General features: G+C 39.2%; 3 protein-coding genes, 1 long non-coding RNA gene and 3 pseudogenes across 7 annotated transcripts; 3 read left to right on the top strand and 4 right to left on the bottom strand.

The window, feature by feature from the left end:
* Positions 1-42,996: 42,996 nt before the first annotated feature.
* On the bottom strand, positions 42,997-45,228 carry LOC145501107 (uncharacterized). Of its 2 annotated transcripts, XM_081480660.1 has the most exons (5): positions 44,761-45,228; positions 44,185-44,631; positions 43,857-44,028; positions 43,561-43,709; positions 42,997-43,448 (listed from the first exon to the last, which is right to left on the bottom strand). In XM_081480660.1, the coding sequence occupies exons 2-5, from the start codon at positions 44,357-44,359 to the stop codon at positions 43,288-43,290; spliced, it is 657 nt and encodes a 218-aa protein (XP_081336786.1). In that variant the 5' UTR covers positions 44,360-44,631; positions 44,761-45,228; the 3' UTR covers positions 42,997-43,287. The 2 variants fall into 2 exon arrangements, with proteins under 2 accessions (XP_081336786.1, XP_081336785.1); XM_081480659.1 differs by having other exon boundaries at positions 44,185-45,228.
* LOC145501154 (uncharacterized) lies at positions 45,229-91,524 on the bottom strand. 2 transcript variants are annotated; one of them, XR_014051196.1, is made up of 4 exons: positions 90,934-91,524; positions 47,227-47,368; positions 46,991-47,151; positions 45,229-46,589 (listed from the first exon to the last, which is right to left on the bottom strand). It is a non-coding gene; the product is annotated as an uncharacterized LOC145501154 (long non-coding RNA). The 2 variants fall into 2 exon arrangements; XR_014051197.1 differs by lacking the exons at positions 47,227-47,368; positions 90,934-91,524 and adding an exon at positions 60,098-60,162.
* On the top strand, positions 64,109-67,180 carry LOC145501169 (uncharacterized; annotated as a pseudogene).
* On the top strand, positions 67,942-75,971 carry LOC145501004 (uncharacterized; annotated as a pseudogene). Its single transcript, XR_014051173.1, has 2 exons — positions 67,942-70,865; positions 75,923-75,971. The product of XR_014051173.1 is annotated as an uncharacterized LOC145501004 (transcript).
* LOC145501035 (uncharacterized) lies at positions 80,122-81,244 on the top strand (annotated as a pseudogene).
* Positions 91,525-94,713: 3,189 nt separating the features above from the next.
* Positions 94,714-105,630, bottom strand: LOC145501397 (arylsulfatase B-like). The gene is made up of 9 exons (XM_081480882.1): positions 105,598-105,630; positions 104,856-105,015; positions 102,254-102,366; positions 101,789-101,935; positions 100,636-100,806; positions 100,168-100,337; positions 99,234-99,510; positions 96,557-96,833; positions 94,714-96,096 (listed from the first exon to the last, which is right to left on the bottom strand). Exons 1-9 carry the CDS (start codon positions 105,628-105,630, stop codon positions 95,711-95,713), a joined length of 1,734 nt encoding a protein of 577 aa, XP_081337008.1. The 3' UTR covers positions 94,714-95,710.
* Positions 105,631-108,960: 3,330 nt separating this feature from the next.
* LOC145501174 (nose resistant to fluoxetine protein 6-like) lies at positions 108,961-133,188 on the bottom strand. The gene is made up of 12 exons (XM_081480710.1): positions 130,663-133,188; positions 128,557-128,798; positions 128,300-128,470; positions 127,165-127,258; positions 126,063-126,155; positions 124,953-125,118; positions 123,330-123,409; positions 122,235-122,351; positions 116,630-116,756; positions 112,215-112,422; positions 111,445-111,587; positions 108,961-110,696 (listed from the first exon to the last, which is right to left on the bottom strand). Exons 1-12 carry the CDS (start codon positions 130,815-130,817, stop codon positions 110,580-110,582), a joined length of 1,713 nt encoding a protein of 570 aa, XP_081336836.1. The 5' UTR covers positions 130,818-133,188; the 3' UTR covers positions 108,961-110,579.
* Between the last annotated feature and the right edge of the window lie 2,683 nt (positions 133,189-135,871).

Raw genomic sequence — 135,871 nt, 5'->3', positions numbered from 1 at the left:
TCGTACAGCCTTTTCTACTGGCTTACAAGCAGACGATCGTCTCCATATAAAACTCGGACAACTGTTTAGAGGCCACTTTGAGTTCATCTAAGCAACATGGCTATTACTTATTGTAAATCTATTGTTTAATTTTCGTAAACCTTCCATGGCTCGCCCTCGCTGCTTGTCAAACACTGCCTGGGTTTCTACCAGAAGTGACGACCTATCAAAGCTATCCAGCAAAGTCCTAAAACTCCATCTTCAATCGCTGAATGGGCTCCAAAGTGCAACTCCTCTCCCAGCTCAAGCAAGCATCGAAAGGACAGGCCAGTTGATCCAAACGAAGACCTGTTCGGCCTCAAAGCACTTGTCCTGCAGCGAACAAAACATCTACGTAACAGCTGTCCACTGCAGCTAGTGGACTCGACGCCACACAAGGCCGGAATCTCCAGAGGACAGCACCCCCTCCAGCCGTGCCTCACTGTCTTCTATTGAGGACATGCTGCAGTCAGATGCAGAGGAAGATCTCTTCCATACCAATCAGTCTACTGATCAAAGAGACGCCCTCATTCCAGCACAGCAGTCTGCCATCGAGGACAGTGTATCTCAGTCTGTGGACAGTGCTCTGCACACCGTTTGTGCAAACAGCGCCTTCAGCCCAACACCCTCCAGCCAAACTCTCGCAGCTTTGGGTATGGCATCTCCTTTAGGTCTTTCGAGGCCAGTGGACAAAATATGGAGGACAAAATAATCCAGGGTGAGTACATTGATCTTGCCTTACTCTTAACCGCCAACTTGCATCAGTCCCAGGCCCCTGAAATTAAGCTCTGCGTAGACGACTTGTCCTCAGGTCCCCTGGGTTCCCTGGTCACCATGGTTAGGAAAAGAAAACACATTATAGTCTCATTTCAGAAGTGGCTGGAGGCCTAAATGGTGTACACGTTGGTCATTGTAACTGCCTATCCAAGACGGGCCCTTGAGCTTATTAAGTACCAGCAGATAATTAGTCGCGCGGTAACCAAATTCAAAGGTCTTGCTTGGCTTTCATACAACCAGTAATTTCGTCGCTGTGCCTCTTCCAATTTGTCCCTTCAGTGGGACAAAGTAGACCTGGAGTTAAAGACGGTGACCTTCTCAGGCCTAGCTAAGCCCCATTATGGTATCTCCTCGAGTCCCTATCACTGTGAAGATGTCTGTCCTTCTGCTGACCCCTACAGAAAACAGCATCATTCTCAGACAGTGTGCTTCCAGGACTTATGACTTGCTGACATCCTTGAAGAAATGCCACTCCGTGCACCTGGTTGAGTTACAATCACTCATTGGTACTCTCCAGTTTGCATGTAAAGTGGTAGTCCCCGGCAGGACCTTCCATCAACGTGCGATTAATTTGACCGAGGGTGTCCCTAGTCGTTTTCATCACAGCAGGCTCAAAAAGGAGTTCCATAGGGACCTCGATATGTGGAAAGTTTTCCTCTCCAAATGGAAGGGGTGCTCCCTTATTCTTGAGTCCACCACTACCTCTACTCCAGACCTAGAGCTCCACACTGATGCAGCGGGCTCCGTGGGGTTCGGTGGTTATTTTCAGGAAAACTGGTTTCAAGGGCATTTGCCTCCCCATATGCTTTGAACTGAGAGCACGGTGTAAACATTGAGTGGCAAGAACTCTTCTTCATTGTTGTTCCCTGCTCTAATGGCACCCACTTTTCAAGGGAAAATGTTTGCAGTTTTGGTGTGATGAGTCAGTGGTATCTATCATAAGTTTGGGAATACACACTCTCGAAGATGCATATGCTACCACCAAGCGCGATGTTGAAGAAGGAGTGAAACATTAAGTTTGAAAACATTCCAGAACAAGAAACGAACAAAGAGGACACAGAGATGGTGCTGCGCTCCTTCCTGGAAATGAAATTGGGTTTTGGTGATGCCGCCAATGTCGAAGTTCAGCGAGTCCATTGTTTAGGAAAAAAGGAAGGAGAAAGCCCCAGACCCATACTTGCTACAACCATGGACAAATTGTGTTGGAAAATGCCAAAAACAAACTCATAACTGCAATAGCTGCAGAATTAGTGCCAGCACTCCCATTCCCCCTGTTAATGTTGGAAAATAGTAAAATGAAAACTTGTGTTAAATGGAAGTGTTTTGTCAACATTGCACAGGGGAGGGGAGGGGCAAAATGCATATAAAATGAATTTTTCCAACCCTTGCGACCAAGGTTGTCTGAGAGCGCATAACTCTGTCAATGCCTTTTCACTTGACCAATCACGGAGATATTTGGCTTCTGTAACAGCCTGAAGCTAAATATGAATTAGGAGTTAAATGGAGATCATGTGATCAACGGGTGACATCACAATGACGTCAGTCAATTTCATGGAGAAGCATTGGTGTGACATATAAGATATGCTGGCTTTTTGAAATTAATTGCCATCTTTTTTAACACAATTCTCACCAGAACACAACAAGTACATGTTGATCCTTGTTTTCTTCTCAACATCCGATGAGCGGCACAAATTTGCACTCTTCTACCGATGCGTTACAATATTACGTGACAGTTTTTAAAGGGATTACCATTTAAAACGACGTCATAATGACGCCACAGCCCAGTTTGTGAATCATTTTGATGGCAGCATTCAACTAAGCACACAAAATAACATACAATTACACAGATTCTTGCTGATTGTAACATAAATTGAACAGGTTACAACGGTTTACGCCTGCTTTATAAAGAAAAGGTAAGAGAACATTTTTTTCATATTCAAGGGTTTAGCATTTGTAAACCGTCCGAAATTCGTGACGGACAAGTTATAGTTACAGCAAAAGATGTATTCTTACACAGTTTGGTATCCTGATTCCAATTCCTTCGACGATTTTTTCTAACCATATCTATGACGTCACAACTGCATCATAACCACTTGTAACTCATTGGTAAACTGTTGGAAAACCAATGTAAACCGTGCCTTCTGACCCTAAAAGGAGTGTCTGGAATGACAATAGCCTATAGGAACACCCTTTCAAAGATATTAAAGTACTTTTCACCTACGTACAACATTTTGGAGAAAAAATGGGCCTTTCTTGAGATATTTTTAGCTGAGATATATTTTATTGCTTGTTACATGAGGTAGAAACGCTAAAAACCTCAATTTTGAAGGAATACGAAAGCAGCAAATCAAGTTAGGGAATTAGGCCATAACCAGATATTAGCAGTCATTTTATTGAGCAAGTGATAGATAGTGCATGTGCCAGTTTGGTTCGAATTTGTAAATTTCAGTGTAAGTTATAGGCATTTACAATATATGAAAATTCACACAACCATGGACAAATTGTGTTGGAAAATGCCAAAAACATAAACTCATAACCGCAATAGCTGCAATAAGTGCCAGCACCCCCATTCTCTCTTTCAATGTTGGAAAATAGTAAAATGAAAACTTGTGTTAAATGGTAGTGTTTTGTCAACATTGCACAGGGGAGGGAGGGCCAAATACGTATAAAATGAATTTTTCCAATCCTTGTGACCAAGGTTGTAGATTCCTAGGATATAAGGACTGTGGAAAGCTTTTTTCACTGGGACATCGTCTATGGGGAACAAACTACAAAATGTACCATGATCTTCCATTTGAGATCGTTGAACGTAGGAGAGCACAGTTGGCCTTCAGCAAAGCCCAGCCTGACAAACTGTACAAAGGGGAAAATTATGGCCTTTTGGAATGCCATTAGAACTGTGAGTTTAATAACACAAGTCTTAAATATTTAAGTTTTAGCTTTTCAGTAGTATTTTCTGGTCAACAACTGATGTCCGTTATTTCACCTGAAGTACTTTTTTGTGTGTGCTCCAAATTATGGTAGGTGGACAGGAAGGAAAACACGCTTCTGTCGGAATACATCTCTTCTCTTAAACCTTGCTTGCTTTTTCTACTCTCGAAACTAAGCAAGCTAGATTTCCACACAAATGCCACGCTCAGTCAGTGATCTTTTCTATTTCTTTTAGTGTGTTCATTTACATGTATGTTTTCTTACTTTTTTGTCAGGGAAAAGTGTCCTACAGCTATGTAATTAGTTCCCTTGAAAAATCTTCTAATCTTGATTCTATGAAACTTCGTCCAAAAATGTTTGTTTATGGAAATCAACCCAAACAGTTTCGCATTCGAAATACCACTTCTGTCCAAAAGATGCAAATCAAACAAGTAACACTTCATCTCTGCTGGTTCACTGTTTAAAACAATACCCTGCAATTAACTGTAGTAATGGCTGAACTAAAAATTGCATCTCTGAATGTCAGGGGAATAGGAACCAACAACAACAGAAGAGAGACATTTAACTGGCTCAGAAACAAACAACAATCAATTATCTTTTTGCAAGTACACTGTACGGAAGCAACTATTGACATGTAGAGATCTGAATGGCGCTACAAAGCTCTCTTTAGTTGCTTTTCAGGCAATTCAGCAGGTGTTTGCATTCTCTTTAACAATTTTAAATTTGATATTTTGAAAACCTTTTCGGACCCCTCTGCACGTCATATTGTATGGGATACGAAAAACTGTTCACCCTTGCAAACATTTACGCTACTAATGAAGATGACCCAACCTTTTTTAAGCAAGTTTTTGATCACTTACATGACTTTGCGTGTGAAGAAATAATCTTGGGAGGTGATTTCAATCTTGTTTTGGATGTTAAGGAGGATAAGAAGGGCGGCCTTCCCAGAACCTACCAAAATGCTTTGATAATAATCAATCAAAATTGCAAAGAGCTTAACTGAAATGATATATGGAGAATGCTGAACGCTGATAAAGACAGATACACATGGTGCCGAAAGAAGCCAGAAACTCAATGCAGACTTGATTTAATCTGCAATATCAAGCTCACAGACATTTTTCCCAGGTACAAAACCGATCATTCAATGATATTGTTTAAAATAGCCCTACACTAAAACCCAAGAGGAAGAGGCTTTTGGAAGCTAAACACCTCGCTCTTGAAAGAGGAGGAATATTTGAACTTAATCAAAACAACTATTTACCAAACAAAAAGCGAACACCAATCTGACAACTCGGTTAATCCGGGCCTGCTCTGGGATATGATCAAAATGAAAGAGAAAAATCGATTGTATATGCAGCAGCTGAAAACTACAAAACTAAGTCCTGTGAGGATATCCTTTACAAAGAATTATCAGGTTTGGAAAGAGAATTGGAGAACACTGCCCTCAGAGACACACAAAAATCACTGCTACAGTCAAAACTTGATAATCTTAGAAGTGAGATGGAAGAAATTATTGAGTATCGTACAAAGGGTGCCATGTTACGGCCAAGAAGCCAATGGCATAATGAAGGAGAAAAAAACACAAAATACTTTCTAAATCTAGAAAAACGAAATTACAGACAGGGAACAATTAGTTGCTTAAAGAAAAGTGAAAACGACTTTGCAACCACAGACAAGGAAATCCTTTATGAATGCAAGTCTTTCTTCAAGGATCTTTATTCTTCTAAGATGAAAACTGACTCGATCCTTCCAGAAACTGACTTTTTTTCTCAGAGAACGACACCGTTTTAAGCAATGAGGAATGCGATTCCATTGAAGGTTTGTTAACTGAATTGGGATGTCTCAATGCTTTGAAAGATATGGAACCAGACAAAAGCCCCGGAACAGATGGCTTGCCCTCTGAATTTTACCAGATATTTTGGAGTGAAGTTTCCAAACCTCTGCTAGAAGCTTTAAATTGTGGTTTTGAGATCAGCCAGCTGTCTATATCTCAAAAACGGGTATGATAAAACTTAGTCCTGAGAAGAGTGAAGAACTTTACTACATCAAAAACTGGAGGCCACTTACACTCTTAAACTATGATTACAAGATAGCTACAAAAGCGATTGCAAACCACCTGAAGACCCATCTCCACAAACTGATAAACAATGACCAGACTGGTTTTTTGAAAGGACGGTTTATAGGAGAGAACATTCACCTAGTTGACCGCGTTATTAATTACACCGCTGCAAAAAAATTCCTGGACTTCTACTTTTCCTTGACTTTGAGAACGCGTTTGACACATTGGAATGGTCTTTCATACAAGAAACACTTATTTGTTTCGGATTTGGCCCCTCCATTGTCCAATGGTTTAAATCCTTTTATAACAACACTGAAAGCTGTATTATGAACGGCTGGGCAAGCAACTTCTTTTCAGTCCACAGGGGTGTCCGCCAAGGCTGTCCTCTCTCCCCTTACCTTTTTATTCTTTCAGCCAAAATTCTGGCCAAAGCAATCTGGAAAAATGCAGACATAAAAGGTTTATTAGTTAGGAACACCGCGATTAAATTAAGCCAATATGCTAACAATGCAACTGTAATTCTTGACGGTTCAGACAAGTCACTCTCTGAAGCCCTGAGGATCTTAGAAAGCTTTGAGAAAGTTTCAGGTCTCAGACTAAACAGTAAAAAGACTGAGGCTCTTTGAATATGCTCTTGTACTGGCAAAAGTGAAAAACTGCACCCAGAAAAAGACTTCAACTGGCAAAACACAAAGGTTAAAGGAGTTCTGCTTTTTCACGCCTTCCAATCACACGTTCTAAATAAAAACTCTTTTGTCCTCGTGTCAGTGAAACGAATAGAGAAGGCACGTTGTAACAGACTCTCAAGTCATTCCACGAGTTGAGATATCAGAAGCTATCAGAACTGACTGGAGTACGTTTATGAAGATGTTTCTTGCTTTAAAGGTGGTGTGTTGCTTATCGTGGAGTCACTTTGTCAGTATTACTACGGCAAATGCCGCAAATAAGCGAAATCGCCAGATGTCAGCTGTGGATGATGCCATTTACGACATGCTCGTCCAACTTATTTCAAAACGTTTAACAGTTAAAAATTGACAAAGACATTCAAACATCACATCCTCATCTTTTGCGTCAAGGCAAAATAGCTCCTGACACCACTTTTTATTTTCCTTTTAGGTACGCCATCAAATTGACCTTGTAGACATGCAGCGTACGGCAGCAAAATTGCACCGAAAAACATTTTGGTACATCTTGCAGTACAGGACATTTTTAGTCAGCACATATGGCTACGCCTGCTTACTGGAAAGGGGAGCAAGCAGGTGGCAAAAGAGCTTCAAGAACTTTACTTTGAGGTTGGCCCACCAAAGGTTTTGCAATGTGACAATGGAGGAGAGTTCAAGAAGGCAGTTGAACAGTTGTGTCGGAAGCTGGAATTGAAGATTATAAGAAGCTCACCGTACCATCCCCAATCACAGGGCAAAGTAGAAAGATCACACCGCACATTGCGCAAGAAAATTATGTATGACCTTGGACATATGTCAAAAGTTCGAGTGAACTGGGTTTCTCAGCTAAGAGAGTACCAGAAAATCCTCAATGAAGAGCCAGTGGATGTCCTCGGTAGTCAGTCTCCATTCAAAGTTTTTTACGGAAGAGAGACAAATGCAGTAACACAGAGATTCCCTTGGGGTTTTTGTGGCACAGAGAGCAGCTCATCCAAAAGTGCAAATGTTTTACCAAAGGACAATGATTTTACAAAACAAAGTGATCAAACTACAAACATAAGAGCCAAAGCGAAGGTAGCAGACAAGGTTTGGGATGAACGATACATCCAACGAAGAATGAAAAACAATCCTCCCTCAAAATACTCTGTTGGAGAAACTGTTTATCCGTTTTCCGTTTTCCAAAAAAAGTCGGACTGCGCCAAAACGTCGTTTTGTAGTAGAAGGAAAAATCATTAAAAGAAATTTACGAATTGCAAAATACAAAATATGGTTTGAGAATCCAACGACGAAAAGCCATCAGTGTACTTGAATATCAGTGGAAGATATTACAAGTTTAACAGCCGAAAAAGAAAAACGCAAAAAAGATCTTGCTAAGGAAAGGCTAAAGAACAAGGGAAAGACTCTAAATAGAAAGGAGCACCTATCAAGTCATTGCAAAAAATTTTATATTCCTCTTGAACGCAAGGACAACAATGAAGCATTTTGGGATCAGGGCTTTGATATTTCGTTTAATCCTGCTGGAGATGGTAACTGCCAGTTTGCAGCCGTAGCTCATGCTTTGCAAGATGTCGGCATCTACAGGTCAAATGAAACACTTCGGCGTGAGGTTGTTCAATATTTATCAGACAATCCCAATGCCGTGGATGGAAGTCCTCTAGAGCTATTCGCCGCAATGCCATGGTCTGAATATCTCAATACAATGGCACAAAATTCGACATACGGCAATCAGTTAACTCTTAAAGCCATGGCTAACCTTTACCTTGTAGAGATAATTGTAATTTCTAGTTTTGGTCCTGAGGGAAGAACTGTCATTAGTCCTCAGAACTGTGAACCTGTGGCTTGGATTTTCCTGGGCCATTTTTCTGAGGATGAAGGTATCCACTATGTCTGCTTGGTCGCTAATAATGGAGTTAATCAAGGAAGCGACAAAAAAACAGAACCACAAGAAGAATCACTTAAACAACAATGAGAAAAACAAGTACAACAGCAAGAAGAATAACATGAAGAAGAACAACAAGAAAAAGAAAAACAAGGCGAAGAAGTTGCAGAAGTTAAACTGGAATCGCTGCCAGAGGAGATCCTTGATATGATAGTAAACCTATCCTTGACAGGACGTAATTGAACAATTGTTAATACATATGATGCCCTAAGCCACACATCAACCAAATTCAAAAGATTAGTTTCTCGATACATTAGAAGACTACCGAAAATAAGCACTAACAGAGACATGTACCCTGGTCTCCACAGCATGAGACAGATTCTTAAGCAGTATGGAAGAGGTAGCAGACTTGTGTTGGCGTTAAAAGAAATCATAAACAGTCCTCAGTGGATAAATGCTTGGATAAATGTTCTTTTCACTGGCGTTGCAACATGGATGTAGGTAACAGCCATCTTTTGGAATAAAGGAAAGAAGTAGGAAAAAAGGAAAGAAGTAGCTATTGAAAGCTACTTGCCTTGTACTTTCCAGGACATTGAACGGAAGCACTAGGTTTTTTAGGAAATGTAAGACTGTTTTCCACATATGTTAAGGTTATTTTATATATTCACTATCAACAATAACAGGTATAACAACAATGCAAACCTGACTCTTTACACAATATCTTTAATAATTAGTTACCGCTATTGTGTTGACGTTGTAATAAACCGAGTTTTGTTCTATAGAATGTTGTTTAGTATTTTACCCTTGTGTTTCCCATGTGCCTCAAGGGATGTCTAGCATATTTTCTCTGTTCAAAAAACATTTCAGTAATACAAAAGTATAGAACTTGGATCACCTGCTCCACCCAACCAACCTGCAAGTCAGCAGTTCTAGTCCGAGAGTCCTATCTCTGTCGATTGTTCTGGCTCCAATAAGGAACATCCAACCCACTTCCCCTCCCCCTTCCCCACCCTACCACCTTGCTTGACACTGAAAAACGTCGGCAGGAAAGCATGGGCACGCGGAAACAGAGAACACAAGTTTGCAAATCCGGGTGGATATATGTGAAAGTTTGAAAAATTAAAACAGGCATATTCCTTATAAAGTGATGTTTGACTGAATTCGTCTTGACTTAAAGAGAACCTCAATCTCTTTCAAATGGATGGAATATCATCAACCACCAGCACTTCAAACGCTCTGGTATATAAACTTTCTAATCATACTTGGGTACTTCCTTAATGTTCGCAGACCATAATTATAACTTCTTTGGTTTTGTTCTCTGGGTTAATTAAAATACTAACTTGATGCAAGAGGCCCATGTCCTGAAGTAAGAAGTGCACAAAGAGAATAACAAGTTTGTAGCCCCTTGATTTGGAAGTCATAGCCAGTTTATTACATTTATGGTTAAGCCATATTACATTTATGGTTGTTCAGTTTGTTACATTTATGGCCAAATTTTATTACATTTATGGTTAGTGGTTTTATTACATTTATGGTTAAAAGTTATTACATTTATGGTTAATTTTTATCACGTTTATGGTTGGTATTACATTTATGGTTCTTATTACATTTATGGGTGATACAAACCTAATGTTTTAACTGCAAAAATCGGTGCCAGCCAAACATTGAAAATCAAGGGCAGATAATTTCGATGGAAGTTTATGTTGCACTTCAAGGACAAAATCTGGTGTCTCATGATGTGTTCCTTTAGCGCTGTTGGTCGTTTCTAACGTTATCCACTAACGAGGAAACCATTATCCTGTTATCAACTAAGAAGTCTCTAATTGGTCTCCAATGGCTGGCTCGATGATCTCGAGCTTGTTCAATGATCTGTTGTTCCAAACATGTGTACATGTAACATGATATGCTTATATATTAACGTTGTGGGTAGCGAAACAAACACAGCTTTCGACAGATTTTTTTCAGACTCATCATTACCGTATCCAACATAATTCCAGTTGCTCATCGCAAATATAAAAAGTTGCATAGTTTTAATGCACAGCAAGTAGATTGATTAGAAGAAAGACAACCGAAGACAAGTCAAGTTTATGTAATAGCACTGCATGCAGGAATGTTTGAAATGCGTCATCTGATAAGATCTTGCCTTTCCGGCTGCGCTTGACAGCCAGAGCACGATAATTCTTTTCTCTTAGCTACGGACTTTATTTTCCCAGCGATATTTTCGCTAATTGAAAAAGCTTTCTTTTCAACAGAACAGGTTTATTAAAAATCGAAAAAAAAACATTGAATGAACAGGATGATATTTATGATTCAAAATAATGTTACCAAAGCATCATGTCATAAACTTCTGAATGGTTACATCTAAAGCTTATCACCCTTTTGCTTTCCCTCTAAATTCGAAGTTTTCAGCATCTTCTAAGGTTGTGCAGGTGTTTGCATGCTGTGAGTGTGTTATTGGTGGAATTGACTAATATTATCCACTAACACAAAGTTGTTATTCTCTTTTATCGTTATTGAATGACAAACCACTCATTGGTTATAATTGCCCTGTTAGCAGATAACATTATTGACTCTGTGGGCCATAAAAATGCATGATCCCGATTGGCCCTAATATGTGATAACAAGCAATAACCACCAACACCAATTAGTCCCAACTATTTTTAACAAGTACCAATTATAGTGAACATGTGTCAGAAATGAATAAATAAATAGATAAATAAAAAATAAATAAATAAAATAAATAAACAAATACCAGTTAAAAACTTATGAACAGAAGACTGTAAGATGTTTAGCTTGACTTTGTTTTTAAATGTTTTAAGGGGGAGGTGTTTAATGCTTTTGTCAAGGTGATTCCAAACTTTTACAGCTGCAAAGTGAATGTTGAATTTACCATAGTTTGTTTTGATGGTATTTTGATGAAACAAAACGTTCATTGCATTGCACTGCACATGCGTTTTCAGCAATTTTAGTACATTTGCCATTTTCCCCACCCTCTGTAAGTTAATTCTAAAGCTCAAGTTTCTAGGTAAATGTGAGCATGTATGAACAAATTAATAATCTCCTTTCTTGTACGAGAAATACTGACCGCCCCTTCTAACTGTAATAGGGTTTAGTTACTACGCTCAAATCAAGCCGACTGAGAAAATCAAGAAAAAAGAAGTGGTTTGGTTGGAAACTTACCAGCTACTGACGCAGAATCTGTAGAATCATAATGGCCAGGACCACAACTTGTGAAAGCAACATACAATGGCTCTTTCAGAACAGGATCAGGTGGCACAAATGGAATGCAATAAGCCGACTCACTGGAAGAAACAACTACTGTTGGGTTTCGCAGAATGGAGGAAACGGTGTTCATTACGACGTCTCCCAGTTTATTGTTGAAAAATCCCAGACATCTAAATTCCTCAATATTCCTTATAAAAATTTCAGGATTGCTCTTTCTGATAAATTCACGCAGTTCTCCATCAGGTTCAAGCATTTGGTCAACAAACATTTGACGCAGAGCGAAGATGTCCTCTGTTTCAGATTGTAACAAACCAAGAGAGCGTACATGAGCCTGAGCATCTTCAGTCATGGTTGGAACCACCTTGTGGAGTTGCTTTATGATGCTTGTGAAAGCACAGTCTCCATCACCAACAACCTCATCTATTTCCAGATCAAATGCTGCTAGATTTCTTTTTAATTGCCTTTGGTGAGCTCCTGCTACATCTGAGGTGGGTGACAAATCCAAGCACACTGAACCTAACACTTTCACGAACTTAGGATCGACAGCATAGGGTAAATCAAAAGCATCAAATGATCTCAACAAAGACTTCACATTTATGTTTTGCAAGACCTCAAATGTGCCGAGACATTGTGTGATTAAAACGTTAGCTACCTCTACTTGCAACATTTCTTCAACGTTGTCACAAACTAGGACCAGCCCGCCTGTGCTTTGGGATGCAACTTCATTTCCTTTATTTTCCAGAATAGTGCTATTACATTAGCTTGCTTTTTTGATGGGCTCTGTACTTTCTTCACCGTTGTTACCCTGTTTTTCACTTCCATTTATCCATTCTAAAGGAACTCCTAGTTGAAGATGAGCATCTCCAAAAACATCTTTGTTTTTTTCTTGGTATTCATGGGAAAAAATAAAATTGTCAGAATTGCGGTCGCCAGCTCAATTGAAATGCTGGTTGAGCCTACTAGAAGGGAATGGTTCAGAATCTGATGGACGTATTCGTTTCGTTCCACCACCAGGCGTAATATTTGATGACCCCTTTCTAATGTCAATTCTCAAGTTTGCTTTAGCACACAATGTCACCTGTGTCACTGGTCCTTCTTTAACGTAGGCCCATCGATTGATACATACATCCAAGTTTTCTTTGATTTTGATTCTGTCAGGGGTGTTTTTCAATCTGGTATTTCCTTGGTCGTCTCTTGCCTAAAAATCAATCCAAACTCTTTGCAAAATTGTGCATAAAGTGCGGAACGTTTATTTGCTGCACTTGTAATCCTACGACATGCATGAAACAGATTGAGGAGGACTTTGACAGACCCAAAAACAGACATATTTCTCACAAACACAACAACAGTCATCAACGTATACGTGCGCCAATTGCACATTATCCCTGTCCAGCCTTTGTTTTAGCCCAGACAAAAAATCTTTGATTTCTGCTAATGCTGTCAATCGTGTGAGACAGCAAGTCATTACCTCCCCTGAATCACTAAGTGCAATAGAACAGTTCTCAAACTGTTTTACAAACTTCCCCTCCACTTTCCTCGCAAAGCCAATGTTTTTGCTTACTTTGAATGTGTGATCTGTTGATATAGGCGTCGACATAATTTTATTGAAAGAGTTACTGTATAATTCCTTCTTTAGGTCGAAATCCCTGAGAAAGAGATGCATTATGTTGTCATTGCTTGGCCAGTTGAAGAGAACATTATCTCTATTAAAGGGAGGATGGTCATCATTACTTCCATTTCTGCATGGTCCATCTTCTTCGGCTGACTTTAAATTGTGGCGACAATACTCTTTGAAGTTTAGAAACACTATCCCTTTGGCCGTTTGTAGAAAATTTAATCCCTGTAGTACCTGGCTATTCACATAGTCCATAAACCTAATGGTACAGGCACTTCTGTGTGATAGAATTACTGGCAATGCTTTTTTCCTTCTGTGGAAGGCTTTTTAAAATTTTGACTGACAATGCACGTTCTTCATGTGTGGAACAACCATGTCTGCACAAGTATATACGTTGTATGATGAGCACATTACCAAAAAGACCATAGGCCACTCTTGGGTGGTACCCACTGATTGGATTAACAAGGTCGTCTGTCCACTTCCAACATGAAAGTTGTTTATTGTGACAGGGACAAGTGATCATAACATTGTACTGGCTGACGGGACACCAGATAAAAACCCTCAGCATATTACTCATGGCGGAAGGCGGATGAATAATTCCGTCAAACTTTGTGTCCTGAGGCTGTTTAGCATACTCTTTCATCAGTGCCTCGATGTATTCTATAACATCTTGCCTATCCTTCAGCATAACACCATCAGTTTTCTCGGGTACAGTGCAACAGGTCCAAACAAGAAGCAAATAAACTGCAAATGCAATAAAATTTCATTTCGTGAATGAGTCTTTTACTCCATACACTCAAATTCATGGACGACCTTCATATCGGTGGAGGTTTCTTTTTATTTTTTAATCAGGTTTTCCCTTTCTACTGTCTCTATAACGCTGATCAAACTACCTAGGCACCTTAAAACATGGTTTTCATATCGTTTTGGTTGACTTAGGTTGCATTGACACAACGCACAATAGTACAACGGTACTAAGCTGATTTCAATTTCTAGCAAAGTACTACTTTGGCAACTTCAACGTAACTGAGACAAGACCTCGACCTTAACTGGAAACAGCGCAAAAAAAAACAGCTGTAGCTGCAGCATAATTGAAATGATTAATAACCTGTGGAAGATCTCAGAGATGTCCAACATGAGAATATTTCCTAGTTCAGTATTTTGTTTGCCTTAATTAGTGGACTTGCCAGAGAAATCAGCCGTCCGACCATTTTCATGAAGACAAAATTGTTAGTTTTGGAGGCAAAATTTTATGAAAACACCAATCGCACTGCACTGTAAAACTAAACAGACAGGCAGGTACAAAAGTCGAACCGGATCAAGTCCGGGTCTGATCAACTTGGATCGATCTTTGAATAACCAAAGTTCCTATTGTTATTTTTGTCATTGTATTAACAATGCGAATTACCCCACTGTCTCCACCCACAAAAATAAAGCAACACTTACCAATAATCATCAGACCTTTAACAGTGCTGTCAGAAACCGTGAAAAGGTCTATTGTTTTAGAATTGAACAAACTAAAATTATTAAAGAATTACACTAAATACTTAAACTAAACTGAAAAACTTCACACTTTTGTCAATCTAACATGATCGTGCAGTAGAGGCTCTTCCTCACAATAGGTGATTCACTTGACCAGGTTTGTAATGCAGTTTACGTGACAGAGTAGAGTTCTGATGTGCTTTATCAGGGTTCGTACCCTTTTTCAGAAACAAATTTCCAGGACTTTCCAGGACTCTAAAATTCACATTAACCCTTTCATTCCCAAGATCTTCATGTTAATTCTCCTTACTGTCTGCCATACATTTCATACTTTTTTTACTTGAGTTTAACAGATTTCCAGAACTTTCCAAGACCAGTACCCCTTTTCCAGGACTTTCCAGTCCTGGAAAATGCCACAATAAAATTCCAGGACTTTCCAGGTTTTCCAGGATCCGTACAAACCCTGCTTTATGCAGGCGGTCTACTCAATACTATCTGTTTGCAGAACAAAAGATCCTATTGTCGTTTTCTTCATTCTAACAATGCGACTTTATCCACGGTCTCTACCCACAATAATGAAGCGACACTTACCAGTAATCATCATATCTTTGAGTTGAAAAAACAAACGAAATGTGTTCATGGAATTCTTGAAGAAATATTCAATCTTCAACGTAACAATAGGACAAATGTACTACTGGATTGCCCTGGCATTGTCAGTTTCCGCTAAACAAGAGTGATTACTGCTGTGAAATTCTCCACTTACGTTGTCCGTATGTTCATGTGATCATCAATGAAAGAGGTGGGATTGGATAAATTTTTTTCAGTGCTTCTGAGCTCAGACTGTGCATTTGTCCACATGGCTACCTTTGACAGAGACCTCAACAATTCCTTAACTCAATGCGAGCCCCAAAGTTGCAGCTCTGGAGAATCATCAACGACAATGTCCAACAAAGAAGACTCAAAACTTCTTCTAGAGAGAGAAATTGGTTACCTGAAGAACAATGTTTTTCGGTCCATGACAAACTTTTCCATGAGGTGCATGGGTTACGTCGTGGACAATGTGGTCAGGTTTGTTGCCAAAGGTTTCTTGTTCAGTGTAATACCAAAGGACCATATCCAAACAGAGGTAGAAGGCGACGAAAGTGATTCAAGGGGAGTTTCATATCTCGGATGATTAAATAATTAAGGTTACTTCCCACCTTTGCGGGTGCCCTTCAGGAAAAAATTCGTACGTGCGCCAATTTCAATAAAACCTAAACAAACTATATATCGGTAGAAAGCTTAATAAATGTAGTTTTTGAGAAAAATATAATTTAAGTGACTTTTTCCTTTGGGAAGTGTCAGCAGCCGGTAAACTGTGAAACAACAGAGAGTTGTTCTCGTGAATTAATTGGGTATCGAATGCCACGGCACGAGCAAAATAGCTGCACAGTCTTATTCAACAGGTATCAATCAACAAAACGGTGTCAGGCTTTTTCGATATTCTGATTGGTTGCCAAGATATCCTACTCCAAAGTTGAAGAAGCTAAAAATATACAAGATGCGTTGCATAAATGGTCACCATGGGAAAAAATATTTCTAATATGGTAATTTCCTGACACCGTTTTGTTTGTTATTATCCAAGGAATGCTTTGGCCAAATTTTGTGAAAATCTGTGAAATCTACATACCCTATTAATTCGCTCAAAGTCAACACATTCTACGAGAAATCAAACGCAAGATTTTCGCTCAAAAAGGTTTGTAAACAACTTGCGCCGCCCCAGGAGATTATGTCGCCTCTTGAAACCGCAAGCCAATGGCATAACAGGACCTCCTGGCGTCAACTACAATGGGTTAGAATGTCCCGAGAAAAATGTTGCATTACAGTCACGTTTTCGATCTTTTGACCGGCAAGACGAAAGAAAAGCAATCCTGGCAATGGGTAAAGTTGCCAAAGGCAAGGGGAAATCCTGCGTCAAGAAACGAAACATGTCAACCAAAGGAGAATCAATCAAAGCAAGTGAGAACATTTGGGCTGCTCTCATATCCGAAATGAGGTCTTTGGGGTAGGTTGTGTTTTGTTGATTTACAAATTATTTTAAGTCAAAGGAAAGCACATTTCCAAATCTATGTCTGACAAAATTTAGGTATAATGGTGACTTCTTTGTAAGAAACCTGGACGCGAGCATGGAGCGGAGTACAAAGAGAGGAAAGGGACCCCGCAGAACACGCTACATACAATATTGCACGTGGGCACATGCACTTTTGGTGAGAACTGAGAACTTATTCTTGTTTAGCTTTAGGTTACCAATGTTTGCCTTGCAAGAGCATGTGCCATATTTTAAGCTATTGCTTCGTTAATTTTCCTTCAGAGAAAAGAAGTTGGCCCTGAAGATGCCGAATATGTGTTCCCAGAGGTCATTTTACCATACATAAGAAAAATTGTTCCAGGGGATGTGACAAAGGCGCTTGGCTGAACCAAGAGCCTTTGTCGCTTTCTGCGAGGCTTTTTTTCCTTTCTTCCCCAAAACCTTTCCTTTTTCTCTTCTTTGGCCCTGGTTTTTTCATTGATTTTACCCAAGGACTTCTTTCTGTTTTAGATTTCTCCATGAAACTCAAACGTGCAATGCACAAAGAAAATATGTAAATCACATGAAACAAGAACCCGCTTCCTGCAAAATTTCCTCTGAGATGTCACCTACTTATGAGATTATGACACCTTCATTGTTTATTAACTTTTATTGGAAACAAATTTTGTTAAATGTCGGCGATTTTTGACATTTTTAAGTTTTTTTCTGTAAATGTTAGATAAAACGATAAACTTCAATTTAGGCAAATAAAAGAAAAAATGATTTTTTTTCGCTCTTGACAGTGGGAAGTAACCTTAATTTCGCTGACCACCGCTAATTAGCTAAGGAGCTGTCACGAGCTAGTCAATAAATAATTTGGCCTTCTATAGAAGAGTTTTATATAGAGCAGGGTCGTTTGACTGGGGTGTAGCAAATGTCATGTCAAAGGTCACACACATGTTGGTCTGCATGGTATTGACATCATGTTTATGTTTTGCTAGTTCGGTTTGCTTTGGCTCATTTCAAAATATAATTTTGTCTGGTATCGCCAGAGACTGGTGTCGCTCTCCTTCAAGAAGACTACCGTATACATCAATATTTAACTGAGTGTTTTGCTTCTTGAGCTCGATGTTTATCCCTCTCTTTGTTGACTTTGGTCGTTATCTGAAATTTCTTGATCCACATGATTCAAATGTAGATTCTCAGTCAAATTTCCATCTACTGATTGCATAGTTGAGGCCGTACAAATTTGTCTTAAGCCCAGTAATTCATTTTTTGCAAATGACAACTTTCTTCAGATTCATGGTACGGCTATGGGTCCCAAAAATGCATGCAGTTACACTGATCTAGCCATGGGAATTATTGATAAGAAAGCCAAATCATGGGAAATTAAACCCAACCTGTGGTGGAGGTACAGGGATGACATTTTTGATCTTTGGACCCAAGGGCCTGCTAAACTCGATGAGTTTACGCATTATATTAATTCTTTGTACCCACCATTAAATTTACTCTAGTTTCATCTCCCAATTCACTTAACGTACTAGATCTTACTCTCAATCTGGTGGACGGTTTCATCCAGACTGATATCTACTCCAAACCTACGGATAACCATATTTACTTGCTACAGAATAGCGCACGCCCTGCCCATGTTACCAGGGGTCATTCCCTATGGAGTAGCTACCAGGATCCAAAGGAATTGTTCTACTGATGAGGCATTTAGTGAATGCTCTTCTGAGTATAAGGGTTATCTATATAACCGGGGTTATAACCTGAATTTGGTTTCACAACAGTTTGAGAAAGCCCAGTCTATTCCTAGACAAACATTGCTTCAACTTCAAATTTTTCCACTTGTGCTTGATTTCAACCCTCGCTTACCCAGCATTGGTAAAATTATTAGGAAATACAAACACCTTATTTATGATTCACCATCTCTTGGAAAAATTTTTCTGGTAGGGTCCATCATTCCTGCTTTTCGTAGAACTAAAAACATCAAAGAAATCTTGAGCAGTTAGCCTCGTGAGCAACATCACACGCCTGATAATCAGTGGGGTTGCTTAAATGCACAGCCAAATGTGATCTATGTCGCAATTATTTAAAGGAATCCAATTGCTTTACTAGCACTAGTACTAGCAGGATGTATCCTATTACACAGATTCTTAATTGTAAATCTAAAAATGTCATCTACTTGGTTACGTGCAAGAAATGCAATGTGCAATATGTTGGTTCCACAAGAAATGAATTTAAAATTTGTTTCCGCAACCACAAGTCTTCTATGATCACCAAAAAACATACTTGCGAAGTTGCTATTCATTTTAACAAAGAGCCTCATGCTCTGGCAGATTTAGAATTTTTAATTGAACAGTTGTGTAATCTTAGTGTCAATAGTAATAGTCTTGATGACCGTTTGCTCACAAGTGAGGCCTTTTGGTGTGCTCAATTATGCACCCTCACACCTCATGGACTCAACAAAAGGTGCGAGTTTAATACCAGGAATAGGATTCGCTACAATTAATACCATCTTGCTGCTGTATTTTATTTGGTTTTATTTGCTTTTTAGCGGACGTTTTGCTATTTTTATTATAACGTAATTCTTATGTAATCTTAGGTAAAAATTTTTTTATTTCTTTGTTCTCTTTGTAAGTTATTGTTTCGTAACTTATCTAAGGCTTTTTCATTTTTGTAAATTTTATTCCGAGTATTGATATTCTTAGTGTTGAAGAAGCCCGAATGGGCGAAACGTCCACTGAATTAAAGACCTTCTACGAGAAAAGTTTCCACCTTCTTCTGTTTATTCAACCTAAAATAATTGTTTTATATATATTTTAAATCAAGAGGTAGCTGTCCAAGCCGCCACCAACCCAGATAAGGTAGTGTGATCAAATACATGCGTTGTCTAGATCGATTACCTCAATATACCATGTTGAAGTGGAAATACGGAGATGATCACAATTTTTGTTTGCAAGCTTAAGCAGCTGCAAAAGAACAATTAATGCAAAAAAACCTGTCTTCTCTTTTTTTTGTACAAGTGCTCTTGTGGTGAAGCATTTGCTCTCAAAGTTGGAGAGATGCTTCAGTTTATAAACCGAGGTGGACAAGAGGATGCCCTTCGGGCTTTCATAAGGAGCCAGGGCATTGGATGCAATGGCATCAAGTTGGTATTCAATGGCACTCAGTGCCATGGCAGTCATGTAAGACGGCGTGCTGCCCCCGAAGACTGCCTAAAACAACTTGATAAAGGTATTTCGGATGTATTTTATTATTAATTTAAGAATTTGAATTGACTGTTTTTAGCTGGAACCACCTTTTTTAAAATGCTAACAATGGCAGGCCAGCCGGGCAGTTTTCAAGCAATTTTCTTACCTAGCTTGGTAAAAGATGAAAATGGAAATGATAGAGACTGTAGGGCTGCAAACATTAAATATGAACCTCGACACCTAAATTATCTTCACATGCAGTCCTCTGAAAATGATCTAAACATTGAGCAAAACACAAAAAAATACAACCCACTTTAGAAGATGTAAGTGTCAAAAAATAGTTCTGTAGAGAATGGCTCCCATGACGAAATGTATTTGAAGTACAGATCTGCAAAGTCCTAAAGACAGAACATCAAGGCGAGAAAATATTCAGATAAGTAAAAACAGCTAATTGCCCAACTTGTCATTAAATTGGGATGTAATAATTGATAGGGATGAATTGATTACTTGGACTGTGATGTTATCTCAATTGATTACTTTATGAACAGATAAATTGTGTAGAATTTAAACTGTACCTACCTTCCATAATTGAATGACCATGTGGCATGTGTTCTTCTGTAAACAGTTGTAACTGGCTAGCCTCTTGGGAAGCTGTCTTAAGAGCTTTTTCCTATCATCCCCATGAGGCTAGTCCAGTCCCAGGTCCCACTACCCTTCTCATCTGCATTTCTCTTCTCCCATATTGAGGAAGTAACACCTCAGTTGTTGATTGCCTCCATAAGTTTTTTTGAGACGTTCTGACTTTTCAACTGATCTTTTTGTGGTAGAGGAAGAGCTCTCCTTGTCATCCCACTACATTGCATCTTCAATTAAGTTTTCTAGCAGAATATCTGTGATTCTTAAAGAGATACTCTACACCATATTTCGACTTTTGCTCAAAATGTAGCATATGCACTATAAAAACTATGAGAGACAGAAAGAGCGGGAGAAATAAATTCTAACGGCTGAAAACTGCACTACAAAAGCGAAATTTCGCTCAATTCGAGGACCAGAAGTGAAACGGACGACTTTTTAGGCACATGATCAATGACGTAGAAAGGAGAACTCTATTAGCACCATTGCTTGTTTCACAAAGTTTATAGTTTGCATGGAATCGGGGGATTTGTGTAGTTCTTCTTCTGTTTCTTCTCAAGAACATTCTACAGAAGACACAACCTGGGAAGACTGTCAAGGAACGCAGCCGTATCTCTTTGAGCCTTACGACAGTGAGGCTAGCTCAGACACGGACTCCCCAAATGAGTCCGATGAAGAAGAATTCGCACAACTGCAAAACACAGACCGGTAAGAGATCAATCTACTTCTTGTGGCGAGTTCTCTTTACAACCCATCATTTTGTAGCTTGATTTTTTAAGTGAATAAATGAGTTCAAGATGACAACAAAGCTATCTTGTCATGGTCTTTGTGATGGAATTGTTTTGTGTATTTTCATGCGCAGATATCCACAATATTGACGTGTGAAATAATTCTCAGCTCGAATGTGTTTGTGCGTTCATATGCATAGGTCATAAGCTCTGGGTCATAAGCTAAAATCTCGATTGGAAATTGTAGGTGTAAGTGTGGAAGTTGCCAGAGACTAAATAGAGTTGTAGAGTGCATTTGTTGTGCTGAAATTGACTGCGTCGTAGCCAAAAACAATGAAGCTGTTGAGGCAGAAGGACTGGCTGAACCTCCCATTTGCATCACACAGCATCCAGGGTTCCACGCCGTTTGTTTGAATCACTGGGTTCTACAGACGGCATGGTACCAGTACAAGCAACAATACCAAGATTCTTACGAAGGGCCATCTCAAAAAAAATAGACACATAGCCTACAGGCAGTTGGCGAGGTGGTGCTGGGGTCTTTTGGGAAAGGAAGTGCGAGTGGTTCTGCCATCATGTGCTGTGTGTTGCACACGAGCACACTTCCCGCCTCCAGGGCTCAAAGAAGACTTCGTATTTGAAGGATTTCACTTTCCAGACAAGTAATTGTTTTAATACTGTGTAGTATTTCAATTGAGCTTCTAGTTGACCCTACTAGTCTGTTGGGGTTTTCCTTGAGATTATAACTGACAAAATAATTAAATCTAGGGTGATTGGGTAAGATACTTTGAAGAACATATTTATATTGTGAAGATGGTAAACATTCTAAGATCCTCATTTAATGTTTTATTTTCCATTTCACTTTGTGTCACTGAGTCAGTCTTCTAAGACTGATCGAAGATCCTTGCATTTATGAGATCAGTGGAGTATTACTAACAACAACAGGGACTGCGAAGGGGGAGGGGCTGGCAGGGCTATAGCCCTACCACTTTTATTGCTGGGATTTATTTTCTAGGACTTCAGATGATGTTGATAAAATTTGGATTTCACCACTTGAAAGTAATATTGGCCAGTAGCATTGGCCAGATTTTTTAGCCTTACCACTTAAAAATGGTCTCTCCTGTTCCTGAACAACAACAGCAATACTCTTTATTTTCTTTCATTTTAGCGGAGCCTCAGTGCGCAAAGCGTGCCAGCGAAGCACCATGGGTAAATAAAATTGGTAACCCATCAAGAGAAAATTTGGTTGACGTCAGCGTATGAGCGAGCAAGCGAGCGAACGCTGTCCATACAGACTCTGGGGGAGGGGGAGGGGCGTCTCAAGGTATCCCTCACAGGAAAGCTAAGGAATGCCATCTGTTCTGGCCGGGAGTTTCCAGAAAAGTCAGCGAAAAAAAAAAGAAACTTAGTTCTATTTGTTATGTTAACAAACGATCGGAGGGATTGATCTAACGTTTTCAAGACAGGGTTTAGTTGAAGCAGAACGTGAAAGAGAACGGCAGAGAGCAAGGATTAACAGCCAAAGAAGTGGCGAAGAAGATCGCGAAAGAGCGGGCCAGGGCTAGAAAGGAGGCGAGATAGTACTGAACAATGCTGTGAATTAGATCGAGTGAGGGCTAGAGAAAGGAGATGAAATAATACCGAACAATGCCGTGAGGCAAAGTGAACGACAGCTATAGAAAAGAGCTGGAATACCTGAAAAATTTACTCAGAAGACTACAGAACTTCGCGCGTCGAGATGTGCAGCCGTCTAAGAAGTACTAATCACGTGATTTCATCAGGTGATCAACAAGAGAAATCAAACATGTTTCTTGTGTTTAGAGGAAAAAACACAGCGGGAAGTGGTTGATGCATTGATCTATTGAAAAGATTAGATCAATTCAGTCTTCGCAACTTTTGCTGGAAAGTTTTTGCCTATAGGATTCAAACTGAAGTGAACTGCCAAATTGTGGTAAGCGACTTTGTTACACAGAAACTTTCACGTTTTCCATAAAAATTATGTAGTTGCTTCGGCGAGATAAGCTTAGAAGTTAAGTTTATATCTTCAATAGGAGTTTTAAAGTCTCCCTGATTATCTGATTTGGAACCATACTGGGAGAAATTAGATAAAATTCAAACAATAAGACTAGGGTCATTGTTGAATATAAAGTTGCATAAATTATTGTAAACAAACAAGCTTAGTTTTCTGTCGTTTTTCGCCGTATACCGATAACCTCACATCTAAAAGTAATAAAACTGTATTTGTAAATACTGCCAGGCGAGTTTTGAACTTTTCTTTGTGTTAGTAAGGACAGCCGCTTTGTAGACTGCTATAATTTCTTCTTCTGTTTACCTTTGGAAGAAGGAAAACCATCGATTTGCTATCCTTGACAGCTTTTGACACTCGTAATTGTTGTCATGCATACTGCGTTTACAAATTATGGAGACTTCCTCGTTTTGTTTGTCTAATTTATTGGGTTTAGTGAAATGTGTGGCTGAATTTCTTTTAAGGTTATTGTTAAAAGACTGGTAAAGCTACAGCCGAAAAAAGGACTACAAAGCCGTCGGCAAAAATAATATTCAAATTACGCTTTGGCGCGAATAATTATTAAACTTGAACACCGCAAGTCTTTGAGATTTTGGACGTTTTGTGCCTTCTAAATGCATTTGTTGGCTTTAACTGGAATGATAATCAATCTTAAACGAATTTTCTGTAACATTTCTGGTGTCCTTCGTTTGATTCAGGTGTAGTGATATGCATATTGTGTTTAAGTAGTTTTACTCGGTTTTGTTGTTGTTGTGGTTAAAATGTCGAGTGGATGATTAGTATTACACTAGGCTTGCTGAAGCAGCAAGTATGGAACATAATTTTCCAAAATACTAAATCCATACACTCTTTTGAAACGTGGTAAATTGTTTATAGCACCTCCATATTCCCCTTTTGCACATGAACATGAACTATTTTTTCTACATCAATCAATGACCCTGCATGCAGAGAAAGCTCTACACGGAGATGATTCCATTGGTGCCACTGCATTTGGGGATACACGGTTCCTATTTTTCAATTTTTTTAAGGGGGTACGTGTTCAACTTTGGTGCATGTAGGATATATTTTTTATCCATTTAGCTGTAATTTTACTGATGTCTTAATTAAACATATCTTGGATTTGGCTGACCAAATGCACATATGCATAAAAACCTCCGAGTGTGTTCAATTGTCTACATGTAGTGAAGGCAAAATATGTGTAGATGGTATACCTTACTTATAGCTTACTGATTAATTTTTGACATAATTTAATTACAAAATTATATATTTGATGGGGCCACCCAGTAGTTAACAGTCCCCGTAGTCCACAATCTTTGTGGAGAAAAAAAAAACACATCAATTATTGAAGTATAATTATATAATTATAATGGTAGCCTACATGCTGTAAGTGTTCATCCACAAAGTGTTATTTTTACCATTAATGCCAGGGGGATTTTTTCATTGTGAATGTTGCAATGTCGTAATTTTGCAGTAGGGAATGGATCTCATTATATTCCTGTGTGCTGTTCTTAATACTGCACAGCTGTCATACCTTTAACTGTATCTCTTACAGTCACTTTTGGGAAGTGTCTTAAGGCTTATATGTAGAATTCCAGTATTTTTTAAAAGGTACACAGTATTAATAGCATATTTTATGGAAAAAAACTGAACTATTGATGGACGTATAGCATGAAGGCAAATAGCAATGCACAATTATGTTACAAAATACATGTACAAATTCAAACCACCACTGAGTCAATTGGAAACATTGTAATATTTAGATTTAGCCAAACCTAAAAGTGAGCTCCTGGGCGGGGTTGCTCAAAGCCCAAGTAAGCTAACCCAGGATTTTGATGTGAGTTTTGTAACTTTGCATTGAGGTTTTTTGTTTATGTCTGGCCTTCTGTTTTGAGTTTCAATAATCTCAAAGTACATAAAACATAAGCAGTGAAAAACATTAGTATACCTTCTGAACAACCCAGTCTTGATCAACAAGTTAACCTAGCTTGAGCCCACAATCCAATGGAAAACCAGTACTTTGTCAGCGGTCAACTTTTTGAAAAACGTGACCTTGATGAGCTCTTAACCTGAGCCCATGATATGGTCATATAATACTGGTCAGCAGATACCTTGTTTTGACAGCTGTCAATTGACCATGACATGGATATCCAGTATCATACATGTACGATTAAATCATGGCCACCATGTTCTGCAGCATTGGCTTCATTGGGCACAGCCGCCATGATCCACACTGCTAGCCATGTTGACCACGAAAAAATAGTTCTATGGTTTACTATTTGTACGCGTGCATGTGGTTCTGTTTCTATAGTTATGGGGCTCCGCTTGGCAGCAGCCGCTGGGAGCTCTGCCATAAAGGTGGCTGTCATAAATTTTTTCACAAAAAATGGAAGGAAGCAATAAGTTCATGGTTTAAGGTTACTGTATATCTCGAGAGGTGTTTCGCATCCAAGAGAAGTAATGCTCCCCTTTTACACTGTAATGTAGATACCTAATGATCAAACGAGACCAAGAATTTTGAAATAAAATGAATCATCTGATAATCCAGGCCCCCTAACGGGAGTGTCCAAATAACCTTTAGAAAGCTGCAGGTCAATGCAATTTTTTTGCTAATTTAATATGTTAGTCAGGTTTTAGACCCAAAGTGCTTAAACAACATGTCTGCATTTTGCCATATTCAATTTCAGTGAAAATAAAAGTTACTGAACAATTATGAAAAAGGATTTTAAAAAAATATATGAAGTGATTGTACAAGAATCACTCTTGGGAAAAAAAATATTTCAAAATAAAATATCCCCTGACATGTTTTTGTTGTTTACATGTCAAATTAGCTACATCGCTTAGATGCATGACACTTCAAAAGGCATATGGTAACCCTAAAGACACAGCATTTACGACAGAGTAATTCTAAACTATATCCTTATTCTAGATCTAGACTACACAATTGTATCACTGTTACTGCATAACCTTCATGATCTAAAGGCAAGGACAAGATCAGATCTACTGACTTTTTCAAAAAGAGGAAGCTTGGGATTGGATAACCCCAGATATGCATGTTTGCCAAGATGACTTGACATCCCAATTTGTTTACATTTTTTTTTTAACCAGCACATTCAATACAGACTAAGGACAACAAAAGAAAAGCCACTAACTGGAATGCAAATGGTTTTAAGACCTAAATGGAAGATCAAGATGTCTATAATTATTTGGACCAGGACAATAAACATAGACTCAGAAGAAAGTTGAAGCCACTAGATGGAATGCAAACAATTTATAGACACTGCAAATGTGTTACTCTCTTCTTTTCAGTCCAGACTGAAGTGTTATCATGTTCAAGATCATATATTTCATGAAAAGGTTACAAGGATCATATTTGAAATAATTTTCCTAATAGGCCTATTGCCATAGTGGATGACATCACCCCAGCAAAGACAGGAAGATCTTCCAGTGTCATTTGTTGATTGCAATTATACAAAGTAAGAAAGATACCAAATTTACATTCTCTAGACCTGCTAATTAAACTTTGACAATCCTACCTGCAAGACAACTCAGAAGATTTGCATGAACTCTTCAGATCACATGAAATACATCAAATGAATGATTCTTGATCCTTCTCAAACAGTACTCAACAATAATATTAATGACACAAGATGCAACTATGGTCCTGACAAACATGATGCCTGTGCTGACCTTTCAAGAAAGCATATACATTGCTGATGAAAACTTTAAATAAGCATAAAAGCAAATGCTTTCAATTAATTACATTAAGAAAAAAGTAAACATAGAGTTCTAGAGCTGGTATTCTTGGGTTGCACTGTCACACAAAAATTAATTCGAATTGACCATTCAGTGGATAAATTCAAGACATTGTGATGTTATAGGAGATAAATAAAGAAGACACTTTTCCAAGTTTTTAGCTCTACAGGCTGTGCATCTTCCCAAGCTTCAGATATTTGTTAAAATATTTTGGGCAAATTTACAGAGCCCAGTATGAAACTGCCATGTTGGTGTACCTCCATTGTACACCAACATTGCAGCAGGCAAATATTGTAAACATCTGGAGGTTACTTTGGATATCTAGCTGGCTGATTATCTGAACTGAACAAGCAAACATCTAAATATTAAGCACTTTTCCTAATACTTTAACTTCTAAAAAGGCTAAAAGTCACGAGATAAGTAAGTATTTTTTGACAAATGCTTTCGTAGCTTTATGTTACGCACCAACACAACTCTGAAATTCAAAATGTGCTTGTTTCCAAACAAAGCAAGCTATTAAGGTGAAAAGTTGTTAAAAGATATAAATTTATACCCCTCTTATGCCTGATGAGGATAAAAACTTTATCTGGTGGCTCTTTAGTTTTGGATTTTAGAAAATGATCATGTCACATGCAAATGAAGATTATCCTTGAGGTCAGATTGGGTAAGATTTGAGTCCTAGATTGAATGGTTTTTTTAGCATGAACATCTCAATATTAATTTTATTTCAAACAAATTAGAACCTAGAAGTTCACTAAATAGCTTAATTATTTAAGTGCGTGTAAGGCTTATCAGCCGAGGGAAAACAGCAAGTTCAACTCCTCCTACATGTACATGAAGGAGTTGTTTGACTCAAGAAAATAGCTTATAGCTTCTGAACTTATTAGCTTGCAAAGAAAGTCATGTCTGATAGCACAACGCCTAGCAGTTCCTTGGGAAATTCTTTGAGGAATTCAAACTACAGAAGTACTGTGAGAGATTAAATTTTGGGGGGCTAGTGAGAATGACTTTTAGACAAGTACATCATAGTGACAGCTTACTGAGAGGATAGCCCAAAAAATTGGTTTTCATTTCTCCACACCCTGCTTATACTTAGTAATACTTTGGGAGATGGTGCAAACCATTCCAGCAGAAGTGAAGAGCACTAATTGTATCTATTGACTGGGTCTAGCTTTCAGCGAGGTCGGACATCTTCTGAAGCGCTCCGCCTTCAAAGCAAATGTAATCCTCCTAGGGAGCCCGAGAGCTGAGAAAATGGCAGATGAACAACAAGCAACCAAGGAAAGCTCCACTCGCAAAAGAAGAAAACGAAGTAAAGGTTCGCAAACTGATAATGAGGACAGCGAGATAGAATATTGCCACGGCTGTACAAACATGGCGGAATCACTCGCCGAGATTAACAGCAAACTTGACAAGGCCTTAACCTGCATGGGAGAAATGGAAGTACTCAAACAAAAACAAGAAAACCTGGAGAAAAAGAACAAGGAGCTAGAAGATAGCCTGAGTTTTGCCCATACTTCAATTGAAGGGCTACAAAAGAAGCTGGCTACTCAAGAACTTGCCATCAACGAGCTAAACAAAAGTGTCATCTCATTAACAAAACAAGCTAACGAAGAAAAGCAACGAGCCATCAAGCTTGAAAGTCACAGTCGGCGAAATAATCTCAATTTCTTCAGTCTACCTGAGCAAAAGAATGAATCAGCAGAAAAATCTGAAAAAATCTTGAGAAAGTTCATGGAGGAAAACCTCAAAATAAGCAAAGATGCAAGCGAGATCTATTTGGAGCGCGTTCACCACGTCGGAAAACCAGCTAATTCCTCAGATGAAAAACCTAGACCACTTATTGCAAAATTTTCCTTTTACAAAGACAAGGAGTTTGTCTTATCTTGGGCAAAATATCTTAAAGGAACTTATTTCGCTGTGGCATGCGATTTCCCGAAAGAAATCGTCGACAAGAGAAAAGCACTTGTCCCGATTCTTAAAGACGCAAAGAAGAGAGGTCAAGACGCAAAACTCATCTTCGACAAACTGTACATCAATGGACAAGTATACACTCCAACCAAATCGCTATAGTCCTTCCAAGGGAGCTAACGTAAGATATATTTTTTTTCTCTTCTCTTGTTTCTCTGGGTTCCTTGCTCAGCTAAGCCCAGTTTAAAGGTTAGTTTGTAGATCTCACTAATGTTTGCCTACACAGGTCTAGTTAAATACCGAGCAGCATGTGCTCTCTTCATGTTATGTTTAGTCCCCACGTTCGAGTCACCCCGTTTATATAGTTTAACTTTAATTTCGCATTATATTTCATTGTTTATAGTGTTTGCCGTGTTTGTTGACAGTTCAAAATCGTTATTTAGCATCTTTCTCAATGAATCACAGAATCTGTGCTGCAAAAAACCTATGACTGTTCCTTTTAGACTCTCCTTTTGTTCTTTGAATGTAAGAGGTTTAAACCAAGCTAGAAAGAGGCGGCGGGTGTTCAGATGGCTTCATAACCAAAAATTCGACGTCGCTTTTTTACAAGAAACCTATTCATCCAAAAGTGTCGAAGAAATGTGGAAAGCTGAATGGGGACGGAAAATTTATTATAGCCACGGTACCACGCATTCAAAAGGTGTGATGGTATTGTTCAAGCCAAATTTAGATTTTGAAATCGAAAGCGCCATCGCTGACAAGAAAGGTCGGTATCTGTTGCTAAAAACCAACATGTTTGAATCGTCCTTCTTGCTAAGCAATATTTACGCGCCAAATGACATTACCGCTTATGGTGGTTCGGGCGCAAGTAGACCAAAAGAGCTTATACAATAACAACAACAAGATTTATTTCTGCTCCCATTTCTCCGACCACATGCTTCGGTTAACCGCATCCCATAATAGACCAGTGATCATGTGACTGACACGTCACAACAGAAACACTACATCTCCCCCTAAGTTATTACAAATGTCAGCACTAGAGAAAAACTAAATGAACAGTATCACAAATCTAATTAATAGTCCTTAAAACAAACAGTCTCTCTCTTTATGTCTCTTGCACATTCTAAAACTAAGTGCATATGTAGTCTTTTAAATAGGCGGGTGGTTGTCTAGAGCGCGCAGGTCGCAAAACAACTGAATCGCCCGGCAAAGGGTTGGGTGGAGTCTCTTGCACCTCTGCTGGCTGGCTTGCAATTGTCATTGGATGCATTTGTTCCACCTGGTCTGGCTCTTGGGGTAGTTGTGCTGGCTGTACCTGGTCTTCCTTTTCAGTGGTTTCAGGTGCAACAAATTTCATGTGGGCTATGTTTCGCATTTTATTGTTCCCATTGGTATCTTCCAGTATGACGGCATTTCCATCTTTGTGAACGACCTTGTATGGCTCAGGTTCATAATTGGGTGAGAGTTTGTTCTCTCGAACCTGTTTCAGTAGGACTTGATCACCCTCTTCAATGTCGCTGAATTTGGCAGCGCGTGTTCTGTCTGCATACTCCTTCTGTCTAAGTTTAACATGAGCATCCCTCTCTTTTAAGAGCAGCTGCCACTGTGCTTCAGTGGCTCGATCCTTGGGGATTTGGACTTTTGGAAGTTTGTCACGTAGCTTCCTCCCCATCAGTAGTTCTGCTGGTGATGTCCCAGTAACAGTATGAGGGGTAACTCTGTACTGGAATAGAAAGTCTGCGAGTGCTTTTCGCCAATCTTTACCCTCTAGGCGCGCGATTCTCACGATTTTCAGTAAGGTCTCATTGCAACGCTCCACCTCTCCATTGCTTTGGGGCCAATAGGGCACGCCCTTTTTGTGTTCAATTGCTAGATACTCTAGGAATCCCTCGAATTCCTTGGATGCAAATGGAGGTCCGTTATCACTACGGACAGTCTCTGGTAGACCATGTGTTCTAAAAATAGCCTCCATGGACTTGATTACATTTTGTGCATCTGTTTTCTTGAGAAGGACAGCTTCGATCCAGCGAGAATAGTAGTCTACAACTACCAGGAGGTGATCTCCACTTGTAATCTCGAGAAGGTCAACTGAGATTTCTTGCCACAGGGAGTCTGGTAGTCTGGTTGATCTCACCGGCTCTGGTTTGGATCGGGGTCCGACAAGCTGGCAGGGGTGACATGTTTGTATTGCTTGCTCTACTTGCTTGTCCATTCGTGGCCACCATACTTTCTCTCGCAACCTGGCTTTAGTTCGGACCATACCTTGGTGTCCTTCGTGAGCCAACATTATGGTGCGCTTTTGAAGGCTCTGTGGAATGAGGATGCGGCTTCCTCTCATCACCACCTGTCCTATCACCCACAGTTCATCTTTAACTGCTTTGTAAATTGTGCCTTGTAACTGGCTTCAATCATCTGTCATTACAGCCTGCCGTAACATCTTTAGCGTTGGGTCTTTTTCAGAAGCGATTTCAACTTCCTTTGGCACCAACGCAGCTGGTACAGCCTCACTTACTACGCTGTACGCAAACTCTTCTGCAGCTTGAGTTTCGTGATCATGGGTAGTACCCACCGGTAGGCGGCTCAGGACGTCTGCAGCATTGTCCTTGCCCCGTATATGTGTCAACTTGTATTGGAACTGCTGTAAGTAGAGAAGCCATCTTTCTATTCGTGCTGATGGGGGCTTTGACTTTGCTCCGAGTACGATGAGAAGAGGCTTGTGATCAGTGCAGATTTCAAAGCTAATGCCATAGAGGTACAAGTGGAACTTTTCACAAGCCCACCTTACAGCCAGAGCTTCTCTTTCAAATTGGGAGTACCTCATTTCAATCTTACTCAGCTTTCTGCTGGCATAATATATTGGCCTGTAGCTTCCATCTTTTTGCTTCTGTTCCAGAATCGCCCCAACTCCCACTGGTGATGCACCGGTTGTCAGACGAGTTTCTGCGCCCTGTCTGAAATATGCCATCACTGGTGCACGAGTCAGCCGGTCTTTTATCTCTTGGAATGACTTTGCTTCCTTTACTCCCCACTTCCACTTGATGTCTTTTGCGGTGAGGTCCCACAATGGACTTGATATTGATGCAAAGTTGGGGATGAACTTTGAACAGAACTGCACGGAGCCAAGAAAACTTCTTACTTCTGATGGGTTTTGGGGTGCTGGTGCCTCAACAATAGCTTTCACACATTGACTAGACACTTTCAGCCCTTCCCCAGAGAGTACATCACCCATGTAGATCATGCTGCCAACACCAATTTCACATTTATCATAGTTAAGCGTAAGCCCACTTTCTTCAAGCTTGCGCATGACCCTCTCTAAGTTTTCGTCATGCTCTTCATCATTTGTGCCAACAACTCGTAGGTCATCATGCAGGTTGTATGCCCCTGGGCAGTCTTGGATGATCTGCCAAACAATTTGCTGGAATTTTTCCGTGGCCATGTTTACACCAAAAAGCAGGCGCTTGTATTTGTAAAGGCCATTAGGCGCAGCAAAGGTTGTAATGTCCCTTGAGTCTGGGTGTAACTCAATTTGGTGAAAAGCCATATTTAAATCTAATTTAGAGAAAACTTTGGCATTCGAGACTTCTTGGAGTGTTTCCTCTACCGTGGGGACTGGGTGTTTCTCCCGCACAATGGCTTGGTTCGCTTGTCTCATGTCTAGACAGATTCTAATGTCACCGTTAGGCTTCTCGACCACTACTAAGGGGTTGACCCAGCTGGTAGGTCCCTCCTACTTTTTCGATAACATCAAGTTTCAGTAACTCTTCCAATTTCTCCGTGACTTTTTCTCGTCTACTAAAAGGAATTCTGCGTGGGGGTTGAGCAACTGGTTGTACTTTTTCATCAATGTGTAACTTGAGCTGGTACCATTTGAGCTTCCCCAAGCCCTGGAAAACTTTGGGAAACTTTGCCCTTAGGGAGGCCTTTCTATCTGCTTGTTTTGGATTGTTACTAGCACCATCAGATTCAACATCACAGCTGTTAACAGGGATACCAACCCTTAAAACACCAAGCAACTCAGATGCATCGCGGCCTAATAGCGTCGCAGCTTTGCCAAGCATAACATAAAACTCAACATTCAGGGACTTTTGGGTTTGTGGCACACGTACATCAAGATTACATTTTCCTTTGATTTGGAGTGGCTCTTCAGATGCATAAGCAAAAACTCTTTTGTTGCACTCCAACAATTTAACATTACCCCCCGTTACAAGGTTAAATACTTCTTCGGACATTAAATTACAACTAGCATCAGAGTCTATAATAACGTTGATAGTCTTATCTGCAATCTCCAGCTTCAGAGTGTTCCCGTCATCTGTCTCCCCAGTGTAGAACACGTAGAAATCATCCTTCCTTGCGGAGTTTCCAGTAGTCACGTCTTTGGTTACTTGGCGTACATCACGTTGGCCCTGTGAACTTCCTCCTCTTCGTCCACGACTTTGCTTTCTTCCAGAGTTTCCACGGTATTCGTTTCCACGACCACGACTCAAACTGCGACTAGAATCTCGCCCTTTACTCTGTTTGGAGTGACAGCACACTTCGAAATGACCCACGTTGCCACATTTCCCGCATTTGTGGTCACGCGAACAAAGACATTCCTTCGCGAAGTGTCCCGCTTTATCGCACCGCCAACATTTTCCCCCTTGTTTGGCGTCTGGAGATATGTTATTCACTCGGCCATCACGGATAAGAACAAGGGCTTCTTTGTCATGGTATTGACTAACGATTTCCAATAGTTTGCTCAATGTTAATGTTTCTTCGCAATACAACTTGGCCTTGAGGTTTTTGTCTTGAATGAAAGAAATCGCACGATCTCTCACCTGGTTGTCCCTTTCACCTTCGTATTCACAATGTTCGGCTAATTTCTGCAGGCGTGTGATGAAATTGTTAATGGTTTCTCCAGCGGTTGGTTGAGCTGCGAGAAACACCTGTCTTGCCATCGGCGCGTTTTTTCTCGGTTTGAAATGTTCGGATAGGCTGTCCATAGCTTTCTTGTAATCCTTCGCTTCGCCTCGTTTGTCGGCAGGAATTGGGTTATTAAAAACGTCTCTGACTTGGGGCACGGCGAGGTGAAGTAGAAGCGCCTTCTTCTGTGTTGGGTCGCTGATTCCCGAGGCAGTCACGTACAATTCGAATTCGTCTTTCCAAGTTAGCCATCGTTGTGCGAGTGTAGCTGGCTCGCCCACAGTGTTGAATGTTTGTAAACCTGGCAGTCCGCTCGAGGATACGGCCATCTGTGCGAGTTTTCCACTGTTTAAACTCGTTATCCACTTTTTATCCGGTTTTCCTTGTTGCCAAATGTGGTGGTTCGGGCGCAAGTAGACCAAAAGAGCTTATACAATAACAAGATTTATTTCTGCTCCCATTTCTCTGACCACATGCTTTGGTTAACTGCATCCCATAATAGACCAGTGATCATGTGACTGACACGTCACAACAGAAACACTACACCGCTCAGACAGTGTTTTTTCGTAACCTTGACAACATTCTTTTACCGTATGCAGATTCACAAATCATCTTGGGAGGCGACTTGAATTGCTCATTAGCACCTATAGATAAAACAGGCGGAGCTCCGGTTCAAAAGAAACAAAAAGTCATTGATGAGATTGAAGGCTTAGTCGGACGATTCAAACTTCAAGACATTTGGAGAGATCAACATCCCAACAAAAAACAATACACATGGCGCGATAATTCCTTGAAAGTGCAATGTCGTTTGGATTACTGGCTTGTTTCGAAAGAATTGCCGTCTGCCATTGATATAAACATCATCAACCCCACAATATCCGATCACAGCGCTATCGCTTTTACTTTACAATCCAAAGAATATGCTTAACGTGGACCCGGGTTTTGGAAAATTAACAACTCGTTGTTAAAAGACGCAAACTTCATTAATGAGCTCAAAAGCAAAATACCCGAATACAAAAATAAACACAGCTATCTCGCTGACAAAGGCCTGTACTGGGACATGCTCAAAATGGAGATAAGAGGATTTTGCGTCCAATATTCAAAAAGGAAAAATAGAATAAAAAGAAATAAGGAACGCGACCTTCAAAAAGAAATTGACGACATGATGACCTTACTGCAATCAAATAGATCAAAAGAAAACACTGCGAAGCTTTACCAATTAAGAGCCCAACTCAACCAGATTGCTGAATATAAAACTGAAGGAGCAATGATTAGAAGTAGAATACGTTGGCATGAACAAGGGGAGAAAAACACCAAATACTTTTTAAATCTCGAAAAAAGGAGGTTCACAAAAACACATATAACTAGACTTAAAACGGACGAAGAAAGGGAAACTACCTGTGAAAATGAGATTTTAGAAATGCAAAGAGCATTTTATGAAAATTTGTATGCAAAGGCCCCCTGCAATAGTGACACACATAATGCCTTCCTACAAGACCCTAACCTGGTTAAGTTAGAAGAGCACGACCTGCATGAGCTTGAGCAGCTTTTATCTAAAAGCGAGTGTTTCAATGTCCTCAAACAGTGTGTCAAAAACAAATGCCCAGGCAGTGATGGCCTCTCGGTTGAGTTTTATTTGCACTTCTGGCATCTACTCGGCGAAGAAATGGTAGAAAGTTTTAATTACGCCCATAAATTAGGAAAACTAAATATCACTCAAAGACAAGGTATAATAAAGGTCATACCAAAAAAACGAAAGAACCGGCTGTATTTAGAAAATTGGAGACCATTAACGTTACTTAATGTTGATTATAAAATAGCAACAAAATCAATAGCTCACAGAATCGCTAAAGTCCTTCCCAAATTAATAAATGAAGACCAAACTGGCTATGTCAAGGGCCACTACATAGGACAGAATATTAGACTCATCAATGACATCATGAAGATAACTGAGCTGGAAAACATTCCCGGCATGGCGATTTTTATTGACTTTAAAAAAGCCTTCGACACCGTTGACTGGAACTTCCTTTTTAAGACCTTGGAGGCTTTAAATTTCGGCCCTCAGTTACAACAGTGGATTCGAACCTTTTACGCTGACTGTTCAAGCTGTGTAACAAATAATGGTTATGCCTCCGCTTTCTTTAATCTACAAAGACGTGTTCGCCAAGGGTGCCCACTTTCTGGCTCCCTGTTTGTGCTCTGCGCCGAAATTCTTGCTAACGCAATAAGGTCTAATGCAGGTATCCAAGGAATCAATATTTACGGAAAAGAATTCAAAATTTCACAATACGCAGACGATACCACTGTTTTTGTTTCCGATAGTATATCTGCCCAAAATTTATTCCAACTGCTCAATGCCTTTCAAAACTGCTCAGGTCTCGAAGTAAACAAAAGTAAAACAGAGGGCATGTGGCTGGGCGCAAACAAAAACAACTTGGAGGAACCTCTAGACATAACATGGCCAAAAGATCCCATACTTGCGCTCGGTATACACTTCTCCTATGATGAAGAGGCTGCCTTTCAAAAGAACTTTGAACAGAAATTGTCTTCAATGACTTCCCTACTTAACCTGTGGTACCCTAGGAACTTAACTCTACATGGCTGTATTGTCATCCTAAAAGCACTAGCCCTTTCCAAACTTATTTATAACACCGCTGTCCTCCCTGTTACATCTAATTTCATTCAAAATGTTAATAAAGTTATATCCCAATTCGTATGGCGCAAGAAAACCCCAAAGATAAAGCAAACCACAATGATTGGACCGAGAGCAAAAGGAGGTCTTGGAATGCCTGATTTTGATGCAATAAACAGCGCTCTCAAAGCGACCTGGATCCGAAGACTTGATAACGGTTACCCTTCCGCGAGCTGGACGCATATCCCTGTTACCATGTTAGAAAAATGTGGTGGCAAATTTCTCCTTAAGTGCAATTTTGATCTCAAAAATCTCAATGTAAGAATTCCTCTCAAATTTTACGAGAAAGCCTTGTTGGCTTGGCAGTCAATCAATTTGTTTACTCCGTCCTCAGAAGTGGAAATACTTGATGAAATTCTTTGGAACAATAGATTCATCAGGATTGGTAACTACTCAGTGTACTACAAAGAATGGCGTGAAGCGGGTGTAGAAAAAATTAGAGATATCTTCAACGGTGACACATTTACATCTTACTGAGATTTCTGCTCTCACTTTGCCTTCAAAACTAACTTTCTAACCTATTACGGTTTATGCCAAGCAATTCCATCTAACTGGATTAAAACTTTGAAAGGCAAATTACAGCCGCATTCGAAGGAACCTACAAACATGGATAGAATTCCCCTTGAGAAGCTCTCTTGCAAACTTGCTACTAACTACCTTGTTGAAAAGAAGTTCGTTTCTGCCACCGCCGAAAAGACTGAAAAGAGCTAATTTGAACGACCAGCAAATTTATCAAACGTACATGATGCCTTTCAAGGCCACTAAAGATATTCAACTCTCGATGTTTTAGTTCAAGATTGTACACCATATCTTACCCACCAGTGCTGCATTACATAAATTCGGTATTAAAGAGCACGACCGCTGTCATTTATGTGCTGAAAAGCAAACAATTACACATCTCTTCGTAACTTGCCCCAACGTCCAGCTGTTTTGGACAGAGTTTAATGATTGGTGGTACAGAAAAAACAATACTGTAATCACGCTCTCTGAAGCACAAATACTTTACGGCATCACAGACACCGTGCCTCTGTGTCTCGGTTTAAACCTCTGTACAATAATTGCAAAATATTATATTTACACCGCTTCAAAAAATGAGGAAGATTATTTCTTAGACGCTTTCTTGGCTATCCTTAAAAACAAAATAGAAATAGAAACTAGCAGAGCAAAGGTGCAAGTTAAACTGTAAATATAGCTAAATATACTGTAAATTGTCGCTTTTTTGTCATTTTTTTTTTGCAGTTTTCACTAGTTCTAGTAACCGTAGTAAAAGTTTGTAGTAATTGTCCGCGATTAAAAAGTAGTGTAACGTAAGCGGTTTAAATAATACTGTTGTTCCGTCAAGCATTGTAATTAGAGCAAGTTGTAATTAGCGTAAGTAGCTGTATTGTTGTAGTTTTATACGTAGTTTTTTTGTAATTAATAATGTAAGTATGCGTGCTGTAAAAAATAGAAAAAAAAATCTTCAAGGTACAATAGATACAAAAATCTCCGACTTTACACAGGGTTATACTATTAACTTTTGATATTTTGGGGGGAGATATGGTAGAGATTTAGAAACTGAGTAAACAAAGGATATACTAGTAATGATTAATTAAAATGCTGTCTTTCTGCTTAAGGAGGTAATAATGTCTCCAAGCACAGGAGACAGTTTTGTTACACGATCGAAATTTCCATTACATTGAAAATGCATGCTCTTTTGTCAATGATCAAATCTACAGGTGGATATATACGACTTCTCCCACTTCATATGAATGTCCTAAATATAATGGGTGACACCTTAGAATGTCTGAAAAATTAACTACCCTGAAAATTGATGCTTGAAGTACAAACAGCCCTATGCATTTTAAGCTTCCTTACCAAGAGGAGAGGAGTGATGTGAGTAAACAATTGATAATCTTTTATGTTGTACTATCTTGTTGTGACTCCTGTAAGTCAAAACTTCATAAGACAGAAATACCACTAACAGCTTACTTGTTAGGGGTTCAAGCAAAGTTTCCCAATAATGTATCCTTAAACCACAGGAAACATTATTTTTCAAAGAAATACTTATTACAGTCAAACTCACAAAACCGTGAACACCTAAAATATGCCTGGAATGTTTATTGTGTAATAACCAATCACAAGTGAGATCTCAAACCATACAAACCACAGAACAAGGATGTATTGCATAGGTCATGGAACTATAAATACATGTATAGTTTTGGTTTTAGCTTTGTCCCAAGATACACCCTCTGTCTTTATATATTACTGAAAGTCTAAATAATTGCTATCCTTTTGTATCAAGAACCACATCCAGTATTTAGTTTGTGTACAGTTACTCAAGTGAAGCGATGGTTAATTTGCCACAGCTATAAATAGGGATGAATAAAAATTTAAAATTTTGGTTGTTTTGCTAACCTTGGTATCATCTTTGGTTAAACTAGCAACTCAGTTTATTTTAGCAAACAATTACAATCCCTTGGGCCCAGTGGTTCGGTGATCTAAACACCCTGGAAAGATTGACCATGATAAATGCACAGGTTTGCTAATTTTGCAATTAGTTGTGGCAAACAGTAAACACCTCACATTTTCTGCTGTTCCTTCACAAATAAATTTGCACTTGATTCACATATTACAAAATATAATGGAAGACTTCTATTTTCATCAATATCACTCATCGTTTTTCGTTGTTGTCAAAATTATTATAATGAAACGAAATAATGAAAGTACTGATTTGGATCGTTTGCGCTTGAATGATTCAACGGCCACTAGTTGTGTTGGCCCAGAACATTGGTTTGTGAAAACAGTTTTCTCACATTAAAAATATCCCAAACCCTCTTCACTAGTGTTTAAATAGCCTGTAACAGCAATTATCTAATTTCTTGTGTAACAGAAATAGAGGATTGATTTTGAGACTGGTCACAAAACAAATTTGTTCCATAACCAATAGAAATTCATCCGTTTCTGTGGTTTCTATGGTTGTAGATCTCGCTCATGATTGGTTATAACACAAGAAACATTCCAGACATATTTTAGGTGTTCACGGTTTTGTGACTTTGAGTGTAAGGCGCTCCAATAACTGTATAGGTACCATGCACTTCAATTGTACAATCTTATAACAGTGGTCGGCCTTTTTAGGGACTATACATTATAGTACATTGGCCAAAATACAAATAGTCCAAAAATGAAGAACAGTCTAGAAAGTAAATTTAACAAAGCCTGCAATGATTACAGAATGATTAAGCCTTGTTATTGTTTTATTCAAGCAACACATACTTAGTATAAGCTTTTGCTGACAAGGATAGTACAAATCTGGAACGATATTCCCACAACTCTGGTTACTGTTGTACTCTCTAGTGAAACCACAACCTGCATGCCTCTTGTAAAATGTTTGTCAAATAGAACCAATAAAAGGAATCCATTTTAGCATTCTGCAAACAGAATATAAGTGGACATAAATAAATAAACAAATTAACTATTCAAAATTATTCCATTAAATTACTGCAACTAACATAATAGCCACCTAATTTGTTATAAACTAAGACTAGATTCTAACATGGGACCTACAGAAATTTGATTACCTATGGTATTTTGAACTTTAACATCCAACATTTAAGTACATTGTATATGGGAGTAGACTCTTTTTCCTTTATGTTCTAAAGATACTAATTTATGCACTGCATCATTTACTCTGTACTGATGATACTGCTTACAAAATTCCAACAGTTAAGCTGTTCTATATATTTAAATGATTCTGTGGCTATTTTATGAAAGAGCCTGTACGGTCAAATATTCTTTGATGGCCTATGTAATTTAGTAATGTACAAAGATGTTCTGATTTCACTTCCACTTTGCTGGCAATCAAATTGAAAATCGTCAGTGTAAAACGCAGACTGCGGACTGCAGACCGGGGTAAAATGCAGACTGAGAGCAAAACGCATACTGCAGACTACAGACTTCATAAGTACATATCATTTTATAATAATAGTATCAGGCGCTGATCTTAAACATGATTATTCAGGCTAATTGCAGTGAAAGACTGCACTCCGGTCAGCTGAGTCGCGCTCCGGTTAGCCTGGATATCACTTAGGTTACCCTAAAAAAATGCTCCAGTTAGCCTGTTTTCAGTTAGGACTCAATGGTCAGTCTGCATTTTAGTCTGTAGTTTGCGGTCCGCAGTCTGCGTTTTACACTGACCGAATCAAAAATCTAGTGTAAAATAAGCTTACTTACACTGTAACACTGTAATCAACCCTAAAGCCTACCACTATCAACAATGAAAAATATCAGATGGCTCACCTCTTAATCTTTTCAAGAAGGCACCTATTCTTGTGTCAACATTTCATGGCGTTCAACTTCAAATTTTTCTCTTCCGGATCTTGTTAGACCTTTCGTAAACACGTTGCTTATGATCTGACATGTTTCTAACTGAGCATTAATTTTTCCGGTACCTAATAATGAGGAAAAATCACTTGAAACCTAAAAACTTGGATCAAAATAGTTAAATCCGACGTGTTTTGCAGGGTTATATACTTGCCACAAGCGGCAATGCCCTTCTCGAGAGGGGAAAATCCGCTGAGTGCAGGCGCAGGGCTACGTGAAGGGCGACCCAACATGGGACAATTTGTGTAACGAACGTTCGAAGAGATCTAGATAGAAAAAAGTCGTTGGGGAGGGGGAAGGGGTGGCCTCCTAAGTTTCCCTGAAATCTGCCCATGCATTAAGGCTCAATTTTTGTTTTCATTATCACATCACCTAGACTGCGAGCAGTCTCTCTCGTCCTCGAAAATCCATGGGGAAGAACGCAAAACAAGTAAGCGCGCAAGTGTGACTCATGACTGTGAGCGTGATGTGCGAGCAACGATGCCACGAGCCGCTAGTAGCGCAAGTTGGATTATAAACAATTATTGGCCGAGGTTTTAGTGATATCCGGAATAATCAAGGTCAAGGTAAGTGAAGCTGATAACACTAACCGAGACCTTGATTATTTCGGATATCACAAAAACCGAATCTAATAATTGTTTTATTATACATTGTTTTAAAGAAAATAACGACAAACAGATTATCGCACCGAACACAGTTTATTTTCGACAAGCCATGTTCTTACTTCGCTGTCCGTGAACTTGACATTACTCTTGAAAATAATGCATGGCATGCGCAACCTACAGATTATTCACTAATCTGCTAGCAAATTAGTGAATAATCTGTAGATTGTGCTGTTTCCCAGAATTAACTGTAGTTTTTTCTTACTTTGTTTTTTTAGCCAATGAGAAGACAGATGGTGACTACAATGTATAGATTGTTTTCACATGACGTCATCACTTTCTAAAATCCAAAACTAAAGAGCCACCAAAGTTTTTACCCTCATCAGGCATGAGAGGCGGTATATTTATATCTGTTTGCAATTTTACAGCTCAATAGCGTGCTTCATTTGGAATCCAGAGCATTCTGAATTTCAGGGTTATGGAGGTGCATGACACAAGGCTACGATCGAGTTCGTCGAAAAATATATACTTATCCCATGATTTTGAGCCTTTTTAGAAGTTAGAGCATTAGGAAAAGTGCTTATGTAAACGCTTGTTTGATCAGTACTAATAATCAGTCGCCTAGATAGCCAAAGTAAGTTCCAGATGTTTACACTATTTTCCGGCCACCATATAGTCCTAAAGTGATGACGTCACAAAAATAAAATTTTTGAAATTATGGGATATGATGTCATATTTTTTATAGAGGAACCTAATAGAGGCCCTCATCCCAAAATTAGCTCTAAATTGCAATTCCCGATAGAGATATAAGGGATCAAAGTTTGATAGCATGCCATACAAGCCCTTCAAAATTTGTTTCAGTTCCTTTAGTTTAGAACTGACTCAAAATTAGAGAGATTTATATGGGGCAATACCAAATTTTCATCCTTCATATTTCGGCTGGGAATTACAATTAAGAGGTAATTTTTGGCAAGAACCCTTTTTTAAAGGACGCTCAATTCGAAAATGGCGCCAAATCCCATAATTTCTCAAATTTGTTTTTTTGTGACGTCACACTTTAGGACTCTATTTGTGTTCCACGGAGGTACACCAACATGGCGTTTTCATACTGGGCTCTGTAAACATCTGCGAAACATTTCGACGAATATCTGAAGTTTGGGGAAACGCACAGGCCTAAAACTTGGAGAAGTGTCTTATTCAGTTATCTTCTATAACATCATAATTTCATAGCTTTTTCCAAAGAATGATTTTCGATTTATTTTTTTATTGTGTGACAGTGAAAACGATCTATAGTGATTTTAATTATTGACAACATCCAATTAAATAACTGAGGAGCTCCGCTTTTAGGCTTGGCTAAATCTATATATTAGTATATAATTCTAATGAAATTAATTTTGACTTCAGTCTGACTATGGCTAGATTTCACTAATTGTATGGCTGTTTGTTTAAAAATATATTGCAATGTGAACAGTGAATTGATCAAAGTCATCAGCATTCACCATCTTTATTCACTTATCACTATTCATGATACCTGTCACATATGAACTCACTTAAATGACCTTTCTGTCCATGAGTTCTCATAGCTCAGCGGATAGAGCATCCACACAGTCTTCAGGAGGTCATGGCTTTGATTCCTGGTGGGGACTCAGAATTTTTCTTTGTCCCATGCTCGTATGTTGTTGATCAATACACCTTTCACACTTCAAAACCTGAACTTAAAATTCACCATCTTTATTCATTTATCAATATATTGCAATATAGCTTTTAAGGATGAGGACGATCCTGGTGAGGAAAGTCACTTCCTAAATCTTGATTTTAATGCATTGACTGCAGCCTGTTTGTCAGGGCGGCCATAATCTGATGATAGTAATCGGGGAGCATCAGCTCTCTCTAAAACAGAACTTTCAGTGCCTTGGAGAATTTGTATAACACTCTCTTTCAGGTTGGCAACATACCCTACATGAAAAATGAAAGTGTAAGTGGGGTCTAACCATGCACATGTAATGTTAATATGTAGATGAAAAAATTGTAAATTTCAGTTTGCTAAATTCTTTCATTCTTCACTCACCATATGTACATTTCACTAAAATCTTCTTTACTGTATGCTCTCCTTTCTTGTACTTTGGGAAAGCAATGTTGAATTGTTCTCTGCCATCTTGCAGTGTTGCCTGCTCCCTGTCACCGTTTTTGTTGAAATGCAGGATTGCAATCTGCAACCTAAAAAGATAGATATTTTTGCTTTTGTTTTACCTTCCATTCAATATGACATAAATTCAGAGTGGTTTTTTGGCAACCTGAAAATGTCACATTTGTAACCAAGATTAGTATGCATTATGATGTTATGATATGTTCAAGTCTTCATACCTGCTTGTCATTCCATGGTACGAAAAGGCCACCATTTTTGTAGCAAAGTGGTTGTGGACAGAATGGAAGGCCTCCAGAGAAGATGTAGCATGTTGTCCTGAAATTTGCATTAAATCTTTCAAGAGTGACCCCTTTGTCAGCAGCTCTGTGAGATTTTCATAGGGTGGTGTACCTACAAAAAATAAATGATTTCACCTATAGTGATAAGCATCTAATCCCTCCTTACAACTATCAAATATGAATATGCATGTATATATGGGGGCTATTAATGAGACAGGCTTGTTGATATTGAGACTTGAAGAATTTGGAGGTTTTTTTAACTATGTACCTGGCTTGAGCCATTTTTTCTTTCTTTGTCTCCCATGTAACCTTCCATGAGCACACTTAGGAAACAATGGATTTTCATGTCCAGAATGCTTGTTCATGAGGTGATTTGTTATGGACAGCCATTTTACCTCCTTGAGGTCAGGGTCATCATCTGTTGACGAGGCACACCAGAACATGTGGTTGACAATGCTCTTCTTCCATTTTTGAACCACAGCACAATCCTTTTTTTTAGCAAGGGCATCAATCTTCTTTCCAGTGAATCCCAGCTTGTAGTGAAGGTGCAGGAATTACATTTCTGCGACACTGTTATTTTCGTACCAATTCTTGATTCAACCATCTGTTCACATTCCGACCGGCAAACTGGCCAGAACCAAAAGAGGTTAAGAAATGAAGACTCTGCCTCTAGGAACAGGTCTGTTGGTGGGGAGGTGCATTTTGGGGAGACTCCCTGTGAATTAATAGAGTGAATTATTAGTGGGCTTGTTCTCTTGAAATATTCATAGTTTGTTGCTACAGTAGATCACAGTACAATGACTGCATAATGTTGTATAGGGGTTGTGATAGATGGTTCGCTTACTTGTATAAACAATCATCAAAATCGTCAGAACAAGTATCATCATCATCATCATCTCCATCAATGTCTTTGGGGTCAGGGACGTATGAAGGGTCATCATTTTGCTCCATTTCTTCTTCATTGTCTGACAACTCCTCGTCACTCTGGACTGGGGTCGAAGTCGTGAAAAATTCTTTGAGAAGGGTGCACTGAGTTTCTTGACTTTTTTGGGCGATGGACGTTTGACAACCTGCAAAGATATTTCAGCACAGAGTTGTTTTTCATCTGACTGGACGACCCGTGTTTATGATATACAAGGAAAATTATCATGGTAGTTTTGTATTTCTATCACGCATTAGTAGAGAAACCAAACTTGCCTGTAGCAGTGGGGCTGCTTCGAAATTGTAGAGAAACGTTTTTCCCTGTATTCCGGGTTTGGGTAGCAACCTCTACAACTGCAGGCAATGTTTCCTCTTCATTTATTTTTAACTCCTCATTATTTTCACCAGAAGTTGACTGCAATTCCTCCCTCTCATGTTCCGCGAGGATCTTAAAATAGCAGAACACAACTGAACGAGTTTCCCTCGCTTTCAATTTAAGCTTATCTATTAAGGCAAGTTTTAATTTCGTCCTAAACATACCCTAGCAGCTTCTTGTTTCCTATAAGGTCCTCCTGGCAGCTTCTGTGCATGTTTTGATGGTCTGGTGAGAGCGTCTTGAGACATGTTGTCATGTCGTTTTAGCTTCTTCATCTGTGGAGGACCATTTTTAAAAATTGTAGGAACAGCATTGGGTTTCAAAATATTTTTCATCTTTAAGCCCAGAGATTTCGCTATCACTGTCTGTTCTTCAAAGGAATCCTCAGTGAAGTAAGCGCTACAAAGTCGGCTAGTCGTCGGGTTGAAAACATCAGAACAGGTGTTCTTCACGGCATTCGTCCATAGCTTAGTAGTGGGCATCTTCAGGCCATTTGTGAAGGCTTAATCCATCTTTGCGAAAGTTAGAACATCCACCAGCTATACAGCGATGTGGCATTGTAATATGTTCCACTTAAGCCGAAGGAGTGTTACGCACAGGGCCGTGGTCACGTCGCACTGTTCGGGCTGGTATTAAATTCACACAGAATGGGTGCACAACTCAACTGCGGTATAATAAACTCTATTACACTTTATTGCTTGAATTGACTTCTTGATATACGAAAGCAAACTTATACACATGATTATTGGTAGAAAGAATCTTTGAAGTGTCCTCAGTCGATAACATAGCTGCAATTTTAGAGATAGTCGTGCCTACTTACAAATGGCTGTAATGATGTTGAACTAGTCATTTACAAGAAGAATCTAACGCTAAAATTATTCAGAGAGAAACAAGGTTCTCTACGGTATTTTAAGCGTAAGGCCTGGACTATGTTTTTGCACAACACGCAACACGACGAGCTTTTTCGTAGCACAGCTGATCTTCCCCAGTGTAAATATTATCGAGGAGGTTTTGCAAGTTCTCCTTTCTACATCACTTCCGGTTTTTGACCTGTGATCCAAAGCTCGAACCGCAAGTCAAGAACATTCCCCATTTACACAAAAAATACGATGATTGACCACTTATAGCTGTTCAATACTTCTTATTTGGGTTATAAGCTATCTTTCTTTAGAATGTTGTTCTGAGGTGTAGAGTATCCCTTTAACATCAAATGCAATTCATCCAGAATGATGTGATCCAGTGGGATGACAAGGAGTGGCTTATGGCAACAACAGTAATTTTCACCACTCTTCTTTGTTGACAACTCAAACATTTCCTGGATTGTGCACTTAAGTGGTATGGTATCATAGTATCCAAAATCCTTAGACATGTTTCCTCTAGTTGGAAATGAAAATAAAAGTAGTAATCCAAATTAATTTAATAAAAATTATGACTGAGATTCTCAAGGTATTTCAATTTTTTTGGAAATCAAATTTTTAATAGTTATTACTTAATTACCTAACCTTCTTGTGTATCTTACACCATAACTATGCCTAAGTTGAGTTGGCTGCACTTAGCCCCATAACAAGCAGCACAAACTGTAAAGGGAAAACATCTAACATTACTGTTTGAGGTAATTTTAAATTCTGAATTTTTTATCATGTAGTCTTAATTTTAGCAGGGTCCCTTTTGATACCAGCCTATAGCTGATGGGGCTACCCTGCCAAAATAAAGATGACTGGACTGGACTTGACTTGACTATCAAATGATAGCGAATATTGCAATTATATTAGCTCACCTTGTAATCACCTCCCAGGTAAATATCCACTCCAACTTTCTTATCAATTTCAATGAAGCCATCATTAGTGATCTTATTTGCTTCTAAAAATACACCTTTAAATGACTCCTCCAAAGTCTGGCAGCTCTCGCTGCCATTTACAACAGCAACAGTGTGATTTCCTGAAAAAGAAGGTTACAAATTAAAGATATATTTATTAAATTGACACCTATTCGAAACAATAATACTTAACTAACCTTTTGATGACAAAATATCATCCACCTTCTGAAGGATGGTGAAACTCAGAAGTATGAAATTAGTCATCCTGCTCATACGTGCTCCATCACCACTTAATTTAACTTTTACTGTTTCTCCATCCTTTAATGTTCCTTTGCTTATCTGTAATTAAATTGAACATCTTTCAATTCCAAGAACTATTTCTATTTGCCTGTCTCATTGCAGTTTTTATGCTAATACATATTTCACATTGCATGAAATTATTAGAACTTACAGGTGCATCAACAAGAATGACATGATACACAACTTACATTTCAAAAAAAAAAACTCATATATATATTTTAATTTATTTTGCACACTATAGCTACTGAATGAATAGTATAAGTCCAGCCATTAAGTACTTTATTTTTGTGACCAGTCTTGTTGTTACACTTTAATTTTGTTTTTCTGTTATTTACAAATAAATGTTGGGTCCCTTACTAGACTCTCACTCAATTCCACAGGGAACCAATGTTTTTTGTTACCGATTAAGGCAGGAAATGAGCACGAGTTTTCTCATCCTCTTCTTGGATTATTGCTCTAGGGTAAAGTAAATGTTTCAACCATATGATTTTCCATTAATAGGTTTATTTATGTGTGTCAATAGCTGGATGGCATCAACATTTGATGAAGCCAGTCCAGTAATGAGTACTTACCATGTCTCTCACTTTGTTAGTGATATATATTTTTTCTATTTGGGGACTGGACTTTGCCCACCATATACGAAGTAACGTGCTCAGAATCTTGCCCAAGTTAAAAGATTAGTGAGGTAAGATATCAGCCAGTGGCCTTACTCGGAGAATTACTCATGTCATACTATCGTGAAGTCAAGGAACACGTCACAATCTGTCGCAAGCCTGTAACAAAAAGGTTGCCCTTTCGCTTCAGTCAGTCAAAAAAAAGACCGCTCATGTCAGGGAATCATTGTAGCCAATGCGAGAAGCCACGATCTACAGAGCCAGTTTACCGTAGAGCTTGCTGCAAAGGGCGTTTTCACTAATGCTATATGCAAAGTCATATACATAAAAAACAATCTGATATCACTTTGAATAGAACAGTTGACTATACATACAGCTATGTATTCTATTTAGGGACTGGACTTTGCCCAGCATAGACAAAGTAACATGCTCATAATCTTGACCATCTGACGTTACTGTGGACTTTTGCCCAAGTTAGAAGTGTATTCAAAGTCATATACATAAAAAAAAAACAACCTGATATCACTTTGAATACGGCAGTTGACTATACATACAGCTATGTATTCTATTCAGGGACTGGACATTGCCCAGCATAGACGAAGTAATGTCCTCAGAATCTTGACCATCTGACGTTACTGTGGACTTTTGCCCAAGTTAGAAGATTAGTGAGATAAGATATCACCTAGTGGCCTTACTCTGAGAATTACCCTTGTCATACTATTGTGACTCAAGGAACACACCCTTTTACTTTGGTGAGTCAAGGAAAAAACCACTCATGACAGGGAATCGTAGCCAATGTGAGAAGCCACTATCTTCAGAGCCAGTTTACCATAGAGCTTGCTGTAAGGGGTGTTTTTACCAATGTTGTATTAAAGATCGACACCTCAAACGCTGTCCATGTTGTAGACTGGATTCTCTACGGAATGCCTTGAGAATGCTCCTTTGGATTCCAGTGGTGTCGTTAATTGTGGACGACGAAACAGACCAGTGCCCAGCCAAAAGATGGAGGGTGAGGGATGATGATGACGACGAAAAAACATGTGTCATTTGCCTGGAGGAATACACAAAAATGGCCAAGGTCACGTTGCTTGTTTACAACGGTATTATGACTCACCTACCACCTGCCAGGATGCGAGAGAGCACCGAGAGATTAGCGCACGGGTCAGTATTCCAAATTGTTTTGTTTCCCGCAGGACGTCAGCGAGCATTGTTCCCTTCGACACTGATGTACTGCAAGCAATATTACCAGAAGTGGAAACAAGCGTGCAGCAGTGGACCAGAGAAGAGACAAACAAGGCCCTGGACTGCTGGCTGGAGATGTGCCATTTATTGGTCAAGACACTATGGTGTGACTCAGAGACTAACTTTGCGATGATACAGCTGTTTGCAGCTGTCGGATTCAAAAATGGCAGAAAGAAAAGGAGAAAGTTTTTGTGCTGGGGTGAGCCCACTATTGGAACCGAATGTTGATTGTGTCTCACTACCATCCTGCAAAAGTTGGTGGCTGGCTGGGGTTCGCTGCCTGTAAATCACGAATGCTATGACGAGTTCACGTGTCAAATGTTTAGTCTCCATGAAATTGTAGAGATTCTAGTACAAGTAAAGGTATCGCAATATTTGTTTGACTATGTGACCCAAGTACCCGTTTACCATGTTGATGTGGGAATACATGGGCTGATTTTTTGACTTTGACTCTGACATAGAGGGGTCCACAACTTCCCAGAGAGCTTAGATGGGAGCAACAACGCCTCAATTGACCCTATACTATTTGGTTTAAAACACTCTTTGCATTATCTATCCCTGTACTCATGTCTAACCGTGTTTAGTTGTAGTGTTTATTATATTCATGGTTTTGTCTTTGCTCGCAAACAAAGAAACGTTAAAAGAGATTCATTTTGAGTGTGTCATGCTTGTATATATTACTGATAGTTGTATGAACAGCAAGAGCAAAACACAAATGTCAGCTGAGACAAGCATCTATGGTGTAACATTATAGACAACAATATGAAAATGTATAAAAAGTACATAAAGGCAACCGTACGTTTAGACAAACAAATGAAATGTGTATTTTAATGTTATGTCAAGACTCCTTAAATTTATCTTTGTTGACACTATGCCGAACCTTCATGGGAAATGGAAGGATGGAAGGGGAGAGGAGACGAGATGGCAAAACGCATACACAAAACATTCTTGAGTCTCTTGTTAGTTTTTATTGCGTTTGTTGCTTTTTATAGCTTATGAGTTTACAACACTTTTCATAAGCAACATGATTCAAAAGCACCCCTGCCATAATACAGGTACCTACTCGGCATGGATAGAGTGCCATGTCGTAGTTTCTTCAAGTGGGGTTCTTTTTGAGTTGCCTCCTCTCCTTTGGCCCTCTTTGGCTTGCGGGATGCTCTGGTTTGAAGGTACCCATCCTCTTTCTCTTCTCTCTTATCCTCTTCTTGATAGCCTGCCAGTCGGCAAAAAACTCGGCCTTCACAAAGCGTTCCAGTGGGCTGTCACGAGTACCAGACTCCTTAAATACAGGTGTTGATTTCGGGAGGCGGGCCGCCACGTGGCTCTAAGTGTGAAAGTCATACATACAGATGATTCCATCTTCAGCATCTGTGCACTCGAACGACTTAGCGGAGAGACTGTACAATGTGATCAAATGCACTCTTAGGCACTCAAGACTCCATGAACGGGTAGTCGCACCAGAATTGTCGCCTGTTGGGTCTGTCGCAAGTCATCATCAGCACCAGGACATCCATTTTGAATTCGTCTTTGATCCTACCCAACTCGCCATGTGCTACTGCCGCTCACCCTTCTGTTTTTAGGTCCAGACAACTTGGCAACAAACCGAGGGCATTCTCATCTATGGTCTCTGTCACGTGCCACAGATATATCACCACATCATTCAGTATCAGGGTCAGATATATCGCCACATCGTTCAGTACCAGGTACCGGGGTAGCCACAATATCCAAGCTCTTTCTCCGTGGTATGCAATACAACGCCTTCTCGAATCAAAATATAGTCCAGCCCGTCGATGGTCATGTGCTGCAAACCCTCAGCTGGTTCCACTAAACAACTCAGGTCCCACAGCACCCTTTGGCTTGTCCTCGGATCACTCGCCAACACTTTGTTATTGTCCTCCTCTTTCTCCTCCTCCTCCTCCTTGTCGGGGTCCTTCTCTTCCTCCACCTTCCTGTCCTTCTTTTCTTCCTGAGACATTTGGTTCTTTGAGAAGATCTTGAGTGTTCACTTGAATTTCAACAGGTCTTACTTCGGTGCCTCCTTTTATATAGACTACGAGTAGTCCCTCTTTCGCTTAGTCTGTTGTGCGTGACGCGAAAGAAAACTGCGAGCAAAAAATGACTGCGTGAAATCCTGGGAGTGAGGAGCACACAAAAGGAGGGACTACCACCTAAGCCCAAGAGTTTGAATTATGCTCTGTTCTCACAATGCAAAAATATAATTGGCTTATGTTAGGAGCGTTGACAACATCTTGTCAACATTCAAGATGCGTGTGACGTCTTGCAGGAATGTTTTGCAACCGGAGCAAATTGAAGCGGTACCAGAGCAAATCAAAGCGTTGGAATCACGCTTCCCAAGCTGTAGTGTTCTTGCAAATCTGCCAACAGTCTTTGGAAAGATTTAAATTTATCCAGTGTTTTGTGTGGCAAAGCTTTCTGCCTCCAACCCGACTGTGAGCGTGTTAGTGATTTCACCGCTCAACAGCATCATCAAAGTCAGCGAATGTAAATTCACTGAGCTTGGCCTTTCTGCTGTCCATGTGAAAGACTGGACTGGACTTTCGCTTGAAACTGGACATTCACCTAAAACTTTCTGCTGCTATCGGTAAACATTTCACTGCAGTTGGTTGGTCTCCTATGTCAACTACATAATGTAAATTCTCAGTTTAAACTCTGCATTTGAAATTTTCGCAATAACTTTTAGATTTACACCTACAGACAGCAAAATCCTTAAAAGATGCCTCATTTGACGTCTTCTTTTTAAAACTTCTTTGGTAGTTTTACTGAACGAACACTGAACGAAGATATACTTCTCACAGCATATGTCTTTGCCTGGCTACTTGAAGAGTAGAGTAGAGCAATTTTAATCAGGATATCTCCCAGGGTTACTGACAACAGGCGATAATAAGAGGACGTCAAGATGAGAAATTCTACACCGAAAAATCACTCAGCTGTGTAAGTGCAAACTCTTGGGCTTAGGTGGTAGTCCCTCCTTTCACGCGCTCCTCGCCCCCAGGATTTCACACGGCCATTTCTTCTCGTGGTGTTCTTTCGCGTCACACACGACAGACTAAGCAAAAGAGGAACTACTCATAGTCTACCTTTAATACAAACCCACCCCGTTCTTTTTTCCACCACCCCTGAATGAGTGGGGACTCAAAGATATGATGATGTAATGGGGGTGGGGTCATTAATGTCACAGTTATGACGCTGACGATTATGTCGTCATGGCTGTGAAGTCAAAGTGACGTTGCATTATGAAGCGAATTTCATCACGAGTGGTGACATATCCACGATGTCAAAGTGGCCCATTGCTGCCCTTCACAGCCAAGTATATATAAAAATGGGTCATTCTGATTGTCGCCGCCATCATTTGGAAGACATCTTGGACAAGTGAGTGAGCAAGCAACACAAAGCAGGTACATCGACCAATTGACCACCTCGCGAACATAATGGACATTTTTCATATTTTGTTTTCACTTACCCACTCTAGGTCTAGAATCACCATGAGTAATTGTTACTGTTGCAAGCAGGAAAGACCCTGTTGAGGGGGACCAGTCCACCTGATGGAAATTGAGGTACACGAGGGAGACACCATAGAGATTGAGGATCTGAAAAAGAGATGTGGGGCCTGGGGCGAGTGGTACACAATTGCCGGGCATTCAGGGCAAGTACACGGACCTAGAGACTGGACGTCATTTGTTTCTTAGATATTCCAGAGACGAGGCAATTGAGCGGATGAACCACATGAAATCATTTTTGTGATGCCATTTGACTTTGACTATTTGTAATATTCTATAAAATATTTTTAGGTTACATGCAGTCAAGATAAATGGATGTAAACTTAGGGTCGCTGATGGTGTAAAAATAAAGGTTTTGTGTCATGGAACATTTGGACTTTGTGCTCTCTTTGTTGTCTGTTCTCTGTTAAACTGTCGGTCTGCAGACAGTGCGGTGCCAAAAAGTCTGGGATGGAAATAAAGCCACGTGTGCTGGTATGCAGTGACTCATCCCTAGAGAGGGAGGGAGGGTTCAATTTGAACATGAAAGCAGAGCCTCGTATGCCAAACAACAACAGAACTACATATAGCACCATTTTGCCTTCTGGGCCTCATTAGTGCAGCACTGAAGGTTTAGGATGGATGTGTATGTATATAAATATTATATATATCACCAGCACTTTTTTAAGTTGAATCCACTCCATGAAATCTTTAATTGAAACACTCTAAAAACTGAGCTATAGCTGTATGAGCAATGTCAAGACCATAATATCCAACCACAACAAGGCTGAACTTAACAATGAATTAAAATCCTCCAATGAAACGAAACAGGTCTGCAATTGCCATAACAAGAATTCTTGCCCCCTGGACAGAAATTGCAATGTGAGGAACATCATTTATCAAGCAGAGGTCACTAACCCGGAATCAAAAGAAACATACATCAGCCTTTGCGACACAACTTTTAAAGAACGGTAGAGAAACCACACATGCTCTTTCAGAAACAAACGGTACAGAAATGTAACTGAACTAAGTAACCACGTATGGAATCTGAAGGACCATAAAATAAATTACAAAATCAAATGGAGGAAAGTAAAACAAGCGAAATCGTATTCAAACATCAACAAAAAATGTAATCTCTGTTTATGGGAAAAGTTTTCATCATTTGTAAACCAGAAATGGCAACACTAAATCAAAGAAACGAACTGACATCGACCTGCAGACACTAAGAAATTTCTGTTAAGTAACGTGATCGCTTAATTGTATCGTGTATACAAGACAGTTACACTTCCATCACCCAATAACATCTCGACATGTCAGGCTGTAAGGCATTGTTCCCTATTTTAAATGTGTATATCTAAGATTGTAACCGTTTTTTCTGGCAGTTGCCTGATGAATGCTTCGCAAGAAGTATGAAGTTCAGAGTAGCGAATAAACGTGTTTGAATTAGTCCAACTCCGTAAATCTATCTAAATATTAAATCTAAATATCTAAATATTTAGCTGGCAATTGTCTCAAGCAATCAGTGGTGCACCAAGCAACTGTGGCGACGGAGGACAACAGGCCTGATCAGACCTACATGGGACTTACTGAAAACTCCTTCAAGACTAGATTCACCAACCACAAAGCTTCTTTTAATCACCCGAGTAAGAAACTCAATACTGAACTCAGCAAACATATTTGGCAGTTAAAGGACGCCAAAATAAATTTTCAAATCACTTGGAAGATCCTGAAGCAAGCTGCCTCATACAATCCAGCTTTGAATCGCTGCAACTTGTTCCTGTATGAGAAGTATTTCATAATCTGCAGACCCGACCTCACTTCTCTGAATAAACGAAATGAACTAATAACCTCTTGTCGACACGCACACAAATTCCTACTTAAAAATTTGAAAGCTGTCACGTAATAGCAACTGTTTATTTTAGATTTGAAAACTCCTGTTGTCAGGCATATTCTAAGTATTTATTGTTCACAGAAATCGTTGTTATTTTAAACTTTTTTAGTATTCTTGCATTGTTCCAGTTATAACCGTTGTAATTTTATACTTTTCTATTCCTTCAATGTCCCTATATACCAGTGTAACGTTGTAATCTTTACTTTTGGCAATTTTATCTGATGAGTGCCGCACAGGTTGTGTGGTACGAAACTAGTTAGTAATAAAATGCCAAGTCGTATCTTCAGTTGATTGGACTGTCTTCTAATAAATATCATATATATGTATTCAATATATTATTTATATATTTATATTATGTTATTATTTGAGTTATATATATATTATATATTATTATATCTTTGGCAGCAAGGCCTTCCTGCCCTACATCAATTTACAGATTACATTAATTCCCTGTATCCTACTATTAAATTTGAGCTAGGTTTTTCTGAGCATGCACTTCATGTACTGGGTCTTACTTTATATCTTATTGACGGGTTTATTAAGACAGACATCTATTCCAAACCTACAGACAGTCATTTATATCTTCCACCTTCTAGCTCCCATCCTAAGCATGTTTTCCAGGCTATTCCTTTTGGAGTAGCCACAAGATTAAAAAGAAATTGCTCTGAAGAAATTTTTCTTGCCGAGAGAACAGCTGAGTACAGAGGGTACCTTGTTAACCGGGCTATCCCTGTAAATTACTTTTTGATCAATTCTCCAAAGCCTCTGCCATTCCTAGAAATGATTTACTTAGGACTAGTGGAAAGGAAACAAAGAAATTATTTCCATTTGTGATTACATTTAATCCATACTTACCTGACATGGGCAACATAATCAGAAAGCATTTGTTCATTCTACAATCCAACCCCAAATTAAAAGAACTTTTCCCAAAGAATTATTAGCACCATCTCGTTTTAAAACCGTCGAAGAGGGACAACAATGGTTGCTTCAAATGTGATAGGAATAGATGCGACCTTTGTTACAATTTCTTTGTTGAATCAAATTAATTCTTAGTCTTCAGAAGGGCAAAAAATACACCATTCATTCCAGACTTTCTTGTGACTCAAAAACTGTAATTAATTTGGCTTCTTGCAAGAAATGTCACTTGCAATACGTGGGATCTACTAAAACCGATTTTAGAATTAGGTTAAGCAATCACAAGTCTGCTATGCTCACAAACAAAACAACTTGTGAAGTAGCAATACACTTTAACAAAACCCCACACACTCTAGGTGAATTTTCATTCCAATGTATTGATCAGGTACAGACCCCAAACAACTCTGAGGAGATTGATAGGCTTTTCATTACAAAAGAGGCTTACTGGTATGCTCAGCTGTTCTCTTTGGCACCCCATGGTTTAAATAAAAGGGATTTCATGCGAAAAACAGAATTTGTTATAATTAATTTCCTCTCCTATATTGTACATTACTGATTAATTGTTCAAAGGCCCTTTTCTTGGACTTTGTCAGCCTTTTAGGTGTTGATTAGACTCAAAGGCCCTGCCAAGGGATCTTATTATGATTAATATTATTTAAGGGCCCCTCCAGAGATTTTGTTGCTAATTTGCCCTTTCAGGCTGCAAAGGCCTCGTTTTGGGATTTTGGTATGGTTGATGTTTACAGTTATAGGTAAGGGTGGGTTTAACTTTTTCTAATGCTTGCCGCATTGACTCTTCAGTTATTCTATTCATTTTAGCCAGTTTGGATTTCTAGTTTTTAGTTTTTATCTCTCATATTCTGCAAATTGTTTTCATAGTAGCTTGTTTTCGATTCATTCAATATTCTTGGCTTTGTTGATTTTGTTTTTTGTCCTTTGTTAATTAGCACCACTTCTTGCTCATTCATTGGACTTTGTACCTTATTCATTAGTTGTCACTTGTAATTACATAATCACTAGCACCTTAATCTTATTTAAAGCTTGTTTTCATTCAAAAGTTGTAATAACTGAAGGTCTCTGACCTAAACGTTTTTATTAAAATTTTGTAATCATCTTTACATCAGAAGTTGTCCGTCCTCACAATTTTTTAACTCTCTATATTGTATATAAATATATACATAAATTCAATGGATAAACAATGAGTGAATTCTTGCTCTGTACAAAGTACGCTCTGTTCAAAATATGCGGGGCAAAAGACTGATAAAACACACCAGTTTCAAACACTGACATGGCTCGGACGTGGCCACAAGAGTGCACTGACCGCCGATTGTCACGAATCACTTAGTGATATAGCCACCACTCATGTCCAGGATTGAAAGCAGTTACAAATTTTACAAATTTTATGATTTTCGTTTGAGTTTCAAATTTAACAAAATTTGCAATTTTTCATTAAAATCTATAAGATTTACAAAAATTCGCTGCCTCAACAATTTTTCCACACATTGTTGCAAAATTTACAACTTTATGCTAATCCATCAGCAAGCAACAGCTTGCAGATTTTACAAAATTTGCGTCTTTTTCCTAACTTCACGATTTTTTGTCAACTCATTGTAAAATTTTGTAATCGTAAGTATCCAAGGATACCTTGCACAAGTAACCTTCTTATTACTATCCAAGCGACTTTCGGGAAAGGTCACAAAAGCAAAATGTATGCACTTAACTCAACACCACAAGGGATAACAAACTGCAATGTTTCGTTCTCAAAGCGCTTGTACATGGATTAACAAGACTATCACGGCACTTGTTCTACAAATAGGCTTCTTATTCTAAAATGCTCTCAGCTATGTTATAGCCTAGTGGCCTCTCTTTAGGAAAATAAGTCATGAGTATCAAGGGATATGTTGCACAAGTAACCTTATTACTATCCAAGGGAGTCTCGAAAAAATCACCAATATTTTGTTCTGAAAGCACTTGTTCTACGCAGATTAACATGACTATCAAACACGAATTCTACAAGTTGCCTTGTTATTATGAAACACTCACAGCTCGTAACACCACAAGAGATAACAAACTAGTGTTTAGGGGGCACTCGTGAAATAATAAATGAAAAGCCCCCATTTAATTTGTTTTTAGACGTGATTTCCACTGATCTCTCGACTTTGAGAGTGGGGGCTACAAGTGCACGCGGCATTCTTTTGTCAACAGTGGCTATAATCGAACCTTTCCAAGTTAACATCAACAAGGATGGCGGGTCTGATTGGGACATTCAACTGAGGATCGGGAAGCACATTTAATTTCTGTTTTTAGACTTGATTTCCACTGATCTCTCGACTGCGAGAGTGGGCGCTATTTACAGGAAATCAATCCAAGCATACTCAACAAAACAGCAATAAATAACAAAAAACTAAATCAGGAATCTTATTCTGCAGCGATTCTGTACATGCAAAGTATGCTCTGCGGATTCAAAAATATCTGGATCCGTGTTGACGGTGCCTAAAATCGGTATCGAGTCGCTGTCAGGTATGCCTTCGTTAAACTTTACACCATCACGTTGAAGTGGTTCGTATCCCTTTTGCCACGATCCGTAACAGCAATGATTGTTTTTTGGAGCATCAGTAAAAAGATCCAAATTGTACAAAAGAAGTTTGGTGGTAAACAGGGTTTTGCCACATCCAGAAGGTCCTGCTACAATCAGACTGGAGGGAGTGTGAAATTGAAATGCCTTGCATCGTTCCCTGAGCTCAAATGACAAAATACCTGGAACTGTGTTGCTTTTGTGGAAAGATGGACCAAACAAGGACTCAAACCTTGGACCTTTAAGATCTGGTACTAAATTTTCGCATTTTATAATTTCTGCTTGTCCCTAAAATTCAATTCTTGGGAAAATTTAGAGCCATGGTACAAGAAGAAAACTGTATGTGCACCCTTGACTGTCCCAATCCTACTGGACATCCAGAATTATAAAATATAGCAGCAGAAATTCTGCTATATATTACAAACCAAATTTACCTTTTTTTACTCATGGTAATCTGTTTTATTTTTTTCAGGTAATTTCATTGTCAAATATGTACTCAGAGTGTCATGAAAATGTATGCATTGGGCTCGATCTAGTTATGGAGCGATTTCTTTGTGAACAGAGAATGAGAACCGACAAGACTGTTCCAAGGGGATGTTCTCATGCTGTGTGGACAATGGAGGAATATGATGAATTCAACTGCTGGCAGAAGGTGAGAAAGGGAAAGACCAGCAGATCCAGATATTACAAGTGCGACAAAGCCCTTAAAGTATCGACCAAAGAGACAACAGCAACTGAAATAGATGCAGTGGGTCTGTTACACCAAGTTCAAAGTGATGGGTGGGTATTGCTGAGCCCTAAAGAACAACATGAATATGAAATGTGGAGGGACTGGATATGGAGACAACTGGAACAGGATGAATGATAGTGAGAGACAGAAGAGCAGAAAAACAAGAAAGATGTCAGCAAGAACAGAGGCAGAGACAGGAAGACAAGCGTAGAGCAGAGGAGAGGCAGAGACAGTAGGAGAGGCGGAGAATGGAGTGCAGATATAGACAGGTGGAGCGGCGGAGAGAGGGGAGAGGTGCAGGCGGAAAGAAATGAGAAGAAATGGAAGACATGCAGAGAGAGAAAGAGGGAGAGCTAACAATAGGGTAGATGACCTTCGTCAACGGCTACCACCAAAAAAATGTAAGTAGTCATGTCTGGTTAATCACTTCAGCCTGTGTTGTGCTTTGTTAAAATTGTATTCACCATGCATGTGTAGATGTCAATTCCTACTGTTGTCTCTTTCAGTTCCTTGCCACTTATGTAGAGGAGTTGGCCACTATCGGGCTCAGTGCCCCGAAAGAAGACATCAGACACAAATGCAACATCCCAAGTGAATAGAATCAACAATTATTTTGATGCACTACTGGAACAAATCAAATTTTATTAATTTGTATTTCATTTTTGAAGCCATTTTTTTGAGTGAGCCCAGCCACAGAATTCTGCTATACATGTGGAAACTACATTGTATGGGTGACAACACATAAGAATCTCACTTATGACTTGAGAATCCCCTTGAAAGCAGTATATACTTGATTCTCCTTCCCAAGTATAGTGTGGGTGATTTTAAGTGTATTACAAGTAAACTTAGGGAACATTTCTTGCTTAGCAAAACAAAAATAAGAGCCACTTGTGCTATTAATTTTGTTTCCCAAAAATCTAAAATGGAGACTTATTTCACACCACACAGATGACGTCCAAGCAGATGAAGTCATGAAGTCAGCAAAATGCTTTGCTGACAACTTCTACTTCAAGTGTGCCATGACACAAACCTCAAAACGGGTATCAGAGAAAATTTAGAAAGCCACCAAAGATGCGAAACGAACTGAGAAAATGGAAATGGAATTTAAGCCAGATGAGCAGTCAATTTGTGATATGGTTTATCATGCAGTGCATAAAGCAGTTTCCAAACTCAGCTCAGTTTCTTTGACAGACAAAACAAAGCAGCCTCCGCAAAAAAATCCAAAGGTTGTGATAAAGATCAGGCCAAATGTAAAAATTGGAACCAACGCTGACGGGAGGCAAGCCAGGATGCCCATACCTCACCTGTGGCAGTGGCCAAACAAGAGAGACAAAGTCGATGGAGACAGCCAAGACATTCCATGTAACTTTCTCAGATAGTCTATCACCTTCTGTTTCTTGTCCCCACCATCCCCAGCAGTCAAAAAACAGGAAAGGCTGTGGCAACGGCCTGGAAAAGATGCAAGAGACAGTTACTGCAAATGGCTTGACAAAATGGCAAGGAAACATTTTTGATCTGCTACCACAGAACTTGGAATTTCACAATCTTTCACATATCATTCTTCCTCCAGCACAGTCACGAACTCTTGGCTTAGGTCTCAAATTTAGACCTTCGCTGAGACCACCTACTGCTCATGTTTTTGACAGTCAAGTACAGGATTTCTGTCACAGCGTCCATCTACATCACATATGCAGATCAGCCTGATGACCCGACTTTCAACCCCAAGCTGTACGTTAAATCAGGTTGGAATCCACCTTGGGAGGATTATGACCTCAATGAAAACCTGTACAAAATCTGTCAAGAGCTACTGGAAAACTTTAATCAGAATTCACCTCAGTGGAAAAGCAATTTTACTTCTGAGGAACGGAGAGGATTGTGTGACCTTAAGGTAAACCCCACGGTTTGTGTCTTGGCTACAGACAAAAACCTTGCATCTGCACTTGTTTCTACAGAATGGGTAGAAAATGAAACACTTAAACACCTTAATGACACTAAATCTTATCCCAAAGTCACAACTGATGACTGAGCACTTGGCACTCACAGATTAATGAGACAACATGGCAGGCTGAGCAATTCCAAAATCAAAGCCTTCTTTACCTTTAGTTTGTTGATTTAGTTATGCTTTTGAATTCACAACTCCCAGTCTGCCTTTCTTAAAATTGAATTGTGTGTTTGCACATGTTAGTTTCCCTTCTCTCTCCAAGAGATGAGTGGTAGTTTGACCTCAAAGTCAGAAACAGTTCAGCAAGCTTAAAGAAATCAATTCACCATGTATTTTTGAGAAAATTTCAAGCTTGGATTTCAAGGTAATTTATCCATTCTTTCTTTACTTGATTGATCAATATTTCTGTCACATCTTCTCGATCTCTTGTGGGACTGGAGATTCTAAGTATGCCAAACAAAATTTATTTGATGCCTCTGTTAGACTTGACACTAATGGATTGCAACTGTAGCAATTTTCTCTGGCAAGGAAATGTCCTTTTAGAAAATGTAGCACAGAGTGCCACAAGAGGGATTCAGAACATCAATTTCTGAAAACGATCATTCACAAGACGATGAAGTGATTCTAGGAGAAAACCCAAGTGAAAAGGGAGAGGAGGAGGAGTTCAGTTTTGACTCCAATGTCCTAGACACTAACGACGGAGCAGGGTTTTCTTCCTGATGTGTGTGGACATTTGGGTAGGGCTGCTAAAGACACTTTGTTCATGGAAACTTTTACTTTGAAAGGCAGCAGCTTTCACAAGTAATTCCAGCACGCCCTTGAGCTCTGTAAGGAGGCCTTAATTAAAAAGGACACTGTGCCAGTAAAGCTCATTTACAAGCCCATTAACAGAAGAGATAAGAACATAATACTAGTTTATACTGAATGTTTGATATCCTGTGCACAATTTACAATTGCTCAATGACAGCAGTTTGAATACGGGATGGTAGACTACCAAGTTCCTCTTGTTGTGACAATGAAAGGTTTATTGGAACATAAACAGTGCTTAAAATAATAAAGGTCAAGATTTGCCTTGAGGCACACAAAAAAGAAAAACACAAAAGAAGAAAGAAAAGTAACCCTTGATTTTTATGTCACAAAGGCCAAAGAAGAAGCAAAACAACTTCAGAGACTTCTGTGGAGTGGCAAGCTGTGCTGCTGTTTGGAAGAATGCAGCTGCAATCCATATTTTAAGGGTTTCAGTGCATTTTAACATCTTGCAGAAAGAATGCTGATTTCTGCAAGATTAACCTAAATCTCCATCGTTGGCAATGGAGAGGACCAGGTGGGCTGTGATGGTTATGCCCACTACTTCCATGCAAACTGCCCTGGTGTCAATTACTCTGAAGTTCTCTCCCAGCCATTCATTATCTCTCCTTGTTGATGGCCAACATCATAGTTTAAGTTGAAACTACATGATGGGATGGTCACAGATTGTTTGTATCTGACAAACCACATACAATAATTCAAGAATGGATATTGTTTTGAAACGAGTCTTTATTCCATTCAAATTTTTGAAAAAGCACTGAAAGAATTCCAATCCTATCAGTTGTTTTGCAAATAGCAAAACAACAACAGATTTCACCTCAGTCAAGCTAAGACAAACTAGAAAGACTACTCTACCTTCTTGCTTCAATGTTCAGTGAATTGTAAGTCACCTCCCCAATAGAACAACTGTTAAAGTCCATGTTTGTCTGTTTTATGCAGAAGTAAGAAAGTTACAATTTGATTTTGGTTACATTTTACCTGGCAATCTGCCTGCAATGATGTAATTGAAGTGTCTCCTTCTACTGAGAAAATAATAGGCAATGAGTATGCAAAAATTATGGTACAAAAAAACGCGTTCCAGTTGTCCAGTCCTGCCTCTAGCTTCACAGTCTCTTACACCACTTCATTAAGCATGTACACCTCTCAATAAGGGAAATATGTTCTGGGAAAAAGTGCATTTTTAGGACTGTATCTGCCATGAAAATCATGTGTATTTGAACTGATATGCTCTGGAGTTTTTGCAGACAGTGTCAATGTTTTTAATAAAACTAAATACTTTAATAAGGACAGGCTCCCATCTCTGATTCACAAATATTTTAGAGAGAAAACGAAATGTGGAATGCTCCTACAGTGTATCATCATGGTCAATGGTACAATTCTCCGTTTGGTAACTTTCTAATATTTGGTTAAGTAAAAACCAAATTTCTGGGAGACGACAGTAAGTGCCACTCTCCTACCACAGCAGGCTTAAGAGAAACCACAAGTACAATATCCAAGTACAAGGCCTGATGGGAGTTTCAGGTTACCCCAATACTTTCTTTTCTGTTTGGACCCTTAAAGACCAAGCTTTCACAAAGTTTTACTTGACCCTGCACTGCAGAATCATATTCTTTCACAGCTGTTTGTTTTTTTCAAGAGCTTTGTTAAAATAGCTTTGCCACATCTTAGGCCCAGAACATACTGCTTTCCACACTGACAGTGGCCTCTTATCTGTTCAAAGTGATATCTTGTTCTTGGTCAGGTAAATTGTGAAGAGAAAGTGGCTGTATTATTCTAATTACACACAATTCATTCCATAATTACATAATATACCATATACATGTAAATACCCTGGAAAGAACCCAATTTTCAATTTTATAAATTGTTTAAATTTCTACATAATCCAGTGTGTTTTCAATAAAATCAATGCATTTTCCTGCTGAATGTGCCCAAAAATTCCCTCACGTTTCTTTTTTCACGTCCTATCAGATGGCCTGATTATAAACATAAACAGGTAAATGCTTGTGATCAGCAAGGTGGAAGTGAAGAGAGAGTGGGTGTAGAAATCGTTCACCCTGCATAATAACAAAGTTAATCAGTGACATTGGACACTGCATTTTGTTTGTACATATTCTTGCTTAAACCAGTTTGATCATGTGCATTTTGTAATATCCCGTTTTCAGTACTTTTTTTGCTTCGATGTTTTTCGATCGAGCGAGATCCTTTAAACGTTCCTGTCATGCTCTATAAATTTCAATGCTTCAGGATTGATGACTTAAACAATTCTAAAAAATCGGATTATTTTTCTTTCCCTTGAAATTTGGGTACATAAAACTAGAGATAATTACCTAAGCACATGGCTAGTTTCATGTGGGACGCTTCAATATGGCGTACATGACGACATTGCGTAATCACACAATTTCAAGTCAAAATCGCCACCTTTTGTTGAGCGAGTGATGTCCATGATTTCAATGTCCTGAAGGTATTTTTGGAAGTGGACAATATTCCTTAAGGTATTTGAAGTAAATATGAATGTAATTTTACAGTTAACAAGAAATTAGCAGTGAAAATTCTAGGTAAGTGAGCTTGCATGACCTACGCCATGTGCTACGCAAATCCACGCATGTTGTTCAAATGCAACTAAATTGCCTTCGGACTGCCATTTTCCATTTGCAATCTCGAATAATTCTTGAATTATGTGTCTTGAATCGTTTTTGGGATTGTAAAGCTCAGGAACTTTGGAAAAAAGCTTGTTTCATTGAGTAAACACACTTTTCAAAAGGATGCATAACTTGATCTGAGTTAATATTCCACTGGCTGTCGCCATGGCAACGGAAATGTGAGATTTTTAATTACCTAAAAAAACATCCTAATAAATTTTGGTTTCAATGGTTTTTGGCTCTGCTTTCAAGATGTGTTTGCTGATAAATTAAGGTGGCTTGATAGGCCAAAAATCGAAAAAAATTTTGTATTCTTGGAAACATACATCTTTGGCATCTAAGGTGGGACTTAACCTAAAATTTGACCAAAATGTCTATGTTTTTGTTTTTCCAAAATCTTACACTTCTGGCATAGAAGAATGCTATGCTGAGTGTTTTAGAGTTAATATTGTGCTGTTTCATTGCTAGCGAAGCGTTTTATTTAGTACAGTGAAAAAACAGTTTCGGTTACCATGGCAACGCAAAGTAGCATTTTTTGGTTTTACATTGATTTCTTTCCCTGCAGTCCATCCAATTCCCATAAATCCTCCTCCACTGTTGTGAGGAAACTATATGACCTATTACATGACGTTTAAGACTTTCGAAGACCTCATGGGATCGAAATTCGTCGAACCGAACGTGTTATCACAACAGTGGAGATTGAGAGAACAAGAGGTAGCTTTCTTATAGCGAGTTTTGGGTCCAAAATGCCCGGAAGAAAGAAGAAAAATGTTTACAGAAAGAAATGGAAAGGAAACCCTCTCACTGGCGTCCAGAGGCACACGAAAAAAGCGAGGAAAACGCCACCAGATGATAGTGGAGTTCCCGAACTAGTGGCTGGTGTATCATGTCAACAACCTTCATCGGATTCTGAAAATGATCAATCGCTGAGTGCTTCCCGACTGAAAATGACGCCAGAAGATTATTCTGATAGTTTTCCAGAATGTTTTGACAATGAAACGGCTTGCCTGGGAGAGGGATATAGGCTCATAGACTTGATGAAGTTGTCTTCGACACTGTCAGAAGCTCATGTTTGCAAGGAAGGTGAGAAATTATAACATACATGTAAAGAGTACTACCTCTGGCAAGTGATTCCGTGCTTATTACTGTTAAAAAGACGTAGAATATATTGCAGTCAAAACTGTTTTCAGTTATTTTAGCTAGATTGGGTTGATCTTCTTGAACAGATTTGTCACTGATAATTATATATTTCAGTACTAACTAAGATCACTTTAAAAAGGTCAATCATCTTTTTGCATTATGTGCTTAGTAAACAAATTCAAATGTTCATGAACAAGTGATTTTGTTTTAACTGTAGTCAATGCCCATGTCATCTTGTAGGCTCTTTAACTGTAACAGAAAACCCATCTGGGAGAAATGGATTAATGGCTGATCTCTTGGTGGAGTGCAGCGTATGCCTTGATGCTCCACCACTTAAAACGTCGTCCACTATAACCAAGAGAGGGCAGTCCTTCGATGTAAATCGGCGTGCCGTTTATCATTCCCTCGAAATAGGAGGTAGCTACGAAGGACTTGTGTCCTTTTGCAGTATTATGAACATGCCATGTTTATCTGAGCCTGCCTACTACAAACAAGTCGACACCATTCTGGAAGCTTTGGAGGCTGAAGCTGATGATGAAATGAGGTCCGTGGGGCAAAGGGTGCGTGCCCACATTTTAAAAGAAAATGGAGAGTTGGAACAGTGATGATGTTTTGGATGCAGTAGCGTCCTTTGATGGCACATGGGCCAAAAGAGGATTTACATCCTTAACCGGTGTAGTCTTTGCTATAGCAGTGGACACTGGAGAGGTACTTGACTACCATGTCCCTTCCAAGGAATGCCGAAAATGTTCCCTGAAGAAGAGTCAGTGTCAGAGTGATGAGGAATTTGAGGAATGGCAAACTGAGCACCTCGCTTTAAATCAATGTGATGTTAATTTTAATGGTAGCTCACCTGCAATGGAAGCCGAAGGTGCGACAGTTTTGTGGAGCAGATCCATACAGCAACACAACCTAAGGTACAGGTGGATGGTTTCTGATGGCGACAGTAAGGCCTTCAATGCTGTTGAAAACATGTATGATGGATGCAAAGTTGAAAAACTTGACTGTGTTGGACCTGTACAAAAGCGTATGGGGAAGCATCTGATGAACTTAAAAGCTACCACCAAAGGTAAACTGGCTGATGGAAAACCTGTTGGTGGGAAGGGCTGCCTAACAGAAGGTCGTATTAAACGCCTTCAAAAGTATTATGGACTGGCCATCAGGCAAAATACTTTGTCAAAGGCAAACCCAACTGAGAGAGAGGTTAATGTTGCTGTTTACACCATGAAGAAAAACATCATTGCTATCCTTCACCACAGTGTTCATTCTCCAGACCCTGCCAAACAACACCGCTTCTGTCCTGTTGGTGAGTCTTCATGGTGTAGATGGCCACAAGACTCTGCAACAGGAACCTCAACCTATGACGCAGAGGACTGTTTGCCAGAGGTATTCTTTGATTTGTTGCGCCCTACCTTCATGACATTGAGCGAAACAAAGCTCCTTGAAAGATGTGTGCGTGGTGCTACACAAAACCGCAATGAGTGTATCAACTCAATGGTTTGGGTTCGTTGCCCAAAACATAAAAACCCAGGGTGTTAAGGTGATCCGTTGCGCAGTAGCTTCTGCTGTTTGCCACTTTCACAGTGGAGCTGCAAGCAGAGTGAGTGTAATGAACAGACTCTCCATTCCAGCTGGAACATTTACAAAAAAGGCATCAGAGAAAAAGGACAAGAGGCGGCTCAAAAAATCAGACCTGCAGGCTTCTGCAAAAGAGAAGAAACGCCGCCAAGGGATGCAGCTACTGCGTACACGCAGAGAAGAGGCCCTCAGGGAGGCTGAGGGCATCACATATGAAGCAGGCAGCTTCTAATTGATTGAAATGGACAATTTCATTCAAATTCATGACTGAAATGCATCATGAGTGCTATGAACAACCTTAAATTGAGTGTTCCAACTTTCTATCAGTTTTTCTCAGAATATGCTTTTTCCCACTTTGAGAAAAAAATATTTCATGAAGGATTTGACCAATAAACTTGAAATTTTCAGTGTTTATTGCTTTCAAAGTCTTTTCTTGGATGAGCATAGAACTTTTCTGTATGTTTGATTTGGAAAAAGTTACAAGGAAAAATGGCTCCAAAATTGACCCCAAAAAATTGGGTCCACTTTAAGTTGGCACTGTAGCCAAAGTATTTATTTGATAACAAAGTTCTATGCTCATCCCACAAAATAGCTTCTAAACTGTCTATTAAGTTAAAAAACTCAAAATTTTAGATAATCTGTGGCAAGATATCTTTTCTCAAGTACACTCAGGTCATACACAGTATGGGGTCACAATATTTGACCCATATCAGGTTACACATAACCGCAATGCAAAAATGTTGCTTATTTCTAAAATCTGTGGTTCATAAGCTTTCCATTGATATATGGTTTTGTATGGTTTGAGTGAAACCCTTAGAAGTTACAAATCATTGCAAAAAGGTGCAAATTTTAGGTTAAGTCCCCACTATATACTTTAAGGGAAAGAATGTTTTTTACATTGATTACTTCCCTTTTTGCCTGTTTTTGAGTATTTTCTAAGGCCATCTCACTCGTTTCCATGGAAACGAGATTGTTTACACGTCTTTCTTCGAAGGAAAAGTGTAGAAAAAACCACTATAACCAGTCAAATGTCGCATATGAGCAGCCAGAGTGCATCCTGGGGCCTGGGAAGCAGTCTAGCCTATCATTGAGGACATTTCATGTGACTACACGAAGTAGCAAACAGAGAAAAACGTGCTTGCATTGTTTACGATTCATTTGCAAAGTTATCGAAAAGAAATGCCCCCGAAAAAGAAATTTAGGAGTGGTAGACCTAAAAAAAGAAAGTTTACTGGAAAAAAGTACACAAGGCAAAAGAATTTGGAGTTAAAGGAAGCTTTGGTAGAGCAGGAAACAATCGAGAAGAGTGACAAATCTGACTCGGACAAAACAGACTCCTCGCACTCATTGGAAAACAAATCCTTGCATGCTTCGTCAGGAAAACTGCACGAACATTCTAGCAAGAAAACTGAAACCATTGAAAATTCTTCAAGCGATGATGATTTGGCTGCAGTACAAGGTTTTCGCTTCGTGGACATGTCAGTTCTTGGCCCAATCTTTTGATTACTGCTTTGCCCATTGTGCAAGAAGAACCAAGTGGAGTTTGAGGAAGATGGTGATGGAAAGATGGGATTTGAAACCCTGATGATTCTCAATTGCACAGGAAAAAAATGTAAATTCTTGGAGAAGTTTTATTCTTCTTTGAGAGTTGGAACCTCTCAGGCATTTGAAGTCAACCGCAGAATAGTTCTTGCATCCAGAAGCATTGGTGTTGCGCACCAAGGACTTGTCAAAATTCGCTGGAACTATGAACATGAATCCCCCTATGAATGAAAATTCCTACAGGGATAATGTTGATGCTGTGAGGAAAGCCGCTCAGACCGTTTGCCAGCAAAGTATGAGGGCTGCTGCTGAAGATGTCAAGAAATTTTATGAGCCAGAGGAAGAGGGAGTTTTTGACATAGGCATTTCAGAAGATGAAACTTGGAGTCGTAGGGGGTACTCATCCATGTATGGAATAGTAACAGCCATGTCCACAGTGTCTGGTAAGGCAATTGACATTGAAGTTATGTCTAAAGAGTGCAAAGAGTGCACAGTGTGGAGAAACAAAGAAGGAACACCGCAATTTGAAGATTGGTGGGAAGGCCACCAACATCTTTGCCAGGCTAACCACCTTGGATCGTCTGGCTCAATGTATGCCTCTGGGTTGCTAGCCATATTTCAGCACTCAGTTGAACAGTACACAATGCGTTACGCTGAATTCCTAGGAGACGGTGACAGCAAGGCCCATAAGCTCATTGTCGAGGAAGCTGTCTATGGTGAAAAACAGATCTCGAAGCTGGAATGTGTTGGGCATGTCCAGAAATGTCTGGTTCACGCCTTCGCTCATTGAAAAAATGAATGGGTCAAACACGACTCAAAGATGGTAAACCAATTGGTGGCACAGGAAGGCTTACAAAAAGCAAAATAGATCAACTCCAGGTCTATCATGGGAGGGCCATACGTAACAACACACATGATATCCAGTCAATGCAGGATGCTGTCATGGCCATATGGTGCCACACACAATCAACAGATGACAACCTGGACCATGACTTGTGCCCCCCTAGAGAAAATTCATGGCGTGGGTTTCAGAGGGACTTGGCAACGGGAACATCTGATTATGAGCATGCACATCCCTTGCCTAGTGCTATTGCTAATGCAATCCATCCAGTATTTGAAGTCCTCGGTGATGAAGATCTGTTGTGACGTTGTCTCCATGTTGGCACTCAGAACAGAAATGAGGCCATAAATGCACTTATCTGGCAACATGCAACAAAAGAGACTCATTCTGGCCTACCAACAGTTGAGCTTGCTGCTTATCTTGCGGTGTCTTACTAAAATGATGGTGCCATTTCAATCATGCATGTCCTCAAAGAGCTTGGCATTACTCCAGGGTTCCACTGAAAACAAGCTTGCGAAAAGCTGGACTACAATAGGCAATGCCATGCTCGCAGAAAGAGCTCAGATAAGTCAAGAGAGCGAAGAAAGAAACTTAGAAACTATAAGAAAGGTTACAGTGACCATTTGGAAGCACTTGAAGGACCACAGCAGGAAGCTGGAGCCTTCTAGGACTGAACTTGCTTACATTAAATTTTAATTGTCATTTCCCACATTCCGATTTTTAGGTGTGTCCAGTCTCAGTAAACACAATAACCCAAAAACTATTTAAGATATCTGAATGAAATTTTCACAGTTTGGTTATTGTGAATAGATCTATCCAATGACCTACTTTCAGAGGGTTTTAAACAACCTACCATGACTTATTGAGTTTAAATCTACCATGATGTTGCATTATTTTTTCCACGTACAAAGTGAAGGTCCAACTCAAAATCAAAACACAGTTTCACTTTAATAGTAGGTCATTGCATAGCTCTGACAACAAGTAACTAGTATAGCAAATTTCAAGTCTCTAGCCCAAAGTAAAGCAGAGATATTGTGTTTAAGCACACACCTAATTCTAAACCTTCGGAAAAGGGTGTGGTCAGTGAAATAGGTGTGGCTGCTTTGGAATTTGAAGAATGCTCACCAAATGTATTGTAAATAACTCACCAAGGGCTAGTAAATACTATGGTATACATCAATCGACCTGATTTTTTGAGAGAATGTGAACAAAAATGTTGTAAAAATTACCGTTTTTAGACTATTATTTATTTCTACGTCAAATTTGACCAGCAGAGTGGAAATACATTTTTTTAAATATTATTTTACATTTTTTTTCCTTTTTTTGCTAAGTTTAATTTATTTAAATTGTTTAAAAATTACTACTAGCTGCATGAAGGAAAGCTTTTTTTTCTAGAGAGTAGTTTTTATGCTCTTTTAAATGAGATATGGTAGATTATTCTCCTGTAAATATTTGCAGAGATATCAATGATTAACCTTATGACCTTTTGCCACACCCATTTTTGATGTGACGGAAATGAGTTAATGTGATGTACAAGTGATTCTTACGAATAAACAAGTGTAACGGCACAAGTTTTGAATAATGTAATTTGTGATGATCTTAAATTAGCATAAATTACTATTTTGCTGGCACGGACCAGAGGGCTGGGTACGGGTTTGAGGTGCACAGTGTATAGTGGGATTTGAGTTTGTAATCGGTGACAGTTGGCGAGGTGAGACATTCTATGGCCAGCCTTTGCCGTGTTTAGGTTAAGTTTGGTTTTTACAGTGGATGAAGCTAAAGTTAAAGAGATCATTGCCCAGAACAATCGTGATCTGCTTGGCCAGATTAAGGATTTAGTTTCCACTTTAATTTCTGATCTAAAGAGATCTAATGATTCGAATGCCGCGGAGCAGATGTCTGAGATCAAGAGGCTAAAGCGGGATGCTCCACCTTCGTTCAAGAAGAAGAGTAATGAGGAGCAATTTAAAGCCAACAAATCAGTCATGGAAGCTGTCGAAGGCGCTGCCGTCGCTCTTGAGCGTAAGGACCTTCTGAGGACCAAGGAAGCGTTGGATCGGGGTATGTCTTTGCTTAAAGATCGGCAAAAATTAATTTTGTTGGCTGATAAGTCGCCGTACGGTTGGAAAACCGTTTTGGAATAGAAACATCACGACTTGGCGGATGACGAAGAAGACGAGAAGAAAATCTATAGAGCTGAGGCAAGAGCGGCTAGAGCCTCGAAACGCTTCGCTCCACGTGGTCTGGGATTACAGCGCCGATCTGGAATACTTGTCTCAAGAAATTCGCAGCTCACTGTCGGCCAAATTCCTAATTCCTTTACTCGCGTCAATCAGCAGCTTTCTGTTGGCAGATCTGCCGGACTTTGCTTTTCCTGTGGAAAACCTGGACATTGGCGAGCTTCCTACCCAAATGTTCTTTCCTCTTCCAATTCTGCCAACCAACAGGCAAAGTGACTAGACAGCAATACCCAGGATCAAGGTGTAGTTGGTTCTAGTTTTCTTTTGTGTTGTTTTCCGTTTGTCTTATTTTTCGCTGGATCTTTCATACGAGTCGTGCTTAGTGCTTTCAGAGTTAATTTACATTTATTAAACTATGTTTTTTCCCGTCGTGTATTATTTATTTTCTAGACCATGAGTCTGAGGCTTTGCCATTGCCATATTGTGAGCTATCCCTTCTAGAGGATCCATCGCTGAACTGTGAAATTGCATGTGATGATGCACCTGTTTCGGTTAAAGGAAGATTGCGTAAATCGCTTCAGTTTTGGAAAGATATTGACGCACCTCGTTTCATAATTGACACTATTGAGTTTGGATACAAGTTGCCACTTCTTCAAATACCACCACCTTTTGTTGCCCCGAACAATAATTCAGCGATTCAGGAATCTGATTTTGTTGAGAATGCTATTAACGAGCTTATTAGTTTGGATTGTATCACCAAAGTTTTTACACCTCCTACTATAATTAATCCATTATCTGTGTCTATTCAGAAGTCAGGGAAAAAGCGCTTGATCTTGGATCCTCGTCATGTCAATCTATATCTTTTCAAGTTTAAGTTTCGATGCGAGGACCTGTCCGTTGCCAGAGAAGTTTTAAATCCCGGAAATTTCATGTTCTCCTTTGACTTAAAATCAGGTTACCATCACATGGATATCTTTCCAGATCATAGGCAATATCTGTCGTTTTCTTGGACCTTTTCGTCCGGTCATACTAGATATTTTCAGTTTTCAGTTTTGCCATTTGGCCTCAGTTCTGCTCCTTATTTATTTACAAAGCTTCTCAAGCTGTTAGTCAAGAAATGAAGATCCGAAGGAAAGTCTATAGTTGTCTTCCTAGACGATGGTTTAGGGGCGGCCGCTGACTCTATCAAAGCGAAGATCTCTAGCTTGGCTGTTCATTCCGACCTATTACAGTCTGGTTTCCTACCTAACGAAGAGAAATCCATTTGGGATCCTACTCAAGTGATTACCTGGCTTGGGACTGTTATTAACACTTCCCAGTGCGTTATCAAAGCCACGGACAAGAGAATTGATTCTCTTATTAACGATTCATCATCTCTCTTATGTTTGGAGCGCTCCTTGCACCAGGTTCGCAAGCTTGTAAGCATGTGTGGAAAAATCATCTCGCTTGGGAACTGCGTCAGGAATGTCACTAGGCTTATGACCAGGAACACCTTTCTGGTTATTAACTCCACTGCTGATTGGAATTCACTTGTTTCTTTGACACCTGAATGTTTACACGAATTGAATTTTTGGAAAAACAATCTCGCTGATATCAACGGCCTTCCTTTGTGGCCTATTAAGCACAAGCCTTCCAAAATCGTTTACTCTGATGTGTCCAATTCAGCCTACGGGAGTTACATACAATTCGAGGACAAAATTTTTCACCAAAATTGGTCCGATTACGAGAATGCACAAAGTTCGACTTTTCGCGAACTTCTTGCTGTTTCATTGTCCTTGAAGGCGTTCAAGGATTCTCTTGGTGTGCAGACTGTTGTCTGGTATACAGACAACCACAATGTTGTTCGCATCGTTAACATCGGATCCAAAGTTCCAGCTTTGCAACAGTTGGCTCTTGATGTTCACCGACAATGTCTTATCGGCAGTATTAGCATTGACATGCAATGGATTCCCAGGGACCTCAACACTTGTGCCGACGATATTAGCAAGTTAGTTGATTACGATGATTATGCAATCAACGATTCTGTTTTTTATGCTCTTGACGAGCTCTGGGGTCCGCACACTTGTGATAGATTCGCCTGCCATTACAATGCAAAGCTTCAGGTTTTCAATTCTAGGTATTATCAGCCCAGCTCGTCTGGCGTCAACGCTTTCGTCCAAGATTGGTCCAACGACAACAACTGGCTTTGTCCTCCTGTCTGTTTGACATGCAAAGTCGTCAGTCATTTGAAGCTCTGCAATGCGTCTGGCACTCTCATCGTTCCCCTTTGGAGATCAGCGCATTTTTGGCCCATCCTTTGTTTCAACGGTGTGCACTGGAGCAGTTTCGTTCATGATTGGGTGGTCCTCCCTGATCTTCCCCATCTGTTCATCAGAGGCAAAGCCAAGAATTCCATTTTTGGATCCGGTCCACTAAATTTCTCAATGGTAGCTTTGCGCATTAATTTTAGTATTGTACCCAGGCAAGGTCCTGCGCTAGTTTGCAATGCATTTCGCGTTCCACAGTGTTAGCGCATTGTTTTCTGGCTTTGAGGCGCCTTGCTTGAAGCAGGCGGCCCTTTGAGACGTACCCTTGAGGGGTCTGAGATATTTGTATACAGTGCCCTTGAGGGGCCTTTGATTTGAGACTGTTAACGTTGAAGATTTCTATACAGTGCCCTTGAGGGGTGAATAGATTGTGCTTATTACAGTTTTGTTTCTGCATTGTATAAGCGTACTTAAATATAACATTGTTTTTTCTCTGAGGCTCCTTGTCTGTATTTATTTGTTGTTTATTCTCTCATTGTGTTGTTTAGGCCCCATTTGTCTTTATCCCTGGGGAGCTTCCCCTTGTCCTTTGTATTCCTTTATTATCACTTGGTTTTTGTTTTTTCTCTAGATATTTTTGATACAGAGTTCTGGACTTTCCCTACATGTGATACAAGAGAGGTTGCTTTGTTGATGGAGGGTTTTCAACAGATGGAGATCATTTGCTACTACCGTTCTGGGTACCAGTCCCTTCCCGGTAGAGCCCTTCCATTGTGCCTTGTTTCTACAGTATCTACTGGAGTCAAGCAGATCAGTTTCTTCTATCAATTCCGCCTTCTATGCTTTCAAGTGGCTGCACGATCTGGCAGCCGTGAGTTCCCCTGCTAGTCATCCCACTGTTGTGGCTGTGAAACAAGGTGCCGTTCGTTCTGCGTCCTCACCGGGTAACCACAGAAAAGAACCTCTTAAGACGGAGCATCTCAGGAAATTAGCTGAAAAAACTGACTTGCATGACCTCTTACAGTTGCATAACTTAGTTATGTTTGTTTTAGCTCTTTCCGGCTTTTTTCGTTTTTCCGAGTTGTCACTTATTCGAAGCAAAGATGTTAAGTTTAATGATGGTTTTCTTTCTATTTTTATCAAAAAAAGTAAAGCCGACCAATTAAGGGAGGGTCAGTCCGTGGTTATTGCTGAGTCAGCTGGTTCTAGTATTTGTCCTGTGGCCCTTCTTAAGCTATATATGTCAAGTTCTAACCTTTCTTTTGATTCTGAGGAGTACCTTTTCAGGCCTATATCATCGTCTAGCAATCGCAAGCGTCTTGTGTCAGTCAATAAGCCTATATGTTATTCGACTTATAGAGAGTCGTTTAAGAAGTCTTTTCACGATATTGTTCCAGATATTTCTAAATTTAGTACCCACTCTGCCAGATCAGGTGGGGCGACTTTGGCTGCGAACTCCGGTGTCCCTGAGAGGAATCTTCAACGTCACAGCCGTTGGGCTTCAACCTCTGCCAAGAACATTTACGTCAAAGACTCTCTAGCAAGTAGATTAGAAGTGTCAAAATCATTGTCTCTCTAGCTCAAGCCCTTCCTTTTCACCTCTATGTTGGCTTGGCTGGCCAACGCACCCAATTTAATCACTGTCTAGTGTGTCCGGATGTGTAGTGGAGGCAAAATATGTAATTTGTGATGATCTTAAATTAGCATAAATTACTATTTTGCCGGCACGGACCAGAGGGCTGGGTACAGGTTTGAAGTGCACAGTGTATAGTGGGATTTGAGTTTGTAATCGGTGACAGTTGGCGAGGTGACATTCTATGGCCAGCCTTTGCCGTGTTTAGGTTAAGTTTGGTTTTCTTTTAATAATATCATCAGTTGTAATCCACTGTTGTACGTTTATTTAGTTCTCTTATTGCTATTATATCGCTGTATAAAGCCTTAGGTTTATTATTCTACAGTACTGATGTTAACCAAGATACCCTAAAACCCCGAGGGTTGCACCACTGCCTTGGTCGGGGGCACACGTTCCCAATTTTCTCCACTTGCTGGTTTTAGGGTTTTCGTGTCTGGCTTTGGTGCACTTAGCAATTGTCTTTTTATTCATAGCTTGTATTATATGCTGAGATGGAATAAACGGGACGATGGCTTGGCTGGCCAACGCACCCAATTTAATCACTGTCTAGTGTGTCCGGATGTGTAGTGGAGGCAAAATAGATTATTATAGAGGGCAATAGTCTACACGGATCTCTTCAATACCCAATTGATCACACAAAGGACCTATGGGAACTTCTTACCACAAATCACAGTAATGAGCTACCAATCCTCAATAAACTTGGGCACATTGCACTGTTGTTACCTCTCCACACACCAGCCCAGAATCATATATCAGTCATGCTGTTAAATAGTGAGGAAAAAATATCCCGTCACAAAGTTTGACTTAAACAAGTTGGCATGAAATATTTTCAACATCGTTCTGGTATTACTGTGAGAGAAATGTTTCTTCTTGGCTCAAGATGCTGAAGTCAGGTGTTGTGGAGAAGGTAAAGCAAGGTAAAGCAAGCCAACATATTGAGGTCCTTGACTGTGCCAGTGCCGAGAGCAAGGAAATGTTTATTACAGGAGACTTTAATTTTGACCTACTGGATACTTTGTGCCGTAAATCAACAACGGATTTGAAATGAACTTTTTCTAGTTTTAATTTAACACAATTGACTGACAAGACAACAAGAATCACAAAGGATAGTGCTACTCTATTGGATTATTTGCTACCAATTTTCCAAGAAATATCACTTTGGCTAAAGTAATTCCATCTACTTTAAGTGATCATGATATGCTTATGGTGGTGACGAAAATTAATGCCAACAAACTACCTCCAAACACGATTGAATGCCGAAACTTTTCAAGTTATGATCAACAAGTCTTTGGTGAAGATCTGAAAAATAGTTGGTGGAATGATGTTTTGAATGAAGATGTAAATTCTGCCTGGCTGAAGTGGAAGGAACTATTGTTGTCAGTGTGCAATAAACATGCACCTGTTTATCAGAGGAGTGAAGAGTCTGTGGTTAACAGTTGCAACAAAAAAGTTTATGAATGAAAGTGACTCTGTTTTGAGGAAAGCAAGGAGATCTGGATCTGAAGTTGACTGGAGTATGTATAGGTGGCTACAAAATCAAGTATCTAAGAGGATTAAAATTGAGAAGTGCAGATATCAAATAAATGAAATTTCTGATAATATGGATAATCCAAAATCCTTTTGGAAACAACAAAGAATATTTTTCCAGGTAACTAGGAAAAAACCACAACTCCACAGTCTATCAAAACTGATGATGGGAAACTGTTATTGATCAACCAACCATCACTCAGAGATTTAATGAGTTTTTTACTGGTGCCGTGTCCCAACTTCTAAAACCAGCTGGACCACCAATGAATGTCAGAGATTACTCAAGAAAAAATTCACTAGTGAATGTTTTATCCTGCAACAGATTTCTGAAATGTATATTCTGAAGCAACTTAGAGACTTGAAAGTGAAAAAAGCTACAGGATTAGATGGAATTCCTGCACACTTTTTGAAGGACAGTGCTGCAGTTATAGCTCCAACATCTTGGTTCGATTGACTAGTCTGGTGGTTGTGAAAACATGGACAACTATACACCAGCCTCCATACTGCTAGTATTATCAAAAATTCTAGAGAAGGCTGTAAACTTCCAACTACAGCAGTATCTAAAGAAGTTTGATCTTCCGAGTCCAGCTCAATCAGGATTTAGACAACATCATTCAACAGAAAGTGTGGTAACTTATCTCACTAAAGATCAGAAGAAAAGCAGATGCTGGAAAGTTAACTGGTGCCTTATTTGTAGATCTCAAGAAGGCCTTCAATACTGTGCCTCATAAAGAACTTATTTTTAAACTGGAACGATTTGGCTTTGTGGACAACTTGATTACATGGTTCACAAACTACCTTTCTAATAGATCTCACGTTGTATCATAAGGAAACAATTTGTCAAGTCCTTTGCCAGTGGAAAATGGAGTACCGCAGGGAAGCATTGTGGGGCCGGTGTTGTTTTCATTATATATTAATGATCTACCATCATTCATTAATTTCTCCAATGTTATCATGTATGCCGATAATACAGTCATATTTGTTTTCCTCTGCACAGTTGATGGAAGTGGAGCTAAAGTTAAACATGGAAATCATAAGTCTATCCGAGTGGCTCTGAGGGAACAAACCTCTCTTGAATTTGAAAATGACTGAGTTTGAGGTTTTTGGTACACAACAGAGACTATGCCATGAGGGCATCAAAGGGGTCAATGTAGCCTTGGGAGGAGAATCTGTGATGCACTGTGGTGCCTTTAAATATCTTGGTGTAATATTGGACAGCAACATTTCTCTGAATCAGCATATTGATTATGTAAAGAAGAAAGTTTCTAAGATGCTGGGTTTTTTTCAAGAGCACGACCATCATTAACAATTGAATCACTGAACAGATTGTTTAAATTAATGATTCTTCCAATTTTGGATTATTGTGGTGCTGTTTTCCATGGATGTGGTAAAGGGAATGAGAAAGGTCTGGAATGCCTACAAAGACAAGGTGGTAGAATAGCCTTGAATACTCCCCATTTGTCCACTGAACAGATAGTTACAAGTCTCGGTTGGGAACTCTTGCAAGAAGAAGAGAAAACCACATTGTTAAACTGGTTGAAAATTGCCTCGAGGGAAGGGCCCCAAGCTATTTCTCCAAATATTTTAAACTTAAAAGACATAATATTCATGATTATGACATTACGAACAAGAACAAATAGTTATTGACAGGGTTAAATTAGAGCATTTTTTTTATAAATGGGCAGATATTTTTGATAATTGTATATGAATCTAGTTCCAGTCTCTTTATTTCCTTTTATATGTATATTTTTAGATTTCTTATATAGCTTTTTAGATTTATGGATATTTAATATTTTATTTTATTAATTATTCATTTGTTTAATTAACACAGTACCCATGTTGACAGCAGTTGTTATAACTGAAATGGTCATCCTGTATAAATATGTTTATTTATTATTTTATTATTTAGCATATATGGTCTTCTCACTGATGAGGTGTGCAATATTACTAACATGGCTCACAGTTCTCCCTGTTAACTAAAATGGCTCTCGAGCACTTATCTAATGATCCCAAAGAAACAGCAACAACTGACAGCTTACTGGATATCTATGCACAACACAAGAAGTATCCGGTATCTGCAAAATGTAACTAGAATGAAATGACCTTTCTAGAATTTGCAACCAAGTACAAAATTGTCAGTAACAAATTAGTTGAACAGTCTAAAAACATTATAAGAAGGGTTTTCCCAACATATTCATCCAACTCTAAGAGTCCCACATTTTGGTTGTACTGCAAGTACCAGCTACTACAATATAAACCATGGACAAAAAAGCCAGAAAATGCCTGGGGAAACACAAAGGAGAATGGTGATGTGTGTATCTCAGAATGGAAGTCATTCTCAGAAACAGAATATGCCAAAATACCAAACTTGAACACATACAGTCCTCTGACAGTATTGATGATCAGAGCAGCGACTGCACCGAATCACCCCAGCGAGAAGAATGGATGATCCTAGCTGATTATTCCACATTATGTATTATTTCTGAAAATGAAACTGGAAAACAGCATGATTGGCAGAGTACGACCTGTCCATACATCTCACAGGAAGTTCCAGAAATGCCATCTTGGATAAATTCTAAAAGGAAAACTTTTTTAGTTGAGCCTCAGACTTTGCGTAATCCAGTAGATCTTGATAAGCTCAATAATATGCAATCACTAACATACATTTTAGTAAGAGAACATTTCGACAATCCTGCCCTGCATTTACCATTACATTTGATCATAATGGTTATGCAGGAACAGGGAAAAGCTTTCTCGTTAATGCTCTGAGAATCCTACTTGGGAAAACTTATACTGAATCAGCCACTACTGGAAAAGCATCATTCAATATCAATGGGGTAACCATTCACTCACTTCTAAATTGACCTGGTGGTCCTATAGGCAACAAAGACCTTCACAGGGATACACTTTTAAGATTACAAGATAAATTACGTGGTAATAAGTACATTTTGCTAGATGAATATTCTATGCCTGGCCAGACCACACTTGGGTGGATTGACAAGCACTGTAGGCAAGTCACTGGTAAACATGATGAAGTGTTTGGGGGTAAATCAATTATTTTAGAAGGAGACCCTGCTCAACTAGCACCTGTAGCTGACAAACCTTTTTATTATACATTGGTGTTACTAGCTCGATTTTGATTGGCTATAAGCACGCAGCCAATTCTTGCTTGCTCTGTTTCCCTTATGTCATACCTACAGACAATAGATTTTATATATGTAGAAGTGACATCATACCTACAGACAATAGTTTTATGCATGCAGAAGTGACATCACCTAACACACTAACCAGCAGTTTGATCAGTTTTGTCACCACAGAGTTGAAATCAAGGTTTGCCACAATATCAGAAGATTTAAACCTTCTTGATGATAAAGATGCAAAAAGCACCAAAAGGGCCACAAAGTCAGCACTGAAGGTTTTTCATCAGTATTTGAAGGAAAAGAAAGCAGATGAACCTCAAACAAAAGATACGCTTGCAAACGTGCTAAAGCTGTTCTATGCAGAAGCTTGAAAAGTGGATGGCACTTCTTATTCAAAGAGCACATTGAACAGCCTCAGATTTGGATTAAATCGTCATTTCAAAGCTACTCGTGGTTTTGACACCATCAATGATTCAGAGTTTAACGACGCAAACAAAGTGTATGGCGCGAAGTGTCTGGACCTGAAGCGACAAGGGCTAGTAAAAGTTGAACACAAGCCACCGATATGCGAAGAAGACCTTAAAAATTGTACGAAAGCACTGCCTTTAGTCTGACTGATCCAGAAAAGCTTCAAAACAAAGTTTTTTTTGAAGTAGTGCTGTACTTTTGTTGCCAAGGAAGACAAAATCTCCATCAACTCAAGAAGACTGATTTTTCATTCAACATGGACAACACCAGAGCACGCTACGTGTGCAAAGCAATGGATGAATTAACAAAAAACCACCGGGAAGATACGAAGGTTTCGATGGAGGTTTGATGTATGAAAAGCCCGGTCCAAATTGTCCTGTGATTTCCTCCAAGCTGTATCTGAGTCACCTAAATCCCTTAAACGAGTTTTTATTTCAGCGCCCCAAGAGAAAGGTATCCACTTCTGAGGATGTTTGGTACGACAACATGGTGGTCAGAGAGTGTACACTTGGTGAGAAAATGAAAAACATATCGCGAAAAGCAAAACTTTCCAAGTGTTACACAAACCATTCAATCAGGGTGACAGCTGTCACAATCCTTGACAAGTCAGGTTTTGAAGTAAGGCATATTATGGCCATAAGCGGACATAAAAATGAAGCCAGCATCCGGAGCTATAGCAAAACTGACATTTGCACAAAGATGTCGGAAACCCTTACTACAAGATGCAAGGTTAGTGAAGAGCTATCAGTGATGATTTCACACCAGTAATCTCCCATTCTTAGCCTCTCGCAAGAATTATAAGCAGCTCTCGTTCAGAGATCACGAAGAATTTCAATTTCTTCAACTGTAATGTAAACATACAGTAAACTTGACCTTTTCAAAGAATTTGTAGAATATTTTCAATGTTTTCAATCTCTTTCCTGAGAGAGCTTTTCAAGAACTTTCTCTTTATGATATTGACTTTCCATAACAGCTCATTTGTTTTGGGCTTTGGAAAAACCTTATACTGGATGCTTTAGAGCGCAAGAAAGATTGTAAGCTTATAAAAGCTTATAAACAATAAAGTTGTTTACTTACAAGTTGGCTGCTGTACATTGATCACTTTTTTGTTCACGCTCTTGTCTTTACAAGTGCAGCTCAGGAATACACATAATAAAACAATTATCGGATGAGGTTGAGCATGATGAGCATTATCAAGGCCTCAGTTTGTGTTATTTGGCTTTGGCAAGTAACACAAACTTTGGCCTTGATAAGTATCGCTATCATGCTCAACCTCATCCAATAATTGTTAAGTATCATGCAAAGCCATCAGGGGATATTAGTGAACAGGGGCATCTCGCATATTTAACATTTGACAGTGCAGTTAAGCTATCTGTGAACCAAAGAGTCCAGGGGTATGAGGCGAAGCAGTTAGTTTTCAAAGATTTGTGAGTGCAGCATCAAACTGGGGAATCCACTTTAGAAGACTGGCAACTCCTCTTATCTCGACAGCCATCACATGTTCAAAATCTTGATGAATTTACAGATTATTCTATAGCAATGATGAAGTAGCTGCATATAACGACAGCCAATTAGTTAAGCTGAATAATCCTATAGCCTGTATTCAGGCACATCATTCATCAACAACTGCAAAATCTTTATCATCAGATGAAATATCCAGATTAGTACCTACCATATTCCTTGCTATACAGGCTAAAGTAATGCTCACCATGAATTTATGGACAGATGTTGGACTGTGTAACAGATCTACAGGAAAAGTTATAGATATTGTGCATGCAGCAAATCACTCACCGCCACATTTACCTATAGCAGTTATACTTCAATTTGAACACTACACAGGACCATCTTTCCTACCAACATTACCAAACTGTGTCCTAATCCCCCCTATTACTGTCACATCTCAGTCACGTAATGCAATTCATGAGCAGCAGCAATTATCACTTGGGCTTGCATGGGCGATGACCATACACAAAAGTTAAGGACTCACATTACCTAAAGCGTGGATTGATCTTGACCCCATAGAGAGAACAACAGGCATGACATGTGTTGCCATAAGTAGAGTTAGATCCCTTGATTCTTCTGTCATTGTCATTTGATTGCTTAACAAGCATTAGAAATAGATAAGCAGATAAGCAGAAGAAGAACATTTAAATGTGCTAGCAAATTACACCAAATCAGCCAGTTATGAATAACTCCAACATTAGTGTTCTAATGTGAACAACATCAAGCAGTACTAAATAGGAAACTAGAGTAGAAACAAAAGATTAAAAGAAACATTAAGAGTAGGGCAGTCAGTTTTGGAAAGGGTATGTTATGAGGAAAAATGCAGATATTCCAGAGATAATAGGAATGTTGCATGGATAGGTAAACATACAATGTTAAATTCTCAGCACTATGTGGGAGGTGTCCAGACACCAATGGATACCTCCTTGATATGTCTCTGGTATACAATATGCATTTAAAAATGCTAAGTTTTTCTGTATTGATAAAGGAATATAAACCCTTTTAAACCCATAAAAATTGTTGCATATTTCTGTCATACATTTTAATGGTTCTTTCTTGCTTTGTTTTTTATTTTCAGCTACAGATTTTCTTTGTCCTGAAGTACAGTCCATTGTATATTTTGTTGCCATGGCATCAAAACAGAAAGGTATCGAGTTTGACTCTTCAGTTTATACTACCCCCCCCCCCCGCCTTGTTTTCCATAATCCTTTGTTAAAAACTTAATGTTTCCGATGGTGTTGTGAGCTAGCAATTGTATTTATGCCTTTTAGGAGTATTTGATAACCTGAATAGAATCAAAACAATCGAAAAAGAAACAGGTTGTTCAAATGAGAGAACACCAAAATTACACTATTGATATTCACACATTTGTCATGGAAACAACATTTTTAAAATAAAACTAAAGAAAACTTATCGCTTCACAGGGCAGAACTGACTGAATTTTGCAAAGGAAGGGCAACTTTAAAGCCTTTGTTATGCCTACTGAACTTTTTTTTTTTTTTAAATAATGTTAATTCCATAATTTACTTCTTTTGCCGATAGTGATCCAGGTTTTATCCATTGTTTAACTCCTTTCAAAAAGGGCAGATCTGGTGGAGACTATTACACATTTCAGCTGCAAACCTCTCCAACTAAATTTACCAAGGTGATTGGCTTTGATCCAAAATCACACCAGTAAGCTCTTGAATTTCCATAATCTGGGTCACCAATGAAGCTCCTGACTGCTAAGGAAGAGAATGACCAGCTATTTGTCAATGGGTACACATCTGTGACAAAAGCAAACCCTGATGATTTGGACTTTGAACCTTCTAAAGGACCACAAAAACTTCATCTGACACCACAGATTCTGGTATCAGCATTACCTTGAGCCAACTGAGTGGATTAAGCAGAAATCAAAGGGTAAATGTCACAGCCACCATGACCCTGGGTCCAAATGAGCCAAAAGAAGTTTAAAAGAGGAACGGCACTGTAGGCACTGTGAAAGACAACTGTCTGTTGGAAGATGCCACCGGTCATGGGACTATTCATCTCTGGACAATACAATCAGTATGCTGACGAGTGGAACTAGCCATGACATAAAGAATCTGAGTGTGAAGAAATTCAATGGCAAGGTACATCTTGGAACAACAGTACCCACCACTTTCAATGAAATAGAGGCCATTGTAGATGACACCAAAGGTAAAGATTTGCTTGCAAATGTCAAGAAGACCATAACAGTCAGTGAGTTCAAGTTTTGCGACAAAGTCAACAGTTTCTTGATTTGTCAGATCCCCACTTGCAAAAAGAAAATGCCCTATGCAGTTGAAAAACAGGTGACCACCTGTACAACCTGTGGCACGTGCCAGAAAGTCTTCACAAAAAAGGTCCAACAGCACACCTTTCAACTGAAATCAATGCCAAAGACACATGGCTCACAGCCTTTACTGTCATCATGGATGCGTTGATAAAGAAGGCGAACATTCTATCACAGACAAAATAACCACTGAAAAAATCAAGGAAGCCTTAATTAATGAAATTTTTTTTAATGAATAAAATTTCTTTTTTTAATTGTCTTGCAACTGCTACAATTCTTAGAGTACCAATGCCACTTACAGTACCAACATTACTTACAAAATTACGAGTTTACAGTGCTGTGCATTACTATTAGAGGATGTCTTTTCATTAATTAATATTTATTCTAAATATTTGTTGTAATTAATTGATGTTTTCCAGATTGTACTTAAGAGATAATTTATTGATGAATTTGTGCATGTTAATGCCCTTACTACTGATTATGTTGTTTGAATATATGTAATGACACATAGATAGAGTGGTGTAGTTAAATTTTTTGATTATTTTTGTTTCTTTGGAGCTAGGAATAATACCTAATAAGGGTTCCTCAGTGATAGGGGAGATCTGACAACAGATCTTTGTTTGAAAAACACATCACAATTTAATTTACAAACCAAATTTCAACTGATTTGAGAGGGTCATAACTCTTCTAGAATACAAATATCTCGATAAATTGAAGGTTCTGAAAAAAGACCTACGCTATGGGTATACCATATCTAAATGGTTAGTTTGGCCCATGAAAATTAAGCACGCTAGACGAAAAAGTGTGAAGGGCATTTGGACCAATTGCGCCATTTTTAGACGGCCAACATGTTTTGTCAGCAGCAAGAATCTGGGAATTTCCGGATGAATGCTTTAAGGACTCTGCATGGGGCAAAAAGGGGGCCATTTTCTGTGAGGCATATCGTGAAGAAGTATCAGTAAAGAGGTTAACAATCATGTGTCACAAAAAGTCACAAACATGTTTCAGGAAAAGAGAAATTGCAAAAATGAGAGAGAGATCTGGCAGAAGTATTATGCACATATGATGACAGAAATCACCCAAGAGGAGAAACAGGAGTTCATGCAAGACACATCCTTGACTGGTGGAAAAGACACGAGGAAGCATTACCTAGATTTTGTAGGGAAGCAGCAAAGATATTTTTGAGCCAACATTCATCTGCTGCAGCAGAACAAGTGTTTTCTCTCCTGAAAGCATTTTCCAGTGACCAGCAGGAGTCAGCACTGGAAGATTACTTCAAAACATCCCTGGTGTTGTAGTATAATGGCCGCTGACGTTTTGATGTATTGATGTACTAACCTAATCTAGTGGTCAAGCCAGTAATGTTAGCAGCAGTGACAGTGGATGGACAAAACCATCTCTGATATGGTTCATCATTGTCTCGGACTCTTTAGATTGTAACAAGTTATTAACCATGTTAGTTTTAAGGACTAACTAATTGATGCACATATGTTAGTTTAGCCTCACCAAAGATAGGTGAAATAATGTCTCATTTTTCATGTTTGAGTATTTTGAACCCTGGAATATTGATTTTTACAGAAGCATAATTCAAGCATCATAGTACTTTTGGCGCATAATTTCGAGCAGAATAGTCTTTTTAGAGGGCAATTCTTTTGAGCTGTTTAGCCTTCTTTCAAGCAGAATGTGTAAAGGCCTAACTGTTATTTGTTGCATAGTTACTCGAGACCTCATTGTAAACATATGATTGTGGAAAATAAATAAATAATAATAATTTTAAAAGGGCTTGTTCATGCACGCCACATACCAGCACTTTGTATCTGGCTTGCTATGAGTGATGCTTGGCCAGAAAGATGGGCTTCAGAAATGAACAGGCTAAGGACACGAATGAAAAGCAGAATCAAGAATGAAATGTTAAGTACACTAATGCAAATCACCTAGAATGGACCTGGGGTAGAGTACAAATTATCATTTAACAGGATTATTTCTGTGGATTGTACGTTTTCAAATTTGATCAAATGTTGTAATTTACGATCTGGATTGTGCCGTCAAAGTAATTCAGAAACTGTTTTTCAGACATCATTAGAAATTAATAAAAGCTGCTGAAAGATAATAAAATCAAAGAGTTATCAATTTATTAGTCAAAATACTTATTAGTAATCAACTTATGCTTTGCAACTAAATTTCACTTTTCTTAACTGGTTGCAAAAATGAGACTTCAATTTTTTTTAATTTTAAACCCTGTAAATACTGTCAAATTTGCATAAAAATGGAACAAAAACTGACCAAAAATGACACATCTTTTCTTGTGTCAGTTGTCGCCAAAACGCGTCAGATCACATCTCCAGCTACGCAATTACAAAAAATTTTTGGAGGGGAGGTCCCCATACCCCCTAGCAGCTCGCTTCCATTTGCAAGTCCTGCTACTTTCAATTTTTAGCTGACTACTTTAAAATCTGTGGAGAACACTGTGAGCAGGGCCCTAAAGCATCTAAAAACACACTTAAGAAATTCCCTGAAGAAATATATGCTCAAAAGTCCACTTCATATTTCCATTAATGGGCCACCAGTAAAAGAATCTGAAGCTGTAATCAACAAGGCAATACCATTATGGAAGGAAAAAAGCACAGGAGAAAACTGCGAAGGTCTTCTTGTGGTTTCTTTCTGCAGAAGCCTGCTTTCTTGTATTTTGACCATTCAGGGTTCAAAATTGCAACTCACTGGTCGCCGATGCAACCAAAAATTGAGCACTGGCAACTAAATTTTCAGAACTGGTCGCCAGCTGGCAACTCACGTTTTGTCTGATAACTAAAGAAAACCACCACACAACTTTTGTTTTTAAATCTTTATATTACGAAATCAATTGGATATGGTGGCTAGTATACAACTCACCTTTCCGTCCCCAGTAAAATAATGTCTGAATATTACAAGATAATTGACAAAATTGAATGTATTTCAACATGTTGATACTGTGTTCACAGAGTGCCATATTGTTTCAGCGGCTTCTTCCGAAACTGGGATCACAGGCACACTTCAACACCATGTGCTTTTCATTGGCCACGAAAATAGCCGCAGATACCAATCAGTTGAAGGAATTACGTAAGCTTTTACATGCGGGGAATGAAGATTCAGCCAAAAGGTTAATCCAAACTTTGAATCCTTCATCAGTTGTTGATGTAGGGAAAGTGGATTTCAACAAACTGCCAAAGAATATCCTAAGAACTAGGTTAATGGCATTTTGAATGGCATTTCAAAGAAGTAGCAAAGGGACAATACGCAAGGACCGGTGTTTGCCTCACAATGAAAGCCACGGACTTAAAACGTTTTATGCTTCGCTTCATTTAAAATGACTATGGAGACAACCATCACCTTCGGACCAGAGACATATCACCTGAGAACAATGGTAGCTTTATAACTAAGTGTTACTCATGTCGTTTCTAATTGTTTTCGCTCATCAATTGTGACTTTTCTTGCATGCAAAGTAACGTATAAAATTGTGTTAAGAGAGGCCACATCTCTCAGCACTTTTAAGACGAACATCAGAAATCTCAACAATCTTGATGCATTATTAGATGATGGCTGCAGAGGCTGTCCGCTCTGCTCCTCCTAAAGAATTTTTTAAGTATGTATTATTGTATTATAAAATCCACTGTACATAGTCTCATAACATATTTTAACTTGGATTTAAATTTTACTACTGTAAATAGCTATAGGTTTTTTTTTTGGTTTTTTTGTTTTTTTAGGTATTTTCTTCTAATTTAACTCGTTTTTGTTATGTCCCCGTATTAGTAGGGGAGTTTTTCCCCAGCTAGGTGGTTGATGACATTCTTAATAAAGTTTCTATCTATCTATCTTCTTGTGTAAGTTTTATATAAAATAAGTTGGCAACCAAAATTTACAATCTGGGGACCAAAAATTTTTCCATTAGTCGCCAGCTGGCTCCTGAACGAAAAGTTAATTTCGAGCCCTGCCATTCAAAGGTACTAAAGTAAATGACCAAGAAGGTGGAATTCCAAAAACACAAGCAGCCATTTATGCCAAGAACTCTGACAGTATTAATTTGTTTTCAGTTCTGAATTTCCAGAGCAGGAAGACAGGAAGTTGTTAGCTTTATAACACTCTTCTTCCAAGCAGAATAACAAAAGCTTGTCTTTATTATGTAAATAAATGCACACTGTTAAACTAAATAAATCTACAGTTTCATTTGACAAAAAATTGTTTAGAACATTACTTAGTATTTTGAATATGGTAACAACATTTTGGCCAGCATCCCTGTAACTGGCATTTGTGAAGCATTTGTTTTGGAGTGAAATCCTGCATAATAAAAGTCAGAAATGGCAGTAAACCGATTGTAACTGCCATTTTGATCCAAATTGCCTCTGTACTGAGCTCACATACAAATGAATCAATAGCAGTTACAAGTACAGTTAAACGAAGCATTATCCTATGCCTGTGTACAGTTACCATCTTAATCAACTGCATTTACATTGTATTTACTTGCTTTCTGTTTGTTCGTTTACACTCCACCATACATTTAACCCCGCATCTATTTTGCGCAAAGGGTGAGTAGCTTTCTCCTACTGATTAAAGATAAAACCATGAGCCGAACAGCAAAAAAAAAGAACCATTGGTAGTTATCTGAACAATAAGATGTGGCTCTTTCTTTATGAAGTTTTACGTTGATAACTGAAATCCCAGGCATGTATAATTGCCCACCTATTTTTGAACATTTATATATCGTGCAAGATATGTATGATGACTAAAATACATGCTTCTTCAGATCAATAGTCATGGAAAAATGTTTAAAAATTCTTGTTGTTCCTGTTAAGAAATCTACCTTATAGAATACAATCAAGTTGGTGCCCAAAATGCTGGAAAATGCATTTCTGAGCTCTCAGGCTTCATAATTTTCAGGGGGTAGCATGCCCCCAGTCTCCATAGACAAAAGGGACCTTTTTATTGCTACAACCTTGGTCACAACTTCATTCTATATACATTTTGACCCCACCCCTGTGCATGTACTTCCCTGTTCAATGTTCACAAGACACTTTCATTTAGCAGATTTTGGCATTTTACCATTTATCAACATTGAATGGAGGAATGGGGGTGCTGGCACTTATTCTGAAGGTATTACAGTTATGATTTCATGTTTTTGCATATTTTCCAACACAATTAGTCCATAGTTTTGGCTCCTCCGATCCGCTTACTTGAGAATGGCAATCCAGGGTTCGTACCCTTTTACAGAAACAAATTTCCAGGACTTTTCCAGGACTTTTCCAGGACTCAGATTGATTTTTCCAGGACTCTAAAATTCACATTAACCCTTTCGCTCCCAAGATCTCAACTTTAATTCTCCTTGCTGTCTGCCATACATTTCATATTTTTTACTTGAGTTTAACAGATTTCCACCACTTTCCAGGACCAGTAGCCCTTTTCCAGGACTTTCCAGTCCTGGAAAATGCCACAGTAAAATTCCAGGACTTTCCAGGTTTTCCAGGACCCGTACGAACCCTGGCAATCCATCCATCTACCTCAAATTTTAGTGAAATCCCTGATTAACGTAACAGTAATCAGGGCTCGAAATTGCGACTCACTGGTCACCAATGCAACAAAAAAAATTGAGCACTGGCAACTAAATTTTCAGAACTGGTCGCCAGCTGGCGACTCGCATTTTGTCCGATAACTAAAGAAAACCCATGACACAACTTTTGTTTTTAAATCTTTATATTTGGAAATCAATCGAATATGGTAGCTAGTATACAACTCACCCTTCCTTCCCCAGTAAAATGTCTGAATACTACAAGACAATTAAAAAAATTGAATGTACTTCGACACGTCGATACTGCGTTCACGGCGCACCATATTGTTTCAGCGGCTTCTTCCAAAACTGGGATTGCAGGCACACTTCAACACCATGCGCTTTTCATTTGTCTCGAAAATAGTGGGAGATACCTATCAGTTGAAGGAATTACGTGAGTTTTTACATGTGGGGGAATGAAGATTTAGCCAAAAGGCTAATCCAAACTTTGACTCCTTCATCAGTTGTAGAAAGGCATCGAGGAGAGCTAGTCAAAAATAAAGAACGGCATTTCGAAGAAGTAGCAAAGGGAAAATATGCAAGGACCCGTGTTTGTCTCACAATGAAAGCCACGGACTTAAAACGTTTTATGCTTCGCTTCATTTAAAATGACTATGGAGACAACCATCACCTTCGGACCAGAGACATATCACCTGAGAACAACGGTAGCTTTATAACTAAGTGTTACTCGTGTTGTTTCTAATTGTTTTCACTCTTTAATTGTGACTTTTCTTGCGTTCTTGGGTATATGTAAGTTATATATAAAATAAGTTGGCGACCAAAATTTTTCCGTTAGTCGCTCGCTGGCTCCCGGACGAAAAAGTTAATTTCGAGCCCTGACTAAAACATTTTTTTTTTGTCAAAGAGACAGTGCTTTAGGTTTTCTTCAGAGTATGAGCTGTTCACTGACCGCCGAAGTATTCGCATATCCCATTTTAGGATACATTGCCGATACAGAAATAGCAAATGGACCCTGTAGGACCGAGCTGACATGGATTAAGAAAATTACTGACAACATGGAACTAATTCTGTGGAAAATTCAGCAAAGAGATTAAGAAAACAAACTAGCAGGGTGCAATATCCTACCTGAAGCTTTTCTAAGCATCTGTTCTGAGGTGAGTTTCAGAATCATGCGAAGAAAGTCGAGGGCGAAAGCATTCCTTTCCTGTTCAAACAGCACAGAACCACACGTAACGCGCTATTCCAATACTTTCACTCCATCTCCCGTCAGCAAACCTGCAACAAACAAACGAAAAAATAAAGAACTGAAACCTCTCCAGAAACAGCTACTGTTGAAAAAGAAAAACAATTGTTTACCACGTTCTGCCAATACTACACCACCGCCATGCCTTGCTCGAATACTATGCTGGAGTACACACTACTACGTCATGTACCTGTACTGTAGTGTATCCTAAAAGTCCATTCTCGTTGATTATTTCCCAGTCCTCGTGTCAACAGCTCGGACAAGATTGCACACGGAGGCTGTGCTCCTCAAAGATTTTGGTAGGGGTGTGCGGCTCCAACCTTGAAACCTGTGCCCTATTTCAGATTAAAATCTCTGACTTTCCCATACCCTTTTTCTGACCTGAGCCAAAACTCGATACCCCTCTGAGGCCTCTAAAATTAGTACACGGCTCTAACTTAAGAAATTGGCTTCCATTTGCGTGGCACTTGAGAAGGGCTACAAATTAGCTAGCGTTGATAAGGAAAAAATAGTTCCTTGTTAACTAAATGTCAAATGCAAAGCCAGAGTGAAAAAAACAACCCCTACTTCAGACCAAATTGGTCAAAATCTATTCCTTTTTTCAGTCCAAAACAGCTCAAATCTATACCCTTTGGGGTCGCATATACATACACAGTCCATATAAGGAGTACCGCCTAGAGCGCCATGCAGTATTCAAAACATACCTTAGAAGTTACTTTCGGAATTCTACGGTGATGAAAAAATGGAGAAAAATTAAGTCTTCTTAGGGAGTTAATACCAAGATTTATGGAAGGATCTTATTATTTAGCCCTTGCACTACGGGTGAAGCTTCCTCTAGGGCGTAAAAAAAATACAATACTTACGAAATTAAACCTGAATAATAAACTGCGCAAGAAAATGTGCAATGTTAAATTTGGGAGTAATGGTGTTTAATAACGTTGAAACTAAGCCCAAATACCACACAACATTGCATCTTTTCTAGCGAACGTACATCAACGGAAAACCTCCTCAAATACACTGGTAACACTACATTGCCTTTACACAAACCGAAATTCATATCTCAATCTTTCAAGCTAAATATATTTTGTCCGTAAGTTTCATTTGTACTCGTGAAAGTATATGAAATTAGTCTAGTGACGAGTTAGACAACTGTACAGACTGGAACGTACTGCAATATGTTGTCCAGTTTCGGACCAGTTAAAAAATAATTTCAATTTTTCCGTCGTGCTTGTAAATCCCTAGAAAACGAAATATAATAAAAGGAAGACGCCGGGACATTTCACTGAGCTTTCGAATATGTTTCAAACTTGCAGAAGCCTCCCTTCTGCTCAGGTAAGTAATTTTTCACGGGTTATATTTATGCTATTCTCTGGGTAGTAATACTAGCGATAGGTCTGATATTACAAATGTGATATTTTGAATGGAGCTCTTTTTACATCTACATCTACACTTAGGTTTTGTCGCGAAGATACTCGAACAGTTCAAGTGGTCGGAACCTCGATTGATTTCCTGGAGTTTAATGTTTCTGAAATAACGGAAGTCATAAACCTTGACTGTGTTTTGATTTTAATGGTGCGCCAAGTATTTGTCCGCGTCTGGGTTCAGCACGTAGCTAACACGCCCAGGAGAACTCCCAAATAAAAAGGACGGGGGTGCCCCTCGTACCTTTCAGGGGTTAAAAACGCGGTTTTGGTACCTTTTATGGTGTTCGGCCTCAAGAGATCATCAGCGGGAGCTTTTGCGGTACCTTTTAAGGTATTGAGCCGAAAAAAAAATGACAGGACATGATCTATTGTTTTAGAACAGGAGCCATAATCGGGGATGGAGACCGTAAGTCTCGGGATTCGCGCGAACCTATGATATGGGACAATTTTTCTATTTTTAGAACAAATTGCGCCATCCTGACGTCATATATCCGCGCGGATTCACGCACATGTCGGGCTCTCGCGTGCGTGATCAAATGGTGAGAGTTGAGAGATTCTCTCGCGCATTTTTCACAGCGATGGCAAGGAATAAGGCAGGGAAACGAGCCAGGGCGCTTATATGTAGTTTTATGCTCTGAGCTAACGGAAAAGGTGGGTTTTTTAGGGTCGAAAACAAGACTTCAATCTCGGGCTGGGAACGGAATAATAAGATCTGCTAACGCTAGTTGTAAGCTTACGCGTATGTTTTTGTGTTTGTTATGACTTAAGAATATAGCAAGAAAACTCTCTACTCTGGTATCGAGTTAATTTGTGAGTTTCTCAGACAATGGTTCATCATAACCAAAAAATGTTTCGATGGTTTCTTATTGTTTCTGCTTGCATTGTTTGGTGAGTTTGCAAAAGTTTTTGAAAGGAAAGTCTGACGCGTACAATTAGCTCATTTGCATAGTGCAGCTTGTGCACTTTCAAGTCCGAGTCGGTGCTTTCAATTGTCAACAAATCTCGACAAAGATTTCTTTCGTTATCTTTTGTGCTGAGATGCTGTAACAAATTTCACAAACGCAAAAAAGGCTACTAACATCATGTATGTTTCTTCAACATAAGCATAGTGAAGTTTTACGCTGCGAAAATGAAAATAGACAAGGAGTTTTGATATAAACTCGATCAACAAAATCGAAATCGTTATTCCAAGTTGGTTAAAGAAAGCGTCATCGTAACTTTGCTGATTATTTCTGCTTTATTCACATATTTTCAGCTCAGCTTTTAATATGTTCGCAAACATTTATCAATCGTAAACATATTTAAAAACTATAGTTATTGTTTGAGTTCGATGTACGCTTTCACACGAAAGGGCGGCGGAAGTACAATTTGTCATATTTACTGACTGTACAAAACACGCATCGGCGGGCGCTCTCATTCATCGACAACAGAGAATTTACTGGATTTTTGCACGAATAAAACTGAGCAGTGTCTACGGACGTAAAGTTATTGGGCCTTGATAAAACATCAAGCGTTGCTTAAAATTCCAGCGAAACTCAAACTAGCAATTATTTTGTCTTACTTTTCGGTCGGGATAGACTGACAAATTCCTCGCAAGCGTGTGGCAAGAGGAGCTAGGAAACTATGAAGTCCTGAAGCTCTGCTATATCTAAATATATCCAGCTAGTTTTTTACTGTGTAATGGAAAAGCTGTTCATCTTCAACATATGTCAAATTTAAAGTGGAGTAATGTATAACTCATGTAAAAGAAGCATCTGTCGGAACACAACTTGGTCAGCGATATATATATGCTTACAGCGGAACATACCTAAATTCGACACTGCCTTACTTCACTCAAACTGGAGCAGCTTACGACGAAAATACTTAAGCAAAATTTCAACAGACGTAAACGGGTTGAGTTGTGGGCCAAAAACATGAACAATTTCGGGAATTTCGGAGGCCATTTTTCCCGCGCGACATCCGCAAAAATCCTCGCAGCATGTACGCGCGTGTGTCGCAGGCGATGGTGCAATTTGTTCTAAAAATAGAATTATTGTCCCATATCATGGGGACAACCCCATTACTAGAAATGGCGCGCGCTTACGGTCTCCGTCCCCGATTATGGTTCCTGTTTAGAATTAGTACCTCTTAGGGGTACTAAACACTCAAGCCGCGCCCACAAAACAGGATCTTGGCACCTCTAAGGGGTTCTTTTCAAAGTTTCCGACGAGCACCCCAGTCCATTTCAGGGCGGTGAGGGAGAGTTCAAGGACTGAATTATGCAGTTTTCATCACCTTAAAACTTTGAACAAGAAGAAAAATTATCCGTTTTACTATTTTCAAATATCTCTTTTCGTTCCAGAGATATTCAAGTTTTCAAAATATGCAAATTAGCCAAATTATGACGTCATACACTCGACCAAATTTTGATAAATATGACGAAGAAAGATATCTCAGCCAATTTGTATCAGAAATGTTTGATTATTTCCAGTAAGATTGCCAATGGTGCCTCGTCTGTATGACCCAACCAGCATATAGATATGTTAGGTCGCGTTTGTGGCCTTGTTTAATGTTTTTGGAGCTGAAAATAATCCTGGGGGCGGGAAGATGAGAGACCCTGGGAACGAGGTTGCACCAATACATATTGAGAAAAGTTTTAAATCTCGCGAAGTATATTTTTTTGTTTGGGATCAAGCAACAAGGATCTGCCACATAGTGCTTTTGGCATTGTTGCTTATGTTTCGCTCCTATATTAGGAAGCGTTCATGACCGAGTAACCAAATTGAAAACCAAGCAGACCTTAATAAGACTAGTAAACATGCTATTGGAATACACCTAACACTATTAATCTGGAAAACTGATGGAAATATGGTATATGGTGAGTTAAAGAGAGCTGTGGTCTAAACAAATGCGCAGAAAATATCTTAACATAACGACTGAACACTACGAGGAATGGGAAAACGGAAATTTTTAATTGCACGATTCTAGAGTTACACAAGCTAACGTGGGGAGACTTGTGATAAGGTCTGGACATATAAATCTTATAGATCTATTTCATACATTAAATAAAACGGTTACTATGAAAGAAAAATTCGTGCCGACACTCTGCCAACCTTTCGCTCTTGCAAGTGGATCTCGTCCCCAGAGCCTGCGCATTTTCTATCAGCGGTGACCGAACGCCCTCGATTCTTGGTGCTAGCCAAATGGATCGCGGGGTCTGGAAACTTTGTTCGTATGTTTTGCAAGCTAAAAGGTATTAACTTCCGCTGTCGTGAAGTTGAAACTTTTTGTTTGGATACTTTCTCGCTACGGTTTTGTTGTGTCTTACAGTGTTTTCCCTTTTCAGGAGTTCTGTCATATTACGAAGGGCGTTGAATCCATTCAGATGTTTAGAGTTGTCGTTAAACTTTATTTCATTCTCAGTGTATGATGCAGTTCTGTGTTGATCTTTAATCTGTGACATGTAACTGTCAATAGTTTTCCAGGGACCCCACGAGCCTCCTAGTAGAGCAGGGTCAGCGAGAGAATCCCTCCGAGGATACCAAGGTGGAAGGGCCTTCTTTTCGTGGTCCAAAAGTCTGATGACTAACTTTCGTACTACCGCGAGGTTAGAATGTGCAACATTTTCGTATTCACAAGGATCTGTTAGAAAGAAAGACGAAAAATCGACTGGATAAGCTCAGTAGATATAACAGGCGAAGGAAACCGTTAAGACATAACTGGAGAGGTTACTGTGGTTTGACGTCTGGATATTTAAACAGAGAGAGCATTATGTCGTTACTTGGGTAGTTTTACCAAAACTTAATACAGATTGACTGAATGGCTGTAAACTCAACATCGTCCAAGAGATTGCCCTCGATGTCAGCGGTCTGGTTTTCAGCTGAGTGAGTGGGGTCCCTAGTGGTTCCGGTTTGTTTCATCGAGATTTGCGCGACGTGGAAAAAATCTTATTCAGGCGTACCTCCATAACTGACATATCACTCAATAGAAAAAAAAAAACTTCAACTGTTGACGGAATAACTTCGCGAGCAAAGAAAATTTACACTTTTGACAGCAGAAATAAACGAGGGTTTTCAAAATAAGTAAAAATATGGTTAGCTACCTTTGCTTATGTCAAACAAACACGGAAACAAATCAGTATTACAATGCAGTGAGTCATTCTCCCTGATCTTGGGGAACCCGCAGTCAATCACAGCACCAGGCAGCGTATGAGCCACAGCAGTAGTATCAGCACGACTCACACCACTGCCCAGCTCGTCGAGCACTTCATATCTGGGATGCCATGTGGTCCGAAAAACAGCATCCTGATTGATAACTAACTTGTACTGATCAACACGAATAGCTGCAAATTTCCGAATGGGGTCGATGTTGTGAAGAATCTACAAAATTAAAGCCGTTAAACAGATAAACAGTGTTTTTGCCGTGGTCTACACACACCTCAGCTTAGGGTGGCTCAAAACGGTTTCCGGAACTATCCAAGAGTTTTACCGTGCCGTCTTTGAAATATAAGTACTTAAAGCTAAAATTGAGAGTGTTTTAACAGGTACTACTGTTGATATGTCAGCATATAGTGTCACGAAGGTGATAACAACGTGCTCACTGATGATTGGGCAGTTTTGTGGTACCACGATTGTAGCATCAACTAATCAAGAGGACATATAATGACCCATCAAAATTTACGTCTCGGAAAGTGCTGGAAACTGTTTTGAGCTTTTTGAAGGCGTGATACGTTTGACTCTAAGGAAGATACGTTTGACAGCTAAGGAAGGATTTTTAGTCTCCAGGACCAATAAGGACCAGAGAATCAAAATCAAAATCAATTTCAATGACGACTAGGTGCTATAGTATAACATTCCAAATTAATAATTATAAATCTTCGTTTGTAAGGATAGTAGTATTAATATCAAAACCTTGATTAACGTTTATTATTATATGGCTTTGGCTTGTGGCCGATATAACGCGCGCTCTGATTGGTTAATTGTCACTGAATTGTAGGGCATTATTCTCCCGTAATGCCCCGGGCCGATTACGGATTATGCAAATTAGGAAGAGCTCGGCTCGGAAAATTCAAGTGGATTGAAACGATGAAAGCCGATTAAAAACAGTAAGAGAGGTAAATTTAATTCCGAGTAGCTAAAAGTTTAGGGATTTTTCCTTACTAAAATTCATATAGAAGTCGTTTTTGACTTACCGGTAACCTTGGCGAGCACTAGTGAAAAGCAATCAAAGTTTGCCGAGTGTTGAGTAAAGCTAAAATCGCTAAATGAAAAACACCATCGGCAGATGTGTCACGTATCCTGAGCAGAAAACCACGAAGAAACTTATAAGTTATCATCTTAGTCACAATAATTACCGAAATATTGAACTCCGTTTCAGTTCTCATCAAATAGATTCCCTCGCTTCAACACAAGAGAGTGAAAATCAGCTTCCAGGATCATCAGATGTCAACAATCGGGCGGTTTCTGTCGGTAGCAGTATTTCTGATACCTGCAGGAAGTTTTAGACGTTCACAAAGCTTGAAAAGTTAATCCATAAATCCCAGAATGAAGAAGGCCAAGATATGTTGTCGAAAGCGAATGCGAAGATCGAGTTATTCTGAGCAGTGCATTCTGAAGCATTAGTATTTTGTTTCACCGAAAGGCCGTTGGTTTGGACTATTTTGAAGCACTTTCTGTCTTTTCCATGTGCGTTGACGTTTTGCCACAAAAGTTGGAAAACCTCTCCCATCAAGTTGTGGCACCACGATACTAAAATACCTTTTTGAGGCTGGGACAATCATTTCCCCCGTGAGGAAATGTGCACTTTTAACGGAAGACGTAATACAGTGGTGAAGTTCACTGACTGTGTAGTTTTGCCCTGGGTTTGAGACGATGAATGAATCGGTAAACGCGCGCATCGCCGGATGTAAATTGACGACTTCCGCTCGAATAATTATTTCTTTCCTTTAATTCATGAGCCATATAATAAACAACTTAATAACCTCGACCGTTCGGTCGTTACGGGAAAATCTCAAACCTCGGCCTACCGTATTGACCTCGCTGTCGCTCAGTCAATACGGCAAGACCTCAGTTTGAGATTTTCCCGTAACGACCTCACTCTCGGTTATTAAGTAGTTAGTACATCCATCGCTACAAAGAGTGATCTGGTAAAGGAGCATTTGTTGACTGGTCCCGTTCTTTGTTACAGAACCAACCATGACAAAACTCGTTACAACTTACGCAGAGGCGAAAGATGTTATACAAAATAACGAGGTATTTTCCTCTTATCTAGAGTTCTGACGTAAAAAAAATATCCGTCAAAAGTGAGTGTCTAGGATGACAATAATAAAAAGGAACTTAAGCAAACCACAACGACGACGGCGACGAGAACGTCACTAAACAAAAAGTTTAATGAGCAAGGCAATGGCTGTGCACGTGCGTTATAAAACTTTGTACATTTCTTTGCTGTCCTTTGCAAAACAGCAATGTGAAATGACCAAGTTCTGCGTAGTCCGAGGAACGCGAACGACGACGGCTAAGTTTTCGTATTTCCATTTGGAATTGAACGCTCTCGTTGCATATTTAGCTTGAGCACGTTGTTAGAGACATTGGCATGCTGAACAGATGTAGGTAACTGCGAATTTCGCTGGTAAAATATAAATGCATTTTTTACTAGGCGTCGTCCTCGGCGTCGCCGTCATCGTTGCGTAAGCTCCCTAATATCTAACAGGAACTTCTAGCAGACAGTTTCACTCGTTTTGCGAAGAGTTCTAAAATTTCCGTATGTGGTTTGACATGTACCTCTGTTCTTGGTGACGGTGCGCCTTGTGATATGGTGTCCCATACATTCATCCCATCAATCTTGTCCTGGATCTTTGTGACGTCACCACCAGCAAGATGATAGAAGGTTGGTAACCAGTCTGTGGCGTCAATCAAGTCATGACTCACACAGCCTCTCTTTGCTAACATATTGCTGTGAACAAACGCAACTCCACGAACTCCTCCCTCCCACAACGTATCTTTACCCCCTTTGAGGGGATAGTTGGAACCCTGGCTCCTTCGAGTTAAGAAATCAAAATGTCAGTTGACGGAAATATAAAATCTCTAATAACTGTGATTACCTTTAGTTTTGTTTAATACGGGGAGGGGGGGGGGGTAGATGTCTGAAATATAACTTCATTTAAAGATAACGTCATAAATGATATAAGTGGCAGAGTACATTAGTAAAGAAACGGTTGGTTTCTCAGCTGTCCATATACTGAGCTGATATTCGAAGCAACATCAGGGAAGAACGAAGTGCTTTTGACGTCAACTGTGCGACGTTAGGGAAGTCAGATAGCTGTCTAAGGGAGATGTATTTACCAAATGACCCAGTGTAAAGTGAACCAAAAGAAATTGCCTACAATTTCTATCCCTGAGTGATTTTTTAGTCGATGAAAACAAGGCAATATCTTTGCTGTCTCTGAGTTATAATTAAGAAATGACTGACCACACCCATCAGCATGATTGGGGCACCTTCTAAATAAAAGCCATGAAATAGGAACTGTTAAGAATGAAAAAATGATACAAAATGTTACATCTAAGCAATAAAATGGGACAAAAGTCGCAGGTCACCGCAGAAGATGTGTGAGAATTTTGTTTCTAATCGTTACTTTATCATTTCGTTTCCTTAGCGACATGACATGATAACCCTTGTTTTACATAGACCTTTTTATGGATCTATAAATGAACGAACCCATCAAATCCACCAGGTGCTCCTCCATTATCTGTGGTGAAGACGACAACACAGTTGTTAAAGATTCCTTTTGTTTTAAGGGCTTTAGTTATATTTCCAACAGACTCATCCAGTGAAGCCACCATGGCGGCATAGGTTCTTCTCTCATCTAATGAGAAGTATGCAAATTTCTAGCAAAGAACAAACAAAACATTGAGTCATTGCACAAGTCGAAACTATGTCACGTTTAGTTATTTCGAACAGGAAGAAGATAAAGAGATAATATGGAGACAAAGTTGTACGTAATTTTGTGCAGGGTCAGCGAACAGAACCCAACCATTAAATCTACTACATTTATTTAAAGAAAAAAATACGAATGAATCAGAAAATACGCTTTGCAGAAAGTTAAGAAAGGAGGTAATTAGTTTAAGTTATACTGATCTCAAGCTTATTTTGTCATAAAGGACCGAAGAAACGAAGTTTTCTTACATCAACCAGCCTCTTTGGTGCTTGCAATGGTTCCTGGATATTTCCAGAGTGCACAGCGTGATGTGCAATGTACAGGAAGAGCGGTGTTGACGGGTTGTGTCCAGCAATAATTTTCTCTGCTGCTTCTGTAAATAACTCTGTGTTGTAATGGCCTGACTCGTTATGGACTGGCTGAAAAAATAAAGCCAATTTGTAACAAACCGTGTAAACAAACATTTCTGCATTGAAATAGTTTTAAATGGCATTGGAATGTTTTGCATTGGCCGGATATTTTTTCCAGGACAGATTTTATGCCTGCGGGATCGGCGGTTAAGCTAGGCAGTCCAATCGAAGTCGAGTCGATACTTTTCCCATCTAATTTACTCGGATATCACGAAAGGCTGTTTGACAACAGTTCAGTTGCTTACAAGTAATATTAAATATATGAAGTGCAATCGCTAGTTTTCCAACATCATACCGTTGTTGTACTGCTGATAAAACATCAGTACTACTCTTTTTCGCTGTCTCAAGAGTCATACAACACTGACTAGGTAAACACCCCCGGGGAGGGGGGGGGCTTTAGTATAAAAAGGGCGGGGATGGTCGTCGGAAATTTCGAAAAGAGACTCTAAGAGGTACAAAGATCCTGCTTTATAGGTGTGGCTTGAAAATCTTTTCGCCCCTTATAGAGTTACCAATTCTAAAACAACAATTAATCTCACGTCATATTTGTTTCCGCTCAATACCCTAAAAGGGACCGCAAAAGCTCCCGCTGTGAACCTGTTGAGGTTGAACATCTTTCTTTTTTTAATTTTTTTTTCCCCTCCCCTTTTTTAGCTTTTTAAATATTTTTTTATTTAATATAAAGTGCCATGGACAAATAGTGGATTGGCGCTATATTAATATTTTATTATTATTATTATTATTATTATTATTATTATTATTATTATAAGAGGTACCAAAATCACTTTTTGACCTTTAAAAGGTACGACGAGCACCCCCGTCCTTTTTGTACGGCGGGGGGGGGGGGGGTGGGTGGGAGAAACACATGCCTCCCAGATGTCTGGTCCAGAATATAACTGAACAATCTGAACAAGAGTCAGATTTCTACTATTGGTTATTTCTCTTTTCCCTCTTCAACACCTTAGAGCTTTAAAAACGAACTGCAATGTACCTCCATGTTATCTCTAAGATCCAGTCCCCAATAGTCTTCAAATGATCGGTGAGTCCAGTAATCAGTCTTTCCTGTCCAGTATCCGTAGAACGAGTCAAATCCTCGGAATGTTGGGGTATACTCCTTTTCAAAGAAGCCCAAGTGCCACTGAAACATCAAGGGCAGTACAAAAAATCAATCTTAATAAACCCGGTAAAGAAAATGCTGTGAACCACGTGCTGGTCGACTCGTCTTTCACATTGCATAGAAGACATGCGAAAAGGTTGTGATGGAAACTAGATTCTCTAACCGTAAAGAACTCAAGTCGGCGTTGGTTTGTTATCGCTTCCTAAGTGGCGAATGGGTTAGTCGCGGCAGATCTTAGTCTTCTCCTCTAGTCGCTGGAAAGGATCCCTCTCACTAATAAGCAATAAGAGGATTCGGGTGAAATTTAATTAAACTACCAAGTACAGCTGAAGACTATACCTTTCCCACGCCGCGTGTTGTATATCCCAGAGACTTCAGGTACTGCGGGGTTGTGGTTTCGCCCAGTGGTAGACCAAAGGGTTGAGTGGCAAAGATTGTGCCGTGTTGTATCCCTGTTTAAATGAACACATTTATGGTGGAGAAAATATCTTGTTTTAATTCAACATAGGCGGGTTTTTCCCGAAACTGTGTTATTTTCTTGGGGCAATTCATTCAGCCGCGTTTTATGGCTGTTAATGTACAAAATTTAAATAATCAAGGATTTTTTTTAACCAAGTTGGAGATGACCGGCGAAAAATATTTACTTGGTAATAAAACTGCGTGGAAGCTACTAAAATAGAGATGAATGTTCTTCGGTATAATGAAATGAAACACAACAAAATGCTGCAGTAAAAACTAATATGTAACGTCAGAGAGAAATGTTTGTGGCAAGCGCATATGATTAGTAATATATATTTAAAAGACCTCTCTGTTACGAAAAATTGTCTGTCAAGTTCTAGAGCAATCTAGAACCGGAAGTCATTCAGCCGTGACCAATTTGTATAAGAACATTCCAGAGCATTCTAATCCTTATGTAATAGCCCTTTTCACGGCTAATTTTTCTCATTTGCATTACAATGTAATCCAACGTGGATGCGAGGCAATTTCGGGCTAAAACTACAAAATAGCCCGAAATTGCCTCACATACATGCTAGATTTTTCTTGTAATGCAAATGAGCAAAGGTAACCTTGAAAAGGGCTATTACTCAGATTAGAAACTGTGTCAAACTACTTAATTTAGCTCCTGATAGAAGTTTCTAGAACTTTAAGCCTCATATATATTAGGGCGAGAGCTTCTTCTGTAAGAGAGATTGGTTCAAATTTGAAGAAGCTTAGTGCTGTAAATTCGTGAAGGTACCTTAGGGAAATAAATTAGTTTGTTGCTGTTACCAGCGATCCTGAGTTCTGTCTGGAAACAACCTGCCCTACAACGATACTCGTAACAATCTTTATTCTTTGCATTATAGTTCACCAGTTACTACTAACTTTTATTCGATTCTTATTGGTTTAACTTGATCACAGGGCACGATAGTGTTCATCGGCGGAGAGACATTATCAGCCCCTATAATCCATCAAATATTGTTGCTCGCGCGCTATTGGTCTAAACTCGTCACGTTACCAAATATTCCCTAATTTTCAAAACTGCGCGTGTTACAAAAAAGATGTGAAGGATAATAAACACAACGGGCACTATAAATAAACAATAGCCTCCATTTGGCGTGAAAATATGTTCGGATATTCGTCCTTGGACATTATCTGTTCCTCGAAGCTCACAGTTTTCCTCGAGCTACACTCTCGGAAAACTATTTGCTTCTCGGAACAGATAATGTCCGCGGACAAATATCCTAGCATACGTTCGCGCCAAATAGAGGCTATCGTTTATTTACAGTGCCCATTCGAGGAAAATACCCGGATGGATAGTAGCTGATAGTACTTGTCCCTGAAAATATTTCTGCGAACAAGCGGGCTTATGGAAGAAAAAAAATGGAAAGACGTATTTGCCTGTTTTCTTTTTCAAATTTAAGATTGTGTGGCTTTCACGGCTTCCACTGAAAAAGTTGAAAATAATTCAATGTTAATTTTGACCTGGGGCGCTGAAGAAAAGACAAAAGAGTGTCAGAACTGTCGATCTGATAGTTGCCCCTTGTAAATTTGATGTTCTTAAAACTAGCATATTCGGGCAAATATTTGTTTTAAGAACATCAAATTTCCACAGGGCAACTGTCGGCCGATAGCTCCTCGACAAAAAACATTCTGTTCCTTTTTTTTTTTTGCGTTTCACCAATAGAACATGTTACATTTACAAATGTAACACGTTCTATTGGTGAGACGCAAAAAAAACTATTTGCCCTAGTGTTCTATGAACGAACAGACAACCTGGATGGGACTAGATTGTGTGAGAATGCAGAATCTACAATTAAGTCGATAATCGCGGCACGCTAACTGATTTTTCCTTTCTTTTCCTTTCTTTTCCTTGATGTGCTTTTTAGAGGAAACTGGAAATCATTTTCCCTTGTTACCACCAAGTCACTCGCGGACGTTTGGAAGGTGTGGAAACACTTTCCTGTGGTTCGTTTATTTTACGGCATTTGTCCATTTTTAGAAACTTCCTCGTGTGCTTCCGTGACGCAATAGTTAAGAAATAGAAAACATGTACCGTGTTTCTATCAAGGCTTAGTATAAATCTACTAGCATTCTATCACGTATGCCGTTCTCTGATTGGCCACGCTACTCACCGTCTATTCTGTGATAGATAGTGAGGAGCGAAATAGCGTGCCCTTGTTAACAAAATGACGGCCGTTTCTTGGCGTTTTCGATATGTCTGCGAAGAGGATTTAGATCAAGTTTTGAACGACTAGTAGATTTATACTAATACAATTAGACTATTCGCTCTCGATTTCTATCGCGCAATAGAAATCTCGAGCTCATAATCTAATAGTTTAATAGAAACACCATTTTTAACCAATCAGCGCGCGTAATTTCTTAGTACTGTTTTCTAATATAACATAGAAGTTGCTCTGTTACTAAGTAGAGATGATGAAAAGGTACGAGTGTGACTTACCTAGATTGACTGGATGTTTACCCGTCATGAACGAGGCCCGGGTAGGAGTACAGATTGGTGACACGTAATAGCCATTAAGAATTACGCCGTTGTTAGCTAAAGCGTCAAGGTTGGGCGTAGGGATCTGGGACGAGCCATGAAAACTCACGTCATCCCAACCCTAAAGGAAAAAAAATAAGATGCAACTAACCCAGCGAATATGGAATATATAAACTTGCAGATCATATTGGCATATTTGCCATCACTATTGTACGTTAGTTTGGAAATTGTCCACAACGGGAAAAGGATAACAGCGTATCATCTCGCTTTTTTAAGCATGCATTCAGTTTGGGGATGAATCTCGTCCGCAGAGTCTACTGTTTCTTTTAGAGATACTTAGCCCAGGGGGCCTTGGCACGACCTTGGTATCTTTTCCTCGTCCCAAGGCCTCGCCGGCTATGCCTCTAGAAACTGGAATATTCTGGGATAAGAGTAACCTTGAACCACGACTGATCGCTGGAAATGCTATCTTCTTTGCTTAGTTACCGCAATAAGGTTTTTTGGCATGAGCTTTCTGGAATCACCCTAACAATGTATTGGAAACACTGCAAAAACGTTAATCTGCAATAATTCACTGTTAACCTAGAACAATCTATTTAAAACTAATCTTCTAAATCTTAGGAATCCGTGTGGTTCCGGTAGACTCTCGGTATTTTGAGCAATCTGGTGACTGGTACAGGCAAGAGATTATCGAGGTAAGTACCTTGATAATCTTTTGGTTCAGGCTAATCGGCATTATTTGATTCTTATCTTCAGATAATACATTTATAACCCTCTTGTTGTTTCTCTTTAATTTTTTTTTTATTAAGTTGAAAAAAGGCACTGAGACATTCTTTGCAGATATAATGCGTTTTTTGATAATTAATGGAGAAAGGTGCCTTTTCATTATAGCCGTGTTTCGTATCCTTACCAGGTCATCCGCGACAATCATAATAATGTGGGGCCTGGATGCTGCGACGAGGACTGAGACTTCCCTAAAGTTATGGAAGGAAAGCGCCAGCAGCAAGCTTTTGAACAAAAAGGAAACCACATTCGATCAAACACATTTTATTCTTAAAGGCATTTGTTACTGTACCTCTGAATAGTTGTTTCATAACTCTCCATTCTTATAACAATTTCCTGGTAGCACACAGTTAGCTCTTGAAATTAAACAAGAAACTGCTTTCACTAAGACACATTTTGTAGCTATATCTATCTGTTTCTGTACCATTGAATACTTTCCTGGTGCAACGTGAAACAAAAGATTTTGTAGTCGATCATAAGCAGATCTAAGTACATTTGCCAAGCAACAGTTTCTGCAAACGAAACTTACACCTGTTTTGATCGCACACGCTCAGCCGTGAAAACTACAGTGAAAGAAAAAAGTCATCTTTTTTATTTACGGCTTCGGCAAATAATTGATCTGCGAGACACTGACGAATCACGATATTGTGCGACAACCGAGTTCAATGATTGTTTTATCATTTGATCACCAAGTTTGTCTCATGTTTAAATCACTCTCCGACAGTTCAGGGAAGCGAAATGCCATTTTTCAACTGAGAGGTGACACACAGAGATCAATTTTCCTTTCATATGTTAAAATTCTGTAGAAACCTTCTGGAGTCATCCGTCCCACCAGTTCTTGAGAGATGGAACTGGCTACCAGCTCTTAAACGATTCAGAGAAGTTGTAACAATGCTTCTATCGGGCTGAAAAAGAATGGGTGTTTAAAAGCCCTTTTTGTTCTACAGTCAGGTAAGCGGAACAACACTAAAGCGGCGGGGGAGAGTAAATTTTTCAATTTGGTCTCGCTCTCGGCGTTCTTTTAATCGTTAAGATAAAATAGAAGGCCTTTCAAATATCTATGTTTAGAACGATAGAATGAAAACATAGAGATTTTAGAGAGGTAGTTGGTTGTCTTTTGAGGCAAGACGTGATCGGGTAACAATCTTTTTTTTGAAGACATTTCTACAAGAAAGGGGAGCTTTGATTATACTGACTTTATTTTATTTATTGTTTTATTTTATTTTATTATTATCATTATTATTAATACAACATGAACATAATAGGAGAGTTAAAGGAGATACAAAAGGTAATACAGAAGGTAATGATGTGTGTTACAAAAAATACAAAAAAAAAAAGAATTGCAAACTATTACAAAGTACAACATTTTGAGTAGGTACGTTGCAAAAAAAAGAAACAATTACTAAATTAAGAATTAATTAAATTAATTAATAACTTGACTAAGTAAGTAAAATGAAAAAAAAAAACTCAAATAAAGTCTTTCCACTTTTTGTTGAAATTGTCAGAAGTTTTATTTTTAACTGCTATTCGTTGTGAAGTATTTAATTTGTTCTTAAGTAAAGAAGGAAAGCCGTCAAAGGGTACATCACCGCTGTCTTGGATAGTGCAAAAGATATATGTAATACTTGGCCACCAAGGTGACATAGTTTAAAATGTCTTCTGATTCTGTGGTGTTATCATGCCAACCAAAGAGGATATTACGTTCGGTGAGAGTTATTATGTTTTTATGTTTTTCGAACCACCAATTTTTGAAATGCAGACCAGAAATTGGAAATTACAGAACAAAGGTATAATAAGCGAGGCAATGTTTGCGGTTGCATTTTGCATAGCTGACAGATTTCAGATTCGCATAGCTTCATACGGAAAAGGGAACACCTAGTTGGAAGTATGTTGTGGATAATTTTATATTGAAAAATTTGAAGCTTTTTTTCGAGCGTGGTAACAAAGGGGAGGTTATAAACTTTCTTTAAGCATTCTTTCGAGAAACCATATTACAGTAATTTTGGTTCAGCAGTTGGGGGTTGGAAGTAGTGGTGTATAATTGCTGCATAGACAGCACGGGTGGTGAAATTCTTAGGCAGAGAAGGTTCTTGTGACGCGTCATTTTCAATTGCGATTTCTGTGCGTTTGATTGTGCGTCTCCAGCTTGGTGGAATGGCGCTTATTAAACCATAGCACGTTGTAAACGAGGCACGAAGCCGAAAGATTCGTTGAAATTTGTCACGTGATAAGAGGTTAACATTTTCCTCAAACAGGTCATTTATGTACATGATTCCAGTTTGATGCCATTGTTTCAAATAGATCATGTGTTTATCTATTAAAATACTGTCTTTGTGGTCTACCAATAAAATCGATCGAACACCTCTTGGACGTTTAAAATGAAATGAAATCTTAATACAGGCGAGGATTGACATCGAAACTGCATTGATTCAGACGAGCTTGTTCTATAAAGTCAAAAAAACGTTACGATGTACGATCCTAAGGGTATTGAGTTTGCCTTGACACGAGGGTTTGGATGAAGAATCTATTTCGACCTTGTAATGGATCAACGATTAATTAGAGCGGTTAACTTGGTCTGCCTGTTTTTCAGTGTAGAATCAACATCAATAAATAATCAATCTGAAAATAATTCCATCTGGAGCAAAAAAGAAACTTTTATTTTGACGCTTCGAACTGAGATGTATTACCGCTCTATAAAGCACCACAAACAAAGAATACCACCTCTAGTTAAATAAATAAATAAAAGATCAAAAGGGGTGTGAAGTTAGCTCTGTTCGATCTGTGAAAACTAAAGATCATAGTCCTAAAACGTCTTAGAAGTGAACATTCTTACCTTATTAAGAAAAATAGTCGTTTAAGCATGACCCGTGTTGACGGTTTTCTTTCCACTTAAACCTCCTGAGCTTCCAGAATCAATATTCGTACTTTTGGTACCAGTTAACAGACTAAGACAGTCCTTTTTTGGCAGGTGACTCAGTTCAAGGTTTGCGCATGCGCACGCACTCCACTGGTTGTATTTTTTTAGTAAAAAATATTACTTGTAACAAGAGGAAAACAGCACTGTCCTTCAAATCTAAGGGAAGGAATTCCTTTGGCTTGCATTCGACCAGAACAAAGTGACTTTATTTTCACGAAGCAGATAAGAGACACTATATTGACTTTAGAACTCTGTCGTATTCTGTGAAGCAGATTTTTTTACCTTCCTATTTCCCAATTCAACTACATGCTAGAGGAAATAGAGAAACTATGAATAGACCAACTTTGAGGCCGTACGGAGGCGAGAGATAATTAGGATACTGGCGACAGGTAGAGATCGCAGGCATCGAGCGAATGGAAAAGAGGTTATTTCCTTCAACAGTCAAGAAGGAAAAGTACTTCTTTTATCATGTTAACTGTTGTTCATCCAAAATCCAAGATTTGCCAACAATTCAGGCTCGTATATTCCTTTCGTGCCAATCGGGAAAAAAGGGTAAACGAGAACCAGTTGTGAAATGGCGACATTGTCTTGAAACGATTAACGAAAACGAAACAACACGAGCTTCAAACGGCTTTGCGCTACCGCAAAAATCTCGGCCCAACCACTTGTTTTAAGAAAGTTTATTTACTGCTGATATGAAAAAGAGGTTTACAAAAATCTAGTATCATTGAACTGATGTAAAATTTGTACCGCCGTGCATTAAAAAAAAACTGACGTTGAATAGCCATGAATCGCGGAAAAGTGTTACAGAACATTCTTTCATAGAGTGGTAGAATTCAGTTAATGTATCGGCAACACAATGTGCTTCAATTATCCACAGGTCGCCCAAACATAATATGAGAATTTCTTTGGAGAACTGTGGCGGAACTCAGAAGTCAGAAGCCAGGAGTCGGAACTCAGATGTCAGAAGTCGGAACTCAGAAGTCGGAACGCAGAAGTCGGAAGTCGGAAGCCGGAAGTCGGAAGTCCCACGTCCTTCCTCCGCTTTCGTAAAAAAAAAACAGACTGCCAGCTGTCTAGGATGGAACTAAAATATAGTATATCGACTATTAATTAGGAAGAAATCTAACTAATGTATGCTACAGGTGTCAAGATGTTCCCAAAAGGGGAGCCTTGCTTAAACAATCAATGTCTCATTTTACTTATGAACATGACCAATTCAGGGGGGAGATCGCTCTGTAGAGAGAGCACAGAGAGGGGGCATTTATTGAAAGGCACACGTTTAATTATTCACTTTAAAAGAGAGGAGGGATCCGCCGCTAGTAGCTTGGAAAAACACCATCGTGTCGGGAGCACTGTAACAGCAAAGGGCAAATCATTTCAAGTCTGGATATCTTTGCCTCGAAAGAATTCAGGCGACTCCAAGTGAAAAAACTGGGTTCATGATCAATCCAAAAAGTGTTTAGTGCCAGATTCATCTTTTTGTTTGTAAACGGAATCTGGAAACAAACCTTCCAGACCTTTCTTCATGCATTCGCTGATTTTTGTAAAAGCAGCGACACAAGGTATTTTTTTCGCAAATCTCATAGATTTCATCGATGTAGATTGGAAAACGTAGTGCGTAAGGTGTTCCTTACCAAGTGCTAATGTCTAGTCATGCATTCGTAGATTTCTACCGAGGCTCTTCTGTTAAAATACGAAGTTAGACGTTATTTTTACTCACAGTAAGATAAACGTATTTGGGCCTGTCCACACACGACTTTCTAAGGCCAGGCTTTTCTTTACCTACTTACTCTATACTTTTTTTTGAATAATCGCTATAAGCCGGTGAATAGCTAAGACACTTCTCCCATTCAGCTACTGGAGAATAACGAAGAATAAATGTTTCACAGGAAGCACTTATCTTACTAAACTGAACTAAAAGTTATGAATATACGACAGCCAACTGTGTTAAATCTGGAAAGAGGCTTGTATGACGTCAGAATTCAGCGATCAGTTTTGAAGATAAGCTTCTCCAGTTGCATGATGGGAAATTCCACACACACAGACACAATGAAGGCTGCTCCATATGACATGAAGACAAAGCTTACAAAACGAAAAGCCTGCAAAGATGGAAAGGCATTTTAACAGATATAAGTTATGCATCTGATAGGTATAAGAAACTAAGCAGGAAGAATGTAAAAGCCGTCGTCGTAATATGTGTAATGTCAATAAAGGTAACCAAATAATGATAAAATCTGTTTAAAAAAAGAACTAAAATTAAATCAAAGGCATGATTTTGGCCGCCAGTTTTTGGATCCAAATGATGTCCTTAAACAAGTTAAACAACTTGTTTCTTTGGTACGCGTGACGTTTCACAGATTCTTTGATAACTTTTCTTTTTCTAAAATATTTCGAGCGACTTTACATGACTGTCTATTGAAAGCATAGAACAATCACAGAAATCGTGCCCTTGCTAACTACTTATTAACCGAGAGTGAGGTCTTTACGGGAAAATGTCAAACCAACACCATGCCGTATTGACCGAGCGATAGCAAGGTCGAAGTTTGAGACCTTCCCGTAAAGGCCGAACCTTCAAGTTATCATATGGCTTTTTGCTTTGACTTTGCAGGCCCGTGATCGGGAATAATGCCTTACAGTTAGCCAATCAGAGCGCTCGTTAGATCGGCTACAAACTCAAGCCAGCGAGATCTGCTTATGTTGTGATACACCAGATGTGATCCTCTAAGTAAAAGGAGTAACGGCAAAAGCTGTAATGTTAAAACACTGTAAATTAAATCAGAAACCTGTTTTACATTTACATTACAAACAGCCATGTCAACTCACGACAATTAATCAAATGTTACTTACAAAATGAACGTCAGAATAGGCCTGTGCGGTCTCAAATGATCCAAGAAGTACGATGATAACAATAGGATGAACAAGATAAGCACAGTATGTCAGCCGGCTCAATGGAATCCAGAAACCAGCAGACAGGATCTTATTCACCAAACCTTCAAATGAAAAAAAGCAATGAAAAGTAATTATCTTTCGAGTTCTGTAGTTGGAATTTAAAGTATTGCTTGAAGTTCATTGTGGATACCTTATTTTACTCTCCCAATTGCTTTGCACTTTTTGTACCGTGAATCCCATAGAACTACATATTAGAAGCTATTAGGATAGTAAAGATTCTTGTCACTCTCGTCCTTCAGTCCGTACGGTATTAAATGAAACATCATCTTCAGCGAAAGGGAAGGAACAGTGAAGCACAGTGCTATTCTTCTGTCAATCACGGTACTTTTTCGTCACAAATGTGTACTGAAGTCGCTATCTTCTCTCTGTGACGAAACAAGGCGCTGTAGTGTCGTGTATTTGAACACGGTGTTATGCATGCTGTTTCTACCCCTCACCCTTCCCCCTGCTTCGAAGCAATCTTTTTGTCCCTTTCTTCTGCCTTCCATTTCTCCCCTCGAGGCTTCTATCAAACAGCTAAACGGGAGGGAAGATCCGGAATTGTGAAAATTGTTATCTTTTCCTTGTAAAAGAACAAGACACAGAAGTCACAGAATGATTATTTTACTCAGAGAGACTTCTGTGTCATTTACATCAAACATTTGACAATACCCTCTTGTTCGGCTTACCTCCGAGCCCGCAATGACAAGCAAAAATTACCCAGGCTAGTGCCAAGCTCCACGCACATCGCGAGAAAGTCCCGTATGTGATATTCTCTGCACGAGAGAATGGTTGAGGATTGTCTTTTCTTAGAACTTTGTATCCACCATACAGAGTAGACAGTGCGAGAATGATAGCAACACACCAACCAGCCATATTGAATGAGTATGTGTGAACCTTACAAGACAAAAAGGAAGAAACAGTTTGGAAGTATTCATAATTTATGGGAAGGGGGCAAGGAGGATGTTGCAGTTTTCGAAAAAATTTCACCCCGTGGGTTCCCCCCCCCCCCCACTGAAACCTGAGATGCTGCTCAGTGACGCCCCAGAACGACAGAGGTTTAGAGGATAAAGATTTTTGTGTCATCTATTTCTATATCTAATAAAGATCAATGGATGGTTTCACTTTGTACACTTTGTATTATGTGCCCTTTTTTCAAATCAAATTTACTGTCGTGATTGCAGATAATAGGTAATGAAATAATAAATTATCTACTATGCTTTGATTTGCTCTGTTTACAATGGTGTTACATACATAAACAGCGAAGGAATGATTGGTATTGTTCAGACTTGGGAAGCACTCATACATTGGAATCAGGGCTCTTGCCAAGTTCCCACGGATGGAAAGTTTATGGGGTTATAGGACAGTTTTATTCAAAAATTTAATAGAAATTGACCAGAACATAATATAGGACAAACAAACAACCTGAGTGCCGGCTCACTTGTTCAGTTTATCTAACTATTTCACTGTTTTCCTGGAGTTGATTTAATTTTTAGCATCTGTAGCATGACGAAAAGGGAAAAAACTGAAGACGTAACCTAAAACGGTTTTTGGCACATTTGAAGCACAAAACCTCGGCTGGACATTGCCATTGTCGCTACTGAAAACAGTCCTCGTACTTTTGCTACTTCCTCTTCTCAGTGCCTTCTTCTTCTTCTTTGGGGATTTAGTAATGCCACTGGATGTTTTTGGCAACGTATAATGTCTAGGTTCTTTCTCTGTGGCCTCTTCCAAACTTCTATCAAGAGACTAATGTTTGCGAATCTCTGCACTTCTTTGCTTTTCTCGACCTCGGTCACCTTTTTTGGTGAGTTTCTCTGCCTGTGTTGTGGCGGTGTCTATCATGAGTTGTGCAGTGCCTGCCTTGCCATTATTGTTGATGGAGTCCTTTAGCTTTACAATTCCGTCTTTGACGAGTTAACCAACACCAGAAAGTTTGTTTCTTATGCTGTTTTCTTGTTCACTTAAGTTTGCTCTTGCAAGAAGAGCGGTTTATTTTTTTGCTTTCATCTTCCCCATTTACCCCTTTGACCTGCTTTCTTCAAGCAGCTTCACCTCTCTCAGCGTTTTTTGCCCTTCTCTCTCTTTCTTCTTCTTTTTAAGCCTCAAATGTTCTTTGGTAGACGGAATATGCTGATCTTAAGGAAGACTTATATTTGTTTCGCAGATACCTGACGGGTCCGCAAATGATACCAGAAATGATCCTCATATTGGACCGCAAATGATCCCGATCAAAAAATAAGGAATGGCATGGATTTATATCAGAGGAAGGTGAGAACATCTACAAAAATTATGAACTAAAAAACGTTTTTTATCAGTTTACAAAAAAAAATATTCCACGGTTGCTGTTTTGTTCTTCCATGGGTACAGATCGTTTTCACTGTCACGCAATAAAAAAAATAATAAAGCGAAAACCAACCAGTGGACAAAGCTAAGAAATTGTGATGTACGCTATAGAAGATAACTAAATAAGACACTTCTACAAGTTTTAGGCCTGTGCGTTTCCCCAAACTTCAGATATTCGTCGTAAATGTTTCCCAGAAATTTACAGAGCCCAGTAAGAAAACGTCATGTTGGTGTACATCCGTGGTACACCAAGATGGCGGCTGGAATATAGTGTAAACATCTGGAACTTACTTTGGCTTTCTAGGCGACTGATTATCAGTACTAAACAAACAAGCATTTACATAAGCACTTTTCCTAATGCTCTAACTTATAAAAAGGCTCCAAATCATGAGATAAGTATATATTTTTCAACAAACTCAATCGTAACCTTCTGTCACGCAACATCCATAACCCTGAAATTCAAAATGCTCTGGTTTCCAAACGAAGCCCGCTAATTGTAAACAGATATAAATATACTGCCTCTCATGCGTGATGAGGATAAAAGCACGTCACGTGAAGACGACCTATTAAATTAGAAGTCTTAGAAAAACACATACTTGTAAACATTCTCGAAATCCCGGTGGCGATAGCATCAAACACTTATCAAGCAGCTAATTGTCAAAACGAAGAGCAAGCCTTGGCCTTGCTTGGTCATGAAGCTGAACTTCATAACTATAGCTTGGAATTTTGGCTTCTTAGAATACTCAAGTAGTCATTTCCGAGGAGTTAAAGCCAGAATACGACCAAGGAGAAATTAGAAAATAAATTTGTTCGAATTTCCAGTGCTACACACTAGGTGTTTTACAGAGTGATGAAGCGTTGTAGGCTTGTGGGTCTGCTCAGGTGACAGCGTCTTCTGTAACAGTTGCTTCATGGTTAGATTTTAGTTTAAAACTTTAGACGAGTGGCGTTAATGGCTGATAAAATGTGATTTAACTCTAACACCGAAACATCAATATTTAACAAAGGAAGATATGTAGCGTATGTTGCACCGATTATAATTTTACTGAGAATTGCAAAGAAATGCAAGCCAACTCGTGTTTTGATGATTGAGTGGTGATATTCATGACATCGTAGTTAGCGACAAAATTTAGTCGAAAGTATGAAAAAAAGAGCAAGTTGTAAGCCATTATAATTATAAGATAGCTTTGATAAAAACATCGGTATTCACGTACGCCAATTCCTATCCACACCATCCCACCATCCATTCCATTCTTTATTTCTTAGTCGGGATCATTTGCGGTCCCTATCGTGGATCATTTCCGGTCCGGGATCATTTGCGGACCCGTACATACCAACAGGTTCATCAGTTTTAATTTGTTGGTTTAAGCAAGAAGTAACATTTCCTGCGATGATTTCTTTCCTCAGCTTTAAGTGCTAATGCTAAAAACATAGGATTTTGCAGGATTATAGGACACACTTGACACCCTACATGAGAAATAATCCTTGACCCTGAATCTTGAGATCTACTGTTCAAGTCCAATAAATATGTAGCCTGATATTTAGGATCTGAAGAGCCCTCATACCACCGGATGAGTGATTCCCAGCCAGAATCGTCTAACATACAAGCTGAAGTTTCTTTATGACCCCCCCCCTCCCCCTTTCCATGTCTCTGATTTCAATTTGTTTTACCAGCTCCCCCCAAATTGCTACCCGAGAAAATGGCTGCCCCCCCCCCGCCACGTTCCAAATCCTAGTAGCCCTCCCACCTCATAAATTATGAATGCTCTCGAAGCGAATCGCTGGATTCTTGAGTGTTTACCGTAATGGATTTATCTAAGGCCCGGAGAAAACTGAGAGCGTTTATTATGGACAGGTGCTTTTGTGTTTACAGCATAAGCATTTTAACACTGCTAATAAACTCGTTGGTTATATGGTAATAGAACAGTCTCTTCTTGTCTGCATATTCTCGACAGGTAATAAGACTATTCAACATCTTTTTTGCCAGGCTTTTCTATATGTCCTCTGTGTTGTACTACCGGTAGCAGGATATTTTCTGTGCTACTGTGCCCTAATTGCTTAACGTTCCCTCTCCCTCCAATAGCATAAACAAAAACTGTACATTTATCAGGAGATTTGTTTTCTTCAAATAAAATGCTCATGATGCTAAAGCTTACTAAGAATGCTTAATCCACCCTGAAAATATCAGCACAACATGCGCAGATGAAAACTTAGGTATGGTTCATGACTTGTGGCTCTTACTGACTTTAGTCAATGGTGACAACCTGTCGATCTACCGCGAAGCTTACCAGCTATAGTAGCGTTTTTCTAAAGATATCATGAGACTATTTTTGTGCAGGTTTGGACGAGCTTGACGTGATAATTACGTGATATCAAGTGGCACACTCGGCAATGGAATTTAGAATACACACGCGTTCTTGGGCTTAGATGTGGCGTGTTCTGTAATTCAACTCATAAGCTCACTTCAGCCTTTGAGGCCAATGGAAACTAGTTTACAGAAGACAAATACAGGGAATACCAAATATGCACGAGAACAGTTTCTTTTCTAGACATGCTAATTGTATTAAGTGCCACATTTTGGCATTGAAAAGTTATTGCATGACACGAGAAGCTCATGAATATGAGACTAAACCTACACTTTCAAAAAAACATTATGGTATTATAGGAAAGGACCACCCGCATTAAGTACATGCAAACACAATTTTAATCGATGTCAGATGCAGTACTAAGCACCTAAGGCGTTTAACAATGTTGTTACCTTGGTGCGTAGCCTCCAGTCCTTTGAGTGAATAAGTAAGTAACCCAACACCATACCAACAAGGTACGGAGCAATGCGACAGTAAGGCTTGACATTTATGAGAGACTGAGAATCGATACCGGGAAGCCTGCAATAAAATAGCACAATTGTTCACGATTTCCTTATGGCGCTAAGATAAAATTTATCCTGAGAAATGTGAATTATACATTCTTAAACACTGGCACTGAATAAGATGGTAAAATTAGTAATAAAATAACTGACGTGAAAGAAGCTTCGATGACGTCATGTTATGTGATTTTGATAAAATGACGTCATCAAACGTCACCAAACCGTTTTTGGCCAATTTTTTCTCGTCAAGGTATTTATAAATCTTGTGTACTGCAATTAACTAAGTTTTATTGTGGCGGTAATGTACGGTTGTAAATTACAGAAATAAAAGAAAACAATTACCGTAAGACAGTTTCCAGAATGGTTCACACTTCACTTTGATAACTTTTTATAATGCCACACTTTTTCAATTGCATTACAGTAATGGCATTAAACAAATGCCCGATCATCGGTGGACAAATTGTAGTCATTTTCTTGGCATTACAAGTTACCACGACAGCGGAATAACCTAATGACACCCTCATTCTCGCTTAAGGGCTTACATCTGGAAAACGAGTCAAGTGCCTCCTTTTTAACTTTGAAAATATTATTTACCAAGTTGTAGTGGTGGAGCGATTTCACTCCATCAGTCCTTCACTGGGTCACTCCTTGTTAGACATTTGGAACAGTTATTCTTTGAATTTTTGACGCAAGTACACAATATCTTACCGCAGAAAGGATCTACATAAATAGATTTTTGCACGAACGTTTTTATGTAAGTAGAAGCTAATTGTATAAATAGCTCATTTCCCGAAGATGTCTGTTTAACATACTGGTTTAAACTGCACTCAATTGCCGAAAAAGATATCGAAAATGACAAAATTGATGAGCTGTGTGAATTTTCGAATGAGTCAAGCCGTGATTAAAAGTTTTAGAAGATCAACAGACAAGAGAATTGAGGAGAATTTGAAGGACGCATTTCCCTATTATTTATACGGTAAATAATACGGACATGGCGAAATGATATGAACAAATAGTTGATAAACAGGAGGAAAGACATTACACAAGACCGGGAGTTCTACAGTTACTACTATCGCCTTGGAAAGGGAACGAAAAAAAAAAAGGAAAAGAAACAATTCGTATTTGGTCACCAGCCAAATAGGAAACCCGCCGAACAGGGATTAACTTTGTTGAGCAGGCGAGACGCGGTGCTGCCTTTGTGGCGTAAAGACTCTACGTTGGATACTTTTTTTTATTATCGCGAAAGGTAACAAAGAAGGATAAAAAATTACTGATATTTCCTCGGAAAATAAAGAGCGAAAAAAATAGGAATGAAAATGAGAATTATTACTTGCTTTGGTGATCGGATAAGAAGCGCTACTTTCTTTAGAGTTGTCTCGGGAGGATCACCGATAGCTTCATGAATGTATTTAACGGTGTCACATCTCTCGTATTCTCTTACCGTTGCGTTTTGCACTATTTCTTAACAACGCCACTCTTTACATTATAAAAGCTTGTCTGAATTAATGCATGATGTCAATACTGCCTCAGCGCCGATTAAAATGCATAGTTTATTTATGAAAACATCTGATGTCCATTCTTACAATACCCGTTCCTCTACCTCCAGTAACTTTTACATAAAAGCCTCAAATCTTGAATTACAAAAAAACGCATTCTCAAGAATCGGTGCCAGATTATGAAAAGAGATACCACGTAATCTAAGAGAGCTACCAAAAAAGTCTTTTAAAGCTAGAATTAAAAATGAATTACTATGCAAGGCAAAGAAAATGCCTTTTTTCAGATACACGAGATTATTCGTAAACTGAAATCTTTTAAGTAGTTGAAATCAATGTCTTCTCTCATTATTCTCCCCTGATTTGTTTTAGTAGTCTCAAGGTTACCGCCCACCTTCGCGGGTGTCCTTCGGGAAAAAAAATCGTAAGCGCTCCAGTTTCAATAATACCCCCAACAAACTTATATCAGAAAAAGCTTAATAAATGTAGTTTACGATAAAAATACAATTTAAGCGAGTTTTTCTTTTAGGAAGCGTCAGGAGCGAGTAAGGCGTGAAACGACCGAGGAGTCTTCTATTGAATTTATCGGCTATGGAATGCCGCCACACGAGCAAAATGGCTGCACAGTCTTATTTACAAGGCATCAATCAACAAAACTGTGTCGGGCTTTTTCGATATTCTGATTGGTTGTCTAGATATCCGCATCTAAAGTTGGAGTAGCTAAAAATGTATAAGACGTGTGGCGTAAATGGACGCCACGGAAAAAATATGCTAAATATCAAAATTTCCCGACACACTTTCGTTTGCCATTATCCCTGAAATGTTCTGGCGAAATTTCACGAAAATCCGTCAAATCTGCATTCCCTGTAAATTCGCTCAAAGTGGAGGTATTCCTCCCAAAATCAAATGCGAGATTTGAGCTCGTAAAGATTCGTAAACAACTCATGCCACGCCAGGAGATTATCTCGCTTTACGAAACCGCAAACGTCAATTAAAATGAATCATGATTTCCCGGGAAAAGCATCGCATTGTAACACATTTTCCATCTCGCTATCGCATTGAAGAGAAAGAAACTAAAACAGGCAAAGTAGCCAAAGGCAAAAGAACAAATAAGCGACATAAACAAAACCAAATAACATGAAATACGAGCTCCAAGATGAGCGTTTGCCGCGAAAATTTCCCGGATGTGTATTTTGTGCACCCCTCGACCGATATATCGGTCGACATATCGACCGACACTCGACCGAGGTATCGGCCGATATATTGACCGACACTCGACCGACACTCGGCCGATATATCGACTGAGATATGTCGGTCGACATATCGACCGATACATCGGCCGAGTGTCGGTCGATAGGTCGACCGAAACATCGGTCGAGTGTCGATCGGTATAGCGGTCGACACGCGGCCGATACTTTGACCATTGACTGTCGGTGGAATATCGGTCGACATTCGGTGGTATATCGGTCGACTGTCGTATAATATAAGTCAAAAGCTTCGACTGCCAGTGTCAGATGTATAAGTTATGCGCATTTCATCCTTTTTTGGTCAACCTTAAAAATTTCTGAAGGCTTTATGTTCGGATCATTCAGCCGTTGTCAAGCAAGACATTCAAGTGAAATACTGCCAAATACACAAAATACAGTTTACAGGAAAAAGGATAAGGACGATGAAGGATAACAAGGTGCTGGAATAGAACTGATGAAAGACAACCAAGTCTTGAATTTGCCCATGCATTGCACTAATGCTTTCGCTGTTTTTTAATTTTTACATTTCCTTGCATGGAAGAGGGGTTACTGAACGACTTAAAATTTAGGAGAGTTACGCAAGCATTTGACAAAACAATCAAGATAAAACAAATCAAAAAACGCGAATTCACGTTTAAGCAGCTTTTTCACACCGCCATAGCTGTCGTGGTATCTGGCCTTCACTGGCGTAGTCCCTATGATTTTTCTGGGTTTCAGCCTTGCCTTGTCGTACTTGTTGTTAAATCATTCTACTAAGGCTACGCTTGTTTTCCACATGTACTCTAACTTGTACTTCTTGGTTGGGTATATTCAAGAAGATGTGATAACTGTCCCTTTTGGTATGTTATATTTTTTTTCCCGGTGGTGGTACTCTCTTGTATATATCTTATTTCTATCTCATTTTTAATAGTAATTAATAGTAATTCCCTTTCCGTTATAACAGCCGTATGTCAATCGTGTCAAGCCGTGACGTTACCTTTTTGTGCTACTTATCGATAAGATTATAACGATGATAAGTTATGTGAGTAACTTGGTGTATCATGGGTCTGGTGGGGCAATTCATTATTTTTCTTTTTTTTCTTTTTTACCAAAAAACTCTACCCTCCGGCTAAGACACGGGGAATGTTAAAAATAGCCTCAGTGTGCATTTATCCGTAAGATTATTGGGCAAGAAGAAAATAACGTATTGGTAATTTTTTTTAGCCTGCGAGAGCATCCGGTTTTTCTGGCTCTAGTTTCCAATTTCAGCCGCCGAGAAAAACCCGAGAGGGAGAAGCGACTACCAGAAATACATGTACGTCTTGCGGTTCGCAGTCGAAAACCAATCCGACCGATCGGGTTAGATTGAGTTCGATTGATTTTTGGTTCGGTTTTGTTCGATTCTGACTACGCCAGGTTTATACAAAGAAGCCTCTGAGAAGCGGGGGGTAGAACAGGGATATCTGCGCTGCTCAGCAGACATTACTAACCTAGGTTAAATTACGTCTGCGACGCAGGCTACAGTCACCAGTATCGGTGAAGTATCAGTGGAATGTCGGTAGCCTATCGATCGACATGTCGGCCGACAATCAGACAACCACTCTCGGTCGACATATCGACCGACATATCGGTCGAGTGTTGGGCGATATATCGACCGACACTAGACCGATATATCGGCCGATATGTCGACCGACATATCTCGGTCGATATATCGGCCGAGTGTCGATCGATATGTCGACTGACATATCGGTCGAGTGTCGGTCGATATATCGGCCGATACCTCGGTCGAGTGTCGATTGATATGTCAACCGATATACCGGTCGAAGGGTGCACAAAATACACATGATCCAATTTCCCTTGGTGGTTTCGTCCATTTAGCGATTATGACACCTTCCCGGTTTATTAACTTTATTTGAAAATACGTTTTTTCTAAATAACTCGGCCGCTTTTTGAAATTTTTAAATATTTTTCTTTTTTAAACTTCAGATAAAATGACTGACCTAAATTTTGTCAATGAAAAGAAAAAACGAATTTTTGTGCCCTTGAAGGTGGGAAGTAACCTTAATATACAGAAACGATAATAATATAAACTATATCTTTAATCTTTAATTAATTGTTATTATTGTTATTTAATTAATCTAGTTATATGCATGAGCGATTAACGGCCCGCCTAGATTAGCACTTGCTATCCACGGGCCAAATAACATGTAATTTTAAAATGAATTAAAGTAAAGATTATTGTTGTTGTTGTACCTCAAGTCAGAGGCGTCAAAATTGCCACTATTTACAGATGATCCATTTTCCAAGTTGAGAGGCTCATAGCCACTTTGATTTTATTACCGAAATGTGATCGCCATATTCAAATGCAACTTTATGGTAAGATTGAACAATTTTGTGGGAACGCAGAATCACCTTAAATTTTTACAAATTTAATGTGACTCTGATTCCCTGCTCTTACATTTTATCCACGACTGAAGGGTGTGTTAAAAGGTTACACGGTTGTCTAGTAACCCTTTGCAGGCCATTACTTGTTCACCAATGATCAGGTATTTGATATCATTATTGTAGCATTAAATAAAAACACAATTAGCATTGATCCATCAGAGCAGAAGTGCTGAAAAATGATGAAAACCGTTACCAGCCACCATGAACAAATTATTATATGGCTGGTGTGAGTAGCTGATATAACGCGTGCCCTGATTGGCTGTTTTAAGGCAAGACTATTCCGAGACGTATTATTTACTTACAACTTAACAAGGGTAGAAAAATGCATCTTACTGTTCTGCTAGATTTGTCGGTTGCGCGATGTCATAATGAGCAACAAGGATTGCTGTTGTGATAAAACTGATACTCATCAACACACCAACAATAACAAGCAGTCCTCGCAGGCGAAACCTAGAAACAAAGACCAAGCTGAAATAATACACACAAAAGAAAGACAACACTTCAAATGACCACAAGTCAGTATGGCTAATCAAATGGTCACGAGTCAAATTAGAAAATAATTTTACGCACGTTTTGTCAAAATTATAATAATTTAAAAAAACAAAATTAAATTATTCGAACTTTGACAAGACCCAAGTGAAATTATTTCGTAATTTCACAGGACGGGTATACTATTTGATTACCATTTAACCACATGGGTGACAAATTACATGTACCGAGAAATTTCGTACCACCACCAATTTTGTAATTTCACATGTGAAATTAGAAACTGAAATTTTGCGCCCAAAATTAAGGAGCAATTTGTCACCTTGGATCGCGGGGTCATGTCAGGTTAACTTTTCGTTATCAGGGCCGGGTTTTTCGGAAGCCCATTAAAGCTAACCCAGGATTAAAAGTAACTGAAGTCTACATTTTTCTTGTATACAAATGTTTTTCACTGATTTTGTTTTCTTTAGTTTGATACTATTCAAACTCAAAGCAGAAGGCCAAAGAGTCTACGGAAAATCTCACTGCAAAGTTACAAAACTCAAATCAAAATTGTCGCTTGTCCTGGGTAAGCTCAATCGGGCTTTGAACAACCCGGCCTACGCTTTTAGGCTTGGCTAAATCTCTATATTACCGGAAATCGAATCAGATTACCCAAATACCTGGGACTCCCATATCAAAAGATCGAGGACGCTCATCCTAAAATTTGAATTAAACCCATAAAGGAGACCAATTTGGGCGTGGCTCAAGTCTTATTTCACCCCTAAAAAATACCATTTAAAACGGAATAGACTCGATTACCAGCCGCTATTCAGGAAAGGAGCCCACGCTAGTAGACTGGACTTGAGAGGCCCGCGAGACGACGAGCATCGCTGACCATTTCATACTGGAGTACCCCCAGAGCTCCCTTTTCGCCCTTTCATCTTCCCCCCTTCCCTATACCTGTATGCTGTGAAGAGGATAGCAGGTGCAATAATGTAGAACTGCATGTCATTAGCTAGGTACCAGGTCCAGCCCATACACTGTAGAGAGAACATGAAATAATATCCAATTTGTAATACACAAGTTATTAGTATAAGTTGCGGTACACAAGACCGTAGCTAGAATTTTTGTAACGGGACGGAATGAAGCGAGTTTCTGGGAAGGTTGTGGGAGGGGGGGAGGCATGCTATCCTCAAAAAAGTTTGAAATCTAAATGCTCCGATTTGGTTCGGGGGATGGGGCCAACTGCCCTCTTAGCCCCTCCGCCAGCTTTTGTCTTGCTACAATAGGCCCTTTCCTTTAGTAATTTCTATATTTGTCCATACTTAGAATTCAAAAAGCTACTGGTATTGTTCTTTCCAGTTTGATAACATCAAACTCAAGAACATTAACTATCTAAGCCTTGAAGGGTACTTTCTATATGGCGAGCTCAGTGAACGGGAAAGATGAACCATATCATGCGTTGCGATTGGCTACCCAAGAGGGCAAGATGGCGCTATCTTGCCCGCTCGGGATTACGCGCTGTGTCCCGAGCCAATAGTCTTTTTAGTGTTCTTTATCTAAAATAAAAAATGCTTGAGTAAGCTTCTTCGGTTAAGATAGCTGGGTATTGGTCTTTTTTTCTTGGCCTGTTAATGGACCTCTGCTTCGTCTCGGGCCATAAACGCGCCAAAGATATTGGCCAATATCGGCATCTTGACCTCGCGCTTGGTCAATAAGCCATATATCTGTCTCTCTCTGCTCTCTTTTTCACACTAATTTTTTGATTGACTAACTTGTTAACCGAATGTCACTGACTGTTTTCTTTGTTGTGCTTTACTTTTTTGCTCGTCGAAGAAAGTTAACGTTAAAATCTGACATTTGAATGCCTCCTTTGCTAAAGTTAGTCACCATTTAATTGTTATCACTCCCTGTGAATTCATAGAGAATTACCACCTAATGTGGAAGTCCTGTCTTCAAGTGAGGGAAAATGACACTGCAAAAAGTTACAAAAAAAGTTACAATGAAAGTAAAAAGAATTGTGAATGTCGATCATGACTTGGTGTACATTGTACATCATGTAAAGGTATGTGGTGAGTGCCAAAGGCATAACATTTCCTACATTCGCCTTTTCAGGACAAATTATACAACAGTGAGATTTTAAAAGATGTGATCATGATAAAGCAGAATATCTGCATCACATGATTAAACCACCATTGATCTCTTCCCTGCCATCCGTAGAAATTTTCATAGCAGTAGATTGTCAGGCAACTAGAAATAGAAACAAGTTTCCCCTTTACAAGCCATGTGGTGCTGTCCGAACATATCTCCCTAGAGGTTTTTACTGCACCTTTCTTATGAGTTTATATAAGTTAATTTCGATCCAAGCAATCCGTTGCATGACTTGCTGTAATTGTGACGTCAAGCTCATAACATTTTTCCGTGCCTCTTGTCATTCCTCAACTTCTCGCCCCCAACAAATGTCTTTCTTGTATGTTTATTCGTTCCTACTGTCCTGTAATCAAGTAACGGTTATCCGAAAGCATTAGGAGAATTAGTGTTCAACCCATTTTTTTTTCATTTTAGATGAGCGGTTAATCTCACCTGTGCATCAAAAGTCGGATAGAAATTGTTGATGTACAATAGATTTGTCCACCAGTATTTTCTACATTGGTATACGAACTTCTCTGGATGCCACAAAGGACCCTCACCAAGAAATCTTAACAGCTTGCCCAGAAACAGCAAAACAAACATGTAAGTTGGAGTCAACCTGTTTACAAACAGAGACAGATTTATGATAAAAAATATGGGCTTACAAAATGATGTATGAAGCTATTTTGAATTGAATCAGGTATAATCAACTCAGACCAGAGTAAAACTTGTATTAAGCTAATTCGGATAAAGTTGAAAGCACATCCTTTTTTCTCCAGTTTGGCGTTATATTATATTCCGTGTTGTCGATGAGAATTAACAGAGAACATCGTTTTAGACGAGATCCAGTAGACTGGCACCTGATGGGAGGACAATTTCGTTCAGGAAGTCGTTATTCCTGGAGAATGGAGTAAGAACTTTAATACATCAAGTAATTTCTTAAATGTGCACATGTTATCCCATTCATTCGAGCTCGAGGTAGCGTTTCATTTTCAACTGTATCCGGATTAGTGTGGAGGTGCCTGGTTCTGCTAGCCCCTATGGTTATTCCAGGCAGCCAGTATTCTAATTTTTATCATCGATATTTTTGATTAACACTTAATGACTGGTCCCTTGAGGAATAGTGAGGTTTGATTCCCGAGAATCTGCAGGTTTCCCGAGACGAAGTCGAGAGAAACACTGAGATTCGAGGGAAACAAAATTCATTGTTCCCCAAGGGACCAGTCATTAAGTGATTTGTTGTATAGCAAAATAAAACAAAAGCAAATTTTGAAAAACGCGCTCAGATTCCAGCGACGACATTAGGCCACCCTCAACTGCACGCTCTAATCATGTGCAACAGCGGTCAACATTTCGCGGGTAACGGTGAACTGTTTCCCGTTCGAGGCCATATTTTTCGCAATGTTGCCCGCCCATGGCATTTGGCGGTAAACAGTTTCATTGTTAGATGTCATGTGACCATAAACTAGCTAATGAATGGGGCGTTGTAGCATGAAAAACGCCAGCTGTACAGCAAAGATTGTTGTTTTTGTTGTTGAAATTGCTTACTGAAGTAAACTTTACCTCCAAAAACGACGAAAATAATACTTGAAGAGTGGAAGTTCGCCGTTTTTCTTCTCCATATGATGCAGTGACAAATAAGCGACTAAGAGACCACTGTTGATAACGTTCAAATAACAAAAGAAATTACATGGGGTAGGAAGTTAGTGGATTTACCACTTTGGCAGACCAAGAATCGGTTTCATACGAAAACGTCAAAATGAACATCCGATTATAGAGGTTCTGTTCGCCTGAGAAAATTACTTCATTGAGATTGGCCAGGAGCAGACATATTTATAGTCAATTTTAAATTTCCACTCAGTCCAAACAATGCGCGTGAGTTCCTAGTTTTCTCAGTCATACACCGTAAAATCCCACGTTAAAGCCCTGTACTTATGTAAGTTCATAGGGGGTTTTTGGGCGGGCTTATAAACGGGGAGGCATATAAGCGGAATACAAAAAATGTTTCGGAACGACCAGATAAAACGTCTAACAGAGCGTTACATTTAGAGCTATTAGATTATATAAAATGTTTCCGAATGATGAGATAAAACGTCTCTGAGAAACGAATTAAAGTTAACATACCATTACATTTAGCTATTACACTGATTTATAATACATTTATAAAACGCAAATGAAACGCACTTATACATTAGATGGGCTTATATCCGGGGGGCCATATATCCAGAAAAAATATCTTTGTTAGCAAATAGCAGGGCTTATATCCGGGGGGGGCCTTATAACCGGAGGAGCTCTAACGTGGAATTTTACAGTAATAAATGACTAATTGAAAGAAAGCTCGAGTAATTGAGGATTTTCACTACTTGAGATAACTGAAAAATCTTTAAACTTGTACTCGCCGCAAGACTCGTGCAATTTTGAGAGATTTTCAAATATCACTCGTAGTGTAATCCTTAACTGCACTCACATTCATGCAATTACCTGTACTGGTTTTACTGGCAGAATTGTAATTAATAAAATTATGATCCAATTCTTATTAAGCGGAGCACCATCTGTCTGTTTTTGAAAACAAACACTGTCTTTGATTAAATGTGAAAAAGATCTAAGCACGAACTAAAGAACAGTTCTTTTAGATTTTGAGCTTTTTAACAGTTCTAGTAATTACCTGAGGAAAAAGAAACTGTCAACTGAATAGGTTCCATTGCCAACAGCTTGAAATGTGAAACGGTGAATAATGTCATAAGACGTCAGCAAATTGCCTGAAACAATATAAAAAAACTAAGCAAAAGGCACCATCACTTACAGATCATACAGCTTAACTAAGAGCTCAAAGGAGAAGAATTTGATGGTGCGTTAGTAGAAAATTAAAACTTCTAATCTATATTTTTTCCTCTTTTTTCGCAAAACGGTATGGAAAGTGATTTACTGAAAGAAAAACATAGGTCACCGAACTTCCAGGATCACTAAATCCATGCAAAGTTGAAGCAGTGTCGTCCTTCGGGTTGCAAGAAGGTCTAGCTGAATACATGTCAAACAAAACCGCGTTGCGGTACACTGCGGACAAGTTTTTAAAAATTGGACTTTCTCTTCTTCCGTATGAAAATATCGTTAGTTCAACCGAATGTATCGCTTATTAAATAGACACTCTATTCTAAAGGAATTGTTTTGGTGTTATAAACTTTTGCATTCTCAACAGATGACAAACGTGACGTGTTTGGATAGCACAAATACATTGCGTACTTTTGGAGAACGCTTTATATTAATAAGCTCACATCCAAGTCACTATTGCAGAATCACACGATCTTCATGTTGTTTACCCTTTTAGTGCGAAGTCCGCAGGACGGAGTACTATTGGGGTTAGAATATTAGGAAAGGAACCTCGTTTGGGAGTCAAAATTCTTTTGAATTATCAACTCAAAAACGAGGTTTGTCAGGCTAATTTTAATACTTACAAAAGAATTTATAATTGGTACCCATTTCTGAAAAGGGTCTATGACGACATACTGAAAGACCTTAGCATAAATCTGTTAAACTTTTCCATTGTTAACTTCGTGTAGGGGTAGCTGAGGGCGCATAGGTGAGGCAAGCGGCCCTTTGAAAATACTACGAAAGATTTCAACCCTGGTTCCAAGACACTTGCCAGACACTTACCCAATGACTTTGAAAGGCAGTCAAATTCTAAAGCAAAATTTTAATGTTTGTAATGATCCTCCTAAGGATGTCTTATGTACATTTTTTAGCATTAGTTTGATGGTTTAGAATCCTGTTAGCATAATTTGCTGATAGCTTTGAGTACTCACTGACTGGTATCCTTCGTGAAAAATCGTAGGTATGTCCCAGGATGACCCACCACATGCTTAGCACTCTCATACCATTGATTGAAGAGATGACGCTGGGTGGCACCTTGGTATCCATAATACGGTTTGTGTTTTGAATTAAGGAGAAACACAAGAAGAAGCGTACTACCACATCTGTGTCAAAACAAACGAAACGGAGCATGACTTGATTCAGTAGAGCCGAACCAATGAAAGATGGCTCAATTCCATGGCATACTCACTTGGTAAAACTGGTTCCTGTTGATGGTTTGTACATTCTTTAAGATTGAACTCAGGGGAGGACTGGAGTAAACTTGTTTTATCAGCATCAGGAATACTCTGGTCTGTCGCTATGGAGACACCTCCGATGGACATGAGTTCGTCGTTTGCGTTGAGAGGTGAGGAGTTCGACTTGGCAAAGCTAACAGCAATGTCGACAATCGTTCCAACAAGGCATAGGTACAGGATTACACCACACAAGACCCTGTACAAATTGACAATACAATGAATATGACGGGTTTAAAAGTATTCCTTTAAACATTGTTTACAAGTAAATGTAGAAATTCTCTCATCGGCACGGTATTTTTGAGCGCAACACAACAACGTTGGAATGTAATTAATCCTTTCATAATGACCTAGGGAGGGACACAGCAAATCTCGTAACATCGTTTCAGGATGGTTATAAGGAACTTACAATTCCTGCGGTATTCGTCCCGGCCGACATCGACAATGTAGGACCACAGGGGGGTTTGTGGCAAACATGTACCCAGTTGCTATTTGTCCTCTCTCTGTGACGATGATGGGTATACTCGCACAGGCTACCTAAGTCTAGCAACTCTTTTGAGCCACTATCATGTGAAAGTTTTGTTTTCTGATGCAGTAACTTGATTTTCTCTGCTATACCTGTTACTAGTTGTGGTCACAGTAATCACGTGTGTGCGCAGCAAAACATGTAATGTAAGTGTTGCGCTAGGCTGCTACCCATGCCCCCTGTTAGGGTGTTTCACCAATCCAGGATTGGTTTCCCGACATCTTGCCCACTGCTCCTAACCTCATGTTTTGATTCGTGGTTATTTTGACAGCTCTTTCTACCTTGTTATTTGACTGACTATGAGATAGTGAGGCCGCAGTGTGTTCAAACTGTCAATCACGAACAAAGTTGGTAAATTGTTCCCTGGCAAACTTTTAACCGTGGTTAAGGAACACCATTTCTGGTACTTTGAGGTGTTTGAAGCAGCAAAAACAAAACAGAACGAAACAAAACAAAACAAAACGATGAAATAGGCCGACTGGGCAACAGAAACCAGCGAAGGTGAGTATAGTTATTATACTCAAAAAGTAACATTTTATTTTGCTGTGCGTTTTTATTCTTCGTTATTTTAAACTCCGTACAATGACTTGTAGAGCGCTCAAATTCTCAACTACCTGAAGTGTAAAACGACACTGCGTACTTTAAGTAGTCGCCTCCCACTCGATACGCTTACATAAATCACTAATATTTGGTCAATTTCTCGAATCGTGAGTTTGGGATGACTGTGCTTTTTCATGCCATCTCCTTGAATTCAGTCATGAAAAAAAAAAACGATGTTCTTCACACAACAACACTGGCCTAACACTACGATGTCGATGTAAACCATTAAGCACTTAATGACTGGTCCCGAGGGAAACAGTGAGTTTTGTTTCCCCGAGACCCTGAATGTTCCCCGAGGCGAAGCCGAGGGGAACATTGAGGTCGAGGGAAAACAAAACGCACTGTTCCCCGCGGGCCCAGTTATTAAGTGTTTTGTTATACCTCCCAACTCAAAAATAGAAAAAACTGCGAAGAAATCGCTTGCTTGACGCCGGCTGGCTCACAAATTTGCCGCGGTTTCAAGGAGCACGACCTGATCACGTGTGAGTCGAAAGTTCAAGTTGTTGTTTCCCTAGGGAGTTATTGAGTTTTGTTCGCCCTTGGGAGTTGGTGAGTTTTGACTCACGACACCTGACATGCTCTCCTCCAATCGGAAAACTTATTTGAGTTGGGAGGTATCACAAAACTATTCTCAGAAATTGCATCATTTTCCGTACTTTCTGCCATTCAGTCCGCAAATTTAGATTTGCTGTAACACAAGTCTCGCTTGCGTGATCTATATGAAAATAACCTCCCATGTGTGGAATTTAATAAGGTTTAGGAAAACCGCAAAATTATTTACATCACTTTGCTTGTTTAAATTTTTTGTCATAAAACCTACGTTTGTCCAGTGAACTATACTTTTTCGGTATGTGTTCTTATAAATACACATGCATGTAGGACCATTTATAAACATTGGCCAGATACTTTGCAAGGAAGTTTTAAGTTCTGTACTTACAAAGTCGTGATTACTCCGGTTGTGTACTCTGACTTCTTGTTACAGAAAACAGATTTAGCGGCAGCATCATCGAATGTGTGTGGGATTAGCTTGAACACTGTGCTATCAAATTCTTGGTTAGCTCCTGGTAGAGACGAATGCAACAGGCCAGACATAGAGTAGATTGTTAAACAAATACCTTAGCATAGGAAATCAATGAATGTCTGTATATCAGGAGCTTTAAGTTGAAGCAAATGGAAGTGAATTATTAGTAAAGGAAATTTATGTCAATTAGAAGGAAAACTTTCGTGACGAAGGAAATTGACGTGCAAAGATAACACTTTTGTGCTAAGAACAAGCAAAATAAAGTAGACAAGACAACAGAGTAGAACGGGGGCAGATCAGCTGCGGTAATTTGCGAAAATAAAGTGACAAAACAGAAGACACCATTTGGAAAATGTTTCCACTCTGGAAAGGAAAAAGAAACTAAAATTGAAATTCTACAGCATAACATTCAGTTAAATAAAAAAGGCGAAATTTCCATTCCGTCATTATCATGCACCCTGGTAAACAGGCAAGGATTTCAAAAACGACAGACTATAACGAAAAACGTGAGGTATCTGTTTTGCCTTGGTTACCAAATTCGCGATGAGCCAATCAGAAGCCGTGTCTACTGTTCTGATATCCCGCGATATCAAGTCACTGACCTGATATTGTTACAATATCATGCTCTCAAATTTGGGCTCGGTAAATACTTAATCACACCTTTTTGGTTTGTTTCAGCGGCATATCGAGCTCGTTTAGTGTCGTTGCGCTTATTTTAGCTCGACGAACCATGGCTCCATCAAACTCTCCTCATCTGCTGCCGAAGTGTGTCAAAAACGTACGACTAAAAATAAAAATTGGTACGTATTGGCAATTTTAATCCAACTCTCAAAATCTCGGAGTCTGGTGACCGGTTTTGAGTACCGAGTTCCCATCACCGTCGGTGTGAACAAAAGTAAAGGCCGTCGAAACCCTTCTAATTTTGAAGTCTGCTTTATTTCACTCGAACTTGGTTTAAACAAAGACGTTGACAAGTATTCTTTAGTCCTAGTACACTTTTAGTAGGGGAATAAACGTAAGATTTCGAATTTTGCTGTCTCTGGCCGGTCACGGTAACGCGTGCGGGATGTGTGTGTGGAAAGGGTGCAAATGTACCTGAAAAGATATCTTGTACAGCGTTGGTCACATCCTCTTCACTGCACTGTTTAGGTGCACAGATCCCCCAAAGAATGGGATAATCCTGTGGAAAAAAAAAAGAAACAATCAAAACAAAATAGTCAAAAGAATAAAGAAGTTGGGTCGCAGACGACACAGCCTTTTTCCAAGTTTGTCATTTGCAATTCGTGTTAATAGTTCTGTTTGGTGCTTTTCTCTTTTTATTTCGGATTTCCTTCGATTTGAAAGAAGACTTAAAAAAAAGACTTAAAAATATCGTGAGATAGTCACATGTGCAGTAGTTCTAATCCTGCAAGTAGACAAGCCTGAATAACCTTAGTTTACAGTGGCGGATCCAGACCTTGAGCTAAGGGGGTGGGGGGTGGGGGGTGGGGAAGAGGTTTGCTTGCCCTGTCAGCTTTTCTTCCTTCTGCGATTTTTTTTTTAAACCAAAATAAGGGGGGCCCGGGCTCCCTGGGTCCCCCTAAATCTGCCACTGGTTTATGCCACATGAAGTGACAAGCAGTATCTAAGTAAGCTCCGTGGATGGAATTAATGCCAGTCGGAAGTTGTAGGCTACTCCTTAGCCTGAGACCTGCCAATCTAGCGTCCAGTGCACTAACAATTGATACAAGTATAGTAATACTGTAATGGTTGGAAAAATCAGGATTCTACTGTTTAGAAACTTAATTATTGTGTCCTGATGACAAACTATTCACAACGTTTTTATATTGCAATATAAGACAAGAAGCTCAAAGAGCTAACAATTGGTTCGCCAGTTTGAACACTCTAAGACCGCTTTTTGGCACGAAAGGCATTGCGTAGCACAGCAAAACAATTGGAAAAGTGGTCATTCAAGTCCCATTCAAGTCTAAAGCTTGCATAAGTACAGCCCAGTGGCAGAAGAATTTTGGTTATTTCCTAACATGCTTGTAACATGCTTGCAACTACGCGATCCTAAAAAAAAACTTGTCACTTCATCATATTTTTTATTACCCCCGAAGAAGGTTTATGTTAATAGCCGAAACGTTGGGTTTTTAAAGATTTTTAATAACTATTCTCAACCAGTGTGACATTTTTAAGCGATGACTTATGACATGATGACGTCATCGCTTAACGCTGGCGTACGATATTCCTTTGGATAAATGATGTCGCACTTTTCTCCGGTGTCGCGCACGATTTATCCTGGATCGACGAGAGGAGAACTTGGAACTGGGAGCTAAACCCGTTTTGGTTAGATTTCCAGTTGTTAAACGCAGGTATCGGGACTGGAGTGATCGCTGTATTTTATCCATTGTCTTCTAGTTAAGGCAGGAGTCGCACATCGATATTTACATTGGACAAAAATAGGTCAAGTTCACGTAAGAACACGGCTTGTCGAAAATAAACTGTGTTCAGTGCGATAATGCGTTTGTCGTTATTTTCTTTAAAATAACGTATAATAAAACAATTATCAGTCCGGTAGTATAACATGTTTTGGAAGAAGCGCTGATGTCAGGATTCTATTGTTTCGCCAAAATCGCAAAAAATAATCGCGAAAAAAGTATGGGCTCTTGGAAAAGCTTTGTTCTAGGTTCCATCATTCAATATCTGGGACTTTTGAAGTCTCATTACAAGCCTTCGCTCTCGAACGCTCCTTGCGTGAGAGTTGGGAACGTTTGGCAAAGGGAATCGATAAAATCCGTGTTATTTTGGAACGGCCTTCGAAGAAGACGCCGCAATTTTGACGGGCATCGAATGTAAGTACATGTTTTTATTTCAATAGCTTGCTGAATTTTTTCGATATCGTGACTAATTTTCCTCGAAACTACAATATTTGAGTGTTGTGTCGCCAAAGTTTCATCGGTGGCAACAAGCTAGTAAAAATGGCAACCACATATTGAAAATAGCCGTCAGAAGAAATGGTTTCTGACGGGAAAACGACTGGAAGTTTACATACAATGTATCGCGAGTACTTCGAGTCTTTTTTTCGTTTTCACACTGTATTTCGTTAGTCTTATTTAGAGGGTGAGAGTCTGTTATTCTGTGATAGCTGAATCATGTAAGCTGATTTATGAAATGATTTTTTTTATCGGCGTGAGAAGGCTGGAATTTGACTGAAGTGTAGGTTTGATAAGGGGCACATGTATCATGCACATGCACTGATGTACATTTCTACATGGTGTATGTCCCCCAGTGGGTCAATGATCATTTTTTTCCTTGTTTCTTATTTATTAGGATGTCCGGCCATAATATGGACAACTATTTAGAAGTGTTAAAGAGTTGCTGCCGTTTGCCGGAATTGGTGAAATGAAACAAATCATGTGATCAACGCATTGTTATTTTAAGTTGCCATGTCTATTGATAACAGATACTGTTATCTCAATTCTGTTGTCTACTTTGTTTTCAGGTTCAAGAGGGTGCCAAAAGTCAAAATAATAATAATATTGTATGTCGAACTTTTATTCTCAAACTCATTCATTATTCATGCAGCTCTTACCCAACCAGAGCATCTTATTCTAGTCAGGTGGATGGGTTTAGAAACCCAATGAAAAACGAGTTGAAAATCAAGGTGTGTTTGGAAATAATTTCAAACACCGATGCAAATATTCTTAATATGCATATTTATAAAGCAAGAAAAACACACGAGGATAGACAACTTTATTTAATCACTCATTTTGACCTAAATTATTTACTGCTGACATTAAATGTAACGGTACAGTTATTAAACTCCCCAAAACAGAAAGAGCCATTCTTTTTCTAAATTTAAATTCTCGCTCAATGGTGGCGACCGCGTCTTTTGTTTCGCTTTCAACGTTGCTGTACAATTCCGACCTAAAATGGCACCAACGCTAGAAGTTCCCTGTTCTAAGGCGTACTAATTTACTATCTATCCATCCATTAACAGACTAGACGTACACGTTACCTCGGAATAGCGCTGGCCACACACTTTACCTCTTCCTCGCGAGATTTAGGAGGTCTAAATCTGCACTCTGCTATTTGCTTTGCGAAGCAACGTGTTCGCTCAGAACTGACAAACAGCCAGGTAACAACGTGACATTGATGAATATTCAAAAATTGTCACAGAGCAGCAATTAGGTGATAGAATCACATTGCACGTCTCAAATATAATATTTGAATTGAAAAAACTTATTCAAATGATAGTTGAAACTAATTTTCTTTGTTGGAGAAGTAATTTCAAAAACTCGTGCTTCGGGTTTTACCAGGTTTCCAAACGCTCGAAAAAAGGTAAAACCACGAGGCAGCAGGCCTCGTGGTTTACATTTTTTCTCAATCTCATTTGTCTTCTTTGAATATTTGATGGGGTTTAAATATTACAACTTGTAAGCAGTCTAAAGAGCCTAGCACAGCTACTAGATCAGTGTCACATTTCATGATTAGCACTGCCCCAGATTAAACGGCGCGTATACAGGGTCCAGAATGTTAGAGTTCAGCCCTCAAATAAGCAGTGCATACACTCACAACAATGCGAGGCATCACACTGAATTGTTTGAGAAGTCAAACAAATTATCGGAAGGAAACACTCACTCTAAATCATACAGCCACGCGAATTTTGGAAAACCTTTGCAATTAGCATTTTGTGAAGAAAGGGGAGAGAAATGTCCTTCGTGGAAAGGCCCCAGTGTCCAAACTTTCTTTGTATCTTTTTGCAAACCACTTAAGCTTAAAATCAACTTAAGCTTTCAGATGACAACAAAAACAACACTCTGAGATAATTGTAATAATTGTCCCTTTGAGGAAAATTACGTTACCGACTGATGGGGACACATTTGATACATCACAAGCAGACTACTGTTCTTGGTTCTACTAATATATACACAGGCTAGCCTTGCATCGAAGCTTTTAACACTATTCCAAAACATCTTCTGGTGTAGAGTGTGACCAAGTTCACAACTATTTTATTTTTTGCCCAAAGCATTAAGAAAAATGCTAGTTTTGCACTAATAAAAGTCACATTTAATTAGTATCTGACAGCGACAAAACAGTAGTTAGACTTTTGTTGGATTATTATTAGCAAACAGTGACACAT

Source organism: Orbicella franksi, chromosome 10 (genome assembly GCF_964199315.1).
Source record: "Orbicella franksi chromosome 10, jaOrbFran1.1, whole genome shotgun sequence".
Classification (NCBI taxonomy): Eukaryota; Metazoa; Cnidaria; class Anthozoa; order Scleractinia; family Merulinidae; genus Orbicella; species Orbicella franksi.
This window is presented reverse-complemented; position numbering and strand designations above follow the sequence as displayed.

Excerpts from the sequence above, each read along its gene's own strand:
- LOC145501107 (XM_081480659.1), bottom strand. The coding sequence starts at position 44,359 with ATGTTCTGGTGTGCCTCGTCAACAGATGATGACCCTGACCTCAAGGAG. Across the intron at positions 44,029-44,184 it reads GAAAAAATGGCTCAAGCCAG|GTACACCACCCTATGAAAAT; the intron begins GTACATAGTTAA and ends TATTTTTTGTAG. Across the intron at positions 43,710-43,856 it reads TACCATGGAATGACAAGCAG|GTTGCAGATTGCAATCCTGC; the intron begins GTATGAAGACTT and ends CTATCTTTTTAG.
- LOC145501397 (XM_081480882.1), bottom strand. The coding sequence starts at position 105,630 with ATGCCGATTAGCCTGAACCAAAAGATTATCAAG. Across the intron at positions 100,338-100,635 it reads CACCAAAGAGGCTGGTTGAT|AAATTTGCATACTTCTCATT; the intron begins GTAAGAAAACTT and ends GTTCTTTGCTAG. Across the intron at positions 96,097-96,556 it reads TTTGTTTGACATAAGCAAAG|ATCCTTGTGAATACGAAAAT; the intron begins GTAGCTAACCAT and ends TCTTTCTAACAG.
- LOC145501174 (XM_081480710.1), bottom strand. The coding sequence starts at position 130,817 with ATGTCTGGCCTGTTGCATTCGTCTCTACCAGGAGCTAACCAAGAATTT. Across the intron at positions 125,119-126,062 it reads TATTTTCGTCGTTTTTGGAG|GTTGACTCCAACTTACATGT; the intron begins GTAAAGTTTACT and ends GTTTGTAAACAG. Across the intron at positions 110,697-111,444 it reads CCTATTCTGACGTTCATTTT|GCTTTTCGTTTTGTAAGCTT; the intron begins GTAAGTAACATT and ends CCATCTTTGCAG.